The following is a 144179-nucleotide window of genomic DNA, read 5'->3' as shown; positions in this document are numbered from 1 at the left end:
GTCTTAGACTACAGAGACAGTTGGAATTGCTTTATTTTTCATGCATAATTCCTATTTTGGAGAGATTTGAAAGGACATGAGGAGTGGAGAAAAATCTAGTCTCCTTCATCTAGTTGGCCACAACAAACCAACATCAATATTAAATGCATAGGCTCCAAATGCCTTAGTATCTAAATTCATAAAGGAAACTGAGCTACAAGAATGCACAATAGAATGTTAATATCCCTCTCTCAGTTTTGGATAAGTCTAACTTTATTTTTCTGTATACCAAAGGAAAAATATGGAACTGAACAAGTTGCTAGAGAAACTAGAGCGAAAAGATTTATGGCATCTTCTAAATTGGATTGCAAAAGAATACATCTACATATTTACATGTATGTGTGTGTATGTGTGTGTCTATACCACATGAAGCTTTTACAAAAATGGATCATATGTCAAGGCGCAGAGATATTGCAAACTCGTGAAAAGGCAGAAATAGTAAGTAAATCTTTCACAGAGCATAATAAAATAAAAATAGTCATAGTCATTGGTTCAGGGAGCACATACAGAAGATACAGACCCAAATGGAGAATTAACAATGAAATCCTAAACAATGAACAAATCACAGCAACAACTAAAAATTAGGTGAAATATAATGATAATGATGAAACAAAATGCCAGAAGTTCTGGGATGCAAGTAAAGCAAGTCTCAGAAGAAAATCAGATCCTACAAACATATCCTAACAAAATAAAAAAGTGAAGATTAATGAACTGAATATGTATTTTTAAATATTAGAAAGCCAACATGTAAACTAGGGAAGGATAAAACACGGAACCATAAACCAATATCATTAATGAATATTGATTCCAAATGCAACAATTAGTTTAAGAATGTGTTCATTGTTAACAAGTTGGGTTCGCTCAACAAAACTGCTTAGAAAACTGTAATGTAGTATAACAGAAATTAGGTTTAGACCAACATCTCATATTAATATTAGGATAATCTCTCCAAATGTATAGATGACTTAAATATAAAAGGTCATACATTATAAAATAAAGTAGAGGTGCAGGGAAAGAAATACCTTTTACCACTATGGATAAAGGAAGAATTCATGATCAAATAGGGGATAAACAAGACCACAGAAGATATGATGGTTAATATTGATTATATAAAATTGAAAAGTTTTTGCACAAAATAAATCAATGCAATTAGAATAGAAGGGTAACAATTAAATGGGAAATTTTTTTTGCAAAAAGTTTCACCTGATGCTAATCCATCTCTCTAAAAGACAAGCAATTTGATAGAGATTACACATGTGCAGTCATGCAAAATATATTTCCATATTAGCCACATTGCAAAAGAAAATACAGAATATAATTACTATTCCATTACATTCATAAACAATAATTTGTTTTAGCTTGTTGTCCTTCATGCTTGAAGAGGACCAAAATGACATGATGTCAGGGTCAATGTACAGTATGTCCGACTGTGGCTGATATACGAGCTTGGAAGGCCCTATTACAGGTTGGGCACAAATAGTCCATATAAACATTTGAGATGGAGATGTCTCTAAATTTGCTCGTCTCATATTTCTTTTGAGCTATTGCAATTCTGCCTTGCTCATAGAGCACAGCACCTTCTTTGTTAGAGGCACACCATGCTGAACAGTCTGGTGCCAGTGTCTCTCATGTCTCAAAATAGATTTCAAAGTTCTTCAGAGAGACCTTGAGGGTGCCCTTGTATCACTTCTTCTGACCTTTGTGTGAATGCTTGCCTTCTCTCTAAAATAGTCTTTCAGGCAAATGTATATTTGGCATTCAAACAATGTGGCCAGCCCATTGAAAGTATGTGTTCTCTGCAGTAGTTTGAATGCTTGGCAGTTCAGCTTGAGAAAGGACCTCAGTGTACAGTACCTTATCTTGCCAGGTGATCTTCAGAATCTTCCTAAGACAATTCAGATGGAAGTGGTTCAATTTTCTGGCATGGTGCTAGTTAATACAGTTTGTCTCTAAGAAGGGAGTGTTTAACTTCATCAAAAGTAGAGTGCAAGGGAAGCTCAGAGGACTGCAGGATTCTTGACTCAGTAACAAGGCAGATGAAATTCAGTTTTATACTGATAGTAACAATCGGAAGCACTTCTATGACACCCTGAACACTATTTATGGGCCAAAGACCTTTGGTTGATCTCAACTGCTCAGCTCTGATGAAGCCACACTGATCAGTAATAAGGACATGATCCTAGAGAGGTGGGCTGAACACTTCCATAGGGTTCCCAACAGACCATCATCAACCAATGCTGAAGCCATTGACCATATAACTCAGGTTGAAGTCAACCCCTCTCTAGCTGAACTTCCAACTGAAGAAGAGGTTTTGAATGCCATTAGGCTCCTACTGTGTGGGAAAATGCCTGGTGCAGATTCATTCCAGTAGAAATCTACAAGGAAGCAGGTCCACTGCTCCTACAAAAGCTCACTGAATTCTTCCAGGTTACATGGCAAGAGGAGGTTATCCCACAGGAGATACAGGATGCCTCCATTGTCCATCTCTATAAAGGAAAAGGAAATACGTTGTCCTGTGATGATCACCGAATTGGGGAGTAGGTGGGTGACTCTCTTCGTTATTAGGCAAGATTCTTGCCAGAGTTCTCTTTAATTGACTGATCTTTCACCTGGAAGATGGCCATTTACCCAAGAGTAAGTGTGGCTTCAGAAAGAGCTGAGGAACAGTCAACATAATGTTTGCTGCCTAACAACTCCAGGAGAAATGCCAGGAGCAGAACAGAGGTCTGTATACAACATTTGTCAGTCTAACCAAGGCCTTTGATATTGTCAGTCACGAGGACTTGTGGAAGATCATGGCAAGATTTGGTTGCCCAGAGAAGTTCATCAGTATTGTATACTAGTTTCATGATGGAATGTTTGCACAAGTTCTGGATAATGGAAAATGCTTTCATACTTTCTCAGTCCCAATAGAGTGAAGCAGAGCTGTGTGCTTGCACCCATACTTTTTAACATGAATTTGTTAAGTAGTTCCCTAATTGACAGGTACCTGCTTTGTTCAACAGTTAGATTTCCAGGACTAAGAGAACATAGAAAGATGACAATATTGGGAAGATAGACAAATTTTGAAGACTTAATGATTTTAATCAATTAAATGACTAACCATAACTCCAGAGGAATGATGATAAAGCATGTTACCCACTTCTTAACAAAGAAGTAGGTGATGGTCTCAAGGTACAAAATGAAACATTCGCTTTCATATGTGGTCACTGTGTGGATTTATTTCACTTAACTATGGATATTTTTTACAAGGGTAACTTGATCGAGGAAGAGCCTCTCTCTCATATGCATAGAGATTTCAGTATTAAAATATATTAAACAATAAAGGGAAATAGGAGGGGACAGGAATAAGGGAGGCCTGGAGAAAGGTCTAACAGGGAGAAAAGGACAGGTAAATGATCATAAGCAAAACAAACTGAAATGTTAGAGGAAGAAACATGAATGGAGGATTAAAAGAAAAGGAAGAAAGTGAAAATCTGGTTTGGGGAAAGATAAGGGCAAGAAAAGAATTACAACAGGGAGGAAATAGATAATTGCACTTATAAGATCACAAATGTCAAGCAAACTATCTTATTGTTTTATACTTGAAAAGTTAAAAAATCAACAGTGTGACCTCTTTGAATCCTGTCCTCATAGGCTATAGGAATCATAGAACCCTTGGGATGAAAGGATTTAGACAGATGGCATGGCAACAGATGGTAAATGTGTCAACAGCTAGGAAAGGAGGAAACTAGAGCTTGAGAAATTCTTGCTCCCAGCCACCACAGCTGAAAGACAATATTGATTAGAAAAAGTTATAGTCACGTATACCCAAACTATGTGGCAAGCATTAGGCTGAGTAGACATTTTCTAAGGAGTGTAGTTCATCATGTTCTAGACTTGCTTCTCCCAACATTGGCTTATCAAATTAAAATGTACATCTACGTCTATCCAATCCATTTAGCTAATGTGATAGGACCTTGACACATAGGAAACACTGGAAAAGCTGATAGGTATAGATATCTCTATATACATACATACAAACATAATTACATCTATGATATATATGTATATGTATACCTTAGTTTCTAGTTTCAAACTCTTCCCTCTTGGTCCTCAGGATTTCAATCAATGATTCTAAGAGAAAAAGAAACTGGGAATATAAAGTATGAATAGTTACCCTTGGTTTCCATGTTCCATTCCTGAAACCTCCCCTGGTGATCTGCCTGTTATCCAGTCACACAGTGTGTGAAAAAGAAAAACCAGTCTGGACCACTTCCTCATTGAAAGGACCCAGGCACAAAAACTTTCAGGGATGGGCCTTGGACTCTGTTGTGGTGTCACCATGATGTCACCTCAAGTTTTTGTAACCAAGGAGACTGCCTATTTGTGTTTTTTAGGCCACCACTAGAGTCCCCTGAGGCTTGTGATAATTAAAAGAAATCTATTACATTATAGAAATGGAGAACCTAGGAGCTAGAAAGGATCTTAAAGGACTTCTTTATGCAAATCCCTTTTTGTTGTACAAAATTCTACAATATCCCCTTCTGTAATACTCTCTACAAGTACAATATTCATCTTTGCCTGAATCCCTCTAATGAGAGGGGACTAATTCTCAAGAAGCAGTCCTTTCTATTTGTGACCTGAAAAATGTGCCCATAAACAGAAGTCACCGTAGGGAAAGTGGGCTAACATTTCTAAATCTATAATGCCTCTTCTACCCCACATGAAGTGCATGTAATAAAGTCATAACTAGGCTAAGCCAATTAGGCTTTGCCTCATGGCACTGATGTCCAGCAGGAAAACTTTCATCTCTTCCAACACAACTATCTTCCACCACTATCCCTGAATTCCATTGCCAGCTTACAGAGCCCAGTCACCCCTGCTTCCTTATCCAGCTTCAATATGCTACCCCCAAGGCCTACCTTCATCCAATACCCCATCCTAGCCAGATTCTCTGGATCACCACCTCCTATTGTGAGAGCCATAGAAGATTGTCCTATGTTCTACTCACCCCTCACTCACTTGAGTTACCTAACAATGATGATTAGGAGAAAGACAGTGACCACAACCACCACAGCTTGCATCTGTATAGAGCTTCAAAGTTTGCAAAGTGCTTTCCAAATATTTTATCCTCACAACAACCCTTAGGGGCTATTATTATCCCCATTTTACAAATGAGGAAATTCAAATAGTCAATAAGCATTTATTAAGTGCCTGCTATGTGCCAGGCACTGTGCTAAATTCCGGGGATACAAAAAGAGGCAAAAGACAGTCCCTGACTTAAAGGAGATCACGATCTAATGGCAGTGACCACAAGCACACAAAAACGTACAAATAAGTAACATACAGGATAAGTAGGAAATAATTAATAGAGGGAAAGCACTAGAATTAAGAGGGGTCAGGAAAGCTTTTTTTATCGAAGGTTGGACTTTAGTTGGGACTTGAATGAAACAAGTTAAGCCAGGAAGTAGAGATGAGGAAGGAAAGCATTCCAGGCCTGGCAGATAGCCATAGAACTTGCCTGGATCCAATAGATGGGATGTCTTTTTTGTCGAAAGAAGCCATTGTCACTGAAGAAATGAACACATGTCAGAGAGTAAGGTGTAATAAGCCTGCAAAGTCACAAGGAGGCTATTTTTAAAAGGGCTTTGAACACAGAACAGAGGATTTTGTATTTGAGGGGGAGTCACTGGAGTTTACCGAGTTTACCGAGTTATAGTGGTGATGTGGTCAGATTTGTATCATAGGATAATCACCTTGGTAGTTGAAATGAGGATGGATTGGAAAGCGGAGAGCCTTGTGGCAGGCATTAGTAGTAGGAGTATTAGAAGAGGACAAGTATAAGGTATGAGGCCTTCAACAGGGTGGTGACAGTATCAGGAGAGAGAAGAGGATGTATTTGAGAGGTGTTGCAAAGGTGAAATTGACAGGGTTTGGCAACAGATTGGATATAGGGGGTGAGAGAGACAGAGAGTGAGAAGTTAAGAATGACACCAAGAGTGTAAGCCTGGGGGACTGGGAGGATATGATAGCAGTACCCTCAACCGTGATAGAGAAGTTTGAAATAGAAGGAAGGTTTAAGGGGAAAGATAATGAGTTCTCTAAGAGGTCTACTGAACACCCAGTTCAATGTGTCTGAAAAGCAGAGGAAGATGTGAGTCTAGAAGTCAGAGGGGTAGTTTTGAGACTTATCAGCAAAGAGATGATTATTAAATCCACTGAAGCTGATGAGATCACCAAACGAAGTAGGATAAAGGAAGAAGGGAAGAGGCCTGTAGGACACCTATAGTTAGTGGGAATGACCCGTATGAGAACTCACCAAAGGAGACTGAGAGGGAATCATGAGAGAGCGGTATCCCATGGCAACCATCTCATCATCATTTTCCAATTAGCTGTTCTCCTATAATACCCCCAATTGCAATTGTATCCTTTCTCTCTCCTTTTTTTTTCAGCTTCTTTTTTGGGGTTGCCCTCCCCCATTAAACTCTGAGCTCCCTAAGGGCAGGGACTGTCTTTGTATCCCTAATGCTTAGCATGGTGCCTGGCACACAGTAGGCACTTAATAAATGTTTATTGACTGACCTGAATTTATATAGTACTTTAAGATTTGCAAATTGTTTTACAAATGTTATCAAATTTATTCCTCCCAATCTTATGAGGCTGGTAGGTGCCCAGACTGAGCCACCTACCTGCCTAGAACCTTCTTGCCATCCCTAATCTATCTAATTCTGGACTTTTAACTAATCTTGAAAGTGCTTCTTGTAGAAGTGGTGGTAGTAGTAGTAGTAGTTATGGTCGTTGTCGTCATAGTAGTAGTTGTTGTAGTAATTGTAGTAGTAGTAGTTAATAGCTAGAATTTTGTATAGCACCTACCATGTTCCAAGCAGTGCACTAAGTGCTTTACACATATTACCTAATTTGATAGTTACAACAACTCTGGGAAATAAGTGCTATCATTATTCTGTTTTTACAATTGAGGAAACTGAGGCTGAGAGAGGTTAAGTGACTTGCCCAAGGTCACACAGGTAGTAAGTGTCCGAGGCTGGATTTGAACTTAGGTTTTTCTGGTTCTAGGCTCAGTGCTCAGTATTTACTGTACCATCAAGTTTTCTGCCTCTGTGCTTGAAAATTCTGTCAGCTTCTCTTGCCACAATATTGTACATTTCCAATGATATACCACTACTATTTAAGGGCCATATAAAGTAAACACCAACTGGTAGCCCATTCCAGTCAGTTAAAGTGTCACTTATTTTGGAAAAAAAAATTCTTATTTCTCACCTGGTTCACTCTTCAAAGTTTCTTAACTCTGATTCCTTGTGAGGAACTAACATTTTAATTTACCATGTCCTCCTCCCATCACACATATCCTTTTTTCCACCTTTTCCATGCAAATGGTCATTGATAATATGAGGTACCCTACATAGTGCTCATCATTTGCCTCTCCATTGCCTTTTGGGTAATCTGTAATTTTGATTCTTTGGAGATTATAATTATCTGTGTGCAGCCATGGGAGAATATTGTTCTTAAAACATGGATTTTGGATTCTTTTGTCAGAAATACAAAATGCAACATGATTTCCAGTGTCATCCAGTATGATTTCCTTCTATTCAGGTCTACACCCGGTTCATTGTCCTTCTGTAATACCTGTCCAATATATACGTGCTGATAGACTAACTTAATGGGTTACCCATTCAACTCTACGTCATTGTCTAGGAAAAAGTGGTCATTCATTTGGTCTTTCCTGTGTGGACAGAATAATCTCTTTTAAAAGATTATAAAATATGCTGAGGAGGCTGTGTAGTATTCAGCCAATGCCAAATACAAACAGGAACATCTGGAAGACATCATTATCCATAGGGAATGCCTTTCCATTTGGAAACTGAACAGGACATTCAATATGGCAATGACAAACCACTTTGGCAAGCACACATCTCCACATTTTAGCCTGGCTTGACACAGATTATCAGATGATCAATGAATAATCATTAGTCTCTGTGGGTGCAACTAATCAAAACATGGTCTATGTTTTTAACATATGCATTGCAAATACTTTGTTGGAAGAAACCCTCTAAGGATACATTTTGCTGTACTGAGTCATATGCTTTTTATGGTTTCTTAAAAAAGAATATAGTACAATTTTGTATTTTTTATACCATTTTGGTCAGTTTGTAATTATGAAGATATATGTTGCAAACTATTTGTAAAATCTTGCCTGTTCATTTATTGTTAGGACATCCTCAATAATTGTATAGATCATACTCATTAAGACTTTATAGAGATGGGAAAGTAGGCATATGGATTGGACTTTATAATGTCTACTTGATAGCCTGGGGTGGTGGTGATCATAATATTATCTGAGTTTTTTTTTAATCGATAGTATCTTTGGTTCTTGCAGATATCTTGAAAACATCTTCCATATCTTCAAAGCTGTGTTATCACCATCACAGATTTCTTCTGCATGTACATGGTCTGGTTCCTGTTTTCATTTTCTTTAATGCTATCTCCACTTCCTGAGGATCAAAGTATTAAAGTCCAGATGTGGTTGTTCCATTGTCATCTGGTCCATTTTATATCTGTTGTCCTCCTTCTATGCTCTTGAGATTATCTTTATTAGTTGGATCTTATGCCAAGCTTTCTGCAGATCTACTTTTAATAATTTTCCATCAGTATCCTCTGTAACATTTTGAAAATGAGTTCCCATTTCTAGTCTGGAATTGTACTTAGTTGCCATATCTCTGCACTTGGCAGGGAGAAAAGCTTTTTTTTTCTGGCTGATGTGTTCTCTGGACTCTTTTCCCTTATTTCATTGTTCCAACTTTTACAGGCAATGGTGTTAATCAGCACTGACTTTTGCTCTGCTCATCTCCCACTTTTCAGCAATAATAGTTTGTTAGAATCGGTCTGGTTGTTGCTATTCTAACTGTCCAAAGTGTCTTCAGGTTTTTTTTTCTCTTAATTTAGTATTGATTTTTATCTGTGCATCAATGGTCTAAGTGCAAACAGACACATGACTGAGGAGTGAATCCCTGATTGATAACCAGTCATTTCCTATTAAAATATATAGTGTACTTAATTTGTTGTGATCGTTTGGTGTTTGCCATGTCCAGAGCCTTCCAACTTTTTTCTCAATGAAAGTATGCTGGTTATGTAATTGCAAGGAACATGGGTAGCCTACATAGTGGAAGAATATTGTTCTTAAAAACATGGATTTTGGATTCTTATGTCAGAAATACAAAATGCAACGTGATTTCCAATGTCATCCAGTATTCAGGTCTACACCCAGTTCATATCCACATAAACTCCTTTACTTGCCTCTCCAAGAAGACTGTAAGCTATTGCTCCATTTAATTGCAACTTTCTTATATCTTCTGGTATTATTTATATCAAGAATGGTAATATCGATGTAGTTCACTTCCTCCAGCTTTGTTTCAATTTATTTGTTAAGGATCTCACATTTAGAGTACCCAGTTATTTGCTTTGTTTTTAGCATCCATTGTCCCCTTTTCTCCACAGAAGCAGAAGGAAGTCACACAAGCCAGAGAGCCATTCTGTATTTGCCTTTGTTTCTTGGGTGTCCATGACCACACAATTCATCACTATCAAATTGTTATCAGGCTATTAAGCCAACTTGTTAGTTGAGACACTTAGCACTTAGCTCTCTTTTCCTATTTAGAAATGTTAAGGGTTTGCCTGAACTTGTCTTTTTGAGTTGCCATATTTTCCAGCAACACTGGACCCAGAGTATGCAGGAGACCCTGAATGTGTCAAGGATGAAGCCCCCACCCTGAGCTGACATAATTTGTTGTTTGCATCCCATACTGGACACCCTATGTGTTCTTGGGAGTCAAGACAGGCACCAGTCATTCCGCTCTAGACCGGGAAGTTGCTTGTGCAGCTGGGACCCTCGTAGATTAGCAGACAATCATATCTTCATAGGCTAGCGGTTCCTATCTGAAAAGAATGCTGCTTTTGCCATCTTAATTATTCATTATCGTTTCTCCCCTGCCATTTCAATTTAGATGGAGATGTCTATTTCTCTTCTCTTTGTCGCAGTTTCATAAATATGCAAGCTTCTGTTTGGATTGTGAACTCTTTGCCCTGGTTTAGGGTTCCACATGCATGTTCATTTCTCTTGTAATAAATCTCTTGCAATGCAATCACTCATGGACTTGTGATACTGTTTTTGGTTAACAGTTCTTATAATATGGGCTAGGACCCTTCACAAGATTCTTACTCTAATTCCTCCTTGTGGTGTGCAGGTAAGCCTAGCTTAATGAAGGCTATGCCAGCAGAACATAAGCCCTGACACATTCTACTAATTTAATTCGGTAAGCATTTATTGAATACATAGGTGTAAGACATACATACTAGGTACTGTGCTATGAACTGAGGATACAAAACCAAAAATTACACGGACATAGAAAAGCACATACAAAACATATGCAGAACGAGTACAAGGTAATTGGGGTGGGGAGCGCTAACAATTGGGAAAATCAGGAAAGGCCTCCATGAATTTAGGGATTCTATAAGGTAGGGGTGAGCCTGCCCCCTAAATACAAGGGACAGTCTATGCAAAGGTACTGAGGTGGGAAATGAAATGTCTTGTAGGCCATTTTGGCTATAATATAGACTATATTGAAAGGCAGCAATACGCAATCAGCATTGAAAGATGGATTGGATGGAAAGGCTTCACAACTCTGATCAATGCGGTGGCCAACCAAAATTTAAACTGATGATAAAACATGCCTCCTGTCTCTCTCCTCAAGAAAGATGGTGAACCTGAAGAGCAGAAGGAGGCCATTTTTAGATTTCACTCATATGTTGATGTTTTTGCTTGACTAGGCTTAATTGTTGTAAGAGAGGGTCGGGGGTAGAAGATTAATAGGATATGGCAGGGATGTAAAAAAGAAAAGAATATCAGAAAACACTTTCAAATACTAGGTTTATTTGGTTGTATTCATGTTCAATATCATTTATAGTAAATCCCTTAAAAAAAGAAAGGTTGAAAACATATCGTGAAGGGCTTTAAAATGGTAGATGGAACAATTAGTCTTTAATCTTTCTGTTTGTCCTTCGTTCTTAAAGAGGACCATGACATCAGGAAGGTGACGCCATGGCATTAAGTGAACTGGATTTAAGTGAGGCAGGGCAGTGCAAAGTCACCAGCCTCACTTTCACCTCCGGAGCCATCTAGGTCCAGTGGCCAGGTATAGATCAGGGCAACTGGAGATGGTCTTGGACGTAGTGGGGCACTTTGGCCTTTTCAAGCTAAAGTCCTTAACAGTTTGACTGAAGCAAAGCCTATTCAGTGATTAAGGCTTAATAAGAAATGAGGCAAAGAATGGCTTCTTTTAAAAAAAATTGATATGAGAGGGGAAGACCCTCAGGATTTTTGGCCAAAACAGAAACAATTGCTATTTACATTCATTCTGAGCTAATCAGGGCCCAGATCTTTTATTCTGAGAGCAATAGGGAGTCGCTAATGTTTCTTGACTAGTGGAGGGAAATAGTCAGACCTACATTTTAAAAATATCAGTTTGGCAGCTGTATAAAGGACAGATTAGAAAGGAAAGAAATCTGAGGTAATGAGACCAAGCTGGAAAGACTTCAAATATTACTCCAGTGACAGAAATATAACGACAGGCCTCCCAGTGCAATAGCCCTGTTGTTTTAATAAAATAACAAGCCCTCGAATATACCCCCCAACAAGAATACAAGGGAGTCTGGAAAATTTTGGAGCAAAATATGCTATCTTCATACTTTGAAATTTTTATGTTAAATAAATGTTTGGTACAACATAATTTCATATGGGCAAAATTTGGTTGCCCAGAGAATTTCAGCAGTCTTGTATGCCAGTTTCACAATTACATGCTTGCATGGGTTCTGGATAATGGAGGATACTCATGCTTTCCAAGTCACCAATGGAGTGAAGTAGGGTTGTGTGCTTGCTTCCATGCTTTTCAGCATGACTTTATCAATGTTGTCAGATACCGTCAATAAGGATGAAAACGGCATCAAGGTCAGCTACTGCAGTGATGGTAAATTATTTAACTTGAAAAGGCTATAAGCCTTTTTCTTCCTAAAGTGGAGGGAGAGTTGGTGTACAACTTTCTGTTTGCAGATGACTGTGCGCTTGATGCAGCCTTTGAGACTGAGATGCAACAGAGTATGGATTGAACTGTTTTGTGCTAATTTTGGTCTGACAATTAACACTAAGAAAACAAAGGTTGCCCATCAGCCAGCATCACACCATCCATATGTGGAACCATCGGTTACAGCAAATGCAGAAATGTTGAATACCATTGACCAGTTTACTTGTACTTTCCAGGGTGTAATAGTAATTAAGGTGGGACGTTTTGCTGTTGACCTTTAATGATTCTGGCCTTTGTTTGAATGGGGCAGATAAAGTGGGATGCTTTTGTATTTCTCAGCACTGAGACAATTGGGAGCCATTGATTTGTATCTGATGTGATATTGGGGGTGGGGAGCTTCTCCACACCCAGCCTGGGTGAACAGGATGTAGAAGCACAGCAAGAGTGGCGTGTGACTCTGGGCCAGCTGTTGTAATGAGCTTCCTGGCTGAAGACTCAGATGTTGATAATTACGAATTGTATTTGGTCTGTAATTCAGGGTGCTGGCTTTTTCCCCTGAAATAGGTGGATGCTATTTGTATGCTGGATTAAAGTAAGATTGTTAACCCTTAATGTTGCTTTCCTTAGTAAAGCAGATGAAAAGGATCTGGGCTTGCAGCGTTCTGTGAGCTGGTTGTTGTTGGCTTTACACCCTCACAGCAGCTGCTAGCCGGATTGTTGATACACAGCGATGTAAGAAGTTGATGAATGCATTGCCAGAACTAGCTCAGTGTTTGGGAGGCTCTAAAAGAAAATATGGAGGAGAACATATATTAGGCTTCCCACATAGCCATTGTGCTGACCCCTTTGTTAAATGCCTGTGAAAACTGGAAAGTCTACCAACACCATGCCAGGAAACTGCCATATGAACTTTCTTAGGAAGATTCTGAAGATCACCTGGCAGGATAAGGTAGTGGACATTGAGGTCTTTCCTCAAGCTGAACTGCCAAACATTCAAACTCCACTGCAGAGAACACAACTCTGATGGGTTGGTCACATTGTTCAAATGCCAAATGTATATTTGCCTGAAAGACTCTTTTATAGAGAACTCACATAAGGCAAGCACTCACACAAGGTCAGAAGAAGTGAGAAAATGTCTCTCTGAAGGACTTTGGAATCGATTGTGAGACATGGGAGACACTGGCACAGGACTATCCAGCATGGCATGCCTGCAACAAAGAGGGCGCTATGCTCTATGAGCAAAGCAGAATTGCAGTAGCTCAAAAGAAATATGAATTGCATAGATGTAGAGACATCTCCACTCCAAATGTGGCCTATTTGTGCCTGACTTGTGGTAGAGTCTTCCAAATTCACATTGGTCTGATCAGCCACAGTGGGACACACTGTACCTGGACCCTGACACCGTGATGTCTTTTTGGTCCTCTTCAAGCACAAAGGGCAATCAACCGATAACAGACATAATTTCACTTGGGAGAAGGTGTAACTTAACAGCAGTTAGTGTGGACATCATAGCTTTCTTGAAGAATCTGAAGGAATGTCCTGTGCAAGAGAAACTTGTTTCTCTTGGTCCCAATGAGCAGACAATGAGCAGAAGTTACAGAAAGGCAGGTTTAAGAAAAAACCTCCTAAAAAGACCTTCTCAGAGACAGCTAGGTGGCACAGTAGATAGAGGGCTGGGCCTGGAATCAGGAAAGCCCAAGCTCTAATCAATCCTCAAATACTATCTGTGGGTCCCTGGGCAAGTCACTTAACCTTGTTTGTCTCAGTTTCCTCAACTATAAAGTGGGGATAATAACAGCACCTACCTCTTAGGGTTATTAGTGAGGATCAAATGAATTAATATTTGTGCACTAGGCACATAGTAGGAACTGTATAAATGCTTAATTTTTCTTGCCTCCCAATAGTCAGTATAGATCATAATCTATCCATGCCTTTTCACATAATGCCTATTACGGGTGTCAATGAAACTATGACTGCCAACTCTTTAGTTCTGTATCCATTTTTGTGATGTACAATATATAAAGACATGTTTGGTATTTAGAATTTTTATAACTGCAAGTGCTAGCCTTCTGTGAATATAAACAAATTAATATTGCTTGCTAGAGAATGTATATGTGCAAACACATCTGTACGTATCTATATTGGTAAATTGAAGCCTTCCTAATATTAAGATTCTCAATTCCTCCTCCTTCTTCCCCCTCTCCTAATTAGGCTTGCATTCATAAGTAGACTCTCAATGGAAAGTTGCAATCTCTTTTGAGAAGAAGTTCTGAAGTTCTCCACCCAAGGAACATGTCTCCAGGCTATTTTTCTTTAACAATCCTCATTTCAGATTGCTTGAAGCAGGTTTGTTTTGTTTTTTTGGGAGCATCCTAGTTCCTGGGACCGCTATAGATGAGAAATGTTGGCATCTCCAAAGCATTTTGATCTTATACCATCCCATCTAGTTGGTCACTACCTGAGAGTTGGAAAACAGAGACTTTCAGAGTTGGGACCCTTTCTGTATAAACAGCGAAAGCCTCTGAGCTATGATGGACGCTGGCTCCTCATCTGAAGTGCTGCCACTCTGGTCCGGTCAGGGCAGGTGCTTCAGGTCAGATCCACCCCTAGGTAAGGGGTCCCTAACAGATCTATGGTCCAGTCTCCTTGGATTATCTGCCATTTTCCTGTCTTGTTGTTCTGTTATCACCACTGCTGATGTTCCAGCTGAATCTTTCCATCCAGACTTCCAGAGAACATGTCCTTGAAGAACTAAATCACTCAGCCTTGCAACTCCTGCCCCAAGACTATGCTGCCTGGACTGGTAAGAACCCACAGCATCTAGAAGATCCCAGACCCCTACTTAATCTCCCCCAGGCATACCAACTCTCCCCAAGCCCCTTCTACCTTTTGTTCTGGGAACAGTCATCGAAAGGACACTACCATCCCTTCAGGAAAGGATGTGACAACCAACTACCTAACGGCTTCTCTTAACCAAAGGGCAGCTAGGTGCTGCAGTGGGTAGAGCACTGGGCCTGGAATTAGGAAGACCTAAGTTTGGATCTGGCCTCAGACACTCCTTAGTGGTGCGCCTCTGGGTAAGTCACTTAAACCTCTCTTTGCCTCAGCTTATCCATCTGTAAAGTGAGGATAATAGCACCTGCCTCCTAGGGTTGTTGTAAGGATAAAATGAGATAATATTTGTAAAATTTTTAGCATGGTGCCTGACACACAGTAGTTGCTATATAAATGTTATTATTTAATTAAGTCCACAACTTTCCAATATTCCTTTCTCTACCACTTTCCTGTATTTGAGGGCTACTCCTATTAGGGTATAAATTCCTCGAGGGCAGCTGGGTGGCACAGTGAGTAGAGTACCAGCCCTGGAGTCAGGAGGACCTGAGTTCAAATCTGACCCCAGACACTTGACACGATTACTAGCTGTGTGACCTTGGGCAAGTCACTTAACCCCAATTGCCCTGCCTTCCCCCCTCCAAAAAAAGAAAAAGAATGTAAATTCCTTGAGGAGAAGGACTTTTGTAGTTATATCCCAAATGCTGAACACAATACCTGGGACTATTGGTACTATACGGTATATACAGTATACATTGGCACTATGTGTGTAAAAATAATGTTTTGGTTTATTTATTAAGGAAAGAATAATTATTAAGCACTTAAATGTTTTTTTCAGTGAAAAAGTTTTTTTTAAAAGAATGCTACCTATGAAGTACTCTGCTGGATACAGCAAAGCAGGTGCCAGAGGACAAGGAAAGGTTAAAAAAATTAGGGAAAGGGATGGGTGAGACACAAGGAACGGTTTGTCATTGGTGAGAAGAGAGTCTTCTTCATCTTTTCAGATTGGAATATAGGAGGAGAATGATGGGGGAGGATGCCAAAGTGACAAAGTGTGAAACTATGGAAAGGAAGCTCCCAAAGGATGGCCTTAAATTTTTTCACTCAGTTGTAAACCAAGGTCTTCTGCTGAGAGGGAGCAGGAGGGTGGTGGCTTCAATGCCTTGAAGCAATGGTTTGGAGAAGCTCATATGAGGAACACAATATCGAATGGATAAAGATGAAATAAAAGGATTGGGAGGCCAGTTGAGAATGGACCACATGAAACTGTCATGGTCACTTTCTCTAGGTCATGTAAGGTCATGTCACTTTCTCTAGGAGGATTCAGTAGCTCATGAACAAAAGCAGAGGAAGACAGAGGAATAATCCAAGTTTAGGTCTAGAAACGGATAAATGGGACAAAGTATTGATGTACTTTTGTTCTACGCCTCTTCCTTCCACCTTTGACCCTGTTTTTCTTCTTTCTGTAGTTGTAATCAATGTGTATACAATTCTGACTCTGCTAATATCTCTTACAGAGCTTTCATATTCCTTTGAATGCTTCGTCCTAACTTTTTTATGGCATCTACTAGGATAAGCAACATTTTCATAGTGGATAGAGACCTGGTCTTGGATCCAAGAAGACCTAGGTTCACGTCCCTATCTCTGACTCATCCTGGCTGTGTTACTTAGCCTCTAGTGCTTAAGTAAATCTCTAAGACTAAAAGATATCTACCTGCATAGGGAACCTGGGCGTTTCCTGTATCAGTGAAAGCACAGGCTCACTTCCTACCTTATAAAATATTCTGTTACAGTAATACAGAACAATTTGTTCAGTCACTCCTCAATCATTAACAACATAGGCTGTTTCTACTTTTTTTTTTTCCTTTTGCAAACAGGGAAACCATGACTATATATAGCTAAGTCCTTTTTATGATGTTTTGGTGATAGAATCCTAGCAATGGAATGAGGAAAGGGAAAGGAATAAGCATTTATATAGTGACTACTGTGTGCTAAGTATTTTTAAAAATATTATTTCATTTTGTCCTCACAACAATCCAGTGAGGTAGGTGCTATAATTATCTCCATTTCACAGTCGAGAAAACTGAGGCAGACATGGTGAAGTGACTTGCCCAAGGTCACACGGAGATGAGGCTGGATTTGAATTCAGTTCTTTCTGACTCTGGGGCCAGCACTCTATCCAGCGCCTGTGTATCACCAACTGCCGGGGTCAAATAGTATGATTGGTTTTGTGATTCATTGGATATTACCATGTATGTTTGCAGTACCATCAATAATGTATTAGAATGCTTATTTTCCTGCAACCTCCACCTTTGGCTTTCATCTTTCATCCATATGTAACAGCAGTGCAGGCTAGGTATGAACTTGGAGAATGCCTCAAGCGATGCAAGGTAATGCAGCAAACAACTGGCTCATTTCCTATTTTCTACAGAAAATATTCTGCAGATTTAAAAAAAATTCCTACGGAAAAACATGCTGTTGATTAAATAACTAATTAATCCACAAGTGAATGTAGTATATGATTTGGCCTCCAAAGGACATCCCCTCATGCCACAAACCAAGTGGTTTTGTCCGACAGGGTCTAGCACTTAGCTTTCCCTAGGGCTGTTGTATTCCCACTGTTCGCCAGAGGATTCGGCTTACAAGCTTTTGGTCTGCTCCCCTATACCTCAGATACCACAAGGCTCATGGTACAGCAGTGCTGGTCCCACGTTAGTACACGTCTCGGAATATGGGAAGCAGAGGCGCTTCCCTCATAGGCTCTGAAGGATTAAAATTATAAAAAACCTTCCTTTATCTCTAGTCTCCATCTTGTGTCTGGGAGACATTCTTTAATCCAACCAACTATATTTATGATATGCAGGAAATCCACAATGTGGTCACACATGTTTTGTTGTACAAAGAAAATGATTAAGATGCTTCCTTCTTAAGGGCTACTCTGTGGCATGACTGACTAATCCTCCAAACCACATTCATCACTCTCCAGGTATGGGAAGAAAGATTGAGGGAGGGAATTACACGTCTTCCACCTTGGATTTAGGGAGAAATGTCCTGTTTCTCATTGTTCCTCCTTGCTCTGCGATAGCAGGCCATCGGCCTCCAATTCTGCAAATCGACCCCACCTGGCTCTCAGTTCTGACGGGTCCTGGTCACAGCAGATAGAGCCTCAGACACAACGTTGGCAACAATCGTGGAACTGCGTCCTCTCCCCAACCCCCGCCTCCTGCCACTCCCTACCTGGCCCTGTTTTGTTTGGAACTTAACAAAGATGTAAACTGAGGCAAATCTCCACATTAGATATCATTTATGATGCATCATTTATTGAACTAGTATCATTTATTATAAGGGGGCATATGACCTAATAATAAGGGTTAAGTCTAATGACCCTGCCTCTGGCCAAGAGACCTCAAAGTGAGGGTGATACATTTTTATAAGCATAGAACAAAGAACAGAACAGAAACCGTCTAATTGGCCAGCATCACAGAGATGAAAGATCATTACTGGTTGCATCGGAGAAAGCAGGCATAGTCCCCATATGTCATGAGAACCATATTTCATTATCTCCGAGGAACGTCTTTGTAAATTTATGGTCTGAGCTACTCCCTGAAGTCCCTGATAATTACTAGTGACTGTGGAATTCTGTAAGTTAGGACAGTCAGGTTGTCCCAGCCAGGTTGTCCCAGCTTCTCAGGAATACTCCTGTAAACCTTGCAGAGAATACTGAGACAATGTTTTATGGGAATATTGAGAACAGCTTTTTAAAACTAATAGCCATTGTATCCTTGGTATCTAAAATCAGAGATGGGGAGGTTTGGGCTTTAGCACACCTAAGCTTTGCCGCTCAAACCCTCTGAGAAGAGGTTTCACATTTAACAGAATTGTTACGGTATAAAATCAAATATAAAATATTGGATCAGAAAATAATTTCCTCAGCCCACAGTTGTTCTCTGGGACCTGAAGAGACACACTGATGGGAAAGAATGACAGGTCACCCCTACAGAAACACTGAAATGGAATAATGGATCAGCAGTTTCTCTTTAGAAGAACTTCCAAAAGTGAAAAGGGCCAAGCTGCATATCTGTAGGCCACACCACCCGACCTCCTGCTCAGTTTCATCCCGTGTTTCAAACCTGTACTCAGGCTATCATTGTAGAAGGTGTGTGTGTGTGTGTGTGTGTGTGTGTGTGTGTGTGTGTGTGCGCATTATATAGCTATTATACACATACACATATGACATTCCAGGGAAAGATAGTATTTTAAGTTTATCTTGGCTTGCAGTTCTGATGAATAGTTTGAGCATCTTTAAATATTATTAATAATTTGTGTTTCCTCCATAGCTTGTGTCCTTTGACCATTGAGGAGTGTGTATTATGTCTAATAATGCTCAATTACCTGATAAATTTGCTATATCTCCCCCCAGTGTTTTATTTCTTAATATTCTAAAAGATACTTATTATGGTTATTGTGTTTGTCCTTCGTTTTCGAAGAGGACCGTGTCATCAGGGAAATGACATGACTTGCAGTTGACTTGGATTTGTGTGAGGGAGGGCTATGCAAGATCACCAGCCTCACTTTTTCCTCCAAAGACATCTGGATCCAGTGACTAGATATTGATCAGGAGGACTGGAGATGATCCAGGATGCAATGGGAGACCCTGGCCCTTTAGGGCTAAGGCCTTTTCATGTACCCATAAAGCCCATTCAGTGAAAAGGCTTAAGAATTGAGTCAAGAGATGTCTCTTTTAATTAGAAAAAAAGAAAAAAAAAAATCAAGCTGGGAGGGGAAGACCCTCAGGGTTGCTGTTCCAAAGAGAAAGTTACATTGACATTCACTCTAAACTAGGAGGGCCCAAAACACAGCCATTAAGTGGAGCTTGGGCAGGGACATATTGTGGTCCAATCTATGACTTTCAGAGCAAACTGGGTTTAAGTTTTTGTGGAAGGAAGGAAGGAAGGAAGGAAGGAAAGAAGGAAGAGAGGTAGGAAGGAAGGAAGGAAAGAAGGAAAGAAGGAAGGAAGGAAAGAAGGAAAGAAGGAAGGAAGGAAAGAAGGAAAGAAGGAAGGAAGGAAAGAATCTAGGCAGTAAATCCCAAATTAAGTGGGCAGCTTCTGGCCATCAAAATTTACCTTCCTTTGGAGAAGAGAGGGAGAGGATGAACTGAGTGACCCAACTAGCAAAACCATAGAATGCCAACCTGAAGAGATCATCTAGTCTAACCCCTTTGTTTTGTAGATGAGGAAATCCAGCCCCAGAAGCTTTGGTGGTCTGCCCAAGGTTACAAAGATTAGCAGCAGAACCTGAGAAAGCTAAGAGTCCTGATTCTCAGTCCCACAGATGTTCTTACCACCGCAACATTCCACTTCTAAATTTTAGAATTTCCCCATACCCCTACTATGTCCAATAGCAAAGATTTTGCTTTGGTAGTCTAATTTTCTACCCCCTGAATACCACAAAACTCAATTTGTTGAAATTGAGGAGGTTTTACTGTACTTGACTAGATGGGTAGTAGGTAATGTCAGCATATTCCAGATTCTACAGATAAAAATCTCCAGAAATCACTGAGGCAGAGTCAGATGAATGTCACACTCAATATAGTATTTCGGGGGTGGGGGTGAAAAGCAGATTCTAAGTTGAAACCCAAATACATGAAAAATAAGAATTTAGGCAAAATAATTTTATGGGATCAGTTCCATAGTGATAGAGCTGACCCTGACTGCAGCACTGTCTTTAGAAAGGACATGGTGTAGACTTTCTAGTACAGAACAGGTTCATTTGTTCCCCAATCTCTCTCAAATTTTCAATCTCTCCGGATATAGTAGAGACTCACTAGAGACTGGAGAGAAACTATTATTACTTGTATCCAAGGCCAGAAGCCTAGCCAGCCTCCTCAGGGGCAACCTGAAACAGACCCCTGGAAGAAAGATAGGGACAGGCAGGAGGCCACATGCCTAGGAATGCTATATTAACAACCCCGGAACTTAACCAGCTAGAATGAAAAGCAGCTTGCGGATGGATAACCATTTGTTAGGGTTGTTGCAGAGAGGGGGCTTCTGTTTAAGGGTAGGATTAGACTAGGTGACCCCGGAGGACCCTTCAAACTCAGAATCTGTGATGTTTTGAAATTCCAGCCCACTCCCTCCCCCGCCAGGTTTTACTGTTCTTTAGAACTGACTGAGCTCCTATTTGTAGAATCTAAGAAAAGAGCTCTAGAGGGGAATCAGTTCAAAGAGAGTGTAATCGTAATGTAACTTTGAGGCCCATGTGACCTGCTTAAGTCATATGGAAGCCTAAGTCACATGAAGCCTGCGGTGGGAGAAGCTTGCTGAAAAGGGGAATGGACGGGGGACAGGGACAGAAAAGGGTGGAGCAGAAGGGAGGAAGTTAGTCAGAGCAGTTAGAGTGGAGGGAGAGAGAGGAAGCACGCAGCTAGCTGTGTTTGTTTGTAGGAAGGCCTGTATAAACTTCTTTGGGGCTGTGATGGATTTGGCTTTCTGGTGTTTGAATAAGTGTTTTTGGTTCTTCCATAAAAAGTCTGTCATATTTTTCGATTCAGAACTATGTCAGCATATTCATAGCCGCCAAAGGCACTGTGGATATCGTGTTGGCGACACGCAGCGCTTCCCCAGACTCAAATCCAAGGGAAGAAGCTGCCCCCAAAGAACTGATTCCAGAGGTACAGTAGATCTAGGGGTCTCCTACTGCTGGAGCTTTCAGATTGTCCAGGCCCCAATTTAATACAGTCATCTATTATGCGCCTATAATATGCTCAATGCTAGGGATACAAAGATGACAAAAAAATTAGTCCCTGCCTTTAGTTGTTCAGCAGGGGTACCCTCTTGGAGGTCAAAAGGACCCACTATCAATATCCTTTCTGGCCACCTTAGGGTTACCTAATTAGCATATCAGGACTCAAGCCCATTGTCCTCTTATCAAGAACAGTATTTCCTCCACAATAGCTTCAGTGGAAATAACTTAGTATCAGATACTGGCTAGGTCAAAGCCCCCTAGGGGACCAAAATGGTCCCCATATAAATTCCCATACATGATCGAATCTCTGCCACTCTGCACTATAAAATGACCGGTCCTGGTTTGCAGTTTCTTGCCATAAATACGTGTGGGATAAATCTTGCTCGTGTTACCTACTTCCCATTTCCACAGTTCTTGCCACTTCCTAAGCATCTCATAGGTATTCCCTTTGACAAGCCTAATTTCTGGCAATGTGTCAAGATGTAAGCTTATAAACCCTGAACGAGGGGTCTGAAACTCCCAGCAGCCACACCTATACCCCAAGATTCCTCTTAAGACAGAAAGCAGGGGCTGCAAGCAGGAACCACGTGTTCCATGAGGAAGGATCCTTGTTTCCAAAATCAAATCTCTCAAAGTCATATCCTTTGGTTACAGTTCCCCTTCAGGATAGAACATATGCAAATAAACACTAAATAAAGGGCAAAGAAAGGGCAAAGGGAAGGTTCTTGTCTACATAAGTATAAAGGAAAAACAGGATTGGGAGGAGATAGGGATGGTCCAAATCCCCTTTTGAGCTATTTTCTTGGGGGAGGGGCTGCAGCCTTCCCTAACATTTGTGTAAGTTCCTAGATAGTTGCAGTTCACATACACAAATACAAGAGAATTTGAGGGAGAAAATAATGCTACAATAATTCCCACTTTACTCATACCTTACAGAACCCTTCTTCCCTCTCCCCATATACACACTTAGGTAATTATCCTTCCCTGAATACATGAATTCCCTTTCAGTTCTATTATCTATTTGACAAAACAGCACATCTAAACATCTCTCCCCGGTAGCCCTGGCTTGAGTCATAGCAAGGTGGTGCGTCTATCCCCTCTTCAGCAATGGAAGTCATACTTCTTTCATTCTCTATTCTTTCAGTGTTTCTCTATTAATTAAATGTGTTTCTCTTTATGTTACCACCTCCTATCATACCCATGTGTGTATTTGTTTTACCCTTTCATAGATTGTAAGCTCCTCAAGGTCAGCTGCACATCTCACTCAACTTCAATTCCCAAGTGTTTAGAATAGAAATGTCCCACACTTAAAAAGTTTTTTGAATGAATAAATGTACAATTTGTGAATTATGAAGCACAAATCATTGGGAACTTTCTGGCTTAAGTGTCGTTATCTCTAAAAGCGGGTAAATAGCTACCCTGCCAACCAGAGGGTTCCAGTTAAGGATAAAGAGAGATAATATAAAAACACTTTGCTAAATGCTATAGAAAGATAAAAGTGGAAATTAAGGGAGGGGAGGTTGTTGCCAGGAAGCCAGAGTCCAGCTTCCCAACTCCTTAAAATGTTGATTGTACATAAAAGTAGCAGCTTTCTCCCCACTCCCCACTTTGGTTGATGCTGCTTCACTGGGGCTAGCTAGGTGGCCCAGTGGACAGGATGGGGCTTAGAGTCAAGACCTCAGTTCAAATCCTGACAGACATTTTACTAGCTTACCATGGGTAAGTCACTTAACCTCTTTCAAACTGTTTCCTCATCTATAAAATAAAGCGGTTGACCTTGGTGGTCTTTAAGCTCCATTCCAGCTCTAAATCCTATGATTGAGTCAATTTACCAAGCACTGGAGACAAACTCTCTATTGAGCACTTAATTTACAAGCTGGTAATGTAATTTGCATTGGGACAATTTCTGCAAAAATATCCCCTATTACATTCAGAAGATGCAGCCAGAGATGGCTTCCCTAAGGCTAGGTCTTGTACCCTAAGGGAGGGTACAAGACTCCACCTGTGGAGGCACAAATCTGTAGTTAAGGTAATCCAATGAATTAATTACAGCCTAATTCTCAGGAAAATCAGGTTGGTCATGGTGTAGAGGCTGCAGGAAATAGGATAAATAAGAGAATCCGATATAAGCTGATGTAAGCAAACGCCCTTATACTCTCATACTTCAGAGAGCCAAATATAATTTCACAGTACTCACCTTTAATTATTGTTGCAGTCACCATGTACATTGTGTTCCTGGCTCTATACCACTTGGAACAGACACTGCAATGACCAATTTGACCTCAAAGAATAGAGATGAGAAGACCCCTCCCTTCTTTCTTTGTAGGGGACTGTAAGGGTGAAGCACTGTGTGTCAGAGTTTAAAAATACTGTCATAGTTTTGTGGTACCATTTTCCTCCACTTTCTTTATTATAAAGATTGGCTGCCTGGGGAAGGGGAGGAGAAACACATTGGGAAAAGATAGGCAATATAAAGACAAATGATATTTACGTTTTTAAGGTTTGGCCCCAAAGAAGAACTGAGAAAATGTTATCTTTCTCCTTGCCTTTGTGGAGTGGGAGGTGTGTACCATGGATGTGAATAATGTATATTTGTCACAGTGTTAGTTGCTTTTGCTGAACTGCTTTTCCCTCTCCTCTTTCATTTTTATTCTTCATTACAATAAATAGCTCTCTGGATAAGGGAGTGAGGAACAATATCACTGGAAATTAAGGCGACACAAAAACAAAAGATTATCAACAAACATTAGTATGATGGTCTGCATGAAAAAAATAAATGATCCTGCCTTTGAAGAACTAGGTAGGGCTTTTGTCAGTTTCTTTGCTCTAGGAGCAGTTTCCTCTTTGGGTCCCTTAAGTCAAGTAATGGGAATCCACGATGTATAATAGAAAATGATTATCAAAATTTACTTCCCAGCTGTATGTCTTCTCTTTCTTCTTTATCCCTCACCTGCTGAGTAAAGATAGAGTGGTAGGGGAAACTTCTAAGGACTGATGCAAATCTGCACGACAATTTGTGAATTCTGAATGTAGTAGTACAAACCTTTCCTTTTATACATGAGAAAACTGAAGCCCAAAGTTATTAGTACACACCTTTAAAGGTTACTTTGCTGCTACATTTCACTTTCAGGCTAGGCTTCTTCCCAGGGTCTAGCACAGAGCCTGACCTATAGTAGGTGCTTAATAAATGCTTCTTGCTTGCTTGCTTCTCTATCTTTCCAATAAAATCTGATCGAAATTAGGCAATCTCTCCCAATGAAAGAAGATACTGCTTTGCTTCCCTATACTCAGAAATTTTTTCAAAGGCATGCTAGTCATATTGTATGTATAGGGAGAAGATTCTCAGTTGCATAGCATGAGCACAGTGACCCCATTAGATAATGAGTGCTATTTTAAATTTCCCATTTACCTCCTCGACTTTTGCATTAACCTCCTAGGTTCTTTGGGATTATACTCGGTTGCTCTTAGTTTGGGTTGAAAAGCCATCTTGGAAAGTGTGGAAACTCTGTGGGAACTTGCTGGGTTACAGCTTATGTTCCATACAAGAAAGTTCTCAAGGTCCTCTGAAATATAGGTTCCTCCAAGATAACACTATGTTTATGATCTGATGTAGCCCTGACATCCTTTAAAAGAACAGAAATTATTTGGTACCTTGCTTTTTAGATAAAAGCACTGTTATATGCCAGAAGAAATTCATGCAGATGCTTGCCAATGATCCATGCATACACTTTAGGACCAAACAGGGTCGATATCTACCAGCTCAAATCACACACCAAATGGGCTCTTCTCACATTTCATGGAGACACTTTTTAATAATACCATATGTAGATTTTATTGTTAAAGTAAAAATGTAAAACTTTTCCTAGTACCAAAATAGCTTTAAAAAATTCAAATGATTTAGTAAAAATTTTTATATATTAAAAACTCTTCTTTAATATCACTTCTCTCCAACCCTACCCATACTCTTTATTTCATTCAGTGTTTGCTTTGTATCCCAGTAAAGCATTAAAAAGAGCAAGAAATGTTTCTTGATATGTCTACTTGTGTAAAAGATTTACAAAAAAAGGAAAAAACTTAAGGATAGCACCCTTAAAATTATTCCTTAGCACTATTATTCAGGATTACTTTACACTTACTGGAAGAAGAGAAAAAAAAGTCAGTGCTCAGACTATGCTATATGCTGGCCTATATAGCCCCCTAGTGGTCTGAGGAAATGAAGGCACCATTCAGAACTGGGGAAATTGAATTCTGGAAGCCCAAAGAGGTTGAGAAATGCTCTCTCCCCTAACCTAAACTGCCACATTCTTTGCTTGCTGAAATCCTGTCCATCCTGAAGGCTCAGTTCAAATCAGTAATTTGATGTGATTACAGTGACAACATGGTAACTTGCTTCCAAAAATGGTTCAAACCCTATAAGTAACACTACAGTGCTTGTCACAAGCTGGACTCGGGTACCTTTTTTTTCTGGCCTAAGGCAATAGTGTGGTATTTCACTTTTTGAAAGGTGCCATTGGAAGCCTGTCCTTCAGGAATACACCTACGTGGTGGGTGGGAGACACTGGCTCTCTGGAGCCAGTCAGTTTGTCTGGGGAGTCTGAAGGAGCCATGGACTTGACTGACATCTTTTTCTAAGAGGTTCACCTCATCCTTTGTCAGGTTTCCTCTAAGCTTGCTGGGTAACCTGTTATTACTCTGTTCTTTATCTGGATTGTTCCGTTGCCTATTCAATGGGGAGATGAAGGAAGAACTGATGGAAATCTCTGAACTACTATCCTTCTCTTTGGGCTCTTTCTTTAAAACAATGGATCTGAGAAGGGCAAACTTCCTCTGCTGGAGCTGTTCTGACTCAGGACTTTTTTCTTGTGTTTTAGCCCAAAATCTGGCTGAGACTCTTTGGTCATTATCTCTATTGGTTCCAGAGAAATTTTTGACGTTCAGAAAATCCTTGGGACGTGGTAAACTATTACTCATATGGTTGTTCCCAGTGCAGTTTGGGCTGTTTACACCGCTCTTTGCCTGAGCCAGCCCTTCAGTCCCAGCTGATTTTGCCAGAGTCAGAGGAACATCCAGTTTTGGGGGAAGCCTCATCTCTTGACGCAGGTTTTCTTTGGGTTTATTGGTTCTTCTTAGAGTATCAATATTGCCAGTAGTCAGGGACTGTTTCTTATGATGACTAGAAAGGCTTGTCCTAGTAGTCTGTACCTTCCCATCTGTCCTCTTACTATCCCCTTCGTCATTACTGGGAGCTGTTGAATTTGACTGAGTTGATGCTGGTATGTCTACCTTCTTAGGAGCACCAGTCACCATCACTGGAATGATGGGCTGATTAGTGCACTTGGGTCTTCGTCCAGATTCTAAATATTCTACCAACTCAACAGAGTGATGTTTTGTTCTACCTTTGACTCCGAAAGACCACCTAAGGGGCATGGTCTTGAAAGGCCCCTGCTGGATTTTTTTAGAAGCGGCAGGCTCCTTCATGCTAACGCTTCTGCCTTGCATGCCTCGCACAAAAGGCTTTGACTCAGATTTTCCTGAAAAGAGAACAAGCAACAGGGTTATTAGTGCCCAAACCACATTCCAGAACCAGTAAGAGTAATCACTTAGTCATCTATTTCCTTCCAACTTTCCTCAGTATTTAGTACAATGCTCCCACTGACAACAACTAGAATGGAATGCATTCATTGAAATTCTTCAGTATTTCAACAAGTCACAAGGCAGGCTAGTACCAGGGAACTTTTTTGACATTCTCTGGCATCTGCCAGCCCTGATTTAGTCTATCTTTGCCAGAGGAATCTACCTCCTACTTTCATCATCTCTAAACTGTTTACTTCAGCTTGAAATTTTCACTAACATTATGGAAGGTCTCAAGTCACTTAACCTCTGTCTGCCTCAGTTTCTTCATCTGTGGAATGGCGATTGTAATACTAGCACCTACCTCCCAGGGATGTGGTAAGGATATAATGAGATTATAATGATAAAGCATTTAGCACAGTGCTTATGCCAATGCTAGCTATTGCAATTATTACTATTACTGTTATTAGTGTGGTATATGAAGCAACTGAATTTAGTCAACTATACTTGTAGAAGTTATTAGAATAATCATACTCTCCGGCTCAATAATTCAACTGGTGGGAATATACCTGAGTTAGGTTTGTTTTTGTTGCTTTTTATTTTTTTTATTTTTCACTTTCAAAGACCAGCAAAATATTTTGTATAAATGGGAAAAAATGGAAGCTTCCTAAATGTCCTCAACAAAAGAAGCATAGTTAAATCAACTGGGATCCGCTAATGTAATAGAATACTATAAAGCAATTAAAATCAAGAGGCAAGGTGAATATAAAGAAATCTAGAAATATACCAAAAAAATGAAGAATAAAAAAGTAGAATCAGAAGAACAGAATTAATGCTAAAAGAAGAAAAGTGAATGAGTATAAAAAAACAAAAATCCTGAAGGAGAGTTAAAGGAAGGGACTAAAATGTTATCCCATTTTAGGCATTTGAAATTAATTTAAGTGTAAGTAGATCTGAAGTATAAATATTTCATATTTAAATTCTAATTCTGATCAGTTGGCAGAGAATGTGAACAACACACTATGGGAGATGGGAAGGCAAGAGAGGAGGTCCCTGGGAGGAAAAAACCAAATCGTATGATAAATATTTACAACAGATAATCTTGATAAACCTTTGTTTTGCTCAGAGGACTAAACTAAAAACTGTTTGTAGTTAGCTTTTACATGGCCCTAGACTGGTAAGAATAGTGGCTTATTCTTTTAAATTAAATTAGTTTCAGGAGCCTCTTGTGGCTGCACGATTATCTAGATTCTGCATATTAAGAAATAGTTGAGGGGCTGCACTGAGCCAAGACACCAGCATTAGCTTTCTGTGGATCATTTACTTGTATTAGAGCTCATGTGAATTATTCACTTGATGCCTCCCTCCCCTGTTGAAAGCTATTTATTATAGTTCTCTGTCTTCTTACTTTGAGTGGGCAAAAAGCCAGAAATAGATGAACATAATTTGAGTCTTTTTAAAAATCATGATGTTAACAGTTACAATGTACTTTTGTGAGATATTTTGATACCAGATGCCTGGACGCTATACGGTAGCCTATAATTTTTCCTCAATCCTCAAAATGAAAAGAGCACAATGTTGAGCCCACCCACCTAACAAACATTTTAAACCAAAAGCTGACATGAGTATTGCATCTAACATTCCGTAGGTAATACACAAATTCTCATCAGCCCGTGATGTGTAAATTCCTAAGTGACGTGTCCCTAACAACACACTCCATTCCTTTGTGCTCTCGGACAGAAACTGTTGGAGAACAAGGTCTGACTGCTATCACTGTATTTACTGGAGACATAAAAGATTTAAAAAAACAAGAAAAATATTAATATGTAAATGTTTCCAGAGAAACAATATCTGGTTGAATATGCAACTGAGAAATTTCTTTATCACTGTTTAAGCTCCCATCTAGTCAGCAGGTCTAATAATAAAGTATATTAGAAATTTTTTATCAAAACTTATAGTTCTAAAACAAAATTTTTTTTTAACTGAAGCCAAAAAAGGGAAGTGGCTTTGTCTAGAGTTACACATCAAATCAGTGGCAGCCACTTTTAATGCAACAGTGGTTTATATCTGCAAAGGACTTTAACCTTCACAAATTTCTTCGATATTTATTATTCCATTTGTAGCACAATAGCTTGGTGGGCCTAGTCTGATGAAGACTGGTCTAAGTGTTCAACAAATAATATTGTTTATTGCCAAGAAATTGTGACCAGAATGGCCTTTGTTTTCTTTGAGTGACTCAGCTTACCTCATTGAGCCTCGCTGCGTGCTAGGGCTTCTCTTCCGGGGCAGGAAGCCCAGAAACCATGCCAGGAAGCAGAGAACTTCCTGTGTGATGAGTCATGGGGCTGGCTGAGGGGAGGTGTTAACTCCAGAGCCATGCCCTATTGGGTGTTAACCTAGTCTACGCTAGGGGGAGGGGCCAACTCAAGAACCAATCGGCCCTGGTCATTCAGACGGTGCTTGATGATGTCAAAAACTCTATAAGAGGGGAGAGGACAGCTTGAAGAGCCCTCTTTCCTTTTCCGGTTGGCGTGGAAGCAGTGGTGAGGGTGACTCTGGGCCAGCCCTTGCTCTCGGGCCGAGCCCAGATGTTGGTAACTATGAACTGTATTGGGTCTGTCTGCTGATATTTGTAATTTGTTTGTATTTTGGTTTTGAGGTTCGGGGTGCTGGTTCATTTCCCCCGAATTAAATGAATGTTCTGAACCTCAGGGTGCTGGCTTTTTCCCCTGAAGTACGTGAATGAATCTGTATTTGGTCTGTCTCTTGATGCTTGTCTGTATGCTCCCCTGAACTAACTGAATGCTGGCATTTTCCCCTGAACTAAATGAATGTTGTCTGTATGCTAACTGAATGCTGGATTAAAGTAAGCTGGTCAACCCCTTCACTGTGCTTTCCTTGTTTAAGCAGATAAAAAGAACCTGTGCTTTCCCGGCAGCCTCCTGGGTGCCGGCAACCTCCTGGGTGTTGGCTATGGGGGAGATCTTATGCCCCCACAGGAGCTGCTAGCTGGATTGTTAAAACAGAAATAAATTATGATATCTCTTGATGACAAACTGATCCAAAGCCTGGAACTGCATACAAACCCCAGGAGGGTTTTTCATTCTACGTTATAAGAAGTTGAGCGAGTTAGCAAGGAATATTTTAAATATGTATAAGATTAGAGTTGGAAAAGATTTCCAACAGCTAATTGATGATAAAAGAACAATTTGAACCCTAGAAGTTTTCCTTTTTTAAAAACTTGCTTCAATCTTTATTAATGTTGTTTAGGTTCAAATGCATTTTTAGATGTATTTTGATAAATACCATGAAGAGGAAAATAGAGTTTGGCTTGAACAGAGAACCTATTCTGAATGTTAGAAAATCACTGTAACAAGCCTTAGAATCAAGGTTCCTAAATTACAGATTTGAGAATTGTTTTTCTTTGAGGAAGGGAGTGAAGTATTTACATAGCACCTGCTACTTGTCAGGTACTGTGCTAAGCACGTTACAAATATGTCTCATTTAATCTTCACAACAACCTTGCGAGGTAGGCGCTATACTATTATCTCTATTTTATAGTTGAGGACCTGAGGCCCAGCACTTTATACATGGTGCCACTTAGCTGACTTACAGAAGAAACAAACTTCTTTTAAAAAGACTAATTTTGCAAACCTAAAATTAGGAAGCAAGGGTAACATCATAAACATGAGAAAAATCATTTATACACACAGAAATAATGCTAGTTAGTGATTTTAACAAAAACAATTAAAACGGACCTTTCTCCTGTTTGGTAGGGGCTTCTGAGAAGACAGGAGAATCAGGCATTTTAGAAAGGGAGTCGAAATTTGCAGAACTCCAAGATGAGAGGCTTTTCCTCTGGCTGCTGTTGTTACTCCTAAGCCTTATAAGCCAGTGATCAGACAAGGAGGAGCTCATGGAACCTATAAGGAAAACACAGACATGACACGTAGAACCTCAGCACCCTGAGTGAGAACCTATGAAATCTGGGAGGGGCATCAAGGCAGAAAATAAAATCCATCATTTTTCTTGGAAACATAATTTATTTGATCTTGGGAGTCAATCAAGCACGTATTCAAGTCCCGTCTCATACATTGTGACCATGTTACAATGGGTGAATCACTCCTTTTTCAAAAAAAAAAAAAAAATTTTTTTTAATGAATTTCAAATTCTCTTCCTCCTTTCAGGCTCTCTTCAACCATTGAGAAGGCAAGCAATACAACACCCATTGTACTTGTAAAGTCAGGTAAAACATATTTCAATATTAGTCACATTGCTCCCCCCGCCCCCCCAAAAAAAAGAGAGGAAAAGAAAAAGCAGCAGCAAGAAAGACTTAACCTTTTAGTGTTCCAGAAAACCCCCTAAGATTTCAAATTACACATGAGTAGTCAATCTGCTTCAGGGAAACATTTTTCACACCAGGAGTCTTAAACACTAATGAAATGATTGATTCAGATCTATCTTTCCATTCCCCCACTCCTTCAAAAAAATGTTCCACTGTATGTATCTAATACTAGGTTCTGCAATATAAAATTGGCCATATTTTGATTAATATTTTCAGAATAAAGTATATTCTTAAAATCATCCTCATATGCTAACGAGTAGCAAAAAGCTTTACATGCACCTGCTGGTGTTCAGTCTTTTAGTCACATCAGACTCGTTGTGATCCTGTAGACCACAACATGTCAATGCTGTCCGTAAGGTTTTCTTGGCAAAGATAATGGAGTAGTTTGCCATTTCCTTCTCCAGTGGATTAAGTCAAACAGAGGTTAAGTGACTTAACCAGGGTTACAGAGTTAGTAAATGTCTGAAGCCAAATTCGTCCTCTGTTCGTCTTCTCTATGTTCTTTCAAAGAGGACTGAAAGTAGCTCAGTCAGTTCTTTTGGTACCTGGGACTATGGTGACATCTTCTATTTCTCATTTGCCCCAGACTCTCAGTTGATGTAAGCATGAGCTACCACTAAATTTGTGGTCAAAATCCCAGCTCCAAGGGGCAGCTAGGTGGCGCAGTGAGTAGAGAACCGGCCCTGGAGTCAGGAGGACCTGAGTTCAAATCTGGCCTCAGACACTTGTACTAGCTGTGTGACCTTGGGCAAGTCACTTAACCCCAATTCCCTGCCCAAAAAAAAAAACAAAAACAAAAAAAACAAAATCCCAGCTCCAATCTATACCACATTTGAGGTCTTAGACAAATCACTTCCCTTTTCTGGGCTTCAGTTACCTCAGCTATAAAATGAGGGGGCTGGACTAAATGATCTCTAAGGTCCTTTTTAGGTCAAAATCTTATGACTTAGGGGCAGCTAGGTGGTGTAGTGAGTAGAACACCGGCTCTGGAGTCAGGAGGACCTGAGTTCAAATCCGGCCTCAGACACTTGACACATGTACTAGAAATGTGACCTTGGGCAAGTCACTTAACCCCAATTGCCCTGCTAAAAAAAAAACAAAACCAAAAAAAATCTTATGACTTTCTTTCTTTCAAAAACTGTTCTTCAATTCCTTTGCTTTAAGTCCTATTGTTTCTGCCTTCTGGTGGTGAATATTCCCGTTCCTATTCCAGGGTGGTATGTCAAGTGCGGCTTTCATTTCTGGATCCCCAGCTCAACAAAAATACAGTCTTAGGAGATTGGGAGGATGAGGCCAGTTGGGTAGGGGATCCTCTGCTTGACCTTCTTCTGGGAAATGCTCTTAGGTATTCCCTCAGCCAGATTACCCACCTGAAGCCTCTAGCTTCAAAGCTCAAAGAAGGCTGGCAACCAGTGTTGAAAGACACAATGGTTTGGGTGGCATGTGGTTGCACCTTATCCTGCAAATGAGATTCAGAGCCATCAACCTACACTCTTTAGGGTTCTTTCAGCATCTTTCTGTTTCCTCCTTCAGATCTTTCCTCTGTATAGGTGTACTGCTTTAGGCACACTACTTTGGGAAGAGAATAAGAATGAACTTGGAGGATCATTTCTTCTCATTCTTGTAGATAGGTACAGTACCTCTCATTGAGCTGTTGGCTGACCAGTCAGGAATGATGTTCCTTTTCTGATAAAACAGAATGTAAGCTCCTCGGGTGCTGACCTCATCTTCTAAAACAGGTTCCACGGTGCTGTCATCGTAGCTATACCACTGGCCATCCAGTGAGTTTCTGCAGTAGGCTGCAAAATACAAAATCCAAAGTCTCAATTATTGTTGCTTTTAGAGGCAGAAAGGACTTTTCCACCTACACAAGACAAAGAGGAACTGTAATTTTTATGAGAAAATAAAATTAGTCCATGTCAGGCTTTAAGTCTGAACTTAGTATTGGAAAAAAATAAATAAGTTCTATCTTTTTTAGAAATCCATGTGAAACCTAGCATATTATGATCATTCTTATAGTCACCTATATTCTGGAAGCCTTTAGTCTTACTTTTGGACAAGCTGCCCCAGAATCCTACTCTGATGCCTCAAGTACAATATACAGGGAATAGTGGGCTCTAAGAGTATTATGCTAGACTTCCAAGACGTTTGACCAGTAAAATGGACCTTTCGTCAAACTACCTCAACATTCCCAAAAGGGAATTATGTGCCTAGAAACAGAGTAATTACAGTTACATTCACAGGCAGGAAATGGCACTTCCTCAAAAAAGTGAAATCTTTGAATTAACATAGTGCTAATTCAGCATTCTTCCCATAATAAGCACAAACCACCTTGGGATCCCCCTTGCTTCTGAGACTTTGACAGAACATACCCTTGCCTTCTCCCATGGTACAAAAGGGGTAGATGCTGATTCAACTCACTTAAGAAGAAAGGAGAGCCACAGGAAAAATTTGACAGGGTTCTTGTGCAGGTCTAAAGGAAGGGGTACTGAAACTCAGTTGGAGCCAGTTCTATCACAATGAGAGAGGACTCAGGGCAGCGACCCAGATCTCACAAATTGTATATCCCTGAATTAGAGGAGAATGAGGCAGCTTTGAGGATATACGCATTAGAAAAAGGGATGACTCCAAAATACAAAGAAAGGCTGAAATGCCAAAGATGATTTTAAGAGAAAAATCTCCCCCGGGGGTGGGGGAGCGGCGGAGCCAAGAGGGCGGCTGGAAAGCAGGGACTTGCTTAAGCTCTCCCCCAGGTCCCTCCAAATGCCTATAAAAAATGGCTCTGAACAAACACTAGAGCTGCAGAACCCAGGAAATAGCAGAGCAAGGCTCCAGCCCAGGAGAGCCTGGATGGTCACTGGGTAGGGTCTATCACACAGTGCTGGGAGTGGGGTGGAGCAGAGCCCAGTGTGGGCCACACCAGAACAACTAGACCAGAAGCCCAGCGAAACAGGCCCTAGTGCCCTGAATCAGTGAGCTGTGGCAGTTACCAGACTTCTCAACCCCCAAATGCCAAAGACAACAGAGCAAGTTAGTGGGAAAAGCTACTGAGACAGAATGAAAGAAGTGTATGGTCAGCCACCACCCTGGGTGGGGCGGGGGGAGGTGCATGGAGGTGGTGCAGCTCTGAGGCTGCTTCCAGAGTTACAGCAGCAGTTACTTCCGGCCCCAGGCCCACCTGGTGGGAGGAATTAAGCAGAGATTAGAGCAGGAGTGCAAAGCCTGCTTTGCCCTGCCTGGATCTGGGCCACAATCCTGGTTGGCAGTTCTTGGGGGAGAAGGAGTGCTGGTGTGGCAGAGCTTGCTGTGTAGAAGTAGCTCGGAAACAGCAGCACAGCCCCTCAAGCTTGGGACAAAGTACTCTCTACTCTACAAGCAGTCATACCCCGACGAAAAACTCAAGGGTCAAGTAGTTGGCTGGGAACATGGCCAGGCAGTGAAAATGGTCTCAGATTCAGATCCAGACTTTGTAATCTTTCTTTGGTGACAAAGAAGACCAAAACATACAGCCAGAAGAAGTCAACAAAGTCAAAGAGCCTACATCAAAAACCTCCAAGAAAAACATGAACTGGTCTCAGGCCATGGAAGAGCTCAAAAATGATTTGGAAAAGCAAGTAAGAGAAGTAGAGGAAAAATTGGGAAGAGAAATGAGAGTGATGTGAGAAAACCATGAAAAACAAGTCAATGATTTGCTAAAGAAGATCCAAAAAAATACTGAAGAAAACAACACCTTAAAAATTAGACTAACTCGGGTCTACTCAGTGCAGCAGCAGCCCTTTTTCCGCCACAGTGGTCAGCTACGACCCCCAACTCCCCAGCAACCATGTCGAAGGGACCCGCAGTTGGCATTGATCTTGGCACCACTTACTCCTGTGTGGGAGTCTTCCAACACGGGAAAGTGGTGATCATTGCTAATGACCAAGGAAACAGGACTACCCCAAGCTACGTCGCCTTCACCGACACTGAACGTTTAATCGATGATGCTGCAAAGAATCAAGTTGCAATGAACCCCACCAACACAGTTTTTGATGCCAAACGTCTGATTGGTTGCAGATTTGATGATGCAGTTGTACAGTCAGACATGAAGCACTGGCCTTTCACGGTGGTGAATGACGCAGGCAGGCCTAAGGTCCAAGTGGAGTACAAAGGGGAGACCAAAAGTTTCTACCCAGAAGAAGTGTCTTCTATGGTCTTGACCAAAATGAAAGAAATTGCTGAAGCTTACCTTGGGAAGACTGTCACAAATGCCGTGGTCACAGTACCAGCCTATTTCAACGATTCCCAATGCCAGGCCACCAAAGATGCTGGAACCATCGCTGGTCTCAATGTGCTCCGAATCATCAATGAGCCAACTGCTGCTGATATTGCTTATGGCTTGGACAAAAAGGTTGGTGCCAAGAGAAATGTGTTGATCTTTGACCTTGGAGGTGGTACTTTCGATGTCTCCATTCTTACCATTGAAGATGGCATCTTTGAGGTCAAGTCCACAGCTGGGGACACCCACTTGGGTGGAGAGGACTTTGACAACAGAATGGTCAACCATTTCATTGCTGAGTTCAAGCGAAAACACAAGAAGGACATCAGTGAGAATAAGAGGGCTGTTCGCTGACTTCACACCGCTTGTGAACGTGCTAAGCGTACCCTCTCTTCCAGTACCCAGGCCAGTATTGAGATTGACTCCCTCTATGAAGGTATCGACTTCTACACATCAATCACCGGAGCCCATTTCGAAGAGCTGAATGCTGATCTCTTCCGTGGCACACTGGACCCTGTGGAAAAGGCCTTGAGAGATGCCAAGCTAGATAAGTCTCAGATTCAAGACATCATCCTGGTGGGTGGTTCTCCTTGAATCCCCAAAATCCAGAAGCTTCTGCAAGATTTCTTCAGTGGAAAAGAACTCAACAAGAGTATCAATCCTGATGAGGCTGTTGCTTATGGCGCAACTGTCCAGGCTGCCATTTTGTCTGGAGATAAATCTGAGAATGTGCAGGACTTGCCGCTGTTGGATATCACTCCTCTTTCCCTTGGAATGGAAACTGCTGGTGGAGTTATGACCGTTCTGATCAAACGTAATACCACCATCCCCACCAAGCAGACACAGACCTTTACCACCTACTCAGACAACCAGCCTGGTGTGCTTATTCAGGTTTACGAAGGTGAGAGAGCAACGACAAAGGACAACAACCTGCTTGGCAAATTTGAGCTCACAGAATCCCCCCAGCACCCAGGGGTGTTCCTCAGATTGAAGTATCATTTGACATTGATGCAAACGGCATCCTCAATGTTTCAGCTGTGGATAAGAGCACAGGCAAGGAGAACAAGATCACCATCACCAATGACAAAGGACGTCTGAGCAAAGAAGACATTGAGCGCATGGTCCAGGAGGCTGAGAAATACAAGGCTGAGGATGAGAAGCAGAGAGACAAGATGTCTTCCGAGAATTCTCTGGAATCTTACGCTTTCAACATGAAGGCCACCGTAGAAGATGAGAAACTGCGAGGCAAGACTGGGGATGAAGACAAACAGGAGATCCTTGACAAATGGAATGAAACAATCAACTGGCTGGATAAGAACCGGACTGCTGAGAAGGAAGAATCTGAGCATCAGCAGAAAGAATTGGAGAAGGTCTGCAACCCCATCATTGCTAAGCTGTACCAGAGTGCAGGGGGCATGCCAGGACGTATGCCTGGTGGGTTCCCGGGGGGGGGGAGCAGCCCCATCTGGAGGTGCTTCTTCTGGACCCACCATTGAAGAGGTCGACTAAACACACCAGAAGAAAGAGCATTCCACGCAGCTTTCCAAAAATTGAAGGACTCCAATTTGTAGCCAAGGCAGATGCAGTTTAAAAGTAACATTTAAGCTACTGTGTAAATCTGGGCATGCTGAGTACTTGAATGTGTGCAGAGGGAGAGAAGTGAACAATATTGCACTTTATCAGTACTGTAAACGAGTGGAAATGCAATTCTTGTCCTGGAGAGTAAAATCTATTTAAATTGGCACCATAAAAAAAAATTAGACTAACTCAAATGGCAAGAGAGCTCCAAAAAGCCAATGAGGAGAAGAATGCCTTGAAAGGCAAAATTAGCCAAATAGAAAAGGAGGTCCAAAAGACCACTGAAGAAAATACTACCTTAAAAATTAGATTGCAGCAAGTGGAAGCTAGTGACTTTATGAGAAATCAAGATATTATAAAAAAGAACCAAAAGAATGAAAAAGTGGAAGACAATGTGAAATATCTCACTGGGAAAACCACTGACTTGGAAAACAGATTCAGGAGAGATAATTTAAAAATTATTGGACTACCTGAAAGCCATGATCAAAAAAAGAGCCTAGATATCATCTTTCAAGAAATTGTCAAGGAGAACTGCCCTGATATTCTAGAGCCAGAGGGTAAAACAGAAATTGAAAGACTCTGCCAATTGCCTCTTGAAAAAGATTCCCAAAAGAAAACTCCTAGGAATATTGTCACCAAATTCCAGAGCTCCCAGATCAAGAAAATACTGCAAGCAGCCAGAAAGAAACAATTTGAGTATTGTGGAAACACAATCAGGATAACACAAGATCTAGCATCTTCTACATTAAGGGATTGAAGGGCTTGGAATATGATATTCTGGAGGTCAATGGAGCTAGGATTAAAAACCAGAATCACCTACCCAGCAAAACTGAGTATCATGCTCCAAGGCAAAATATGGATTTTCAATAAAATAGAGGATTTTCAAGCTTTCTCAATTAAAAGACCAGAGCTGAATAGAAAATTTGACTTTCAAACACAAGAATCAAGAGAAGTATGAAAAGGTAAACAAGAAAGAGAAATAATAAGGGACTTACTAGATTTGAACTGTTTTGTGTACATTCCTACATGGAAAGATGATGTGTGTAATTCATGAGATCTTAATTAGGGTACTTGAAGGGTACAGGGTGAGTTGAATATGAAGGTATGATATCTAAAAAAAAAAAAATCAAATTAAGGGATGAGAGAGGAATATATTGAGAGAGGTAGAAAGGGAGAGATAGAATGGGGTAAGTTATCTCACATAAAAGTGGCAAGAAAAAGCAGTTCTGTTGGAAGAGAAGAGGGGGCAGGTGAGGGGGAATGAGTGAATCTTGCTCTCATTGGATTTGACTTGAGGAGGAAATACCATACACACTTAATTGGGATACCCCACAGGAAAGGAGGAAGGGGATAAAAAAGGGGGGATGGAAGGGGGGGACGATAGAGGGGAGGGCAGATAGGGGGAGGAGGTAATCAAAAGTAAACACTTTCGAAAAGGGACAGGGTCAAGGGAGAAAATTGAATAAAGGGGGACAGGATAGGATGGAGGGAAATATAGTTAGTCTTTCACAACATAAGTATTGTGGAAGGGTTTTTGCATAATGATACATGTGTGACCTATGTTGAATTGCTTGCCTTCTTAGGGAGGGAAGAGGGGAGAGAATTTGGAACTCAAAGTTTCAAAAGAAAATATTCAAAAAAAAAGCTGTTTTTGCATGCAACTGGGAAATAAGATATATAGGGAATGGGGCATAGAAATCTATCTTGCCCTACAAGAAAGTAAGGGAAAAGGAGATGAGGGGAGTGGGGTAACAAAAGGGAGGGCTGATTGGGGGACGGGGCAATCAGAATATATGCCCTCTTGGGAGTGGGGGGGGGGGGTAGGTCAGAAATGGGGAGAAAATTTGTAATTCAAAATCTTGTGGAAATTAACGCTGAAAACTAAAAATATTAAATAAATAACAAAACATAAAGTAAAAAGAGAAAAATCCCCAATAAAAGTCCAAAGCATGCAGATAAGACAAAGAAAATTCTAATACTACAAAGATTAGTATATCCTTAAAGAATATACAAAGCTATTTTAACAAATATTCTAATACAAAAGAAAAAAAATCCAGTACCTGCTGAAGCGCAGAGAATTCTATGGACTTCCTAAGAGCACAAAAGACAGCAAAAGACTACAGAATGGTTCAAGAGAAATAAAAAACATAAAAGGAGAAATTAAGAATAAAAATAAGTCAGAATGTAAGAGTTCTCAATACAGAATTCAAAAATTCAATTAGCAGATTCAACAAGAAAATGGATCCACAATGGAAACAGTAAAGAAGGTAGAGATTAGTAGGCATGGAACAAAAATAGAAGAAAATCAGGCAGAAGAGAAGTAAAAAACAATGATAAAAAAACACATGAATTTTAAACAAGCCAACTTGACTAACTTTGAAGATAAGATGTGCAAAGATCACTTAAAAGTCATTGGTTTCCCAGAAGAACATAACCACTATACAGCAGGAAATAATACAAGAAAACCACCTATAAGCATCACTCAGAATTGAGGCCAGAAGAATGCAAAGTTAGGAAAGTTCCAGTCAATCAACACGCTTTTATGAAATACTTCCTATGTGCTAGGCACTGTGTTAGTACTAGGGATACAAAGAAAGAAGAAAAAGGTTCCTGTTCTCAAGGAACTCACATTCTAATGGATGTTTTCTAATGGAAACAACATGAAACTAGGTACATTTAAGATACATACAAAGAGAAGAAGACAGTATCAACTGAGGGCACTGGGAAAAGTCTCCTACTAAGAGAGGGGGGCAGCGCCAGAATTTGAAGGAGGCCAGGGAAATTAAGAGGTGAAGGTGAGGAGGGAAAGCATTCCAGGCATGAGGGATAACTGGTACAAGGTTACATAAGACAGGAAATGTAGTGTCATGTTCAAGGAATGCTGCAAATCACTAAAAATAAGAAATATGAAAATAAAAACATTCTAAAATTCCACCTTACATGTAACCATCATATTGGAAGGATGACAAAAAAGGAAAATGCCATTTGTGGGGTAGGAGTGCTATGGAACTATGGGCACACCTATATACTTTCGGTTGAGCTACAAAGTGGCCCAACAATTCTGGAAAGCAATTTGGAACTATATCCCAAATGCCACTAATATACAAATACTTTTTGATCCAGCAGTACCCTCTCTAGACCTTTCAAACCCCAATAATGTCAAAGACAGAGGGAAAGGACCCATATGTAAAAAGTACTCAAAGAAATACTGGATGTTTTTTTTTTTTAAGCAAAAAAATGGAAACAGTTTGTATCCTCAGCATCTAACATAGTGTCTGGCTCATAGTAGGCACTTAATAAATTCTTTTATTGATTTATTGAAACAAAATGGGTGCCTTTATTTGGGGGATGTTTGAACAAATTATGACATTTAAATGCAATAGAATATCATTGTGCCATAAGCAAGAATGAAAGGGACAGATTCAGAGATACCTTGGGAAGACCGATATGAAGTAGATAGAGTAAAATGAGCAGAAACATGGTAATGATTTAATACGAGTATAAAAATGTTATAAAGGAAACATCTGAAAGATTTAAGAATTTTGATCAATGTAATGACTAATAAATTCTGTTTCTCACTTCTTGGCAAAGAAATGAGGGAGAAAAGGTACAGAATGAGATAGATTTTCAGGTGTAACCGAAGTACGAATTTGTTTTGCTTGACTATACTTATTCGTCATGTGACAGAGCTTTTATTTTGGGGGAGGAGGCAGCTGTGGGTAGAAATAAAGGGAACTTTGAAGGAGGTAGTGAAAGAAATGCCAAAAACAAAAGTGCCAGTGAAACATTGCTTAAAATGCATGGAAGACAGCAGAATGAAATTCAGACAACAGGGCAATGTTGGTCCTACTATGTGAAACTTAAGACTCCTATTTTGAAAAATCTACACGTAATAGTCAAAGTCTTACATATAATCTTCTTTTCTATTTTTTGTATAAGTTAATGTTCGTTTTTGTTAATGTTCATCAAGTTCAGATTAAAAATAAAAGGAAAATTTTTGAAAAAATATAAAGAATGCTTGGGAAGAGACCCCACTAAACAAAATCATTCTGATTTAAGGATGAAGCTAGAAAGATCTAAATAAAAGATGGAAAAAGTTCTACAAAGATTATAACGACAAAGTCTTTTAACCATAAACAACACTTGGGCTTCACATCACAGGTCCAGATGAGCTTACAGAGACAGAAACGGAACAAAAGAACAAAGAAGCCGGGAAAAGCAGTTGGATGAGATCAAGCATACATAAAGGAGATCTGTACTGGAAGCGACACAACTGTGGGGGTGTTGAGGGATTGACTGACAAGCTGTTTAAAGGAAGAGGAAGATAAAAAGGAATGAGAAAAATCTCAGATCATATTAACAAAATCGGGCAACTGAAAGAATCACCAGCTATTAATTTATGTGCCTACTTTCCTCTCTGAAAAAAATTTTTACAAGAATAATTTGCAAATGCATCAGGGGAATTTCTGATTAGGTTATTAGGAGGCTTTCACAAGATTTTACATATTTTTATATATATACATAAATTTATATGTATATATCCCAGTAGAGCATATCTTTAACATCATCCAGTTGATGGTATAGGAAATATGAGATCTTATTGCATTTATTGTTTGTTGATAATGAAAAAGACAATTAGTTTGTATTTTTCCGATGAGAGACTATAAGCTTGTTGAGGGTAGGGACCCTTTTATTTTTGTTTTGGTATCTTTAATATCTATAACAGTGCCCATCACATAGTACAAACTTAATACTTATTAACTGGCTGACAGAGCAAAATCTACATTAAGGACATCAAGCTTTCTCTCATGCATCCAACAAAATTATGAATAATTCCATCAGATTTAAAAGAGATGACCTCGTTTGATGACTCTCTTAATATCAGGAAAAGCAAAAATAGGGAGACATATGTTTTCTCAGCATTCATGGAGGAGATACACGAGAGTCCAAGTTGAAGATGGATTCCCTATGGGTGGTGAGATCTTCCAGTTTGGGTTTTTTTTCCTGCTTTTACTCAACCTTATGCTGGATGCATCAAGTCTCAGAATACTGCAGTGTTCCTGATGAGATCTGTAACCACTCAAGAGTTTGGCCTAAGTATTCAAGCAAGAAAGTTCAAGTGAGTGAAGCATGTCTATTTTCTAGATTGTGATGTGCAATAGGAAGACTAATTTATAGAGTTCATCCATCAGTAATCGCAACTTGGGCACCATGAATTGACAACTGGATCCAAAATTAAACAAGAGGAAGACAGAAGCTGTATTGCCTAGGTAAAAATCGCCAAGCCATCCTTCCTTGAAATGACGGTCATCTTTTAGTACCAGTATTCTACTAATGTTATTGAATAGCTAAGACTCACAGAACACTATAGAAGTCAATGAATTAAAATCAGGGGCCACACAGAGGACAATGGAGAGGTGCAGGGTGAATGTGGGCAAAGTGTAACACGTGACAAATAAAAAAACAAGGCAGAAGTAGAATAAACAACATCATCGAAGAAACACATGATTGAAAAAGAAGATAGACTGGTCACTGGGCAAGAGCAAGGAATAACCAATGGACAGCCTGTGTGCTCCACTGGCATCTTCCTAACTTCAGGAGAGATCACGGAAAATCTTAAATACATTCCCTGTATTGGTATGGGGAGATATGGATGGATAAGAATCTCACAGCAGGTATACAGTGTAAATCTGCATCACTGCAAGGTCCATGTACAACTACATTCAAGTACTGAGTATTTGGATATTTGTATGAGAAATATTATGCTAATAATATGAATAATAATCTCGTCCTCCCGAGAAGCTCAAGGTGCTTCAGAATTCATGCTTGTGGGAGCACGTCAGGCGAAAGTGAAAATCACAGCAATTTGTAGACAATTTCTCAAATTTCTTCACTGAGTTTACTGTCACTCTGGGAGAGAAGTGATTGACAATCAACCTGAATTTTCCTTTATTCAACCTTTTAACTTCTGAGAAAGTTTTCTACCTTTTACATTACTTTCATTTTCTTACTATTTTAAAAGTCACAGTTAAGACTGCAAGTTATTTAGTTTCCAACTAAAAACTGCAGCCTTGAGTGAGGGGAAGGAAATAATAAGCCTACTATGTACCAGGCACTGTGCTAAGAACTTTATAAATATGATTTCATTTGATCTACACAAGAACCCTGGGAGGTAGGTAATATTATTATCTCCTAAAACTGAGGCAAACAGCAATTAAGTGACTTGCTCAGGGTCAAACAGACTCTAAGTGGCCGAGGCTACATTTGAACTCTGGTCTTCCTAACACCAGGCCAAAGCCCTCTATCCACTATGCTATCTAGCTGCCTCTTTGACTCAAAGATCTTTACCTAGAAGAGATGAAACAGGTCCTACACATCAACTAGAAAAGAATTTGAAAAGCAACTCTCATTAGGGAAAAATCAAGAATTGGGTAAATTTAGTTTTCTTGGATCTTCAAAGTTGGCCAACTACTATATGAGGGAGAAACTTCGCCTGAGGAAAGTTTTTTCTCAATCTATAAATGACAATGTAATCCTGAGTTCCTCTATTCTATGGCATTGGTCAAGTTTCTTCTCTCTCTTCACTCAAGTTCCTGCAGTAAAGATAGTTGTGCTCAGCTGAGGATGCCAGAATTTCTAACATCATTTATATAAGCAGGATCGAATGAGATTAATATATGTAAAGGGCTTTGAAAACCTTAAAGCATTTTATAAAATTCTAGCTATTGTTATTATTAAGTACCATGATGACTATGGAACACCTTTTTTTCCTATAGAACTAGATGCTCAGAACGGATGAACAAAAAAGCATTTATTAGGGGCTTACTATGCTCAAAGCACTGTGCCAAACACTGCAAATACAAATAGAAAAAAAGAGAGCGACGTGCTTCCAAGGAGCTTACATTACAATTGAGAAGATAACAACTGCAAGTCAGATAGAAAAGTCCTCAGGGTGCAGTGGTAAAACAGATGTTAACACATTTTTCTAAATGCCATTTGCATTTATAAAATAATTTCTGTTCCTCATGTTGAATCATCATACAGTGGCAGAACCAAATCTAAAGGCTCCTAGCTATGAAAATGAGCCCTCAAGAAATATACAATGAGAATTCAACATCGGGAATGGCTCACCTGTGTAATGTCCACCCTGCATGCTGCCATGGTGGTTACAGACAGCATATAAGTCATACAAGAAGTCAAGCGGGCAGCTATTAGGCAGGCAAGATGCCGGTTCCCAGGTGGGCCAAGAGTTCGGCAGGTGCTCCTGGCCAAGATTCCTTTTGGCTACATGGGGGGCCATGTTGAGGCCAAAGAGAGGAAACTTCACCAGAGTGGAGAGCTTGCTTCTTCTCTCCCCAACTTGACAGAATCGTTTGAGGTGGATTATGAGAATGTCAGGCAATGTCCACAAACTTAGTTTCACCATCCCCTGCTGGAGGATCTTGCAATGGGGGCATTTCCATGCATCATCAGGAGCCAACTGGAAAAGGGAAATTGTTTTCCATGTACTTTTAATTTTAATCTCAGTAACCATTAATGAAATATTCAAATAGCCAAAAATAGTTTAAGGGAGATCATATATAATACCATAAATTCTAAATTACTTACATTTTGAAGGGCATGTTAACTTTGTTTCATGTGCTGAAACTGCCCTGGTGTCCATGAAATAGTAAGAAACCCAGAGCAAGGCCTTTAGCGCTCTGGGCAGAGCCCCTACGGAGACTTATGGGAATGAACGGCCGAGAAGCACAACAATGGAAAAGGTGTAGATGAGTTAATATCTGTACCTCTAGAGGGAGGCCCCACATCACTGAGAACATTGACCTATTCAAGTACTTTAATAAAACAATTTTCTGAAAATCCTATTTGCTTCCATACCCCTTCTTACCTGTCTCACTTCTGCATATTCACCTGCCTCCACCAGTTTCATTTCTGTGATTATTTTTCTTCTCAGGGAAAAGAAATGGGTTCCTATTGGCAATGTCAACTTTCATGAAGGCTATTCCCTTCTCCACAGTTCGGTGGGTAGCAAACACCACACCCAACAAAACACAAGGAAATTTCCTGTACCTGGCCTCATAGTGTATTTCAGGAAAATCTTTTCCCTAATAAGCCTTCAAAGAGGGTCTAGACATGGGTTGCTTGGCAAGTACCTGTTCCTCCTTAGTATAGAGCTGAAAGCACTCATTTAGGGTACAGCTGGGCTGCTGATGGGCCTGCTGCTGGAGCTGAACACTTGGGGCATCCTGGACTACTTCCTCCTGAATATTTCCAAACAAGCTGTGGAGAGAGAGAAAAAGAGAAAGGAAAGGGGGAGGAGGGAGGTAGGGAGGGAGAAAGGGAGAGAAGAGAGAGAGGGAGAGAGAGAGAGAGAGAAAGGAAAGGAGGAGGAGGGAGGAAGGAAGAGAGGCAAAGAGGGAGAGAGACAGAGAAAGAGAAAGAGAGAGAGGGAGAAAGAGAAAGGAGGAGGAGGGAGGGAGGAAAAGAAAGAGAGAGAGAAAGAAAAGGAGGAGGGAGAGACAGAGAAAGAGAGAAAGCAGGGAGGGAGGAAGAGAGAGAGAGAGAAAGAAAAGGAGGAGGAGGGAGAGAGAGAGAGACAGAGAGAGGGAGAGAGAGAGAGAGATCATAGGTCACAAGATTTTGCCTCAGCAAACAGGTTTCTATAATCTCAAGAACTTTTCGGTGATTAGTGCTTTTCAAAATCAAGATTGAAGTTCATTCTTACTAGGGTTCCTTAAAAGAAAAGACTTTATTTATTTGTTTGCTTATTTTGGGCATGCACCTGTGATTTCATTGGTGTGGGAGAAATCTCTTCAGCAATGCAGAGCAACTGTTCTGCAAATTACTGTACCTTCAAGGCACTGAGAAGTTAAGTGACTTGGCCAAGTTTACACAAATAGTATATGACTTGAACCCACGTCACCCTAAATCTAAAACTATCTTTTTTTTCTCCACACCACACTGGGTGGTATAGAGAAATAGATTTATTTTCATTACAGACACATACTACTCAACACTTCTGTTTAGAAGCAGAATGAAGCACAAGGTAAACTGAGTCTCTTGGCCAGGGTGCTATCTCTTCTCCTCCCTGGGATGACTTTCCCTGGAAATAAATGTTTTGAACTCACAGCTCTTTGGTGGTCCTATCCCATTCTACTGCCAGCTTGATATGTGGGGGACCTCCTGGCCTGCTGAGCTTCAAAGACCTAAGAAGAGAATAAAGGGCAGTGAAATTCATGACAGAACCACAGCAAGTAATTTTTTTGCTCCCACATCTCAGTTTTATTTCAGCAGTTCACCCAACCTAGTACCACCCTTCAAACCAAGCACGCAAGCTCAAAAGCTACTTAAGACCCTCACTCCCTTAGGGATCCTTGTAGGTTAGGTGGTGGTTACTAATGTTATTATTAATAGCCAGCATTTACATAGTGCTTTAAGGTTTGCAAAACACTTTACGAACTTGAGCTCATTTTATTCTCATAAGAAACCTGGGAACTTGAACCTAGGTTTTCACTGGCTGCAAGTTTAATGCTCTTTTCTTTATACCACATCCTAAAATCTAAGAGCTCTGCACTTACAGTTTATCAGGACATCTGGGTACAAGCCCTAATTTCTCCAATTACTAGCTGTATGACCTCAGGCAAATTACTTAGCCCTTCTGAGATCCTATGAAGTACAAACGAGATAAAGTAAAAGTAATCCCGGAAATCTATTAAAACCCTCCTTTCAAATAATTCAACTGAAGGTATTAAGAAATAATATTTCTCAAGCTTAAAATCTTTTGTAGACTTTTCCCTTTAAGAAAGCATATGGGAGGTCAAGGACAAAAAAACTAACACCTTGACTAAATTTCATTGTTTGTCTTTGGAAAAATAAAAGAGCATATGTACTTATTAGAAAAGGGTGGTAACCAAATAAATATTAATGATTATTAATTATTTAATCTTTAATATTAATTATTAAACCAAATAAAAAATACCTCTTGTCTACTAAGATCATTGATCGCCTTTCCCAATACAACAGAATTTGACATATTGATCACAAAGAGGAAGCTCTTTTAACACTTGAGAGAAGTGGTCAAGAAAGGAAGGGTTCCAGTTAGAGTAGATTAAGTGACCACTGTTCTAGAATGTTATCCCCAAACTATATTTTAACATGTTGTGTGACTTTTTCCACATTCAAGATGCCTACAAATGTTACTCAAAGTGATAATATTTTGGGTAAAAAGGCATCTGAAAGTCAGGTTGTTTTGGACCTTATCTCTCTGGGCTAGCACTAATTGGATTTAGAAGGTTCAATTTAAAAAAATATTTCTGGCAAACTTGCACCTAAAATGCAGAATATAGTATTCATATTTTTCTTTGACATGATATAAATGCAGGCGATTATTGTTATACCTAGCCCATTCCCAATACCTTTTTAAAAAGGCTAAACAAGATATCTTTACTACAGAATGTTAGTCAGCTTCCCTGCTACATATGCATGTATATATGTACACACACATATACATGCATGTATGTGTACCCACACACACACACACACACCCCTTGCCAATCAATTCTATATAAAGAACTAAGGATAGGTACAGAAGACCTGAACTTGTTTGAATTAAATTCTAAATTGGCTACTCACTCATTTTTGTGAGCTTGGTCACAGGGGATATTTAGCCTCCCTGGCTCTCAGGGTGTTTGATTAGATAATTCTAAGGTCCTCTCTGGCTTTAAAATTCTAAGATCTTGTGATCACCAAGCATCACGATCACACCAGGCCCCCTCTCAGAAACCTCTAGTTGGAGCCAATCTATAGCTTTCGCAGAAATGTAAATCTGGTCCACGTAGGCAGGGAATAATGCACAGTGAAAGGCAAGAGGATGGGTTTCAGAGGATGGGGAGTATTAAGTAAAATTAAAGAACAGATATTTGATATTACGTCATGAAGTTAGCAAGTCATTCACAAATCATACGTACTTAATTGGATTAAGTCAGGAACTATCTCCTACAAGGGATGTGGGACCACGACAAGGAAATCCCACGCTGAATTCAGTGTTGGATATGGTGAGTTTAAGGTGTCTGTGGGACATGGTTTGAAATGCCCAACAAGCAGGTGGAGAGGCAAGTCTGGATGAGAAGAGCTAAGGATCATTAGTACAGAGGTGATAACTGAATCTATGGAAGCTCATGAGGTTGCCAAATGAACAGTAATTTGGTTTTTTTAAAGCAAGCAATGTGAAATGGAGATCTTTGTTTTCATATAGAACTCTCTTTTGTATTATGCTGTTTGCATGGATTTGGTATTTTTCAATCAATCAGTCAACATTTATTAAGTACTTACTATGTACCAGGCACAGCACAGAATTTTCAAAATAAAATTTAAAAAATAAAAGGAAAGGAAAAGGCAAAGACAGAGAGAAAAAGGGGGGGGGGAAGAGAGAGAGAAAAGAGAGAGACAGAGAAAGAGACAGGGAAAGAGAGAGAGAAGAGAGAGAGACAGAAAGAGAGAGAGAGAGAACGAGTGAGCAAGCTACCAGGCTAGAAAGCTAGGTTTGAGCCAGACTGTGAAGGACTTTACATAACAAACTGAGATGACTATATTTCATCATAAAGGCAATAAGAGAGCTCTGAAGCTTGAGTTAGGAAGTAACAGGAATAGACCTGTGTCCTAAGAATATGAATTCTCCAGTTGTATAGGGGATGAGGAGGAGAGGGGAGAAAATGAGGGTGAGAAGATCTATTAGGGAGACTAGATTCAGTGGTCCAGGCCATATGAGGGCCTAAAGCATAATGACTGCAATACAAGCACAGAAAAAGGGAAAAATTTTAAATATGTTGTGGAGATACAAGCGATAAGACTTGACAATAGTTAGAAATGAAGGTGAGGAAAAATGATGGATCAAGGATGACCCAAGGCCTTGGTCACTGCCCTGTCCTTTCAGGTTCAAGCTTTAGCTGCTCTCTGCTCTGGTTCTCTACTGCTCCAGGGTCTTCCAGCTGTTAAAACTTGATCATTCATTCCTTAAAGAGCCTCTAGGAACTAAAGCATCTAGGATTTGGAAAGGAACTTAAAGGCCAGCAAGTTCACCTTCTACCTATTTGCTCACCCACAAATTATTATCCAGCCCCCATCATAAGACCTCTAGCGATGGGAAACTCAGTACTACCCCCCACAGCAACTCATTCCAATTTTGGACAGTTATTATAATGAGGAAGTTTTTTTCCCCTTTGTATCAGGTCAAAATCTGTCTCTCTCTAACTTCCATCCATTATTCATGGGTCTGCCCTCCAGGGACAAGCAAACTATGTCTAATCCCTTTTTCATAATAGCCCTTCAAATACTGAAGATATCTATATTTCCAATAAGTATCCTTTTTTCTGGGCTAAATGTTCTTTCAATTGATGCTCATATGGTAGCATTTCCAGGCATATTATCGCACAGATACACTCTAGCTTATCAATGTCTTTCCTAAATTATGGTTTCCACAACTAAAGACAATATTCCATATATACTTTGACTAAGGTAGCATGTAGCAAAACTGTTAGCCTCTTTGATTTGGATACTATGCTTTTCCTCTTTATTTTCTTGGTGACTTTATCACCCCCTATGGATTTAACTATCATCTCTTTGCAGATGATTCAAATTTCACACACACACACACACACACACACATACACACACGCGTGCGCATGCGCCTTTTACATCAGTCTCTTCCCTGAGCTTTGGTAACACATCACCAACTGCTTACTAGATAGCTTCAATTAGATGTCCCAGAAACATCTCAAATTCAACATGTCCAAAACAGAACTCGTCTTTCCCACCAAAATCCACTCTCTTTCCATGCTTTTCTACTTTTTCCAGCTTCCCAGGTTCATGACTCTGGCATTATTTTTGATGTCTCATTTTCTCTTCCCCCACAAATCCAACAGTTGCCGAATCTTACCGTTTCTACCTCCACAACACCTCCTATTTCTTGAGCCCTTGTCTCAGCCACCCCTCCTTATTTAGACTCTTGCCATCTTGTACCTAGACCCTTAGTTGAAGCTCCTGCCTCAAACCTTTCTACTGCATTTTATCCTTAAACAAAGACACCAGTGATTGTCCTTAAGCGTGGAACTAGCCACATCACTCCTCTAACCAACAAACTCCCACAACTCTTCTTCTAGATCAGATATAAATTCCTCTGTCATATAAAGCCATTCACAATCCAGTCCCAACCTATCTATCCAACCTTTTTATATATAATTTCCCCTTTTCACACCGTTATGATCCAGCCAACAAAGAGATGCATTCTATGGCTTCTCTATTCCTTATACCCGGCAGCCTATTTCCTATCTCCATGTCTTTGCATTGACCATCCTCCACGCCTGTAATACATTTTCTTTTCACTTCCACCTCAGTGAGTCATCTTTTGCTCCAGGAAGTAACTCAAGAACCACCTTGTAGATAAAGCCTTTCCTGATCCCACCAACTGCTAATGTCCCCCTTCTTTAATTATCTTATATTCCCCACACCTTTGAGAGAAACTAGTACTATACTATTATGTTAATAACTAATTATTAGTTGTGATCCACTGTTTTCCCTTCATTTTCTGTAAAGGCCCAACTCTTGCTCCTAGTCCTCAAGGAACATGCTCAGTTTTGCATAGAACTCCACCCAACTGTGAGATCCAATTTCTATTTATAGTATAAACAAAATCCAGTCTGGGTAAACCCCTACCCTAAGGGAAGGAACCCCTGTCCTTGGTCGCCTTCATTAGAGTTTAAGGTGACTAGCTCATGAAGAAGAAACTCAGCCAGAAGTCCAGATGGAAATGGCTTCCCCTGCCCAGATTGCTTGAGGCTGCTGAGTCTCATGATCAAGCCACAATCTCAGCAGAAGGAGCTAAAGACCATTAGCCTACCTCCTTATTAAATGTCCACCAATCAAGGTTGATTTTCATTTGTCAGGTGGATTCCTTTTCAGAAGGTATTTAAGATGTTTCAGAGTCTCCCTTTGGGTCACTGGTTACCGAGAGAAACCACTGACCATCAATTTATTGATTGCCAGCTAGTCTAATTAATAAATTGATTATAAATTACTCAGAAACTGACTCTCAGGATTTTAATTTGTGTCACTTTGTATTTATTCTGTCTACACTTATACAGGTACAAGTCGTATACCCCAATAAAACCCAAGTTCCTTGACGATAAGAACTGTTTTACTTTTTATGTCTGTATTCCCAGCACCTCACATAGTACCTGGCACATAGTCGATGATTAATAAATATTTGGTGATTGATTTTAATGTATATTCTATAAGAAAAACAGAGATATCTTGCTCAACTAACTCACAGACTTGCCCTCCCCTCAAACTCTAGAAATCAAGAGAATTAGATAAAATAAGAAATGTATTTTTTCCAATTAGTTTATTTGAGTAGATCTAAGAACACTGAGTTGAAGCCAAATGGAAACAACTTTTGGATTAATATAAGGAAGAACTGCCTAACAATAACAAATGTAATGTCCACCTTAGAAGGTAGTAAGTTCCTTATCAGTTTGTCTTCAAATGGAGCATGGATGTGCATAGAGCTGGGTTTGATGAAAACAAAATAAGGGATTCTAAGAGGCAAAAGTAAGCAAGGAGTGTTCTAAGCATGGGTGACAGTCTATATAAAAGCACAAAGACAAGAGATCGAATGCTGAGCATGAGAAGTAGCAAGCAGAACAGCCGATTGTGTCCTAATGTACACGAAGGGGAGTAATGTGTAACAAGGATGGAAAAGAAGGCAGGGACTAGGTTGTGAAAGGCTTTTAATGCCAAATAGGGAAACTCCTATTTGATTTTAGAAGTAATAAGGAATCAATGGAGTTTATTCAGTAAAGGAATGACATGGCTGGATATGTGCATAAGGTAAATTAATCTGGCAGCTGAGTGACGGATGACTTGAAGGAACAGACTGGAAGAGGGGAGACCAACCAGGGAGTAATGAAAGCCTGAACAAGGGCGGTGGCTACATGAGTGGAGAGAAAGGGAGAGACACAAGAGACACGGAGACAGAAACAAGATTCGGCATCTGATGGCGGGAGGAAGGGCAAGAGGAAAGGAAACATCAAGGCTGTGAACCCAGTGGCTAGAAGGATGGTGGTGCCCTGGACAGAAAAAAATGTTTAGAAGAGAGATGAGTTTGAGGGAAAATATCATGAACTCTGATTTAGAAATGTTGAGTTTGAGCTTCCTACGGAACATGGGTGCTCAGCAGGTAGTTGGAAACATAGGCCAGGAAAGGCATGAAAATACAGTTCAGGAGATAGATGAAAACTAGAAATATAGAACTGGAAATCTTTTGCATAATGACAATAGCTGGACCCATGAGAGCCATGAGATTATAGTAAAAATATAGAGAGAAAAGAAAAGAGACCATAAAACTCCGGAGTACCTCCACGTGTATCTAACTCATTAAACTTGAGTTGTTTTACCTAGATAAGACTCAAGCAGCACAAAATAGCTTTCTTCCAAGTATCTGAAGTCCATTGTATGGAAGAAGGATCAGGGCCCAGAGCGCAGAACCAGAGACAGTGGGTGGAAGTTACAAAGAGGTCAATTTAGGCTTGATAGAAAAAACAATTTAGAGCTCTCCAGTGGGTTCCTTTTCTGTGAAGTCTAGACTACCAATGTTCAGGTATGTTACAAAGGGGATCCTTTTTCAGGTACAGTTTTGACTAGATAATCTCCAAGATTGCTTCGGACTCTAAAATCCTGTGTCCCTATGGCTGCAGGGCCAGTGGAGAAAAAGCAACAGGTTGCTAGCTCTTTCCCTCTTTCACTGCTGCTAGATGAGGTTTCATTTCCACCACTTTCATTTAGATGGAACCCACATCCTAATTTTTAGCTGCCTCAGCCCACCTCTGTGGCTTAGCTCTAGCTCAGTCTCCACCTCCATATACACACAGCTGTTTGCTTCAGGCTTTATTTCCTAATCGTCTAATCCTAATCTCTTCATTTTCCATCTAAAATCTTATCATTTGTACCTTTAAAACAGGCCTGTACAGGCCTGCTTGCAACAGACCAAAGGACTTCATGGCCTGCAAAAAGTGTAGAGGAAAACATCCTTTGCATGTAGAAGAAATTCTTTGGCATGCAGGTCTGCTTTAAAACATCTCTCATATGTTTCCTTCTTTCCACTCACACAGGCCACCACACTGAGGTAGGTTCTCATCTCCTCACAATTGGACTATTACAATAGCCTTCTGGATGGTCTTCCTGCCTCAAGTCTCCCCCTACTCCAATCTATCACTCACTCAGTTGCCAAAGTGCAAGTCTATGTCACTTTCCCTACTCAATAAACTCCCCAATACCTACAGAACCAAGTACAACATTCTATGGTCAGCTGTTTGGTCCAGCAAAGTATGATAAGAAGTTTATTAATAGAACTGAACACAGGTGATCCCTGTTAAAAGAGTTCAGTGAAGTGACCTCCATTTAATAGTCCATTTGCCACAGCAAGTGAGTCTCTATTTGACATCCTCAACTTCAGTTCACAGTAAGTTCTTCCCTATGCCAAAGCAGAAGTTAGGTTTGCACAATATTTCCTGAGTTGTCGTCCAGGATATAGACGGGGTGGGGAACCGGCGGCCTCAAGGCACATGCGGCCCTACAGGACTTCAAGTGTGGCCCTTCTACTGAATCCAAACATCATGGAACAAATTCTTTTATTAAGGCCACATGTGGTCTTGAGGCTGCAGGTTCCCCACCCCTGAACAGGACCTTCCTTAAGTATTGTTCCTCTCCTTTCTTTATCCAAGGGTAAGGTTTTTAAGACTTCCATTATCATATAAGAAAGGTCTTTACAACTACTTGAAAGAAGAGGACGGAGTCAAATTGACCATATGTTGACCAAAGTGACTACATTAACACTGAGTAAGTTGGAGGGAACATGATTTTGTTTATCAAATTCTCGTAACTGCATCTGGTGTTGCTAAGTACATTCCACCCCCACCAAGGAGCCTTCTGGAATAAGGAATATTATTCATTCTCTTGCACCATCTAGAAAAGTTCTCTTACCTTTCAACAACCCAGTGAAAGAGGGGTCTGTTGTCTTGTGGGGACAAGTAGCTGCAGATGTTGGATAATCCCACAACCCGAACAGCAAACAATGACCCCAAGCTCTGCTAATGCAAAATGGGAAAAGATAAGTCCTTTAGATATTCCTAAAGTCCTGATTTAAATCATTAAGTTTAAAATAAAGCATTAGTCAGACAGAGTCAATTTTTCTATTTTTCTTTTCTATAAAAAGCATAGCCTATGTACTGAAGTTACGTCAGACAACACATTTTCAAACTAAGATAAGTTTCCTTTCTAGGAGGGAAACAGTTTTTAACTTGTTCACTTTAGTTATAATGGTGAACTGAAGTAAATACTTGTGCAATGATTATGTTGTGCATTTTAATTCAATAGAATAGTAAATGCTTTTGCCCTACTTTGTTAGAAAAGCAACCACTATAAAACCCAAACAACAGAAATTTGCATGGTTTTTATTTATTTATTCTTGATATTCTTGTGAGAAATGCGGTTTTGGGGATCACTGGACTTCCTAGGCAGGGCCAAAGTCCTGAGGAAGGACCCTGTGATAATCCCTAAGGAAGGCTGTGCAGACCACAGGATTCCCAGAGGAAGGCCAAGTGGTAGCCCCCTTTAATCTGTGAGGATCACAGGGCCTCCTAGGGGTCAGACCCTAAGGAGGACCCAAGTGATGACCCCTTAGAACGGCAGTAAGATCACAAGGCTCCCGAGATAAGCCTGGAAGTCCTAAGTGATGTCCAATAAGAACCTGAAGATTACTCCATTTATGCAATGAAGGCAATGTCATGTAGTAGATAACTTCACCAGAAGACAGAAGACCTAAATTTCTATTTCCTACTTTGTAACTACAAAGTAGGCAAAGCGCTAACAACCTGCTGTTAGCAGTACAGAGGGGGGTGATCCTGGTCAAGTCACTTAACCAATAAGAACATGCCTCAGATATCTCCCTGAAAGAGTTGGTCTAAATAACCCCAAGGTCTTACCTAGCTCTAAATCTATAATAGAGAAGTAGCCTGGACTAGGCAACCTCCTAAGAAGATTCCCTCTACGTTTTAGGATTTCTGATTCTATGGCATAGATTAAAAAAAAACTAAAAAAAATTTTTTTTATTATGAACTTAACATCAAGAAATATGAACAGAATACAAAGAACAGAAAAGGCTTGCATATGAAACTGTGAACTTCTATGACATACTTTTTTGGGGGAAATATATATTAAATTTAACAAAATAGCAATAAAACTGCCCTGCTTCTCTTGTGTCTCCTTAATATCCTTCTGGCTCACTTTTGTGTATTTTTTAAATGCTGCAATGACTTCTTCAATATTTCACGGATAGAGCTATTTTCTCCATACATCCCACTGCTTTATACATTTCTTTTTATTTTAATAATCAGCATAGCTATTTCTGTGATTGCATTTATCAAAGAATTTTGTATAATTTTAACACAGGCATGAAAAGTTCTTGGAAGAGATCTTTTAAAGATATGCTTTGCTTTTCCAGGCAATGAATTTTTCCCTTGTAATTCAACAAAAAATAAACATAGTAGGATCTCTTCCCACAGCTTTTCTTTATGGATGGCACTTGAATATGTAGGTATTAAGCCATGAATATAATAAGTGCTAAACAGTGTACCCCTCAATTCCTTCAAATAAACATATGTAAGCATTTGGAATTATAATACCTAATAAAGCATTTTAAGATGTATGCAATGCATTGTATGTATGACGTTGGGCAAATCACTAAGCTGTCAATGCCCCAGGGCAATGAAGTTACAAAACAGGCATAGATTGGCAGAGGGAATTTCTTCATCAAGAGTTCTCTATTCCAATGAAATAATAGGTCTGGTGCAAAAAGAGACGGGAAATACAAGAAAACTCACAAAAATAAGTACTCTTCATTTTTCTAAAGAAATAAAAATGGAAACATGATATATTTTCCCAAAATTTTATTCCAGAATTCAGCTAGGTACAGAGGAGGAGGAGGAAGGACATACAAGGCAAGAGTATAGTATCTGCCAGGGGGCACAGTTAAGGGACACTGAGTAAACCAAGTGGACAAATATGTGTCTGTGTGTGTGTGTGGGGGGGGGTTGCACTGGAAACACATATGAGATTAATAAGCTAAAAAGAATGTCAGACAACATTCTCAATTTAGCTAAATAAGTTCCTTTCATTAATTCTGAAATGGCAGGCCCATGAATGGGGGTGGGTGAAAATATATCAGGGATTCATCAAGTAGAATGAAGAGAATAAAACTTCAGAATTGGGTGGGTCTCAGACTTGATCTAGTCCAACTCTTATCTGAAGGGGAACCTCCTACATAAGAGAGAGTTTAAGAATTTGAAAAAAACTGCTTTTGGGAAAAAAGGATCAAATTGCAGGATATAGTTATCAGATAACTGGGAAACCTCAAGAGCGGCATTTAGAAGAGGAGTAGGGGTAGTTCAATAATGTCCAGAAGGACCAGAGCAGAGTGCTTGCTTGGGTGAGGAATCCAGGGAGTGACAAAAAACTCAATTGAGTTAGATAGTTGTAAGGAGCTAAGTTTGGGGGCTGGAGCCAAGATGGCCGTGAAAACGGCATCTTATCAGAGCTCTCTCACAAGTTCTAAAAAAGTGAATCTGAGAAGATCTGAGAGAGTTAGAAGACACTAGCAGTCCGAGTGGGCCAAACTTCCAAGCCAGGAGAGTCTGCAAGGTCGATGGGATAGATCTATAGGCCGGGAGAGCGCTGGGGGCATGCAGAGCTGCACGAAACAGCACCAAAGCAGAAGCAGCTGCGGAAACCAACCAGCAACACAGGCTGGGGGAAAGCTGGGCACCTGAAACCAGCGGAGATCCCCAGGCCTCCCAATGCAGGATGGGAGTCTGTTGAAGCGACAAGAGGCAGCAGCGCAACACCTCTGGCCATCCATGAGACATCTACTCCTGAGGCTTGCTGCCCAAAGGATTGAAACTCGCCTTCTTGAACTTCTGGGAGACATAATGGCCCGGTAAACAGCCCTAATCCCTCCCACCCTGACCCAAAGAATTCCTCAGGAAAACTGCTGGAATAGAGGAGACAGAAGTGTGGCTTCAGTGGCTAAGCAGTGGGAGTCCCTGAGTCCCAAAGGGGCAGGGCCAGCAGGGGTCAACACCAGCAGCCCAGACTGCCCTTGCACCCCCAGGGGAAGTGGCAAACACCAACACAGATAAACAGCTGAGACCATTGCTGAAGAGCAACAGTGCTGGAGAGCAGTCCCAGGGGAAACAGAGAATTCAGGCAGCCAGAGCCCTCCCCCACACCTCAGGAAACTGAAGGCTATAATACACAAAGCCAATAAATAGACCCACAATCCCCAGAATGAGAAACCTGGGACAGAGATCCCTAAGCCCCAAAAGCAGAAATCCACTGTAAAGCCAGGAAAAAGCTAACCGACATGAAGAAGAACATGAAAAAAAAGAGGACCATTGATTCATTCTATGGAGACAGGGATGATCAGAATACCAACTTGGAAGAGGATAGCATTGATATTATACCCACACCTGATACCTCAAAAGGGAATACGAACTGGTCTCAAGACCAAAAAGCATTACTGGAAGAGCTAAAGGAGGATTTTAAAAACCAAATTAGGGAGGTAAAAGAAAAAATGGAAAAAAAAAAAAACTACTGATGAAATCCAGTCTTTAAGAAATAACATCAGCAAAATGGCTATGGAGATTCAGAATCTAATCAAAGAAAATGACACCCTGAGAGGTAAAATCAACCTTGGAAAAGGAGACTCAAAAGCAAAATGAAGACAGCAACTCATTAAAAATTAGAATTGAGCAAGTGGAAACTAACAACTCTATGACACATCAATAAGTAGTAAAACAAAATGTAAAGAATGAAAAAATAGAAGAAAATGTGAAATACCTGATTGGAAAAACAACTGACCTGGAAAATAGATCCAGGAGAGACAATCTAAGAATTATTGGGCTACCAGAAATCCATGATGAAAAAAGAGCCTTGACAGTATCTTCGAGGAAATTATCAAAGATAACTGCCCAGAGGTCCTAGAACCAGAGGGTAAAATAGTCATTGAAAGAATCCACCAATCACCCCCTGAAAGAGACCCCAAATTGAAAACTCCAAGAAATGAGACATAAAAAGGTAAACAGGGGAAAAAACTCCCATAAACCTTATTATATCAAGAAGGACAAATTATTTACATCTTTATATAGGATTATATCATCTTATGTATGTTATATATATATATATATATATATATATATGTGTGTGTGTGTGTGTGTGTGTGTGTGTGTGTATGTCAATCTTGAGAATAGTACAGTTATTATGATAATTGAAAGGCATACACATAGACTGTGGATGTCTGTATAAAAGAACTGATATAAGGATAAAAGCCATAATTAAGAGATGTAAAGGGAGGGTTCTGGGAAAAGAGGTAAGGAGGCAGTAGAAAAGTATAAATTATATCAAATGAAGAGACACAAAAACACATTATAGTAGAGGGAAAGAAGGGAGGGAGAAGAGCAGTATTTGAGCTTTACTCTCATCAGATTTGGTTCAAGAAAGGAATAACATACCTGGATAAGTATAGAAACCTAACTTGTCCTACAGGCAGTAGGAGGGGAAAGGGGAAAAAAAAGGGAGGGGGGTGGGCAGAAGGGAGGGAAGAAGTAGCAAGTGGAAAACGGGAAGATAAGGGAGGGGAATCAAGAGGGAGGGTAACCTGAGGAAGGCGGTGGTCACAAGCAAAACTTTGTTGAGGAGTGGAAGGGGATAGGGAGAAATAAAAGCATAAACAAGGGGGAAATAGGATGGAGAAAAAGACACAGATAGTAATCATAACTGTGAATGTGAATAGGATGAACTCTCCCATAAAACGGAAGCAGATAGCAGAATGGATTAAAAACCATAATCCTACAATATGCTGTTTACAAGAAACACATCTGAAACAGGGGGATACACACAGGGTAAAGGTAAAACATATTGTACTTCAGCTAAAGTAAAAAATGCAGGGGTAGCAATCCTAATCTCAGACAGAGCAAAAGTAAAGACAAATCTAATTAAAAGAGATAAGGAAGGACACTACATCCTGCTAAAAGGCACCATAACCAATGAAGCAATATCATTGTTTAACATACATGCACCAAGTGGTATGACATGCAAATTCTTAGAGGAGAGATTAGGGGAGTTATAGGAAGAAATAGACAGCAAAACTATAATAATAGGAGACCTCAACCTCCCCCTCTCTGAATTAGATAAATCTAACCGCAAAATAAACAAGAAGTTAAGGAGGTGAACAGAATTTTAGAAAAGGCAGATATGATGGACCTTTGGAGAAAACTGAATGGGGATAAAAAGGAATATACTTTTTTCTCAGCGGTACATGGCACATACTCAAAAAATGACCATGTACTAGGGCATAAAAACCTAACAATCCAGTGCAGAAAGGCAGAAGTAGTCAAAGAATCCTTTTCAGATCATGATGCAATAAAAATTATTTGTCATAAAGAACCATGGAAAAATAAGCTAAAAATTAATTGAAAACTAAATTATCTAATTCTTTAGATTATTGAGTAGGCCAAAGAACAAATCAGAGAAACAATTAATAACTTCATTCAAGAAAATGATAATAATGAGACAACATACCAAAACTTATGGGATGCAGCAAACACAGTTCTTAGGGGAAGCTTTGTATCTCTAAGTGCTTACATGAATAAAATAGAGAAAAAGGAGATCGATGAATTGTGCATGCAACTGAAAATGCTACAAAAAGAACAAATTGAAAATCCCCAATTAAATATCAAATTAGAAATACTGAAAATCAAAGGAGACATTAATAAAATTGAAACCAAGAAAACTATTGAATTAATAAATAAAACAAGGAGCTGGTTTTATGAAAAAATCAATAAAATTGATAAACCTTTGGCCAATTTGATTAAAAAAAAGAAAGAAGAAAATCAAATTACCAGTATCAAAAATGAAAAGGGTGAATTCACCTCCAATGAAGAGGAAATCAAAACAATAATTAGGAATTATTTTGCCCAATTGTATGGCCATAAATTTGACAACCTTAGGGATATGGATGAATATCTACAAAAATATAATTTGCCCAGAGTAACAGAAGAAGAAGTAAAATTCCTAAATAACCCCATCTCAGAGAAAGAAACTGAGCAAGCCATCAATGAACTCCCTTGGAAAAAATCTCCAGGGACAGATGGTTTTACATGTGAATTTTATCAAACATTTAAAGAACAATTAATTTTTATACTTTATAGACTATTTGGGAAAATAGGTGAAGAAGGAGTCCTACCAAATTTTAGGACACAAATATGGTACTAATACCTAAACCAGGAAGAGTCAAAACAGAGAAAGAAAATTATAGACCAATTTCCCTAATGAATATTGATGCAAAATTTTTAAATACAATATTAGCAAAAAGATTGCAGCAACTTATCACAAGAATAATACATTAGGACCAGGTAGGATTTATTCCACAAATGCAAGGCTAGTTCAATATTAGGAAAACTATCAGCATAATTGATCATATCAACAACAAAACTAGCAGAAACCATATAATCATCTCAATAGATGCGGAAAAAGCCTTTGACAAAATACAACACCCATTCCTATTAAAAACACTAGAAAGCATAGGAATAAAGGGAGCCTTCCTTAAAATTATAAATACCATCTATCTAAAACCATCAACAAGCATTATTTGTAATGGAGATAAGCTAGAAGCATTCCCAATAAGATCAGGGGTGAAACAAGGATGTCCATTATCACCCCTACTATTCAATTTGGTACTAGAAACGTTAGCTGTAGCAATAAGAGAAGAAAAAGAAATCGGAGGAATTAGAATAGGCAAAGAAGAAACTAAATTATCACTTTTTGCAGATGATATGATGATTTACTTAGAGAATCCTAGAGAATCAAATAAAAAGCTACTTGAAATAATAAACAACTTTAGCCAAGTTGCAGGATATAAAATAAACCCATATAAATCTTCGGCATTCCTATACATTACTAACAAAGCCCAACAGCAAGAGATAGAAAGAGAAATTCCATTCAAAGTTACTGTAGACACTATAAAATATTTGGGAGTCTATCTGCCAAGACAAACCCAGGCCCTATATGAACATAATTATGAAACACTTTTCATGTGAATAAAATCAGATCTAAATAAATGGAAAAATATCAGTTGCTGATGGTTAGGCTGAGCTAATATAATAAAAATGACAATTTTACCAAATTTAATCTATCTATTCAGTGCCGTACCAATCAAACTACCAAAAAATAATTTTACAGAGCTGGATAAAATAGTAACAAATTCATCTGGAAGAACAAGAGGTCCAGAATATCTAGGGAATTAATGAAAAGAAATGCTAGGGAAGGTAGCCTAGCCATACCAGATATTAAACTGCACCACAAAGCAGCAGGCATCAAAACTACCTGGTACTGGCTAAGAAATAGAGTGGTGGATCAGTGGAATAGGATAGGTACACAAGATGCAGTGGTCAATGGCTATAGCAATCTACTCTTTGGTGAACCCAAAGAATCCAGCTTCTGGGCTAAGAACTCACTATTTCACAAAAACTGCTGGGAAAATTGGAAAATGGTAGGGCAGAAACTGGCCATAGACCAATATCTTACACCATATACCAAAATAAAGTCAAAATGGGTTCATGATTTAGGAATAAAGGCTGATACTATAAGCAATTTGGGAGAGCAAGGAATAGTTTACCTATCAGATTTATGGGAAAGCAAAGACACAACATGAGATAGAGAGATATTATAAAATGCAAAACAGGCAATTTTGCTTATGTTAAATTGAAATGTTTTTGTACAAAAAAAGCCAATGCAACAAAGATTAGGAGGGAAGCAGAAAACTGGGAGAAAATCTTTACAACTAGTGTCTCTGATAAAGGCCTTATCTCTAAAATATAAAGGGAACTGAGCCAAATTTATAGGGATACAAGTCATTCCCCAATTGAGAAGAGGTCAAAGGATATGAACAGGTAGTTTTCAGAGGAAGAAATTAAAGATATCTATAGGCATATGAAAAAATGTTCGAAATCACTACTAATTAGAGAAATGCAAATCAAAACAACTCTTAGATACCACATCTCTCCTGTCAGATTGGCTAAAATGACAAAACAGGAAATGCTGGAGAGGATGTGGGAAAATTGGAACACTGTTACATTGCTGGTGGAGTTGTGAACTGATGCAGCTATTCTGGAGAGCAATTTGGAACTATGCCCAAAAGGCTATAAAAACATTTATACCCTTTGACCCAGCAATGCCACTTCTAGGGTTGTATCCCAAAGAGATCACACAAGTGGGAAAAGGACCCATATGTACAAAAATATTTATAGTGGCTCTTTTTGTAGCAGCAAAGAACTGGAAATCAGGGGGATGCCCATCAATTGGCGAATGGCTGAACAAGTTGTGGTACATGAAGGTAATGGAATACTATTGTGTTATAAGAAATGGGGCTGATACAGACTTCATAATAACCCGGAAAAACCTACATGATATAATGCTGAGCCAGGGGAGCAGAACCAGGAGAACATTATACACAACCACAGATATATGGATTCTGTGATGACTAACCCTTACAGACTTCACTCTTCTCAGAAATACAAGGTGCAAAGACAACTCCAAAGGACTCATGATGGAGAGAGCTATCTACATCCAGAGTCTGAATGCAGATTGAGGCACACTTTATGCTCGCCTTTTTTTTTTCTTTTGGTTTTTTTTTTTTTTTGGTTTTGTTTCTTCTTTCTCATGATTCATTCCATTGGTCATAATTCCTCTCTACAACTTGAGAATTGCGTAAATAAGTTCAATGTGAAGTTATATGTAGAAGATATATCAGATTCCATGCTGTCTTGGGGAGGGAGGGAAGGAGGGGGGCGGGGAAGAAAATCTGGAACTCAAAGTTATGTGGAACTGAGTGTTGTAAACTAAAAATAAAAAGTCTTAATTATAAAAAAAGGAGCTAAGTTTGGACCCAAAACTTAAGGACAGTCCTAGAAGATGGTTAAAAAAAAGACTACACAATCCAAGGATGGAACTAAAAGGTGAAAAAGAAGCAATTCAGCACAGAAAACTAGAGCAACATCCTGAAAGAGTCTGAATAAAAAGTAATCTGCATCTAGCCAGTTGTTCCACTATCTGTCTACAGTTTGCCACCACATCCATCATCATAAAGTAGTTTTAACCATTTATTATGTTGAAGAGATCCTTGAAGGAAGAGAGACACAGGAGAAATACAAGGGAAGGATAACTTCTTCCTTGCCCTGCCAATTCCCAGAACATGGAGGAGTGTTCTCCTTGCAGTTTGCTACTTAAGCATCTCTTGTCACCTTCTAAGGGAAATAGTCCTGACGTGACTGTTTCGACCAATTGATTATGTTCATTTTTGGTGTTGTGTTCTGCATCAAAACTAAGAGAAAAAATCATGAATTTATCCAAATTCTTTAAATGTCAAATGAAGAAAAACAAATGTAGATACTAAGTTATTGCCATTAATTAAATTCTTTAAGCCAAAAATTACATGACTAAGAAATATAACAAACTTATTCTTGTCACTACAGGATTAAGGGTAGTTGAAACCTGTTTTCTGAGTATAATAACAAAAATAATAACCATAATTTATAATTGATTTAAGGCTTTAAGAGAAATAGATTTATTTCTTTATTCAACTAATGTTTAAAGTGCACAGATGTACAGGTACTGTATAATGATTCATTTGAGAATTTTCTAATACACAGCAATATATAATAAAAATATATAAAAAATATATTAATATATAAAGCCTCACCCCACGAACTACCTAATATCTGCTATCACATATATCTGATAGCAAAAGTGAAATGTAATAACAGATTTAATTTGCATATAAATAATAATAATACATATATCTTAAAAGAAACAAGCAAAATATAATACTTTATAGTATCATTCTCTATACACTAAAAATTACAGTTGTTTCTTTAAAATCTTAAGATACACTCATCTTTAATATTTATTCTATGTATTGGCTCACCCCAGTAATACATAATATACGCACATACACGCACGTGCGCGCGCGCACACACACACACACACACATAAGGATCTCATTAGATCTCCATACCTAGAGCTAATTTTTAACTTAGATAATATCGTGTGTATCATTAGCTAGATCCCAATCTCATAAAGCCCAAACTATCACTGTGTTATTATATACTCTCCAGCCTTCCTAAGCCAGACGCTGACAAGCTATTTGATATTTTTCTATTTTCCTTGCTCTGGCCAATTGGAAGGCAGAGTACATACTCTGAGAATATACATTCTCAAAGGATGCAGTATAGTTCTTATGATCCAAAATTACAAAGTCTAGTTATAGTTGTCTCTTCAATTCCTGGATCAGTCAGATTTACCCGCACTTCGGTGATTTCTAGCACTCTAACAGCCTTAATCAGTCTATTTAAAATGGCATCATGCTGTCAGATAATAGATCTACTTAAATGAGGACTTCAATAGCAGAGGTCATGAGGGAGTGTTTTCATCTGAGACCCCACACCAATAACAGCAATTGTTTCCAGAGTCAAATCTCCTGGATCCAATGGGATACAGTCCAATCTGGCTTTGTGGATAAAATTTCCATCTGCAAACTGAGCAAAGGATCCCTCTCTCATAAAAAAAGTTAGAGGCCAAAGACATAGAGAGTAACGGAATACATTTTACCTTGATCAGATAAATGAGCTGTTTGCAAATTAGCTGTTGAATATAAAAACGTTTGAGTTCTTTAAGCTCCTTTCCATTCCTTCTGGAGCCAACAGACTATCATTAAGCCACAGGGACAGGACATGATTGGTTGTTCTCCATTCAGATGAACTTTGGGCGACATAACTCCAAAAAAACTGACCCAGATTACCTGAGGCCAAAATCCTCACCCTATAAACTATCTGTTTAATATCTGCTATCACATTTAAGAACAGTAGATTCATTCTCCTCATTTTACAGGGGGAGATAGAGGGTTTCAGTCCTGGCTCTTTGAGGTGGGAGAGGACAACATTGTTCTTGAGGTTGAAAGAGACAGAAGACAGGAAAAAAATATTTACTGCATCTAATTTCTGCCAAGGTGCTAATTTCAACCTATCTACAATGTCCAAATCTATGGTCATGTTGATAATTGTTGTAAAGGTTGCTATGGGGATTCTGAGGTGGAGGTATGGATTTCCCCTGACATCATGGAAATACCTTGATTTTGAACAAGGAATTAGATGGGGAATATTCTCTTTTCAATCAACAAAGGTGCACATTTTGCCCCCATTAAAATGCAATCCTGCCCATTTGGCAACCTCATGCACATTGTCCAGTATTTTGTCAAGGGAGTCCAAGGCATCAACCACTATGGCTAAGTCATTTGGGTACTGATGAACATTAGCTTTCCTGTTATATACTTTGTGGCCTAGGGTTGTAATCACCAGGGTCTAAATTAGTACTTCCAAGGTTAAATTAAAAATTATGAGACTGAGAAGTCAATTCTGCCTTACTTCCTGGATGTCAATGCTTGGTGAAAAGCCATCCTTAGAAAAGAGAGAAGTCTTACTGCCCTGGTAGAGTTTTTGGACAATGCTAATGGCCTCATCATGCAAGCCAGCCCATTCCAGTGCCAACAAGATTATGTTGTGTGGCACTGAGTCAAATGCATTATTCATGTCCAGCCAGACAACCCCACCTGTTTTCTTTTTGTATTTGGCATCTTCTAAGACAGAATGCAGCAAAATACTATGTTTACTGCAGTCATCAACAGGCATGAAGCCCTTCTGGCTCCTGCTGATAAATCCATTCCTGGAAATCCATTTATGAAGTCTTTTTGATAGGACAGAAGCATAAATCTTAGTCACGGAATTATCCAAGGCAGTGCCTCCAGTTGTAAGGCAGGTTCTTATTGCCTTTCTTGTGAATTAAAATGGTATTAGCTGCCACTCCTCCAGGACATAATTATAATTCTGTATCATATTAAAAATGATTGCTAAAATATGTCTCTCTGGGTTGACCTTCTTCCAAATCCAATATCTAATGTCATTTGGTCCAGAGCCTGTGTTATTGCAGCTTTCAAGCAGTCTCATAATTCAATAGGAGTGAACAGGTCCAAGAATGAATTTTCTGTATCAGCGGGATATTGTGACTTAGTATTTGATCATGCAAAAAACGTGAATAAAGCAGCACTGGGTACAAATACTTTTTAAAAACATTCATATAAAATTGCTCTTCATATTTGACATGCTGATGAGGCTTCATGGGTTATTCATCTAAAAGCATGAGGGTGACTAGCTCCATATAGTCTTTGCAACCAGGCTGCTTCTTCCACAAGAGTTAATATTTTTTGGCTTAAAATTTGTCTAAACAGCATTACATTTACAATCCTTCTGTACTCTCTTAACAAAATCTGATAAAATATTTTGAAATTCTGGTCCATTTCTATAATTCTTAAAATTTTCAATCTACTCTTTGTGAAAATCAGACAGATGTGGATTGATAATGAATTGCTGGGTAGTGCTCTACAATTTAAAATATTGTCAATGGTTTTCCCTTTCAGCATTTCTGTTGGTAATTTTGACACCAACATCACTATTTTCCTATTTCTTGAGAGACGTGTCCTGGGGTGGCAAATTCCTTTTCACCATTATTTATAGGTTCCCCACCCCTGAATTCTATCATCACTGAGAAGCTGCTTCTCTAGATTACTTTCTACATTTTCATGGATCTTAAATCATTAACTCCTAACTGCTGACTTTCTATGACTGTCTGTGGATCCTTCCAAAGTCCTGGAGGGAGGCAGAACTTGCCTTTTTAACATGAAATGGGGCATATGAGACATTTTCACCAGACATAGCTCTTCAGTGGGTACTGACGTAGATGGGATTACCGACTTTGTTAATGGCATTAGATTGGACAGTGGTATAGCCCTTTGTTGGTGCTTCCTGCCTTCTTTGAATGGTATAGAATATTACTTGGCACTCAGTATATCAACAAGCAAGCTTATCCATGGTATTTTCTTAGGTATTTTGGTAAATCTCCATGTCTCATAGCATGGAACTTCAGTATAGCATCCCATATCTGACATTTAAAGTTTACATCCAATAGAAAGTCTATTATACAGTTTTCCAGACTGGCATTTGCTTCATCCAATGTCACTGGTCGGAAGCCAATTTCAAGTTAAAAGTCTAATTTTAATAATATAAAAATTCTGGTTTCAAAATATTAAAACCTGTCCTTCATAACTGTAGCCTAAACCTAGGGTGATGATAATAATAATACCTACTCCTAATTTATCCTATTTCTTATATATCCTGACATAGCCTTATATATCCTTCCAGCTTTCTCTATCCCTAATTCTTTCCCTGTCACCATCCCTACCACTAACCCTTCCCATATCTCTAAAACTTTTCTTAAAAACATTATCCCTATTCTTTACCCTAGTCTATTCCTGATTTTCTATCCCTATTTCTCTCCCTACTAATTTTTATATTATATATATATATTTATATGTATATAGACACTAAATATGAAATTTGATCCAAAGTAGGTACACAAGCTATCATGGAACAACCACACAAAAATACAAAATACCAAGCAGTATGATTACAGAGCAAGTATTTCTATCCTCATTTTACAGATGAGAAAACTGTGGCCCTGAGAGGTTTTTCCCAGGGTCACAGTATCTGAGGTGATATTATAAAAGCAAGTATCCAGACCCCAAGCAAAGTGTTCTCTCCTCTAAGTTGAGAACTGCCTCTGTGACCTACTCTGGGAAAAGAAGCCAGATAGTACAATTTGAATTTTACCACAGAGATCCAGTATAGCAAAGATTCATCACTATCAACAGATATTCACTGGATGCCCACTATGTATGTGCAAGGGGCTGGGGGTTAGTGCTGTGGGGACTATAGAGATTCCTGCCCACAACTCCAAATCTTTAAAAGGTAATAACCTTGGCACAACAGCAATAATAGAAAGATAGTGTGGTATAACAGAGTTTGAGCTGGCCACATAGCCGGAAGTCCCTTTTCTGACATATGCTGGCTACGAGAGCCCAGGAAAATCATAGCCTCTCAGTGCTCTATTTGGAGTCATAGGATCTGGTTCTAAATCAGATATTTGCAACCTGTTTGGCTACTCTGGCCTGAGTCTTCTTGTGTGGATTATGTTGTATGATCTCTAAGATCCTTTCCAGGTCTAAATTCATAACCTCCCAACAAGGTTGTGGACAGCAAGGAAAGACTTACAGATAGGTACAAAATGACCCGTTCATAGGTACAAGTGAACAGCCACATCATTCGTGATAATAAAAAGACATAAACAAAATACGTACTCCAAATTAAGGAATGACTCCCCAAACTGTGGCATATTAATGTCATGGAATACTAATACATTGCATGGAATGACTGATATGAAGAATTTGGGGAAAGACTGAAAAGTTTACATGAAAAGATGCAGGGTAAAGCTTCCAGAAACAAAAGAACAATATGTAATAATAATGTGGTATGAAGTCAAAATTAAGAGGAAATAAAACTCTATAATCAAAAGAATTCTTAACCTTTTTTCAATGGCATGGACCATGTGGTCAGTGGGTGAAACCTATGGATAGATCCCATTTCAGGATATTTTTAAAGGAATTCAATTATATTGAAATACAGTTATCAAAACATTAGGAAAGAAAAAGCCAAGATCCAGACCCCAGCTTGCAAATCCCTGTTCTACAGAGGAAGAATTTTGCATAGACCTGAGCATGGTTAAAATATGCTAAATTGTGCAATTATGATTTGCAGATAACAAACTGAGAATCTAACACCACCAAGTTCAGACTGTTTTCTCATGAATTCTGAGTGCATTTTCTAAAACAGGAAAATAAACTTTAAAAAAGAAATGTATGGCCCTTTAAATTTGAATATAATCATTAATCTTAATTTTTCACAGGAAAATAAACAAGGACAGAGGTTCTAGTCCTTGTCATTTTAATTAAAATTTAATTTAAAATTTTATTCTCTTAGAATACTAATTCCACAAAAGGTTAATACTATGGTGCTGTGCTGATGCAATATAACATTCAAAATTTATCCTTTACTGATATATGTCTAATGCTATAATAAAAATTTGGAAAGTCTGAAATCCAGCTCCTTAATAAAGGGTAAATGCTACATACAGCCCTTACATGAAATCATAACATCTTTTCCTATTTCATAAATAACAGATATTATGTTGAAAAGAAAATATGAGTCTAATCAGTTAGCAAATTATCTCCTAATTTTCCAAAATCTGGTCTGTATGTTCAGAAGCCCCATACCAACCTGCACTGGCACCTCCTGTTTCATTAAATAGCGCATTTTATTCAAGATCTGTTGTTGGAGCTGGTCCCAAGATATAGCTCTGTCTTCTCTCATTAGTAAAGGTGGACCAAATCTGTAGAAAGACATACAGAAGTTTCTTTCAATGATATAATAACCAACCAAGTGTAAGAGCGTTTTAATTGTGTGATGTTTATCTCTCTCAAGCTCTCGTCACTAAAACACTATCTTTAAGTACAGTCCCTTTCCTGTGATAGATATGGCCAATAAATACATTTTGACTCACTGCATAGATACGGGGCAGATATTTTCTACATGTTTTTAATCAAGCATCTTTGAGCTATGGAGAAATACAAAAGGAGAAGAGGCATATAACATATAACTTGAAAAGGCTATATGCTTCAATGGCTCTATGATTATCTCAAATGCTTCAGCTTGTAACCAGTACATACTTTCTCCTATATACATCATATCCTACTGCTAAAAGGAGGTCCAACCAATTATATATATATATATATTGGTGGCCTTCCTCTAGACATCTCATTATTACAGGGATACCAGTGGAAAATATAGATTGCCCATCAGTTATCCTTTGCTCCTGTTATGCAAACAGTCTCCCGCCTTTTTGTAGTTCTGTATCTCTCCGATGACACCCTTTACACAGTATTTTTATGACATTCTTCATTGGTAATATACTATAGTTTATTTTTTCTCACCACTTGGATGACTTGAAATTCTGTAACTTGCATCATGAGAAGATTACTGTTCCACTGATCGACTTTTTTATGTTTTATTCAGTGCCAGATACTCTGGAGGGTTACTGCTTTGAGTATAGTTTGAAATTTTGTACTTCAAGGCCCCTTCCTTCCCACTTTTTTTCATTGTTTCCTTTGAGATTCCTGACCTTTGTTTCCTTTAGACCACCTCAGTTCAGGCCAAGACTATTTGGTCTCTCCCATCAATCCTCCACACATCTACAAGGTCTATTTCATTCTCCTCCTCAACATACTCCAGTGGCACCCTATTACCTCTAGAATGAAATGCAAGCTTCCTTCTTTATTTTAAAGCCCTTCATAGGTTGGCTCCAAATTTCTTTTCTAGTTTTATTATGCATTACTCCATGAGTCCTACAATGTGGTCCAAGTAGTTTTCTTGATGTTCCTCACATGTAACCATCTATTTCTCATCTCTACAACTTTTTTATAAGCTGTATTCCATGCTTGGGAATACATTCTCAACTACTGCTATTAGAAGCCTTAGTTTACTTCAAAGTTCAGCTTAAATGCTTTCCTAAAAGGCTTCTATTGATCCCTGCAGCTACTAGTGCCTCATGCCTAAGATGCCTTATATTTATTTCGTATTGATTTGAATATATTATCCATGCTGTCTCCCCTAATAGTACGTAAGCTTCTTTTGAGAAGGGATTGTTTCTTTTTTGTCTCTTATTCCAAGTGCCTGGAAAATAGGTGTGATGATAGATATTTGAAAATTCATTTGTCACTCTGAAAATTGTGTTGTCTGCAGTAGAGATTTTTCTGTATATTGCTGGTTTGATCTAGCTTATCAAGACTGTAATGTTAGAGTACAAATATGGTAACCCTGTTGTCATTAATGGAGAAAGGAGTTTGTAACAGTATTGCTGAAACATCTTTTCTAGGTCTGCTTCTTGATAGTTCTGTACTGGGCCAAACATAAAAAAGAAATAGGGCAAGGGAGTGCAACTGCCTTGGGCTTAAATTTTACTGAATCAAAATAATGAAAATTTACATTTATAAAGCTTTACATAAATTTGCCATACATAAATTTATACCATACACCTTTTTGCTGTTGTCATTTTGTACTTAATGAGTCCTGTCTGACTTTTTGTAACCCCATTCGGGGTTTTCTTGGCAAAGACTAAAGTGGTCTACCATTTCCTTCTCCAGCTCACTTTACAGAGGAGGAAACTAAGACAAAAAGGGTTAAGTGACTTGACCAGGGTCACACAGCTAGTATGTGTCCGAGGCCAGCTTTGAACTCAAGGAGATGAGTCTTCCTGACTTCAGGCCTGGCACTTTATCCACTGCACCAACTAGCTGCCCTGCAGCTCCGTCATAGAATCATAAAATGTTAACACTTGGAAAGAACCTCTAAGATTAGCTACGTAGTCCAATTTCTCATCTTACAGATGAGACAAATGGAATTTATGGACAGGAAGTGATTAGCCTAAGGTCACACACATAGTTATCACCTAGCATGTGACTTAATTTGCTAAAATTCTCATTTTGGTGTCCCTATCTCAATTGTCATAGCAATAAATGCAATTGTATACACATCAGAAAGAGTCAAAGGAGTAAGACAAGGTACCCACATCTTACACCGGGGTCCTCTTTTTACTACTCCACCTACCCTGAGAGGGGGCACAGAGAGAGGTAGTCACCTGAGTTAAACTCCAGACAGGTGATTTTGGCAGTGGGAGAAAGGACTGGAAAAGTCGCGTTTGTGGAATATCAGTAGTGATGGCGTCCAAGTAGGGGAAGAGAGAGTGCACGGCCAATAATCCCATCATTTTGAGAAACTTTGGGGAATGTTTGTACCTCTTTTTCCTTTTGGCCAATTCTGCTTTTTAAGGAGTTCTTCTCCTCAATGGATTTTTGTTTTTCTTTGTATTGGCAAGCAAAGTGGGATTTTTGCTGCACTGAATGGGCGTTGAGTTCTAGCCAATCAGATGTGCGTGAGTTTCAGCCAATCAGAGACTTACATGTGGCTCTAACCAATCAGATGCGGGCTAGAACTGTATATAAGGAGAGCCCAGAGTGTGAGAGAAGCAGACGCAGAGAAGGCATTGAAGAAAAGACATGGAGAGAGCTGTCAGCATTGAGAAGAGACAAGAGAGAGAGCCAGCAACAAGAGAGCTGCCAGCATTGAGAAGAGAAGAATAAAGAGAAGAGGGGAAGAAGAATGAGCTGTGAGCATTGAGCTGAGAGGAAACCTAAAGACCTGGCAAGAGACCTAAGAGAGTTGAGAAGGAAACCTAAAAGAGCTGAGATGAAGCCTTTGAGAGCAGAGAGGAGTCTCCAAGAGTGCAGAGAAGCTGTTAAAGTGAACTGAGCTGTTGACATGAGGCCTCTGGCCCTTGGGGGTGAATTGGGATGGTGTTGCTGGTAGTAGGTGTTGTTGCCCTGTTAGGTTTTGTTTTCACAGGGATAGAAGCTGAAGGCAGGAACCTGTTGTTGGGCAGGAGCAGAAAGAGTCTGGAGTGGAGCAGTCCCCATGAGCTGAGATCTGGAACAGGAGTACTGCCTACACATGAGTCCAGGCAAGAGCTGGCAGTGGTGAGCCCACAGAGGAAGAGGTATGGGACTTGAAAGTTACCTTAGGGTCAAGATGAGAAGAGGACTTTGCTTTGACGCTTGGTAATGATTAAAGATGTGTTGTGCTAGGTAAGACCCTAGCCTGGGACCCCCTGCTGGGCTGCAATGATATATACAAGGAAGTGTGATGTCCTTACTGGATGCAATGATACATACAATGGAGGGAAACTTGAGGGACCTTGGGGAGGCCATGCCTTTACTATGCCATCTTGGGAGCTGTATTTCTTATGAATTCATTGTAAAAAGTAAGAAGCAGGATATTGTTTGTTAAAAGAACAGCATGGTATCCTGAATATCTTGACTAGAACTAATCCAAAAATTATGTTTTAGAACATTTTTAGCTTCTTTATAACTCGGTTTGTGTGGAGAGTATCACATTCATAACTTTGACTATCCTTATTACCTGAATGTTAGAGATTACTAGAAACACTAATCCCCTATATTTTCACTTTCAAAAATCTCAGATGGGGGGGGGGGTGCATAGGAAGTCTGGTTAACATCACCTTCACCTGTTTCACACAAATCTGAAGGATTTACTGTCCATGTCATTGACCATAAATTGTAGAATATTTCACACCAATTCTCCTGTACTCACATTCTTCCCAAACCATCTGAAACAACTGTGAACAATAAATTATAGGAGAGTGACTGCAGCAGGTGGTTCAAGCCTTGAAAACATAACAAGCATAGTGATTGATGGTTTCTAACCTTGCAATTCAGTGATTTTTTGATGCCACACTAATTCTGGATTTGTTTCAAAGGATTTCATCAACAGAACACATAATATTTGGGGGCATAATTTAATGTGTCACAGAGCAGCAAAATGAAGCTTGTTTTTCATGCTAAAACTTGTAAATCAAATGTTAATCAGAATTTTTCTTTTCTAAGGCAGCCTCTCTAGAATGTGAAAGAAGTGCTCTCCTAACCAAACACCTACATCTTACGCACTGGGATCAACAAATACAGATAGAAACAGTGTATCGTAAACATTGATATTTCTAAGAGCATTACACATCTGAATATCTCACTTCTCATGACTGTAAATCAGAAGAAGTAAATTTTTCTTTTTTATTCAAATACTTTACAACAGCTCTTATGGCCCCCCAATCCCCAAGGCTTCTCTTCTCTAGATTAACATCTCCAGGTCAAAATTTTTCACCATACTGGTTGCTCTTCTCTAAACACTCTCCAGCTTTTTAATATCCTTGCTAAACCAGGCCACTCAGAATTCAGTCTGCCAAAATACATTTACTAATTATCTAATTCAAGCATAATTTTCTATTCCAATTATTTTCTTTGGTTTGCACAGGGTGCCTAGATCCTGCGCTACACATTGTGTTTGTTGATGGCTTGAACGTTCTGCAATTCTTTTTCTTCAGCTTGTTCATTATTAACGTAGCTTGATACTATTATTTGATCTGATTTAGTCTCTTCATGGCATCAACTATTTTATTCCACAGCTCTCTCTAGTACTTTACAGGTTTATTTCTACATTTTAAAAAATTCAAATAGGATAATTCCCCTTTAAGGTTTTTTTGTTCTTTTTTGGTTTTGCCAGCTGCCTTTCTGAAGGCTGTAGTCCACCTGACTTTATAAGAATAGCGTTCTTTTGTTAAAGTTTTTATGGCATTTTGTTTTACAAAACCTGAAAATCTTTCAGGAGTTGAAGCTGAACATCATTTGATGTGATTGAAAATGCTGCCCATAACCTCCTTTCTGGCTGCCATACGTATATGGCTGACTCATTTTTATCTTTTAGTCCACTAAAACTCCTAGACCTTTTAAAGAATAACTGCTATCTGTTGACACCATTACTACTTACAAAGCAGATTTTTTTGCACCCAAGTGCAAGACTTAACACTTATCACTACTGAATAATCATTCTACTAGATTCAACCTAAATGCAGAATCTTCAGATTGTCAGCATCTTTTTTATTCTATTTTTACTCTATGTTAGCTATCCTGCCCCTGTGTTTACCCTCCAGCTTTGTGACATTTCATGAAACATACATCATCTATCCCAACATTTTAGGTAAACCAAGTCATGGCAAAGAATATTAAGGGGCCAAAATAGACACCATGGGGGGGATCCTCCACTAGAGGCCTAGTGCCACAGTGACTTTGGATGACTACACCTTAACTGTTGTTGTTAGTAGTTTAATCAGTTATGAATCCATTAGATTGTTGTCTAATTTAGATGTCTCCTCATCTCCGCAAGAAAAGTATGAGATATTTTATCAAAAGCTTTGCTTAAAAATCTAAGTAAACTATAACCACATTCCCCAAATCTACTAGTTCAGTAATCCAGCCCAAAAAAGGAAATGAGGTTAATCTGGAGTGACCTAATGAAATCATGCTGGCTCTGCTTCCCTTTCCAGATGTCAGTCAACCATGCCTTTCAATGATCCACTCTCAAATTTTCCTAGGAACTGAAGTCAAACTCACTGATCTATATTTTTCAGACTGTTTGCTTTCCTTTAAAAAAAAATTGGGACATTTGACACAGTAATCTTATGATACCTTTCCCCTTACAAATACCACTGACGATAATCACATCTGCCAGTTCTTTTATCTGGTCCAAGTGAATTCATCAAATAGGGGTTCTTTTACTATCTCCTTTTTTATGAGTATCAGCTTCCTGTTGGTCATTTTTGTTATGTCATTTCTAGCATAAAGTTAATTCTCCTTGGCGGAAAAAATAAAAGCAAACATTGTTTCATTCACCCCAAGCAATGGTCCTACTCCCTTCTTGGATTCTCCTTTTTCTCCCAATATAGTGTGGGGTAGGGTGGGGGAAGCCTATTTGTTGTCCTTCCCTTCCCTTGCTAGTTTCAGGTCATTCTAAGCTGCTACCTTGACTTCATTTCATTTTCTGCACATTTCTTTTAAAAATCTAAGTTGGTCGACAACTTCCTTGTGCATCTGCATCTCTTCAGACACATCCCATTTTCTTCTCATTTGTATCTTCACAATGTCATTCTTGAATATTTTCCATCCCTTCTGGACTGACTTTCTCTGATTCATTTTACTCCGTAAGTACCTGCCGATATTCCTCCACTCTACCCCTTCTCCTCAATGTTCCCAATGTCTGTCAAAAACCATGACTGAATAAAAAGCCATTGTGCCTCCCAACAAAGTGGTCCTATCAAAGATCAATGACAGATAGCGGAAAGTTGTCAACGACAAACATTAACCGGAAGAATTATTCCTTTGTCTTCTATAGACTGAAAAATATCATAGAATCACAGAATTTGAGAGTTGGAAAGAACCTTAGTGTCCATGTAGTCTAACCTCTACATGAAAGGAATCTCCCATCATAACATACCGCCTGCATACTCCCACATGGGGGATCATGCCAACTTTCAAGGCAGCTCATTCTACTTCTGGACAGCTCTAACTTTTAGGGAGGACTTTTCTGACATAAGCCTAAAGTTGCCTTTTTCCCACCTTCTCCTCTCTAGAACCAAATGTAAGTTTAAGCCTTCTTCCACACGTAGCTCTTGAAATACTTGAAGACAGCTATCATGACAGTTTGCCGAGTTCTCTCTTCACCAGGCCAAACAGCCCTAGTTCTTTCAACTTATCTTTATCAATGTCCTCCTGAAACCACTGTACCAGATGCTTAAGCCACAATACTCTAGAGAGCTCTGATGAGAGCAGAGGATAGTGAGGCCATCACCTCTCTACTCCTGGAAACTATGTTCCTCTGAATTGAGCTCTTTGTAATCACAAAAAAACTGGAAACAAAGGAGATGCCCATGTACTATGGGATGGCTAAACAACTTACGGTATGTGAAGGTAATGCAATATTACTGCGCTATAAGAAATGAAGATGATGAATACCCAGAAGAATAGGAAGGCTTATGATGTGAAATGGAATAAGCAGAACCAATAAAATAATACCTAACAATATAAATGGAAACAAGAACAACTAAATAACTGAACCTAAATGCTTTAAAATTAGAATGATCAAGCCTAGGCCCAGAAAAGACTTATGAGAAGGCACCACCCATCTATAGTGATGAGGGAGGGACTTTGGGTATGGAATACCACATATAATGTCAAACTTTCTGAACATGTTGGATAGGTTTGCTGAACGGTTTTTCTTTCCTTTTAAAATCCTTTGTTATAAGAGATTATCCTCTGGAAGGGAGAGGTAGGGAGCAATGTACTAGAAAATGTAGGTGACGTAAAAAAATCAATTTAAACATTTTTTTTCTAGAAATCTAGTACTCCTTTTTTTGTACACCATAATATCACTCCACTTAGATATTGCTTTTCAATAGACAACCTGTCAAAGCCTCTGATGTGGATCAGTACACCTGCTTTTGCTGGTGGTCCACAAGATGAATTGTAAGGTGACTCTGATGGGAGATTCACTTAACCACTATGGAACTCAATTCCTTAGGTGATCTTCCAAGAACCAAAGCCTATTGCTTCTTCATGCTCTTAGAGTTTCCATCACATTTGGGATTAGATGATGAATAGCCGTGCTATCCATTCATACACAAACACACACACACACACACACACACACATATTAAGCCAACTAAAATGAGCCAACTAGGACATGAGCATTTCAAATGTGTTTACTTACTAGAACATTCCTAGAACTTTTCTGTTACACATCTGGTGGCATTAGCTTGACAGATGCCTTAAAATAAAATTGTTAAGCAGAATGAGGTTTTTGACAGTTTTAAAATTAGCTTCTTTGAAAAAAGCTAGGAATCTACAGGTCTGCCAAAGAACAAGGATCTTCTGTGTTGGATGGCCTACACTGGATGTGTCTGTGTAGCAATTTTTCACATTGCTTTAAGCATAATATATAGATTACAGGCTATACCCATAATTATTTATATAGAATTTTATCAGGTAGAATACCAGTCCTTTCCAAAAGAAGCCAAAAATGTCAAAAAATCCCTAAAACTTCGAAGCTGATTTTAGAAAATGAAAGAAACCAGAACTATAACACACCTTTTAGCTTTTTGTCCTGACTCCACCAAGTTACAAAGTAGAAGTAGCACTTTGCTCCCATTCCCAGAAGGCAAAGATTCAGGTCCCAAGGTAGCCATCTGGACTTGGTGCTTGTTGAACTGAATACTGGATGGACAACCTAAAAGAAAAAATGCATATAGGAAATGGAAGTTTGTATGTTTATATGAATTGCTCTACTGGGTTTAACTTCATGGTCTCCTCATTCTAGAATTCCATTTCAAGTAGCAGGGAGGCAGTGAAAAATAATAGGAGAGATAAAGAGGGAGGGAGAGGCAGAAGGAGAGGGAGAAGGAAAGGGAGAAGAAGAGGGAGAGGGAGAGAGAGAGAAGGAGAGGAAGAAGAAGAGGGAGAAGAAGAGGGAGCGGGAGGGGGAGGAGAGAGAGATCTGAGGCCCATGAGCTACATGATCATGGACAAGCCACAACTTCCGGGCATTTCGAGATCCTTGGTGACATTTGCATTACCTACCCTTGTAAAGTATTAAAAGGAAAGCATATTGTAAACATGAAAGCACAGTATGTGAACTGTTATTATTAGCAAAGTGGGGAGGGAATAAGCATTTATATAGCACTTATTATGTACCAAATACTGTGCTAACTGCATTGCAAATATTATTTCATTTCATCCAACTTGCAAATTTGAATTTCAAAAAGTTAGGCTTTGCTTAATAGGAACATATCAGTTACAGCAGCATTTCTGGCTTTTGTCAAATAAAATAGGAATTAGCTTTAGAAACCTAATACCTACACCACACGCCTTGTATGCAAGGAGACAACATCGTTAGCTAAGAATAAACAAAGTGCTTCTGTTTCATTATTATAGAATTTAGATGTTTTTAGTTAATGGGATAATATATACATGTGTGTTGTACACACACACACACGCACAGACTCCCCATGGCTGTTTGAACCTGCAAAAACTGCCTCAAAAGTCTTTCACAATACTGGCCCAGCATAAGGCCCTCCAAACCTAATCCTCAGCCAGGGCAGAAAGAAGCAACACAGCTGAGCACTCACCTACAACCCCAAACAGATCTATTAAATATACCAGGGCAAATCCAGAAAGTCAGAGTGAGTCCTTTGCCTGGCCCAGGTTGGCATAGGAAGACAGGCAGAGGTGTGCAGGTATGAAAGATGGGGTCGGGGCAGCAGCATGCAGCAAAGCACAGAAAACTTCAGTGCCCAGTACACCAGCACAAAAGGAAGTCCTAATGGCAACAGGTGCCAACTGGCACCTTTGTGATCCACTACACAGCCCTGGGTCACAGATCTAAGGCAGAGTGAGAAAAGAACATGTGCATAGCCAGGGCATTATCAGGCTGGGAGGGCCTGGTGGTGTACAGATACGGGAGAAGTTCAGAAGCCAGCAGTATCAGTGATGTGGTTCAGATCCCCAAGCTCTGAATACAGTCTCACTTCCAGCACCTAGTCCAGTCTGCAAAGAATAACCAAGGTGGGAAACCCATGCCAAATGGGAGCCTACAATTCTGTCACATTAAACCAGCAGTTTTCTAGCCAGGGCATAAGTCTAGCAGCATGCTACTGTTGCTTAGACCCAAACACAGGTCAGGAACTTGATGGGCTGAGACAAGGGGGAAGCAATTAGACTTTGCCCTGGATCAGACCCTTTTGGAAACAATAAAAATTTAAAGGGTCAATTTGTGAGTAGTAGCTGCCCCCCTTCCTGGGGGGGGGGGGGCTTGTTCCATTTGGGCAATGTTACTATTTCCTCCTCTTCCTCTGTCCATGTGGGGAGACATAGTCTTAAATATGAGTGCTCTCTCCAAAGGATTATAAATTTTGATTGCTTATACTTTGCAAAGTATCTTGGGGTTTGGAGGCCAGGTGTTTTTCTTCCCTACTTATTATTCTATCAAGTATTTTTTTGTTTGGGTTTTTTTTTCATGGGACAACTAACTCTTTTGTAGTTTTAACTTACGGTTTCTTGAACTATAGCTCTGGAAAACCAGGATTTGATAAAATCCACTGGGATTCAAATGGAGTTACTTGACTATGCTTTTAAACCCAAAGCACTCTGAATCTCACTGAGTGGCCAATAACAGGTCCCAGCCCAAGCCTCGCTGGTTCATTGTTTAAGTTTTTATGGCTCAGAGTAAGTGTAAACAGCAATTGTTTCTGTTTTGGCCAGAATCTCTGAGGGTCTTCTCCTCTCTGACTGACTGTTTTGTGAAGGCAAGTAGGCCATCTTTTACCTCAATTCTTACCTAGCCTTTAACTATTGAATGGGTGCTGCCTCAGACAAACTGAGACTGAGTTGTCTTGCTTTGCCTATGTCTTGCCTCTGGACTCCTATGACTCTGGAGGAGAGAGGGGGGCTTATGACTTTGCACAGTTCTTCCTCCAAAGCTAATTCACTTGCAAGTCAAGACATCACCCTGCTGATATCACTGGTCCTCTTTGTTGTTGTTCCTCCTTCAAACAACAAACAAACAACCAAATAGCTGATATGGAACAAGAAACACATCTATGTGAAAAACTTAAAACTGATAGGTTTTATTTTCTATTACCCAAGGATATTAAGAGCACACATGGATACTTTGTAAAATGAAAATCAACTGAAAAGCAATCTGACAACCTTCTGTTTAACACCTACTGAAAATCTTTTTGAATTTTAGAATGTTAGAAATAACTTATTAAACATCTTCATAAAAAAAATCAGGAAAACCATACCTGACAGTCCAAAGTACAAACATCAAAAGACTTATGTCTCATGAATCATACTACCTCAACATCCAACTCAAAATCTGAATGGGATGCTACACAGTCCTACTATACCTGAAAATGTGGTAGGAACTCCCCAGATGGGTGACCAAGGAGCTTGGAAAGCATACACGTTGTCTCCTTCTGAAATGTCATTCAAGTCCTCTTCATCAAAGAAAGAACGCTGGAATCCACTGGAGGACAACTCAACCAGAACCACCTGGAATGGAGAAAGCCGTTTCTTTTATTTTTTTTAAAGCTGTAGCCAACACAGCAAAGTAAAAATGACAACATAAGACCTTGATATAGTAATCCCCTTTCTTTCAAAATCAGGGGGTGTAGCAGAATTCCTCATTCTCTCTGTGTCTCTCACTGAGCAGCTGAATAAGATTTTCACCTTTCCTATTTCATAGAAAGGCTCCCTCCAGTTCTGAGATGATTGTCACAGAAATATGCAGGAAAAAAATCCAAATGTATAATAGTTGTTTTAAAAATAACATTGCATAAAATAGCAATCTAAAATTCTCTCCTTTTAGAGTGAGCAAATAGCATGAATACCTTAAAAGGATATAGTGAGCTATGAAAGTAACAACTCTATTTTTCCAACTATCCTGGGTTCATTCTATCCTGGGTGTGATTCACTTGATACAGTCTCCCTGGTTCGGAAAGGGGGTTATTAAGGTAAAGTCAGTTTAGGGCAGAGAAGATTTGGATCTGAATCCTATTCTCATGCTGGAATAAAGAGTATTTTTACTAAGAAAGCAACACTACATTAGGAGGCCAGAGAATATGAGTTCTATTCTTCTTCTACCACCATTTTTCTAATAACTCAGGTTCATAACCTCAGTCATACCTGATTCTTCTTTATTCCTCCCCTCCTCTCCAATCATTGTCAAGTCTATCACTCCAACTGTCTCACCATCTCTCATTATTATTCCTTCCTCATACCACAATTACCCTCATTAGGCCTTCCTCACTTCTCAGGTAGTCTCCTGCAGTAGCCTCCCCTTACATCTCCCTGGATCCAGGCTCTCTTCTTTCCAAATCACTATTCATACAACCACTGATGTTCCTACAGTGTAAGTCTGGCTAGGTCATTCCCTGCTCAACTTTTACTGGCTTTCCTTTTCCTCTAAAATAAAACATGAATTACTCTATTCAGCACAGAAATAGCTTCGCAGCTACAGTCCATCATTCCAGGCTAATCCTATGGCTTCTTTTCATACCTATGTTCCAACCAGACTGATCTCCTTGCTACTGCCTGTCCACAACATTCCATCTCCAGTTTCCAAGTCTTTGCAAAGACTATGCCCTTACCTGGAATGCTCTCCCTTCTTTTTATTGCTTCTTGGAATGTTTAGCTCCTTTCGAGACCCAGATCAAGTGCCACCTCCTTCAAGAAACCTCTCTTATTTTTCCTAGTTGTCCCCCTCCACTGAAATAAATTTGTATTTATTTTGTCTCCTGTGTTTGATCATTTGTGAACACATTATATTGTACTAATAGATTCTAAGCTCCTTGAGGACAAAAACTGTCTCACTTTTGTATCTGTAACCCCAGGACCTAACATAGTAGATAGTTAATAAATACTTGTTATTTGAAAAAAAATACATTATTCAAAAGAAGCAGCAGCAAGATGGGAAAAAAGCAAAGTAAGATGATACTGCATATTAACATGATATACTTAAGTCAGGAAATCTGGGAATCTAGAAACCAGAGTAATTAAACATAATGGAGAACATCTCCACAAAGATCAATACAAGTAAAAACAAAAACATTAACACAATATTATAAAGTCAGAATATAGTTCTGGCCACATGGACTGAGGAGCTGTCATGGGAATGAAGAATTAGATTTCTTTTGCTCAGCCACAGAGGGCAGGCTCAGAAATCATGGGTGGAAATTTCCAACTAGCAAAACGAGACATAATTTGAAGAAAAGATTTCTAACAATTAGAGCTATACCAAAATGTCATGAGTTACCCAGGGAAATCATGGTTTCAAAGTTAGGAGAAACCTTAAAGGTCAACTAGTTCAACCTCCTCGTTTTGTTTAAGAGGTCCAAGTGAAGGCTATAAAGCCACTTGTTGGGTGTGATATTATATCAGTAATTAAGGTGTGCTTTTAGCACCTATTTAATTAAGTGCCCTTGAAGAGTTTGGCCTTTGTTTCTTTGATTAAATTAGGAGTCTTTGATGACCTCCTTGCCTCAAGGGTAAGCCTGGTTTGCATGGGTTTGGGCGACAGGTTTATGACGCCAGAGGGTTTAAGTTGCATTTTTGTGACGCTTTTAGGTCACATGGGTGAGTCGCATGTGTGATGCCCTTTGACCCTGAACAGAATATATAAACTCAAGAGGTTGGCATCTTCCCTTGGGGCTCTCAGTCACTGGAAGAGTGGCATGGGACTCTGGGCAGCCGTTTTAAGAGCCTCCTGGCTTGTGAACCCAGATGTTGATGCTTTCCTGGTAACTAAGAATTGTGATTTGGTCTATTTATATTGTGTATGTTTGTAATTTGTTTGTATTTGCTCCGAAGTTCAGGTTGCTGGCTTTTCCCCCTGAACTAAGTGAATGATATTTGTATGTTGGATGAAAGCGAGATTGTTAACCCCTTAACATTACTTTCCTTAGTAAAGCAAATCACAGAACCTGTGCTGGCAGCTCTTGTAGCTGGTCTTGTTGGGTCTTACACCTCACAACAGCTGCTAGCCACATTGCTGTTACAGATATAGAGGGGATTCTTGTTCAAGCATGGGTTAGACTTCTGAGATTCTTTCTAACTTTGGGTTTCTGTGATTATGTAAAATAATGGAATTGAAAGCAGAATAATCACTTGTGGCGAGTTATTTTTATCTTGGATTTTCAGTGCAAATACAATAAAATACTTTGCAACAAATGCAACTCAAATTCCACTACTAAAAATGTTGAGCTACAACTAGAATCCAGTATGAAAGCTATTTCAGAATCAAAAGTAGAATAATGGCAAAGAAAATTATGATACTATTATATCCTACAGACCCTAAGTGCTAAAAAATTCAGGAGCTAACACAAATATGATAATGTTAATATTTTCATCCACCAATAAAAAATTCTTTGAATGAATCTTTTCAGAGGGAGATTCAAAGCAGCTCCATCACTAAATTATATGCACAGGTGTCAGTTCCCTGGAGCATTCATTTCTTTCACAACAAGAAGTCATGCCACATCTTGAATCTCAAAAGCAAAAAAAAAAAAAACCTAAGTACCAAATGATCTAGAAACAGAATAGATTATGCAATGAACTTTCTAATACAAAGTCAAATAGAAAAGAAAATGAGATAGGCTTTCCACTCTTAAGTTTAACAACATAAAGTGCTTTGAGTCTGTCCTTGTTTCTTTTATTCCTTCCTTCCTTCTCATGAAAATACAGGAAAGAGAGAGTATCCAAAAAAAGCCCATAGTTGACAGTGTCAAATGCTACAAAGGGGTCACAATCCTTTACACACAGAACTCTCTGAATCACAGAATCTGAGCTGGAAGGGAGCTTGGAAGCCATGCTGTCCAATTCCCACACAAGAGGAAGGTGCCCAACAAGCAGTCATCCAACTCCTATCTGAAGACTTCTATAGATGGGGAACATGTCACCCCTTTAAACAGGCTATTCTATTTTTGGACAGATCTAAATGTTAAGGTTTTTCTCTCTGGACTTGGCAGTCATGACTTAGCTGACTCCTCACCCTGTAACATCCCTCCCACTCCGATCCTGAGTCCTCCTAGGGCCCCCATTTTAGAGATGGAACCCGGCTGGCCAGGCATCCTTTCTTCCCACCTGCGCTTCTGACTCTCTAGAGTTTGCTGCTAAGCTCCCAAGTAGGTGACTTTCCCTTTCACCCCTTCCACCTCTTTTGCATGTAGTCTTTCCCCATTAGAATGCAAACTTACTTGTTGAGGGCAAGGACTGTCTTTTTGCTTGCATTCGCAACCCCACCATTTGGCATAGTGCCTAGCACAGTGCAAGCCCTTAGTAAACACCTGTTGCCTCCCTGCTTGTCTACTAAACCACTCTATTTAAAGTTGGAGTTCAGTTCTTTTGCTATTCCTTATTTCCAGGAAACGTGTAGTATTTTCAGATTCTCTCACAAGCTAGGAAAGAGACACCACAGAGAGGAGGGAAAGGATCAAAGAAGGGAAATGATCAGTAGAGTGCCTGGATAGCTCCCACAGATCAAGGGCTTTACAATTTACAAAGTATTTTCCTCCCAACCATCCTACGATGTAAACAACACAAGCATTATCACCCCCATTTCACCGACGTAGAAACCAAGGCTCAGAGAGGCCGGATGATGCGGTCAAGGTCACACTGCCTGAATGTGGCAGAAGTAGGACTCCAGCCCAAGTCTTACAGCTCTAAGCTCAGTGTTCTTTTCATTATCCAAAGTAGCCTCAAAAGGTTTTTTTTAAATTTTAGTTGTTCAGCCTGAAGACCTCTTACTATTACCCACTCTTCCATTAACCTTTCATTAACACAGGACCCACATACAATTTCTATGGCAAAAAGGTGTACCCAATAAATGCCAATCAGGAAAGAACCTGCCTTCGCACACTTTTGAAGATGAAAGTTACATTCCCTTCTAGTCAACTACTGAGTCCAGAGGCAAAAACTAGACACAGTCAGTGAAACAGCGATTACGAGAGAAACGGCTACCATTATTGAGCTTAGTCAGTCTAGACTGCTCAGACATCCTCCTATTATTTTGGAGGTCATCATCTATTAAATTTAATGCCATCAAACCTCATTAGCTGTTATTTTGCCTTCTTCTGCGACCATCTTTCTCAGGGTGGCCACAGTGCTGAAAAGTGGCACGGCCAAACCAATCCTCAAGAACCTCTGACTCTTGGACTGGAAGACCAACGTGACATTTAAGGATCTGGAAAACAGAAGGAACATATTTCTGGAAAGACCAAAATGAACGGTACTTTTGTGTCACAAATTATCAGGTTCAGCATTTAAGAGGTTAATTTCTGCTTCTGTACTTTACAGTACACTTGAGAGTCACAATTTTACAAGGACTCATTATGGTAGGTCTCTGCTTCACACCAGGAACACAGATTTAAAAATCACAGAGTTAAATTTTCATTTTTTTTCAATTATCAAGCACTTTTTTTTCCTCCTTAACAACTCCCCCCATTCATTAAAGCAAAGAAAGAAAAAAATGAGGAGAGAGAGGAGAAAGAGGAAACAAGCGAAAAAGAATCAAAGAAAATATAGGAAAGAAATCACTGCATCATATAAGTATAGTCAAGTAAAACTAAATTCCCACATTGGCCACATCCAAAAACTCGTTTCTTATTCTGCATATTAGCCCATCATCTCTGTGTCATAAGATGGGCAACGTTCTTCTTCGTTAGTCCTCTGGCATCATGGCTGATTAGTGTTGATGTTACAGTGTAAATTGTTCTCTTGGTTCTGTGCACTTCACTCTGTATCAGTTCAGGAAAGACCTGAGTTTCTGAAACTTCTCTTTCTTCACTTCTTACAGCACAATAGCTTTCCTTTATATTTGTGTGCCAGACAGAATGTGTCTGGCCATTTCCTAAGTAATGGAAACTTTTAGTTTCCAGTTCTTTGCCACCACAAAAAGAATTGTGATAAATATTTTTGTACACGTAGGACATTCTCTTCTTTCTTCAATCTCTTTGGACAGTGGTACTGCAGTGTCAAATGACATGCATGCACTGTTTAGCAATTTGGGGGAGGGGATAATTTAAAATTGCTTTCCAGAATAGTTAGACAAATTCATAGCTCCACTCACAGTGCATCGATGTGCCTGTTTTCCTGAATTCCTTCCAACATCCCTCATTTTCAATTTTTGTCAGCTTTGTCAATTTTATAAGTATGAGGTAGGAACTCAGGGTTGATTTAATTTACTTTTCTCTATTAGTGATTTGGATAATTTTTTTTCACATGGCTACAGATCATTTGGGTTTCTTCCCTTGAAAACTACATTTTCATTATCATTCAACCTTTTATTAATCGAGGAATGGTTCTTATTCTTATAAATCTTAATCAGTTCCTTATGTATCTTGGAAACGAGACCTTTATCAGAGAAACTTGCTACATGATCTCATTCTTAATTAATAGGCAAATATTAAAGAAATCCTAGATTTAAAGATAATGCTTCTTTGGAGGAAAACTTCTAAAAATGAATACATAAATTACATAAAATCACATCTTCCTTATTGCTTCACAGTAGCTTATATTCAGCATAATCAACAGCCTGGTTCACTAGGAGAACTGACTCACACAGAAGAACTTAATTCAACAGAACCTGTGGCATTTATTGCCTGCTGCCACCTTAGGCAAAGCAATTGAACTCCTGTGCCTCAGGTTCCTCAGCAATAAAATGATGGGGTTGGTTCAAATAGCTTTCATACAAAACCTTCACTGTACAAACTATTTGACCTAGAGGCTTATATCCCTAAGACATCAAAGACGAAGGAAATATGTAAACTGGACACATACAAAAATGCATTATGAAAATATTCATAACAACACTTTTTGTTGTAGAAAAGAACTAGAGGGGCAGAGCCAAGATGGCGGATGGTAAGCAGGGACTAGCGTGAGCTCCGGACCAAGTCCCTCCAAAAACCTATAAAAAATGGCTCTGAACCAATTCTAGAACAGCAGAACCCGCAGAACAGCAGAGGGAAGCAGGGCTCCAGCCCAGGACAGCCTGGATGGTCTCTAGGTGAGGTCTATCCCACACAGAGCTGGGAACGGAGTGGAACAGAGCCCAGCCTGAGCGGCATGGAACAACCAAACTTGGAGTCGGGCGGAGGGGGCCCTAGCGCCCTGAATCAGTGAGCTGCGGCAGTTACCAGACCCCTCGACCCACAAACACCAAAGACTGAGGAGAAGGTTAGTGGGAAAAGCTGCGGTAGTGGAAGGAGTTCCCCATTCGGCTTCCAGCCCTGGGGCAGCGGAGGTGGGGCAGCTACAGTTGCTGCTGCTTCTGGCTCCAGGCCCACCTGGTGGGAGGAATTAAGTGGCGGATCAGAGTAGGAGCGCACAGCCTATTGAAGATCTAAGCCCAGCCTGGGCTGGGGGTTTTGGGGAAGGAGGAGTGCTGGTGTGACAGAGCTGGTACCTCCCCCACAAACGTGGAACACAGAACTCGTTAGTCTACAAGCAGTCATACCCCACTGAAAATCTCAAGGGTCAAGTTAGTTGGTTGGGAATATGGCCAGGCAGCAAAAGCATACCCAGATTCAGTCTCAGACTTTGGATTCTTTCTTTGGTGACAAAGAAGACCAAAACATACAGCCTAAAGAAGACAACAAAGTCATAGAGCCTACAACAAAAGCCTCCAAAAAAAACATGAACTGGTCCCAGGTCATGGAAGAGCTCAAAAAGGATTTGGAAAAGCAAGTTAGAAAAGTAGAGGAAAAATTGGGAAGAGAAATGAGAAGGATGCGAGAAAACCATGAAAAACAAGTCAATGACTTGCTAAAGGAGACCCAAAAAAATACTGAAAAATACACTGAAGAAAACAACACCTTAAAAAATAGACTAACTCAAATGGCAAAAGAGCTCCAAAAAGCCAATGAGGAGAAGAATGCCTTGAAAGGCAGAATTAGCCAAATGGAAAAGGAGGTCCAAAAGACCACTGAAGAAAATACTACTTTAAAAATTAGATTGGAGCAAGTGGAAGCTAGTGACTTTATGAGAAATCAGGATATTATAAAACAGAACCAAAGGAATGAAAAAATGGAAGACAATGTGAAATATCTCATTGGAAAAACCACTGACCTGGAAAATAGATCCAGGAGAGATCATTTAAAAATTACTGGACTACCTGAAAGCCATGATCAAAAAAAGAGCCTAGATATCATCTTTCAAGAAATTATCAAAGAGAACTGCCCTGATATTCTAGAGCCACAGGGCAAAATAGAAATTGAAAGAATCCATCGATCGCCTCCTCAAATAGATCCCAAAAAGAAATCTCCTAGGAATATTGTCGCCAAATTCCAGAGCTCCCAGATAAAGGAGAAAATACTGCAAGCAGCCAGAAAGAAACAATTTGAGTATTGTGGAAACACAATCAGAATAACCCAAGATCTGGCAGCTTCTACATTAAGAGATAGAAGGGCTTGGAATGTGATATTCCGGAGGTCAATGGAGCTAGGATTAAAACCAAGAATCACCTACCCAGCAAAACTGAGTATCATGCTCCAAGGCAAAATATGGATTTTCAATAAAATAGAGGACTTTCAAGCTTTCTCAGTGAAAAGACCAGAACTGAATAGAAAATTTGACTTTCAAACACAAGAATCAAGAGAAGCATGAAAAGGTAATCAAGAAACAGAAATTGCAAGGGACTTACTAAAGTTGAACTGTTTTGTTTACATTCCTACATGGAAAGATGACATGTATGATTCATGAGACCTCAGTATTAGGGTAGCTGAAGAGAATATGCATATGTATATGTTTAGGTATATACATATATATATAAGTGAATGTGTTTGTATGTATATATCTACATGTATATGTATGTATGTGTGTGTATGTGTATATGTGTGTGTGTGTGTGTGTGTGTGTGTGTGTGTGTGTATGGAAAAGAGAAAGAGCAGACACAGGGTGAGTTGAAGATGACGGGAAGATATCTAAAAGAAATAAAATGAAATTAAGGGATGAGAGAGCAACATACTGAGAGAGGGAGATAGGGAGAGATAGAATGGGGTGGATTATCTCACATAAAGGTGGCAAGAGGAAGCAGTTCTGTGGGAGGAGGGGAGAGGGCAGGTGAGGTGGGAATGGGTGAGCCTTGCTCTTATCAGATTTGGCCTGAGGAGGGAATATAATACATACTCAGTTGGGTATCTTACCCCACAGGAAAAAAGAGGGAGGAAGACAAAAAAAAATAAAAGGGGGGGATGATGGAGGGGAGGGCAGATGGGGGTGGAGGTAATCAAAACAAACACTTTGGAAAGGGGACAGGGTCAAGGGAGAAAATTCAATAAAGCGGGATGGGGTGGGAAGGAGCAAAATGTAGTTAGTCTTTCACAACATGAGTATTGTGGAAGGGTTATACATAATGATACACATGTGGCCTAGGTTGAATTGCTCGACTTCTTAGGAAGGGTGGGTGGGAAGGGAAGAGGATAGAGAATTTGGAACTCAAAGTTTTAAAATCAGATGTTCAAAACCAACAACAAAAAAAAAAGTTTTTGCATGCAACTAGAAAATAAGATACACAGGCAATGGGGTGTAGAAATTTATCTTGCCCTACAAGAAAGGAAGGGAAAAGGGGATGAGAGAGGAGGGGAGTGATAGAGGGGAGGGCTGACTGGGGAACAGGGCAACCAGAATATAATCCATCTTGGAGTGGGGGGGAGGGTAGAAATGGGGAGAAAATTTGTAATTCAAACTGTTGTGAAAATCAATGCTGAAAACTAAATATGTTAAATAAATAAATTTAAATTAGAAAAGAACTAGAAACAAAGTAGGTATCCATCAACTGGCTGAATAAATCATTTTCTATAAATGTAATAAATTGTGCTATAAGAAATGATAAAAGGCACAAATTCAGCAAAATTCAGGTGCTTAATAAACGTTTTAAATAATTTAATCTACCATCCACATGAATTTTCTTTCTTGTATATTCTTCTCCATTTAAAATATTCACAATTCCTTCCACTGATTTAGCCATAATCCATGCCCTTTATCATCCTGCTCACTCTTCTCAGGATGGTCTTCAGCTTGTTAATGTACTTTTTAAATACGGAACCCAAATGTGGTATAAAGCAAGTTCATAAATCACAGTGAAAGGTATGCTGTCCTTTTAGGTCTTTTTTCATAAAAAGTTTAATGATGAAAAGTGCTTTTGTTCAAAGGAAAAGGTTTGTATTCATTTTGAAGTTATATACGAACATTTTTCATACCTAATATAAGTAGAAAAATAACTTTGTTTCAATATATGTTTCTAAATTACCTGTATGAAGAAACAAGTTTCAGATGGGATTTTGGCCAGTTTTAGAGAGAAAACAACCTCTGGTATATAGACTTGCCTTCAATCATTTCCAGTATCAGGGTCTTTTCTAATGAATCCTGTCTTCTCATTATGTAGTCAAAGTATTTAAGCTTCAGACTTTGCTGTTTGACCCTCTAATAATAATCTTAATTAATTTCTCTAAGTATTGACTAATTTGATCTCCTTGCTGTCCAAGGGACTCTCAAAAGTCTTCTCCAGTACCACAATTCAAAAGTATCACTTCTGTGGTGCTCAGCTTTCCTTATAGTGCAACTCCTACTGCCATATATTGCTATTGGAAAAACCATAGTTTTGACTACGTGTACCTTTGTTGACAAGGAGATGTGTCTGCTGTTTAACATACTTTCCAGACTTGCCATAGGTTTCCTTCCCAGAAACAAACATCTTTTTAATTTCATGGCTATAGTCTCTGTCTGCAGTGATCTCTTTTTAAGACTAATTTATTTATTTATTTTTTCAATATTGCCACCAAGATTTTGAGTAATAAATTTCAGATTCTGAATTATAAATTTTCTCCCCATCTCTGCACTCCCCTGAACCCCAAGATGGTATGTATTCTGATTGCCCCTTTCCCTAGTCTGCCCTTCCTTCTATCAGCCCACTCTCCCACCCTTATTTTTTTGTAGGGTCAGATAGATTCCTATCTGAAATACATAAGATATACATTGCCTGTATATCTTATTTCCCAGTTGCATGTAAAAACAATTTTTTTTAAACATTTGTTTTTAGAACTTTGAATTCCAAATTCTCTCTCTTCTTCCCTCCCCACCCTCCCTCCTTGAGAAGGCAAATAATTCAATATAGGTTATATATGTATTGTTATGCAAAACACTTCTATAATAGTCATGTTGTGAAAGACTAACTATATTTCCTTCCATCCTATCCTGCCCCCCTTTATACAGTTTTCTCCTTTGACCCTGTCCCTTTTCAAAAGTGTTTGCTTTTGACTATCCCCTCTCCCAATCTGCCCTCCCTTCTATCATTCCCCCCCAATTCCCTTCCCCCCTACTTTCCTGTAAGATACCCAATTGAGTGTGTATGTTATTCCCTGCTTAAGACAAATCTGAGAGCAAGGTTCACTCATTCCCTTTCACCTATCCCCGCTTCCCTAACATTATAACAGCTTTTTCTTGCCACTTTTATGTGAGATAATTTACCCCATTCTATCTCTCCCTTTCTCTTTCTCCCAATAGATCCTTCTCTCACCCCTTAATTTTATTTTTTTAGATATCACCCCTTCATATTCAACTCACAATGTGCCCTCTGTCTATATATATATATATATATATATATATATATATATATATATATATATATATATATATATATATATATATATATATATGTATATATATATATATATGTATATATGTGTGTGTGTGTGTGTATATATATGTGTGTGTGTGTATGTATATTCCCTTCAATTACCCTAATACTGAGAAAGGTCTCATGACTTAACAAATATCATCTTTCCATGTAGGAATGTAAACAGTTCGACTCTAGTAAAGTCCCTTATGGTTTCTCTTTCCTGTTTAAATTTTCTATTCAGCTATGGTCTTTTCATTGAGAAAGCTTGAAAGTCCTCTATTTCACTGAAAATCCTTTTTTTGCAGTTAAGTATTATACTCAGTTTTGCTGGGTAGGTGATTCTTGGTTTGAATCCTAGCTCCTTTGATGTCCAGAATGTCATATTCCAAGCCCTTCAATCCCTTAAGGTAGAAGCTGTTAGATCTTGTGTTATCCTGATTGTGTTTCTACCATATTCGAATTATTTCTTTCTGGCTGCTTGCAATATTTTCTCCTTGACCTGGGAACTCTGGAATTTGGCTACAATATTCCTAGAGTTTTCTTTTGGGGATCTTTTTCAAGAAGCAATCAGTGAATTCTTTCAATTTCTATTTTACCCTTTGGTTCTAGAATATTAGGGCAGTTTTCCTTGATAATTTCTTGAAAGATGATGTCTAGGCTTTTTTGATCATGGTTTTCAGGTACTCCAATAATTTTTAAATTATCTCTCCTGGATCTATTTTCCAGGTCAGTGCTTTTTTTCCAATGAAATATTTCACATTGTCTTCTATTTTTTCATTCTTTTGATTCTGTTTTATAATTTCTTGATTTCTCATAAAATCATTAGCTTCCATTTGCTCCATTCTAATTTTTAAGGAATTATTTTCTTCAGTGGTCTTTTGGACCTCCTTTTCCATTTGGATAATTTTACCTTTCAAGGCATTCCTTTCCTCACTGGCTTTTTGGACTTCCTTTGCCATTTGGGTTAGTCTATTTTTTAAGGTGTTATTTTCTTCAGTACTTTTTTCGGTCTCCTTTAGCAAGTGATTGACTCATTTTTCATGATTTTCTTGCATCCCTCTGATTTCTCTTCCCAATTTTTCCTCTACTTCTCTCACTTGATTTTCAAAATCCTTTTTTGAGCTCTTCCATGGCCTGAGACCAATTCATATTTTTCTTGGAGGCTTTTGATGTAGGATTTTTGACTTTGTTGTCTTCTTCTGGCTGTATGTTTTGATCTTGTCACCAAAGTAAGATTCTACAGTGTGATTTTTTTTACACTGCCTGCTCATTTTCCCAGCCAATTACTTGACTTTTTAGCTCTCTGCCAAGGTAGGACTCTGCTTCCAGAGTGGAGAGTGCTCTGTCCAAGCTCCAGGGGTTTTGTGCTGCTGTTTTCAGAGCTACTTCTAGGCACCTGTAAATCTTCAGTTCTTCTGAGGTGGTATGATTCAGTGAGAGGTGTTTACTCCTCTGCAGCATAACTTCTAGGGGGACTCCCTCTCCACAGCCACCACTAGCTCTGCCACAACACCAGCACTGCTCCTCACCCCAGGACCACCAACTAGGACTGTGACCCACATCAAAGCAGAGCAAAGCAAGAGAATCCTGCCTCAGTGTCAGCAAAGAGATCCCTTCACTCCTGCTCTGATCAGCTGCTTGACTCCCCCCACTGTCTGTGGGCCTGGAGCTCAGGAAGTAGTCACTGCTGCTGTTGCTGCTGCAGCCACCTCTGCCTCCCTGGGGCTGGACCGCATCCTTCTCTCACCCAGTTCAAACAGAGTGGTCCCCCCCGCCCCAGATCTACTAAGCTGTCTTTGGCATTTGTGGGTTAAGAAGTCTGGAAACCACCACAGCTCAGTGATTCAGGGCCCTGAGGCCTGCTCCACCTGGTCTGCTCTGACCTGGTCTGTCCTGGCAAGGCCCACACTGGGCTGTGCTCCATTCCTAGCAATGATGCAATAGACTCTTCCCAGCTACCATCCAGCCTATGTTAGGCTGGAGACTTGTTTCACTCTGTTGTTGTGTGGGTTCTATAGCTCTAGAATTTGTTTAGAGTCATTTTTACGGGTGTTTGGAGGGATTGGAAGGATTTGTGGGAGAGCTCAAGGGATTTCCTGTTTTCACTCTGCCATCTTAGCTCTGCCCCCTGCAGTGATCTTTAAGCCCAAAAATGTAAGAGCTGACACTGCTTCCATTTCTTCTCCATTTGCCAAAAAGTGATGAGACCAACTGCCATGAACTTGTTTTTTTGATGTTAAGCTGCAAGCCTGCTTTTACACTCTCGTTTTTCACTCTCATAAAGAGGTTTCTTAATTCTTCACTTTTTGCTATCAGTGGTACATATCTGAGATCACTTTCTTGCGGCAACCTTAATTTTGGCTTTTGATTCATCCAGCCTGGCAATTCCCACGATATACTCTGCATATGAGTTAAATAAATAAGGTAATACAGCCTTGTACCCTTCTAATGTTAAACCAATCAGCTGCTCCACAATCAATTCTAACTGTTGCTTCTTAACCTGCATACAGGTTCCTCAGGAGACAAGTTAAGATGACTTGGTACTCCCATCTCTTCAAGGACTTGTCACATTTTGTTGTGATCCACACAGTCAAAGGCTTTAGTGCAGTCAATGAAGCAGAAGGAGATGTTTTTCTGGAATTCCCTTGCTTTCTCCATAAGCCAGCAAATGTGGCAATTTGGTCTCTAGTTCCTCTGCCTCTCTAAAAGCTAGTCTGCTTTTCTGGTAATTCTCACTTCACATATTATTGAAGCCTAGCTTGCAGAATCTTAAGCACAACCTTGCTGGTATGTGAAATAAATGCAATTGTTTGGAAATGCAAACATTCTTTGGCATTGCCCTTCTATAGGATTGGGACAACTGATCTTTTCCATACCAGTAGTCACTGTTGAATTTTCCAAATTTGCTAGCATATCAAATGTAGCACTTTAACAGCATCCCCTTTTAGGATTTTAAATAGTTGAGCTGGAATTCCATCACCTCCATTAGCTTTATTGTTAGCAACACTTCCTATGGCCCACTTGACTTCATTTTCCAGGATTATCTGGCTCAAGATCAGAAACCACACCATCACGGTTATCGGTGATGTTAAGATATTTCTTGTATAGTTCTTCTGTACAGTCCTGCCACCTTTTCTTAATCTCTTCTGCTTCTATTAAGTCCCTACCATTTCTGTCTTTTATCATTCCCATTTTTGCATGAAATATTCCCTCAATATCTCTAGTTTTCTGGAAAAGATCTCTTGCCTTTCCCATTCTATTGTATTCTTCTATTTCTTTGCAACGTCCATTTAAGCAAATCTTATCTCTCCCTGCTATTCTCTAGAATTCTGTATTCAGTTGGGTTTATCTTTCCCCTTGTCCTTTACCTTTCACTTCCCTTCTTTCTTCAGCTATTTGTAAAGTCTCATCAGACAGCTGTTTTGCATTCTTGCTCTTTTTCTTTGGAATTTTTTTTGTTGCTACCTCCTGCACAATATTGCAGACCTCTGCCTATAGAGTTCTTTAGGTACTCCTTCTACCAGAACTAATCTCTTAAATCTATTAAGTCCTTCTACTTCATAAAAGATGTTATTTAGGTCATACCTATATGGTATGAGGGTATACCCTACTTTCTGCAATGTAAGTCTTAATTTCGGAGTTAGAAGCTCATAAATTTGAGCCACAATCATCTCCAGGTCTTGTTTTAACTGACTATTATACAGAGCTTCTCCACTTTTAGCTACAAAGAATATAACCAATCCGAATTTTGGGATATTGACTACTTGGTGCTATCCAAGATACCTTTTGGGCTGTTGAAAAAGAGTGTATGCTATGACCAGCAAGTTATCTTGACAAAATTCTATTAGTCTCTGCCCTACTTCATTCTGTACCCCAATGCCAAACTTCCCTGTTAATCCAATTATGTTTTGATTTCCTACTTTAGCATTCTAATCCCCTATGATGAATGTGACACATTTTTGGTGTTATTTCTAGAAGATGTTGTAAGTCTTCATAGAATTGGCCACAGTTGATTGAAAGAGCTTCAAAAGCTATGTTCCAGTATGGAAGAGGATTTCTTCAACTGAAGAGTGATGAGGATCAACAGGCAAGCAGTGAGTAGAGCAGAGTTTAGGGTAGTGCCAATGTTCCTGAACAGTGTATTTTAAGGATATTTTAAAGGGGAGAGAACTTTCAGCTAAAGTAATGAAAAAAAAAAAAAAGGATCTTCATAAAGGCTGCAGCATCTGAACTGACTCAAAAAAAAAAAAAAAGACAGAGAAAGTAACATAAGGCCCAAAGCTTTCCCAAGAAGGGTTAGGTTTAAAATTGAGTTAAGTGGTTGGGATCTGAAGTTCACATACCTGGTCTGACATGATGGAATGGGTAGTGACACACAAAGGAAAGGATCAAAGGTATTGCTCTGTTTTTGGCAGTGAGGACAGGTCAACGAAGACCTGTAACAAAAAAGATTAAATTTAAGACCATTGGTTAATGTACTTTCATGGCAAAAGAGTTTTTTATAAATTGTGTGTACAAATTTATAAATTACAGTTGCAAATAGACACATTTCCCCTACCTTGTAAATAAAATTAAATACTGTTCCATTGGCTGCTAATCAGAAGGTGAAACTGAAAAATCAGACTGGTAAAATGGTCCTACTACCTCCAACAGTATAGCTTTCATGACACTGTCCAGATAGATTTTAACGTATCGGAACAATGGGATCATAGATCTAGAGGCCTGATTAGACCTGACAGGGATGAGATCTCATAGTTAAGTCCTAACTCCTTGTTTTATAGATGAAGAAACTGAAATCCAATGAGGTAATGTGACTTGCCCAAGGTCACAAAGGTGTTAATGTTAATTGTTATGTTAATATATTGTTAATGTATTTTTGCTTAATGGGAAGATCTTTCCCATCCATTAATATGCCCATATGACCTGATTAAGTCACATAGAAGTCACATGAGTCTATAGTGGGAAGATCTTAGTGAATAGGTGGAACAGGAAGGGTGGAGCAGAGCTGACAGGAAGGAAGTTAGAGCTGAGAAAGAGGAAGCAGGCAGCTAGCTGTGCATGTTCGTTTGTGCAAAGGCCCTAGCAAGGAGAGGCTTGGGGATGGCGGTGCCCCCTGCATTGTTATTATGCATAGACCTCTTTGGTGCTATGATGGATTTGGCTTTCAGGTGTTGGGATTCAGTTTTCTGGTGTTTGAATAAATGTTTTAGTTTTGTCTTCCATACAGAAAGTCTATTATATTTTGTGATTCGGAACTATGGCAGCATATTCATAGCTTCCATTGGCACTGTGAATATTGTGTTGGTGCTACAGTAGTATCAAACGGAATTTAAACCCGACATCCATTTTTTCCAAAGTAGCATGTGCTGCTTCCCCTGCCCTTGAGAAGAACACCCAATTTTTAAATAATATACACTATCATTTAAATTTCTATTAATTTCATTGCCATATTTCTAGTTATGTCCCACTGGAAAAAAATACAATCTGAAAATGAACCACTGTATGTATCAGCATAATGAACCAGGCTGCCAGACACAGGCTGTACACATGAGGAAGAACTTATTATTTTACTGGGCCATCTGTGTGGTTCTTTCTTAATAACACAGTTTTAGAGTGGGAAAAAATCCTAGAAATCCGAGTTTAACCTGTTGTAATATTAATTAAGGGGGGACTTTTTTTTGACTGTTTTCTCTTTTGGAGTACTTATTTAATCAAGTGCCCTTGATGAGTCTGGCCTTTGTTTCTTTGATTAAATCAGGAGTCTTTGATGACCTCCTTGCCTCAAGGGAAAGCCTGGTTATAGGTTAGAGTGACATGTTTGTGACGCCAGAGGCTTTTAGGCCACGTGAGTTTGAGTCCCAGGTTTGTGATGCTTTTAGGTCATGTGGGTTTGAGTCGCACATTGTGACCCCCTTTGTAAAAGGAATCAGTGAATGGGAAGATCTTCCCTGTCCATTTGAGGGGGCTTCGGGGGTGGGGCTCTCAGCATCCTGGGGGGAAGTGGCTAGGACTGGAGCCAATGGAAGCCTGTGGTGGGAGGAGCTTGCTGAACAGTTGGAGCAGAGCTAAGAGGCAGTTGGTGAGGCATCTGTAGAGAGCACTTAAGAGCTGAAGGAGAGAGGAAGCAGTCAGCTAGCTGGAACACAGCTTGGAGACTGTGGTGGAAGCAGCAGCAACGGCAGCAGGCGCTACAAAAAGGTAGGACTGATCCTCGTGGAGACTGGAGAGCACAGAGCAGGGGCTTGAGGCCAGTGGGTGGTCTTCTTGCTAGAGGGCCCTGGCATTGGGGGGAAGCACCAGTATGGCTTGGCTTGCTGCCATAATGTTTTTCTGTGGCCTCCTGGTCACTACTGTGAGATGGGCATACTGGTCTTGGAAGGTTCTTGCCAGGATGTCGTATTGGGGACACTGGTCCGTGGGTCTGCTACTTTTGAGTTTCAATAAATGCTTTAACTCCTCTGCCTTCTACTTAGAGAATTCCTTATATCCTGCGATTCTGGACCATTCAGGCATATTCATGGTTATCTTTGAAGTCATGAATTCTGCCTTACTGATATAACAAGATATAAAAACCCAGAGGTTGGCATTTTCCCTTGGGGCTCTCAGTCACTGGAAGAGTGGCGTGAGACTCTGGGTGGCCATTTTAAAAGCCCCCAGCTTGTAAACCCAGATGTTGATGCTTTCCTATGAATTGTGATTTGGTCCGTTTATATTGTCTCTGTTTGTAATTTGTTTGTATTTACTCTGAGGTTCAGGTTGCTGGCTTTTTCTCCTGAACTCAGTGAATGATATCTGTATGTTGGATTAAAGTAAGATTGTTAACCCCTTAAAGTTACTTTCCTTAGTAAAGCAGATCAAAAGAACCTGTGTTAGCAACCCTTCTGTGTGCTGGTTGTTGTTGGTTTTACACAGCCACAGTAGCTGCTAGCAAGATTGTTACCACACCCATCCACGTTGAGATTGAAGAAACTGAAGTTCAGAGAAAGGACGTTACTCACCCAGGTCACACAAGTATTAAGCAAAACTGAGATCTGAACTCATGTCTTCTGATTCAAAAGCTAGTACTTTTCCTACCATATCACATTGCCTTTTCTGCTCTTCTCTGTCCTCCCCTCCCCTTACCTTTTCCCCAATTAGTGGCCACAATACAAAATGAAGTACAGTTTATTATCTATTGAACAAAGTTTTATTCTTGTTCATCTATTCAAGGAAAAATGAAATGTTCTATACTCTAAAATCTTTTAAAGCACCCAAATATTAAGTATTTGTGCATGTAGATTCCCAGGTCCAAGGACATGAGTTTATGATGGTTAACATAAATAAATACCAGAGAGTTTCAACTCTTGAGGAACTGTATACATCCACATATTATGGCAGAAGTCAGCCAGCAAAAATGTTGTTCCAATCCTACCCCAGGATACATGGGCAGAGTAAAGAAGAAAAAAAAAACACACTTGCCACATAATTTCCAGATCTATTTTCTCATGACACTGTCCATCAAACTATAGCAGGGAGGGTACTGGACTTGAAGCTAGGAAGATCTGGTTTAAAATTTCTGCATTGGATACTTACTAGCTATGTGACCCTAGGCAAGTCATTTAACTTCTCTGTGCCTCCATTTCCTTATCTGTAAAATGAATATAACAGACTCAATGGCCTCTAAGGATTCTTTCAGCTCTAAATCTCTGGTCCTAAGACTCAATATAGACACAACTCCATCAAGGGATTGCATGTTCAGAAAGAAGCTATCAATGACACGAAGAATCCAAGAAAGCCTTCCTCCAGCCTAAATTTCAGTGAAAAAAAAAATTCCAAAGTCATTCCACTCATCTCTTTGATGTCTCTAGGTCAAACTAGGATAGGTCTATGTTAATATTCATTTCTTCTGTATCATTTTACTTACACATCCCATCCTCCTGACTATAATATCACGCACACTAAGTAACTTCTTATTACTCCCACAACTTACATCTTCCAATATTTCAAATTGCTAGTTAATGATTTTTTTTTTAAAAAGGGCTTTACTGGAAAATTCTCCATACAAATAGAGGTGGCTTAGTCAGCCACCATTAATGAAGCTTTAATGCCCTCTCCAGTATTGCTGTAGCTCACCAAAATGGATACTGCCATTCACTCATGCTTTAAATGAACTGTGTCTCTAACTTTAAAGTCTCTTGCTTTAGGAAAGAAAATACCAAATATATTTCTGCTATCGTGTTAATTTTTCAGTGGTATAATTTGTCCCTTAATGTTACCACGTGCATTCATTTTCTCAGACGACTCTTTATACTTCTGACTTCACAAAATACACAAGCCACTGTGGATATTTAATTGATAGACATATTAACTTACTTGTGGTATTATTTTCCAACTTCCCACCAAATGTACCTTTTTAAAATCTCCTTTTCTTCTCTTACACTTCTGTCCTTTTCTCTTTTATACATTTCTACTACCTGTGCCTTAAACCTATGACTGGCACTCACAGACACTATTTAGCCACACGAGCATGAGGCTGAAAAAGTTGATATCTATTTTATGACATTTTCCCTAAAGTCCTTGGGGTATTTTTTTGTTTTACAGAACTTGTGCTTCCTCAGCATAATATAATTGTAAACAGTTGATATTATTACAAATTTATTTACAATAGCAAAAGCAGCAAAATGTTCAAGGTTAAAAAAACTGTTTGTGACTGAGTTAAGACAGCTAAATTCAATAAACATTTATTAAGCACTCACTATAACAAAGAAAGACAGTACAGTCCCTGTCCTCAAGGAGCTTACAATCTAATGGAGATAGTCTTGTGAACACCAGTGCTCGCATACTGGAGTTCAGTTGACTTTTATAAGGTAGATTGCTTTTGTCTTTTTGCAGAATCACACAGTCTCAGCGTTGAAATGAATCTCCAAGGTCATCTACTCTGGTAAATATCCAAACAGGAACGCTCAGTATAACAGCCCAAAACATAGTCAGCCAGCCTTCATTTGATGATGTCCAATGATGGGAAACTATCTTTCATCAAATAAATTCATTTTACCTTTTATTTTGCTTAATTCACTTTTCCTTAGTTCATGTAAGTCCTCTCAAACTTCTCTAAATTCTTCACATTCATCAAGTGAGTGTCATATACAGTAACAGCAATATTGTTCAAAGATAACTGTGACAACCAAGTTATTCTGGGCACTATAAATACTCAAATCGACTATAAAGGACCTATGAAGGAAGATACTAGACACCTCCAGAGAAAGTACTGATAAACAGAAGTACACATAGTATGGTTTTACATATATTTATAAATCAGTGTGAAATGGTGGCCTTCTCTAGTATAGGGTGAGGAGGGGAGGGAAGAAGAGAGAGATGTAGTTTGGAACTTAAAATGTAACCAAAAAAATAAAAGAAAGATTAAAAACAAACAAAAAAATTAGAGTAAATTCCGGCCACTGGTTCAAAACCAAACTTTTCAACCTAGTCGAGACAGTCCATAACGAAGCCCTACCTTTAATATTCAAACTTATCAAATCCAACTTCAAATATAGAGTGACTTTGGAACCCTAGGCAATTCACTTACCCACTCTAACTCAATTTCCTTATCTGTAAAGTCAGTATGACATTATTACCTAGAGTTGTGAAGATTAAATGAGATAACTTTGGCAAAGCACTTTGCAAATCTTAAAGCATTATTATTACTGTTGTTGTTATTAAAGGTAGGACCCACGTCCTAACTCTGATGACTCTTCCACAATTCACAATTCTAGGAAAGTGGGCACTCCAGTAATTATTCAATCAAGTTCTTAAGCTGCAGAAAGACACCTAGAACTTTCCCAAACAGAGTTGACTGCTTGCCCTAAACCTTCTGGAACCCATATTTTTTAACAATACCAGTCAAGGCATAAATCTGGATATTTGAGGATTTTTATTGCTCAATGGGCTTATAAAGAGAGCTGGGGGAAGAAGTTTATATCCCCTTACTTACCTATACTGGGCTTGAAAGTGATTTTGAACAAAACTTTGTCTTGGAGAAAGCTGACCTGATGATAGAGGTTGCACCAAATTTTGGCCAGGCTCAGTCTGGGGCTGTGAAGAAAAGAAGAAAATGAAGATTAGATAAGTACTTTCAATGACCCAGCAAAACCATAGCTTTCTACTGGCTATCCCTGACTTACTCTTAACTCCAAGGTCAACCACTTCAATGCCTGACTAGCCCTCGGCATCCCATGCCCCTTCTGTCTCCCATTGTTCTGGACGAACTAATTCACAATTTGGGATCAGATCTAATATGCAATTTCTCTGTACTTATGCCAAAAATTCTTCAGATAAAAGATACAGAATTTTAGACTGTGAATAAATGGAGATAGGAGATGGAATGCAGAGTTCAGCCAACTTTGGCTATAACAGTGAGAAAATGACTAATAAGAAATAAGGCTAGAGAGGGAGGCTGGAGCCAGATTGTGGTGGAACTTAAACGCTAGACTAGGGAGTTTATATTTTGTCCTAGAGGCAATGGGGACCCACTAAAGTTTGTAAAAAGAGGAGTGATATCAGTCTAGTACATCAAGAAGATGATGTTGGCAATTCTGTGGAACGTCAATCAGAAAAGTGAGAGACTGGAGGGCAGAGTGACCAATCAGCAGTCTATTATACCAGTTCCAACAAGTGATAAAGGCCTGAACTAGGGGAATGTGAGTGAAGAAAAGGAGATTCAGTAAACTGTTGTAGAGACAGAATCACTAGAACTTGGCAAGTGATTGGATGTTGGAGTTGAGAAAAGAGTCAAACATGACATTCAATTGGGCACAAACTTAGGCTTATGGAAAAATAGCTAAATCTGGAAAAGTAATTTTGAGAAGAGTATTACCATTAGGGGAGTTCTGGCAGGGGGTGACCAGGAGCAGGTCCCTTTGGTTTCTTGGGCTGCCTACACACTGCCTTTCATTTCCCAGAGCTCTCACCTCCCGATATTCTCAATGATTATATCTAGTCATAGCTGTCTTTCACCTATCTCTCCTCAACTCCCAGGAGACAACAGCCATTCCTCCATGTAACAGGCCCTTTTGCTACCCAGCTTATACTTCTCGCATATTTATTTTTTCTTTTCTTTTCTCATTCCAAAAGATGGTGGCTATTTCCTTTCCAATGCAAACAGGTGTCCTTTAGGATCTCTGCCAGCTGGTATCACACCAGAACATGTAATTGCTTCTAAAGTCCTCTCTTCTACCACAACCCTCAGGAACTCCCAGCACCCTAAGAGAATCATCGCCTGTTGTATACCAGAAGTTTTTTTCTCCAGCTTTATATTGGATCGCAGTAACTTATTATTTATGATACATTTTTATTGATGACTTTCTCCTTCATACTTATCCCATGTATCCTTCTCCCAGAGGTCCATCCCATACAAAATACAGTATTTTTCAGAGAGGAAAAACATTCAACATAACTGATCAATAAAGGTCTAAAAACCGTTGAAATGTGTAACATGTGTGGACCTCCCAGTTCTAAAAGGGGGTGTTCTCTCGTGTCTTTTCATTTTATTCCTTCTTGATCTTTGTAATGTTAAATTCACTTTCAATTTTTTGGTATGTAGTTGTTGTTTCCACTTATGTTGTTGTAGTTACTGCACATAATATTTTCTTGGGTCTATTTACGTCACTGTGCATCAGTTCAAATAGCTCTTTCCATGTGTAATGTTAATGAAATAGGAAGGTCTTCCCATACATTAACAGGCTAATATGACCACACGTGTTCAACCACAATGTTTTGCTCCTTTAAAACTCCAGTTCACAGCTGATGCATCCTGAGTCACATGGAGCCCATTGGGGAGGAAACTTGCTTAAAGGGAAAGTTTGCTTATGGGGAGCTTGCTTGCTTGGAGGCTTTCACACCTTTTGGTAATTAGGCACTAAAGCAAGAGGGCTGTGGTGCCTTCTGGCTGTATATATATCCTGAGGCTAGCATTTTGCTTCTGGGTTCACTCACTGGAAGAATGTTCATGTGATTTGGACAGACTCACTGTGTACGGCAGTCATTAAGGAGCACCCCCTCACCCCCCACCCCACCTTTGAAAATCTGGATGTTGGTGCTTCTCTCTCAGGTAACTACATATATATTACTTTGGTCACATAGTTGGATCTGTTTGTTGATCTGTGCTAATTTTTCAGACAGAAGCCCTGTCTGTTGTTCTGTGCTATTTTCTCTACATTCAGGGTGCTGACCTCTCCCTTGAACTGAATGATATATATATTTAAAGTAAGATTGTTGACCCCTTTAAAAGCTATTTTCCCTTTAAAAGCAAATCAAAGAACCCGTGCTAGCAGGCCATCTTGGGTATGCTAGGGTGCTTGCTGTTACACCATGTTTCTCTATATTTATCACTTATAGCACAGTAATAGTCCATTACATTCATGTACCACAATCTGTTTAGCTATTCCTCAACTAATGGCCATCTACTTTGTTCCAAATCTTTGCTATCATAAAAAAATGTTGCTAAAAATATTTTGATGTATATGAGGGCTTTCTTCATATTGATGGTTTCCTTGGGGTATAAGCCCAGTTAATGGAATCTCTGCTTCAAAGGGTATGGACGTTTTAGTCACTTTATTTGCAAATTTCCAAGTTGCTTTCCAAAATGGTTGCAGTATTTCACAGCTCCACCAACAATGTATAAGTATGCCTACCATTCCATAACCCCTCCAGCATTGACTATTGCCATTTTTTGTCATTTTTGCCAAATTACAAGGTATGAGGTAAAATTTACAGAGTCTGAGGGTTGTTTTCACTTGCATTTCTCTTATTATTAGTGATTTGGAACATTCTTTCATATGATTGTGAATACTTCATAATTCTTTTCAGAACTTTTTCCACATCCTTTTGATTACTTATCTACTGAAGAATGGCTATTCACATTATATGTATTTATTAGTTTTTAAAATATCTCAGGCATCAAGTCCTTATCAAAGAAATGTGATACAAAGATTTTTTTCCCATTTAACCACTTTTCTTCTTATCCTAGGTGCATTAATTTTGTCCACGCAGAAGCTTTTCAAATTCATAGTCAAAATTATCTACAAATATCTCTCTTGCCCATACCTGTGAAAGGCATATGGCTTCTACTTTGTATGACCTTTAATAATCAAATATCAATTTAGAAAATAAGTCAAGTAAATCAAATATCAATTTAGAAGATACTGTGGAATATGGTGCAAGGTGTGGATCTAAGCTTAATTTCTGCCAGTCTTCCTAGCAGTTTTGAATCTAATAAGTAGGATCCCCCCCCCCAGGTAAATTTGTTTTCATCAAACACTGGGTTTTTGAGTTCATCACTTTTGAAAATTTCTCTTTCCAGAAAGGATCTCTCTCATTCTCTTCATTTCTTTCTTTCTGTCTACTCTAGACCCTCATCTCTGATTCATAATCCCTATAATAATCTATCCTCTGCATTCCTCACACAATCAAAACCTCCAAGGTATCAACTCTAGGCTCTCCCCTCTAAAGCAGATTCTGACCCCTTTCCATTGTGCCTCATTCCCAGAACAATGACAATCACTGCAGGCGTCAGTGAGGATGCCAGCTTCTGATAGGGTTCCCCTTCTACATCCCTGATTATGCAGCCCTACCACTGAGCTATACCATTCCCTGCCTTTGTCTCCAAATCTCATCTCTGGGTCCATGTTCTCCCACTCTCCTAGGTACCTGGTGACCCCAGGTGTTCCAAATTCCCCCCTTCCAAGGTAAGATAAATGGACAAGCACCAAACCCCCCATTCCACACCTAGTACAAGGTGCCCATTTCCTTTCACAGGACATCTTTCTTCATCCACAGGAACATTTAACTGTGGAATCCTCTCCCACCAACAAAGTATGTCAAACTTCCTTTCTCTCTCTACAATTCTTCCCCTGTCCTTACCCATTCCCCTGCAGGGTCTTCTCTTACTAAGATCACAGGGGTCACTTTCTTCGCATTGCTAGCCCCTGGTTTGAACCTAGCACATCGACACATTCTACTCTATTCCCTGCTTGCCTCTCCCACAAAAAACCTTGATTCATCTGTAGGCAAGGTGTCACTCATTCTGTCCATAATGCTCCAGGTCTGCCTCTTCACTGTGACCTCCACCAGGTTTTTGCTTTCACCTTGTCTCCTTGCACATATTTAGAAAGAAGTTTCTTACTGGCCTCTCTGTGGTCCCTCCCTCCTGCATTTATTCTCTCCTCCTACTTATCTCTTGTGGGTTTTAGAGAAGCAAATACTTCAGTTCTGGTTTTCTTTCTAAAAACATTTCAAAAAGCTCTTTATTACTGAACTTCATCTTCTTTCATTTATGGTTAAACTCAGATTTGCAGGGTAGGTCATCTTAGGGTGCATCCTGAGCTCTACTGCTCTTAAGAACACAGTGTTCCATCCCCTTATGCATTTTCTAGTGGGTACAGATTAATCTTGGATTATTTAAATTTTCTTTCCTTTGTATTTGAAAGTCTTTCTCCTGATCACTTGCAGAACTTGTTTTTGAATTGAGTTGTTAAATTTAACCAGTATGTGTCTTAGAGTTTACAGCCTTGTTTGTTTGGTCTTTTTTGGGGTTTGAATTCTTTCAACTGATATTTCTGGGTTCAGAAGTTCTGGACAGTTCTCTTACGTTATTTCTTGCAGTATGGTGCTAAGGTTTTTCATCTTGTCGTGTTCGTCTGGGAGACCTATTTAAATCTAGAGTATTTTACATTTGATCCTAGAGACAGCAGAGAACCATCATAGTTGAATGCAGTCAGACTTGGACTTTAGGAGGATCAGTTCAACAGCTGAGTGGAGAAAGACTCAAGTTAGGGGGAACAACCAGCTACTGCAATAGTGCAGGAACTTGGGGAGGCGAGCCCGCAGTGTCAAAAGACAGAAAGGCGCATTTCAGAGATATTGTGAGGATAGAAATGACAGGACTCAGCAACTGACTGGATTTGGGGGGGGGTGAATTAATGTTGAATTTATACACACATATAAAAATATAACCAATGTTCAATATAGATTCATGGCTTCACATACTTCTTTTTCTGTTCATGCTTGTTGGTGTTTGTCAAGTTCAGGCTAACAAAACAAAATTAAAAACAACAAAAAACCCAAATAATATGGCCTCTAAACTCAAAAAGTAATAAGCAGCTGACTTCCTTCATTCCTCTCTGGGCTCCATTCCTGATTTCTTTTTCCACTATTTCTCATCAACCTTCTTAGCCTAAAAGCTATCTTTACCAAAATGTCCTTCTACCTCTGCAGTCCTTTCACCTGACTGGTTGTTTACTCCTGGATCCTCCATTTTAAGGAAGGGCCCTCAGGCCTCTCTGGACTCCTCTCCAGACACTCCAAACTTCTTTCTCAATCATTACTCAGCATTGTAGCCTCTTCCTACCTTCCCCCTAAAGACTTTTCAGTTTTCATTTGTGTGCTATGTTCATCAATTAAAATGCAATCTCCTTTAGGTCAGGAGCTCTTTCTTTTTGCTTCTATTTGCCAGCACTTAACACAGTGTCTGGCACATAATAAGCACTTAATAAATGCTTGTTGACTTGAATTGGAAAAAGATATGGAGATAAATATTATATAATACAACAACAAACCAGAAAGATAAACAAACTACTGGAAAATAGAGAGTACTAGAGAATATACATCAATACACAGCATTAAAAAAAATACACCATGTATTAGAGCACAGAGAATTTGTGAGGAAAAGTAGAAATATAAAACATGTCCTTTACAGACCCTAATACAATAAAGAGACTAATCAGGGAACTCAAACTCAGGGAACACAAACAAAAGACATTAGATGTACATGGAGACTTAGTGTGGAAATCCTGTATAACGAGTGGGTCTGATGGGGTGCTTGGGTGCCTGTGCTTGGACCCCAGTTCCAAAATCACATCTCTCCCTAGCCTCAAAACACTGTCCCAAGCAGTTTCTCTCTAGCAACAGTATACCCTAGCAAAATACTTGTCTCTCTTCCTGATACGGTGGACAGCTGCACCTATAGAATTTATTAGTTTGACCAGTTGTATATGTGCTGAACTGTCTGTGTACTGGGTCGTAGAGATTTTTACTACTCAGTGACCTATCATGTGCATGCTAGACCTAGACACATGTATACTCCCTTACATTTATCCTATCTAACAAGACATTGATGGAAACAGCCTGGATATTTCCAGTCAGCCCTGACCGTTAGTTGACTTAGTGATGGTTCAGGCCTAAAAACACACCTCCATGTAGCTCCACCTTGGGCTATTTCCCAGTGAACTCTGGCTAAGATACCTGTGCAGTAGATACAAAAAGTGCATGTTCCTTTAAGAAATGACCACCCCTTAACCACTCCCTAATCCCACACCAAAACAACTAATTAACATATCTGGCAGGTTTCACCATCAAATATCCTATATAAACTTTACCTGCACCCCTGTAAGGTTGCAGGTTTCCTAAGAACTCTTGCCTGCTGAAAGAGTAATAATACATCTTTGCCACCTTGACTTAAAGAATGCTTGAGTCTGCGAATTCATTCCAGACAGCCCTGACCCTCTCCAGTACTTGGGTCCTTGAGGGGTACTCCCCCTCAACTACTCTGTCTGGGAACTCCAGTCTTGGGGTTCCTGGACTTCATCCCCCAAGCCCTCAACAGGTCAAAGAACCACAGAAACAACAACTGTTTGAAAGACATAATAATAGGCACTTAAAAAATTAGGAAGCCAATAAATAAACAACTCAAAATAAGCACAGATGAGGAAATCTTTAAAATTAGAGGAGAAAGATCATTTAGAAACCAAAAAGAACTCATAAAACTAAAAGCTTATTCTTTAAAAAGACAAACAAAATTGTTAACTTTTTTAGCCAACCTGATTAAAAAGATGGCAGAAAATAAAATGACAAAAAGAAACAAGGTAAAATCACACCAAAACCAGTAAGATATTAAGTGTCAGAATCTATGTCCAGTTTTGTGCCAACAAAACTGAAAAGATAAATAATTACCTATAGACATATAAAATAGCTAAGCTAGCAGAAAACCAAATAGATATTAAATAGTCAATTTTAAAAAAGGAAATAGAACTCTCTGTAATGGAATTTCCAAAGGAAAAAATTTTCATGGTCTAGGTGGATTTACAAGAGAACTTGATCAGACTTTTAGAGAAGAATCAATATCTATAATACACAAATTATTCTCAAAAATTGAGAAAGGCCTCTGCTAAACACCTTTTATGAAACAAAAAGAATTATAATACCTAAACCATGGAAAGATAAAGAGTGAGAACTAGGAAACAACTTTAATTAATAAGTATTATTTCAAAATTCTAAAATAAAATTCTGATAAAAGATCAAAATAATTTATTTTTAAATCATTTCTTATGATCAACTTGGACTTATACGAGAGATGCAAGGATAGTTTAACATTAGGAAAATGATCAACATAATTAATATAATAGAAAGTATCTATCTAAAACGAAAAGCAAGCATGATATACGTTAGAGAAATACTAGAAGCTTTCCCAATAAATATGTCCTTTATTCCTTGCTTTTTTAATTATATTTCTAAAAATGCTAGCAATAACAGTAAAACAAGAGAAAGAAATTAAAGATATACAGATAGGCAAAGAGACAAAACTATATCTATTTACCGATGACATGATGATAGTTAGACAAAACTTTTCCAAGGGTTCACTGATTAGGTACTGTTGTCAATCAGTGAATCTCTGATGCAGAGATGTTAACTGCAGTTTTATTATTATGTTCAGAGCATAGGCTACATAGAAAAATTAGAAGTCAGTGAGCCCTGATCATTAGTTTCCGCAACCTTACATGGAATGCAAATCCCTAAGTAGCATAGAAAAGTGGAATTTTACAGGAAACAAGCAGGGAAGATAATACATACACACCTAGAAACAAGTAACAGAAGGGGAGAGAAAAGGTCAACTGCTATTTCATCAATACTGAAGCTTGTTAACCTTGACTTTGCAGGTGATAATGATCTTTAAGCTTCTAGGAATGATGTAGGGAAGTTCAAAATAAAAGACCAAGGCAGTGTCCTCTTCTTATCATGATCATGGCAAGAAATCTAAGCCAAAGTCTCTTCCCCATCACAAATGTTTATCTTATTGCAATGGTTTGCTTAAACAATCATGGAGAATCATCAAAGAAATTAATCAAAATGATGAACAGATCCAGTAAAATTACAGGCTATAAAATAAATCTGCAAAATCAACAGAATTTCTACATAAGAGAAAAAAATCCAGCAGGCAAGGATAATTCCATTTAAACTAACTACAGTATGTGAGTCAATCTACCAAAGCACACACAATAGATTCAACTACCAAAGAAAGAATAAATTATTAACGAATATTCAGTGCTAATGGTGGGGCCATGTCAATATAATAAAAATCATAATACTACCAAAGTTAATTTATAGATATTTTACAGAACTAGAAAAAAATAACAATTCATTTGGATGAACAAAACATCCAGAAATAACACAGGAAATAAGGGGAAAAGTAGTAATTAAGGGGTAATAGCATTTCAAGACCTCAAACTATAACATAAATCAGCAGTCATCAAAACAACATAGTACTTGTTCAAAGAAAAGCAAAGCAGATAAGTGGAACAGACTAGACAAGGAAGAATCAGAAACAACTGAACTCAATAGCCCAGAGGTTCAATGAACTTGAAAATGTAAATTACCTATGAAAGCCACTTGATAACTTCTGGGGAAAATAGAAAGCAGTATGGAAGAAATTAAGATTAGAACATCTTACACTAATAGTCTATAATAAATTTGAAAGGGACATATGACCTGAATATTATAGGCCATAACAGAAGAAAAGCAGACCCTCTAACTTTCACAGCTATGGACTAGAATGTCAATTTTTCAAACAAGAGATAGAGACATTTATAAAAGATGGAATAGATAACCATTCCCCCACAGTTAAGTGTTTAAAGGACATAATTTTCAAAAGAAGAAACTGCAAACTATTAACAACTATATGAAAGAATGCTCCAAATCACTAAGAGAAATGCAAATCACAAAAATTCTAAGTTCACCACATGCCCAGATAATTGGAAAAGATGACAAAAGGAGGAAATAATTTTGTAGGGATTGTATTGTTGGTGAAGCTCTGAACTGGTACAACTGGAAAGCATTCTGAATTATGCAAATAAATTAACTAAAATGCCCATACTCATTTGACCCAGAGAATCCAATGCCAGGAATATATGTCAAAGAGACCAATAACAAAAAAAGAAAGGTTCCATAAACACTAAGACATTTATAGCATCATTTTTTCCATGATAGCAAAGAATTGGAAATAAAGTAGATGCCCATCAAATGAAAAATGGCTAAACAAATTCTGGTGCATGAATATTGAGAAAAATAATTGTTTCTCTCTTACATTAATACCAATTAATGAATTGGGACTAAGGTTTTTCCCTTTTTCTATGTCATCATTCAGAAATCAGCCCTGTAGATTATTCAGGCAGCCTTTGTTGTGGGTTTTTTTTTTTTTTTTTTTGCAGGCAGAAGGCAAGGAAATTGTCAGCTAGCTGCCCCGAGGCAGCCTTTGAATTCCAGGGCTGATGATGACATGGAAAACTTAGTTCTGACCAAAAGGTAAAGAAATTCTAGTTTAGGTGACTTGGTGGATTCTTTAGTCAGACAGGTCTGGGTAGAAGTGGATTCCCCTTTTCCTTTGGTTTGGCTATAGATAAGTCTCTTTGACCAAGACTGAGTGATCAGAGGCATGTCCCCTAGACCCTCATTAAAATAAGCCCACCTCTCATTATAATATTCATTCTTTTATCACTTATTAACTAATCAGAACTGATTTCCACAATCAAGAACACCCACTCTCCAAGGGCATATAAATGTTGAGTGGGTTCTTTGGTTTATGAGAGACAGCCAAATAATCATCCTTTTATTAATTACTTGTTAGCATAATTAATAAAAAAGATTAATTACTCAGAAACTATGTCTCTCGAACATTTTATATATCAAACATAAAGGAATACTACTGTGCTATAAGAAATAGGCAACATGATGAATGCAGAAACAGTGTTACGAGCTTATACAAAAATGAAACAAAACTAAAAAAAAATCCATAATGGCTATAATTGTCATAACTGTACATGAAAATAATAAGCAGAAAACTATCATATCCAAAGTAAATAGTATAAAAAGTGAGCCCAATCCCCTTTTCAGTAATTTGTGAGAAGATTAAGGAAGCTCCTACTCTACTCTCAAACACAATGGGTGATTTCTCTCCCCTTTTTCTACTGCCCACAGACCAAATTTAGAGCCACAGTCCTTGGAGAGTAGGGACAAGAGGATTCCTACAATTTTGGTGAGGATAACAAGATCAGAAACAAGACTATTACCTAATTTCTCTGCCCATAGGTATGATAAGAGTTTATTTTTATTTAGTTTCATATTTTTAAAAAAATTATATTTGTATTTGTATGAGAATGTAATATTTGGAAATGCATTATTTTACAAAAACAATTACAAAATCAAAACGTGTCCTGAACTGGCCCCAAATTGACACCATCATTCTCAAAGGCTGGTTGGGTCTAGCCTCAAGTGAAAGCTCAAGATCCAGCCTCATTAAAATCTATACCTAGAAGTGGGAATAAAATGGATCTGAAGAAAATAGAAAAGATGCATGATCTCCAGCAAAGCAGATCAGAACTTCTCCACATTAGCCCCTCAAAATTTTATCACCTCTTGACCAAATTTATGTAGACTAAAATTTTGATAAGAAACACACAGTCTGATACAACAAATGCATTTCAATTTGCTAGGATCTACCCAAGTTTTCCCTTTTGAGCATACCCTTCAATAACTCAGAGATTTCTCCACTGTTCAGTGAACAGTGAATATGTAACTTTAGTAGAGGCATACCAAGTGAGAAAATGAAGCACTTTACAAACCTTTAAGCACTGTTAAAATGTGTGCTATTATAGTTATACCTCATGACTGAACTATTTTTCATTTAACATGAACTTTCATTTGGCTTTGCCAATCAATCATTAAACATTTATTAAATATCCACTATGTGCCAGGCACAGCACTAAGCTCGAGGCATACAAAAAAAGGTGGAACAGTTCCTTCTCTCAAGGAGCTTACAATGTAAAGGGGGAGACAACATGCAAACAAAGATATACAAAGCAAGCTATATACAAGATATATAGGAAATAATTAAGAGGGAAGGCACTAGAATTAAGATGCACTGAGAAAGGCTTCTAGTAAAAGATGGGATTTTACTTGGCACTTAAAAGCGGGGGAGTAGAAGCCAGAGAGGTGAGTAGGCAGAGTTGATGACAGCATTGGTAAGCAAAACCGGCTCTTAGCACTTAGTTCAACCAAGTGCCCTTGAAGAGTTTGGCTTTTGTTTCATTTGATTCAGTGTATTTCATTGAGTCTTACCAAGTGCTAAGCCTCAGGCTCTAACCCCTATTAGGTGCTAAACCTATGTGGGCGTGAACATCCCAGGACCCTAAGGGGAGGTGCTAACTTAAGAGCCAATCATAGGAGCCAATCAAGTTCTGGTCATTCAGATGATGTTTGATGACATCTGAAATGCTTTAATAAGAGAAGACAGAGCCATTTGCGCAGGGCTCTCACTCTTGGTGGTGCGAGATGATGCGGAGACTCCGGGCAGCTGTAGCTAAGAGCCCTCCAGCTTGTAAACCCATATGCTGGGACTTTGTTAAACTCTGGTAACTATGCATTGGGATTTGAATCAGACAAGGTCTGTCTGCTGATGTTTGTACTTTATTTGTATTTTGCTCTGAAGTTCAGGGTGCTGGTTTTTTCCTCTGAACTAAGTGAATGATATTTGTATGCTGAATTAAAGTAAGCTTGTCAACCCCTTAACATTGCTTTCCTTACTAAAGCAGATCAAAAGAACCTGTGCTTTTGAAGTGTGCTGGTAACATGCTTGTTGTTGGGCTTGTGTTGGTCTTTCACCCCCACAACAGCTGCTAGCTGGATTGTTGAAACAGTATTCCAGGCATGGGGGACAGTCCGGGAATAGCCCAGAGCCAAGAGAGGGAGCGTCTTATTCATAGAACAGTAAAGGAGGCCAGTGTGACTGGACCAAAGAGTATGTGTTGAGGAGTAACATCTAAGAAGACTGAAAAGGTAGATGGGAGGTAGATTGTGAAGGGCTTTGAATGTCAAACAGGGCATATTTGTATTTGATTCCAGGGGCAAGAGGGAGCCTGTAGAGCTTACTGAGTAGAGTTAACAAGACTGGACCTGAGATTCAGAATCATTTTAATAACTGAATGAAGGATGGATTGGACTGGGGAGAGGCGTGAGGCAGACAGACCCATCAGCAGGCTATTACAATAGACCATGTGTGAAGTGATGAGGGTCCACACTAGAATGGTAGCAGAGTCAAAGGACAGAAGAAGATTCAAATATTCAAGAGATGTTGCAAAGGTGAAATCGATAGGCCTTGGCAATAGCTTGGCTATGGGGGTAAGACACAGTGAAGAGCCTGGGATGATTCCTAGGTTGTGGACCCAAGGGCCTGGCAGGATGGTGTTACACTCTACAGTAATAGGAAAGGGGGGAGGGAAGGGAGGAGGAAGGATGTGAGGGAAAGATAATGAGTTCCATTTTGGACATGTTTAGTTTAAGATGTCTAATACACACCCAGTTCTGCCTGAGAGGCAGTTAGAGATGTGAGATGGGCAGTCGGCAGAGAGACTGAGATGGGAAAAGTAGATTTGAGAATTATCAACATTGTGATATTACTTAAACCCACATAAGCTGATGAGATCATCAAGGGGAGTAGTCTAAAGGGAGAAGAGGAGAAGGCCCAAGAAAGAACCCTCAGGCACACCTAGGGTTACAGAGTGCAGTCTGCATGACTATCCAGCCAAGGATTCAGAGATGTGGTCAGATAGCTAGGAACAGAACCAGGAGAAAACTGTACCCAAAAACTTAGAGAGAAGAAAGTATCAGGCTGGAGAGAATGATCAACAGTGCCAAAAGCTGCAGAGAGGTCAACAAGAACAAGAGTCAAGAGAAGACCACTTAAAAGGTGATTAATAACTAGCTACGAGGAAGCTGAAACGAAGAAACTGATGTTATTCATGGCATCAGCTTCCTCATTTATAGGATGAAGATAATACTTCCGCCATCTGCCTCTCCAAGTTGTTGTGATGATCAAATGAGTCCCTAGCAAAGTGTCTTGAATACAGTTTACATTCAATGCTGTTTGAATAGACCAAAGAAATAACTGTACATAGCAAGGGAGTTACTTGTCTAGGGAAATCAACTTGTGGAATACAAAATTAATGTTCAGGAACGGTCTCAAAAGCCAGTATATATTCCCCCTAAAACAGACTATTCTCTACAAAAGTATGTCATAGATTATAATCAAAGATTACATAAGACATTATGCACCAAGATAGATAGAAAGTAACTCCAAGGACAGAACCTGACTAGGTCAATAGTACTTCATTTCAAGGAAAATAATGATATTAATTGAGGGAGATATCAGTCACATATTCTCTTGTACAAATTACAACCCATTAAAAAACTTTCTGGGGCAAAATGGTTAGAAATTTAAAATTTCACAGGACGCATACGTAGCCACAAAATTTTAAAAATTTGAGGCAAGGGCTCTTCACCTTTTTTGTGTGGTGGACCCTTTAGGCAGTCTGGTGAAGCCATTTGGCTCAGTATGTTTTTTAAGGTGTTATTTTCTTCAGTATTTTTGGTGCCTTCTTTACCAAGCTGTTGACTCTTTTTTCATGATTTTCTTGCATCATTCTCATTTCTTTTCCCAATTTTTCCTCTACCTCTTTTACTTGACTTTTAAAATCCTTTTTGAGCTCTTCTAGGAATACTTTTTTGGCCTGAGACCAATTCACATTTTTTCCTTTGAGGTTTTAGATGTACTCAGTTTTGACTTTGTTGTCTTCTTCTGAGTTTGTGTTTTGATGTTCCCTGTCACCATAGTAACTTTTTTTTTTTTTGAGAGGGGACATCAGGGCAATTGGGGTTAAGTGACTTGCCCAAGGTCACACAGTAAGCGTGTCAAGTGTCTGAAGCCGCATTTGAACTCAGGTCCTCCTGACTCCAGGGCCCCTGCTCTACTCACTGAACCACCTAGCTGCCTCAAGTAACTTTCTATGGTTCTTTTTTGTTGTGTGCCCATTGTTCCAGCCTTTTTCTCAACTTTTAACTCTATTTTAAAGTGGGGCTCTGCTCCCTGGGTGGAGGGGACATTGTTCGAAGCTTTGGCTTTCTTGCTGCTGCTCTCAGAGCTAGTTGGGGGGGGCAGTGTGGGGTGGAGTGGGGCATGAGGGGTTATCTGTAAGTTTTCAGTTCTTCCAAGGTGGAACGATCTAAGGACAGGTGTGGTCACTGCTATTCTGGCCTGTGCTCTGGTATGTGAGCAGCTATAAACACTCTTTCTTCCCACCCTAGAACTGTAACCAGGGCCCCCACTCCCCTACAGCTGCAAGCTCTGGTGTGCTAGTGCTCCTCCTTGCCCTGGCACTGCAATTCAGGCCTGTGATCCAGATCCCTATATGGGCAATACATAGTTTTGCACCCAGTGCCAAGAACTCCTGTAATCTCCTTCTGATCAGTTGTTTGACACCCTTACCATCTATGGGCTGAGAGCTCCAGAAGCCACTGTTGATTTAACTGGCTCCAATGGCTGCTGCTAAACCAGTTTCCTGGGGTGCACTGGACTCTACTCCATACTCACCCAGGTTTGCCAGACCTTTCCTGCCAACCTTCTAAGTTGTCATGGGCTGGAAAATCGTTTCACTCCCTCCATCCGTGGGTTCTGCTGCTCCAGAATTTGTCTTGAAGCATTATTTTAAGTTGTTTGGAGGGGAATTTGGGAGAGCTCAAGTGAGTACCTACCTTTTCTCTACCATCTTGGCTATGGCCCCCTCCCCAACTCTTTCTTACTACCTACCTAGCACACATCCTTTGCTATTTCATATATTTTATGGATGATATTCCTTCTCATTGAGAAGTGACTTGGAATCATTTAGACTTGGGTTCAAAAAAACACCTAATTTCTCAGTGCCCCTCAGAAGACTCTCTAAGACTAGAAATTACGGAATAATTGTGCTAGTAGAGGGAATTTCCACACCAGGAATTCCCTATAACAATGAAATCACAAGTTTGATCTCTCCAACTTTCCACTCCCCCATTCCATGTCTTACATCCATGTAATTCAGGGCTGTCCAACCTTAGGTTTTTATTGAAACAATAGACAATATATTTTGATTTTCCATTTTAGTGAGAGATCTGCAGTAGCTCAGATTCATTTACTAAAGCATTTATGTAAATTTCTATGCTTGTAGGTAAGCCACATAAATCGCACTGCAGGCCACATTTTGGACAGCCACGATGTAAATAATTATCAGAAACATGCTGCAGACTGTACAGGGAGGTCAAACATCTCTTTACTGCTCTGTGGATCATCCACAACTTTGATTCTTTAGAGATTATGATGACCATCTCCCAATTCCAGGCATTTTCACTGGCTCTCCCCCGTGTCTGGAATGCTCTCCTTCCCTATTAGCACCTCTAGGATTTCCTGGCTTCCTTTCAGTCCCAGCTAAAGTCCCACTTTCTTCTTCTTCTTTTGGAGGCAATCAGGGTTAAGTGGCTTGCCCAGGGCCACACAACAACTAAGTGTCTGAGGTCATATTTAACCCAGATCCTCTTGACTCCAGGGCCGGTGTCCTATCCACTCTGCCATGTAGCTATTCCTAAGTCCCACCTTCTTTAAAAAGCCTTTCCCAAAAGTGGAAAATAGTATGGCAGAAACTGGGTATGGACCAACATCTTACACCATATACCAAAATAAAGTCCAAATGGGTACACAACTAAATTGTGTATATAAAGGCTGGTACTATAACCAAATCAGGAGAGCAAGGAATAGTTTACCTGTTAGATTTATGGGGAACTGAAGAATTTGTGACCAAACAACAGTAAGAGAATATTATGAAATGCAAAATGGATAATTTTTCTCACATTAAATTAAAAGGTTTTGCACAAACAATGAGAATGTAACCAAGACTAGGAGGGAAGCAGAAAACTGGGAAAGAATTTTTACAACCAGTGTCTGATAAAGGTCTCATTTCTAAAATATAGAGAGAACTGAGTCAAATTTATAAGGATTCAAGTCATTCCCCAGTTGATAAATGGTCAAAGGATATGAACAGGCAGTTTTCAAAGGAAGAAATTAAAGCCATCTATAGTCATATAAAAATGCTCTAAACCATTACTGACTAGAGAAATGCAAATCAAAACAACTCTTAGGTACCACATTACCCCCATCAGACTGGCTAACATGACAAAACAGGAAAATGATAAATGTTGGAGATGCATTGTTGGGGGAGTTGTGAACTGATCCAACTATTCCGGAGAGCAATTTGGAACTATATGCCCAAAGGGCTGTAACAATGTGCACACCCTCTGATCCAGCAATAACATATCCCCAACAGATGACAAAAATGGGGAAAAGACCTACGTGTACAAAAACACTTACAGCAGCTCTCTTTGTGGTAGCAAAGAACTAAAAACTGAAGGGATGCTCATCAATTGGGGTACTGTAAGGAATACTGTTGTGCTATAAAAAATGATGAGCACAATTTCCCTGCCTTCCTCCTTCCAAAAAAAAAAAAAAAGGCTTGAGTAGAGCACTGGCCCTGGAGTCAGGAAGACCTGAGTTCGAATCCAGCCTCAGACACTTGACACACTTACTAGCTGTGTGACCTTGAGCAAGTCACTTAACCCCAACCGCCCTGCCTTCCCCCCTCCAAAAAAAAAAAACCCCAAAACAAAACAAATGACGAGCAGGTGGACTTCAGAAAAACCTACAGAGACTTACGTGAACTGATGTTGAGCGAGGGGAGCAGAACCAGAACACAGTACACAGTTACAGACACATTGTGCGATGACTAACTTTGATACACTTGGCTCTTCTCAGCAATGCAAGGATCTAAGACAACTCCAAAAGGCTCATGATGGAAAATGCTACCCACACCCAGAGAAAGAATTACAGAGTCTGAACGCAGATCAAAGCATACTATTTGCTCTCTCTTTTCTGTTTTCCATCTTCTTTCTCATGGTTCATTCCATTGGTTACAATTCCTCTTTACAACATGACTAACGTGAAAATACGTTTAATACGAACGTATATGTAGAGCAAACAATATACGTATCAGATTGCACGCCATTTTGGGGAGGGGGAAAGGGAGGGAGGGGAGAAAATTTAAAACTCAAAAGGTTGTGGAACTGAACACTGTTAAGTGAAAAATAAATAAAGAAAAAACATTTTTTAAAGCCTTTTCCAGTCTTCCCTCATCTAAGTGCCCTCCGTTTGAGATTATATTAGTTCCAACTTAGCCTGTCTGTATCTTGTTTGTACATAGTTGTTTGTACATCGTCTCTCCCATTAGACTGTGAGCTCCCTGTGATCAGAGACCGCCCTTTTTGGTATCCCTAGTGCTTAGTACAGTATCTGACACATAGTACATACTTCATAAATCTTTGTGGACCACTTCTAAGACTCACAAATATATAGAAGCACCGAAAAAAAATGGCATAAAAAAGATATTTTTTGTGGTCTTGGAGTAGCTTACTTAAAAAGCGCCGTACAATTTCCTATATGTAATCTAATTCTTCTCTTCCTCATATTCACTTCAATGTCAGCAAGGTGGCAGAATGGATGGAGCCTTGGACCTGGCCTCAGATACTCACTAGCTGTGTGACCCTGGCCGAGTGACTTAACCTGTTTGCCTCAGTTTCTCCATCTGTAATAATCTTACCTCCCAGAGTTGTAAGAATAAAACGAGATCATATTTATAAAGTGCTAAGTAAATGCTAGCTACTAGCGTCGTTATTTCTGGTCCCTATTTGCTCTAGCTTTAACTATATTTTTTCCTACTCCCATTAAGTTCCCTCCATATATCTCCAAGACTCAATACCTTTGTGCTGGCTGCTGTGGGATGCAGTCTCTCCTCATTTACTTCCTTTAAGGCTCAGGCCAGGTGCTACCTGTACAGAAAGTCTTTCCTGATGCCCTTAGTAATTAGCATACTCTCTCTTCTTGAAATTATATTGTATTTACTTATCTGTGATTACGTTGTACCCTTGCAGTAAAATATGGGCTCTTGCAGGACAAGAAGTACATTTTATTTTATCTTTATTGACCTACACCACTATTATAATGCCTTATGACTAGCAAAACTTTCTACCTCCACACAAAGAGCCTTCTCACCCTTAAAAATGCCTCCTCCCCTGGAGTTCCTCCTCTAATTGGTTAAGTTCACACAGTCCAGGTCATCCATATATATCCATTTCTCTCCAGGCTCAACTCTTGGGTCTTTGGACATTTCTACTCACCCCCTAGACCCTTACAAGTGCCCCTCCCCTCAACTTCCTCTTCCCTTCCGGCTCCTTGCTATGCGTTATCTTTCCCCTTTGGACTGTAAGCTCCTTCTGGGTGGGGATTGCCTTTCTTTGCTTGTATTTGTACCCCTACACTTAACACAGTTCTTGGCACATAGTGAATACTTAGTAAATGCTCTATCTATCCATCCTTCTACCTATAGTAAGAAGTGGACTGAATTAAGTGGCTAGGGGAGGATGAGTGGAAGCATGAATTCAAGGGTAGCTTCTTGCCCATATTTCACTGTTATCTACAAAAAGTGTACAAATTCTAGTTGTGAAAAGGGCCTTTTTTTTCTTTGAGTAATTCAGTGTATTTCATTGAGCCTTACTAGGTGCTAAGCCCCAGGCCCAAACCCCTATTGGGTGTGGAACCTATGTGGGTGTGGATTGGTGACTGGGGTGGGGCCCAAGGTGGGGCTGGCTAAGGGGAGGTGCTAACCCCAGAGCCATGCAGTCTTGAGTCTTACTAAGTGCTAAGCCCCAGCCTCTAACCCCTATTAACCTAACCTATGTGGATGTGAACCTCCCAGGGTCCTAAGGGGAGGGGCTAACTCAAGAACCAATCATAGCAGCCTAAGTTCTGGTCATTCAGGTGACGTTTGATGATGTCTGAAACCCTAGAAGAAGAGAGGACAGAGCCATTTGTGCAAGGCTCTCACTCATGATAGTGCTGATGCAGACACTCCAGACAGCTGTAGCTAAGGAGCCCTCCAGCTCGTAAACCCGCATGCTGAGACTTTGTTAAACTCTGGTAACTATGTATTGGGATTTGAATCAGACAAGGTCTGTCTGTTGATGTTTGTAATTTATTTGTATTTTGTTCTGAAGTTCAGTATGCTGGTCTTTTTCCCTTGAACTAAGTGAACTGTATTTGTATGCTGAATTAAAGTAAGCTTGTCAACCCCCTTAACGTAGCTTTCCTTAGTTAAGCAGATCAAAAGAACCTGTGCTTTTGCAGCGTGCTAGCAGCAGCTTTCCGGGTGCTGGCTGTTGGTGGATCTTACACCCCCACAGAAGCTGCTAACTGGATTGTGGAAACAAGCTCCCAAACTCAATAATATGAATAAGGCTGAGCTTCTTTAGGGCTTAAACTTTACAATGTGATGCATTATTATTATTTAGCAAGCGTTACAAATTCCCAGTTCAAACTTTGCCAACTGCAGTAAAGAAAATGCCTGCCAAAGTCAAAAATAAATTTTAGAGTATTCCAATTCACCACTCCCTGCTATTAATACAACTAATCAAAAGCTGCTAACACGTTGTTGGCACATGGTCTCTATGCTGTTAATGTCCAAAGGTCATTTTTTTTAAAATTCCATAATACCCAAATCTTGCTTAATTGTAGTGGCTTACCTTTTCAGATGTCTGCCCAGGAGGTGAACCGTCCAAGTCCTCATGCACACGATCCAAAAGCCAGAGGAGAAATTCCAGGGCATCATGTTGTGAATTACCTTGGAACTGAGAGCCATACTTAGAAACTGTGTTCTAAAGAAAAAGAGGACCAAAATCATATACTAGTACTAAAGTATATAAAGAACTGAGCACAGCCAAGAGGCTCTTCATTATCTCTAAAAAACCAAAACCAAACAAAAAACATCATCATGTCTGGGAAGGCAGCAAAGATTAAGTGAAAGAATGAATCATTTTTTCCCAGTATTTAGGCTAAAGTATAAGACTCAGTATAGTACTGGGGCTCCCATCTAGCTAAAAGCCACAATGGTGTTTAAAAAAAAGACATAATAGATGTGATAACCCCTGAAAATCAATTAATGCTTAAAATTTGCATATGAAAACATGAACTTATGTACAGTTTTTAGTTACATATTAAATTTAACATGATTGTCTCAAAACTGCCTTCTGCTATTTCCTTAAAAAATCATTTATGCCTTTTTCAAAAAATGTATTTCTCATTTTTCATCTTCAGTCCATTACCCCTCCGTCCAGAGGTTGGTAAGCATGGTTCACTAACAGGACTCTGGAAGCATGGTTTATCATTTCACTGATCAGAGACACTTTCCTCAAGATGACTGAAGTATTAACTAAATAAAAACTAAAAGTAACAACATATCCAAATTAAGGAAATTATACTGTTCTTTCACAGCTCCAAAGGGAATTCTTTATACCATCTCAGAGTCTTTCCATTAAGACTCTTGAGGACTTAGATGGGCATCCACCCATTTCTAAGAACCTTTCAAACATACTACAACAATGAAAAAAAAACAACCTCAGAATCAAGTGGAATCCCTGAGATGATTTTTAGTGCATGAGCAACAAACAAGAAAAGACTTATAATTAAGCCAGTATTTAAATCTGGCAATCATCTCAATACAATTAGACAACCTGGTTTCAATTCCTAGTTGTACTACTACATATGACCTTTGTAACCTTGGGTAAGTGATTTAGTAACCTGTCTGAATCTCAGTTTGATCATTTGTATAATGAAGGATGTAGATTACATCACCTCTAACATTTCCTATAATCCTATGATCTTTCTTTCAAAGAAGTGGAACTAATTTAATGACAGTTTAAATCCATAAAATACTTCAGCTCTTGGATTTCTGTGTACCTCTTTCACACTTTCCTGCTCACCACGTCACACAAAGTCCACCCTTTGGGAGGTAGGATATTTTCAGAAGGTCGAGCAAATTACCAAAACACTTCCTGTCTCCTTGGACCACGAAGCTAAGTATACTAAGTGTGGGTGAATGGCTCTAAGAAGAATTAACTGTAGCATGCCCTTCGTGAGCAGTAAAAGGATCTTAGGCGACAACCCTATTCACTGTGGAATGGGCTCCAAATACAGCCTCAATTACCTGAATTACATCATTTTTCCTTCCCTTAGACCATCCTTCACTCTCAAGTACTCCAATGGATCTGTCTTCTTATCAATGTGAATGCTTCTACCAATGATTTCGACCCATGTTTCTCCCATGCAATTCTTTTCCATATCCTCCTCCAAGTTCACCACACCTCCTCCAAGTTTCACCCTAAGTGCTACAGACTTGTCTCACTTTTTCCTGACAGCATGAGGATGTTAGTGTAGGGAAAGACATGAGCTATTAGTTATCCTTTGTTATCAGAACATCCAGTACCTACTATATCCAGCCAATCAATAAACATTCATGAATCACTTACTATGTGTCAAGCACTGTGCTAAGTGCTGGTGATACAAACTGAGGCAAAAGTTAATCCCTGTCCTCAAAGGATCTCACAATCTAACCAAGGAAACAACATACAAACAAATTTATGCAAACAAGCTATATATGAGATAAACAGGAAATAATTAATAGAAGGGGCCTAGAATTAAGAGGGGTTGAGAATGGCTTCCTGTAGAGTATGGGATATTGGTTGAGACTTAAAGGAAGCCATGGAAGCCAGCAGGTGGAGATGAGGATGGAGAGCATTCCAGGCATGAGGGGCAGCCAAAGAAAATTCTCACATCCACTACAGAAAAGATAAATCAACAGTGCCAAAACAGTGAATAAGAAATCAGTAAGTAGCTTTATCCAGACTAGGTTTGCAAAAGATGACACCCAGAATCACGCAACCACAGTGGGTGGGGAAGAAGCAGGCAGAGCTGGGAAGCCAATGCTCTCACAACCTCAGACTGATCCAGTCACCTTCCCCTTCCTTTCTCTTTCCTCTTCCTCACCCCTGCCAGGGATCAGAGGATCTAAGTGCTCCCCAGATCAGTCTTCATGCCCCTAGGAGCACTTAAAGTTTGTAGTTTCTAAACAATACAATCCCTGATGGCCTCAAGGACCTCAGCATTCTGTACCCTGAAGATACAGATGAGACTGAGACCTCCTAGTACTGTACTTTTTGTACAGCATGCAACAGTGGAAAGAAAGGCTATATAATATAGAAAGACCAGTCCACCATCCGATCCATGTGTACAGAAGCAGCTAAGAGCCCAATTCAGGAAGTTCAGCTGGAAATATGAAAAAACAGAGGAATACACTGACAATAAAGAAATATTATGGTTCCAGAGATGTCTAGGACCTAATACTAGAGGAAGAGAGTAACTCCACAGCATCTATGGACAGAGCTTCAGATAGAGGTTTATTAAAATTCATGAAAGAGATGAAAGCAGGGATATACAAAGGGTATTCTAAATTAAATGAAAGGCCTAGAAAAAAGGAATTGGGAGGAAAATATACAAAAGCTATAAAATCTTACCCAATAACAGACTGTATGAAAATTAGAATGGACCAAAAAAAAAATAAATGATACCATGTGACCAGATTATAACAAAATCTAAAGATGAAAAAAAAATAGAAGAAAATGTAAGGTATTTCCTATTAAATGCAGCTGATTATAAAATAGATCAAGAAGAGATCATCTAAAAATCCTCATACTACCAGAGTGAAAAGTCACCTGGATACAATACTTTAGGAAATTGTAAATGAAAACTGCCCAGACCTATTCAAAACAGAAGACAAAATGAACATAAGAAGAAGCCACTGGACATCTAGGGAAAGAAAACTGAAAATGAAAACTCCTAAGATTGTTATAGCCAAAATCCAGAGCTTCCAGGCTAAAGTAAAAATGCTGTGAGCAGCACAAAATAAAAAATCAAATACCAAGGAACCATAGTCAGGATCATGAAACTTGACAGTGACTATTATAAAAGACAGGAGGACTTAGAATATAATATTCCAAAAGACAAAAGATGAAGTTTTATAACTAACCTGGCAAATCAAATATAATCCTAAAGGGGGAAAAATAGATTTTTAATGAAATAGAGCTGATGAAAATACCAGAGCTGAACAGGGATTCTAAAAAGTAAACCGAAGAGTCAAGAGAAACTAAAAAGGTAAGTTAGAAGAAGTTAGTCAATGAGAATCTATTTACCTACCTTCTAATGAGGGGAAAAGAAGCAAGAGTAACCTCACAACTCCACTATATTGTTGTTTGTTCAGTCAATTTTCAGTCATCTCTGACTTCATGACCCCACTTGGGGTATTTTTGGCAAAGATACTAGAGTAGTTTTCCATTTCCTTCTCCAGCTTAGGAACTAGAGCAAATAGGATTAATTGATTGCCCAGAGTCATATAGCTAGAATTGATCTGAACTCAGAAAGAGGAGTCTTCCTGATTTTTAGCCTGGCGCACTATCCACTTCACCATCTAGTTACCCTCAACAGTCACAGAGCAAGTGATGGTGGTTTGGTTTTGCCTTGATGATCTTAAATGAAGAAAGAAAAGGAAGAGGAAGGAAGTAGAACCTGTCAGGATCCTATTAGGAGACACCCTGTTTTCTAGAGCTAAGGCCCAGCAAGCAAGCTGTGCCTTGAGCCTGGCATAACAACAATCCTTTGTGCTCACCCTCTGGATGAACTCAGTCACAGCAAATTCCCAGAATTGTTTCAAACCAGCTCTAGGTGTTCTCTGAACTCAGACAAGCACTTGCAGTGCCCGTGTTCTGGTCATGAAGCTCTACTATGAAATCAAACTTGTCTTATTGTTTATATTACCCTTCATTGTCAGGGCTACAGCTCACTATACAGCCACTGGTTTATGTACTGAGATTTGCCCACACTAATGCAGGCCCCCTACTAAGGGGGGAGGGGGGAGAGAGGAGCCGGCCGTATTAGCAAGGCAATAATCACAATACAAGCAATAATCACAATTGTCAATATGCCTATATAGTTCTGTATCGCAAAATACAAGAGACTCTCCGTATAGAAGGTAGAAGTAAACCATCTATACAGACATCAGAGAACCAGGTCCCCAAACCAGTAAGTCTGACCCATCCAAGCAGCAAACAAATTCCAGAACCAGTAAGTCCACTTCTTAATAATAGCAAAGAATCTAAAACACATCACAGCAGGGATCCAAGCTATCCCATAACCTTCTCAACCCCTGCTGGGGCCTTGCCACCAACAATCACTCACAGCACAGGCAGCACCAGGTCTGCTCTCTCCCTCTGCTCTAACCACTCTGAGAATTTCCTGCTCCACCCTTCCAGTTCCTCTTGTTCAGCAAGCTCCTCCCACCACATGACTTAGGTTTCCTGTGACATAAAGAGGTCACATGGGCCTATTAATGGGTGAGAAAGATCTTCAATTTTAAATTACCATTATACAGGCACATGTGTCTAGTTACCCTCCTTGCTTGCAAGCCATTTCTCTCACTATAGAAAATAAACTTCTGTCTTAGTCTCTGCACAGTTGTTCTTGCCTGCTCTGTCTGTTCAGCTCTGGCCTCCACAGGCCAAGAGACTCAGTCTAGTTGACAAACCTGATATTTCACATAATCAAGGTACATCAGTAAAAGACTAGATAAACATGAAGGAAGCAGGCATCACACGAACCTCACTTGCACCTCAAATGGACAAATGAAAGTTAAACACAAATAAATACAGAGAGTACTGTGTAGAAAAATACATCAAAGTCAATAAGGAAACAGATGAAAACCTGGAGAAAGAGTTAAGAGGGTTAGTAGAATGAGAAATTAGACATGAGCTAAACAAGAACCAATTTTGAAGGGTGGATAGTGAAGGGAGAGATTAAAAGAAAAGAAAGAATGGGTAAAAATCTACAATTGAGATCTGGGCAAGAAGAAGAGAAATGAGACAGAACAGAAGCAGAATGCCTATAAATGCTGAACACACACACACACACACACTTATTCATTCATATTCTCTCTCTCTCCCCGCCTTTCTCTCTCCCTCCCTCCCTTCTTCCCTCTCTGTGTTATTATTCTTTTTAAAGAAAAGAAGAGTAAGGAGATGAAGAAATGCAAGAGAATAGAAGGGTACACATAATTAAGAAAAAGTACCATGAAGATGAATGGGATGAATTCACCTATAACATGAAAAATGATTGCAGAATCTATTAGCAGTACCAGGTCTCATACTATATAAAGCAGTAATCATCAAAACAATTTGGTATTGGTCAAAAATAGAAAAGTTGATCAGTGGAACAGATTAGAAACACAATAAACAGAAACAAAATGAACATACTAGTTTCACTGAATCCAAAGACCCCAACTACTAGAGTAAGGGATAACTATTTAACAAAAACTGCTGGTAAAACTGGAAAGCAGCCTGGCAGAAATCAGATTTAAAACACCATCTCACACCATATACAAAGATAACCTTCAAATACATACATGACTTAAGATACAAAATGTCACTCCATAGAAACAAATTAAAGGAACAAGAAAGAAAATACTTTTTAAGGTCTAGGATACAAGAATTCATGCCCAAACAAGGGACAGAATGGATAAGAATAGATAAAATAGAAAGTTTTAATGACATAAAATTTAGGATATTTTGCACAAACAAAAGGAGAACAGATAAAATTAAAAGGAAACTTATGGGGGCAGGGGAAATCTCTGCAGCAAAAATCTGATAAAAGTCTAATATGCAAAATATCAAGAACTGAAATAAAAAAGTCATTCTACAATAGATAAATGGTCAAAGAATGAGAACAGGAATATCTCAAGGGGAAAAAATCCAAGCACTCAACAATTATATGAAAAAAATGTAATAAATCAATAATAATAATAATGCAAATTAAAGTAACTCTCAACGCATACGTCACACTCAGCTGATTAGCAAAGCTGACAAAAAGGAATACAAGAGGTACTGAAGGGGTTACAGAAAAACAAGGACATTAATGCACTGTCTTCAGAACTGTGAATTGGTACATCTATCCTGGAAAGTAATTTGGAACTATGACCAAAAAAGTCACTACACTGTAACTATTTTTAACCCAGTAATATCACCACTAGGCATGCTCCCAAAGAGATCAAGGAGAGAAGAAAAGGATCCATATGGACAAAAATATTTGTAGCACTTCCTTTTTTTGTAGTGGCAAAAGAATTGTAAACTAAGAGATACCCATCAATAAGGGAATGCATGAACAAATTATCATATATAAGTGTAATGGACTATTATTGTGATTTAAGAAATGATGAAAGACAGGTTCAGGGAAATTTGGGAAAACTTGTATAAATTGATGCACAGGGAAGTGAGAGCAATTTATGCCCAAAGGAATATAAAAATCTGCATACCCTTTGACCCAGCAATACCACTTCTAGGGTTGTATCCCAAAGAGATCACACAAGTGAGAAATGGACCAGTATGTACAAAAATATGTATAGCAGCTCTTTTTGTGGTGGCACAGAATTGGAAATTGAGGGGAAGCCCATCAATTGAGGAATGGCTAAACAAATTGTGGTATATGAATATAATGGAATACTATTGTGCTATAAGAAATGAGGAGCAGATGGACTTCAGAAAAACCTGGAAAGACTTACATGATCTGATGTTGAGTGAGGGGAGCAGAACCAGGAGAACATTATACACGATTACGGATATGGTATCTGTAAGGATTAATTTTGATAGACTTGGTTCTTCTCATCAAAGCAAGATTCAAAGACAGCTCCAAAAGACTCATGATGGAAAAAGTTATATACATCCAGAGAAAGAATTACAGAGTCTGAATGCAGATTGAGGCAAACCATTTGCTCTCCTTATTTTCCCCTTCTTTTTTGGTTTTGCTTCTCCTTTCTCATGATTCATTCCATTGGTTATAATTCTTCTTTACAACCTATTAGATAAATAAGTTTAATGGGAAGATATATGTAGAACCTATATTGGATTACATGCTGTCTTGGGGGGGGAAGGGGAGGAGAGGGAGGGAAAGAAAATTTGGAAATCAAAAACTTGTGGAACTGAGTGTTATAAACTAAAAATTTTTTTAAAACTGTTCAACTATTCCTTTGTTATTTTGCCCTCTATGGCAGGTTGTTAGGGGAGGCCACACCAGAACACGGATTGAAGAGTGAAGGTAAATATCAGGCTGTAGTTTTTCCATACTAAGGTAAGCCACAGAGGTGAAGTCTTGTAAAGAAATTTTTATTTTGATATATTCAACATTCGCCAGGTCACTGTGTTATAAAACACATATGAAACAAACATTAAGTACAGCATACAGCCAAGGCAGAGACGATGTAAAGTAGTCAAAGATGATTTCAAAAAGTAGACAGGCTTTCCATTGAACTTTGAAGGACACACATGGAAGACTCAGGCAGAAGGGAGAAGAGAACATTCTGTAGAGACAGCATGAACAAAGGCCCAAAGACTGAAAAGAGCATCAGTATGCAGTATCACCTTTGTTTCCTTTCATCCATCCTCCAAACAAAATAATTTTGCCAGACTGAAAGGAGTATTGGATATTTTTAACTTAAGATTTTTTTTTCCTTTTCCTGAGTTCAGGAGTATCCCAGAAATAACTTATGTACAGGAAAACGATAGAAATAAAACATTGACAAAACAAAAATACTTCTGTGAATTTTCATAAACTTTGCTTCTCTTAAGCTTAGCCTCCTAGAGATATAAAGTATTATAATCAACATTTAACATACTATCATGTATATAGTACTTTAAGATTTTAAAAGTATTGGGGTGCAGAGCCAAGACGGCAGCTGGAAAACAGGGACTCGCTTAAGCTCTCCCCCAAATCTCTCCAAACACCTGTAAAAAATGGCTCTGAACAAACTGTAGAACTACAGAACCCATGAAATAGCAGAGGGAAGTGGGGCTCCAATCCAGGATGGCCTGGATGGTTGCTGGAAAGGGTCTATCCCACCATGCTGAGAGAGCAGTGCAGCCCAGTGTGGGCTGCACCAAGACAGACCAGGGTGGAAATCAGGTGAGCAGGCCCTCAGGGCCAGGAATCACTGAGCTGTAGCAGTTACCAGACTTCTCAACCCACAAACCCCAAAGACCACAGAAAAGGTCAGTGGGAAAACTGCTAGACCTGGGTGAGAGAAGTGTGTGCTCCGGCCCAGCCCCAGGGGTGGTGGCGGTGCCGTGGCAGCTGCAGCAGCAGGAAGCCCCAGCAGCTGCTTCCAGAGATCCTGGCCCACAAGGTGGGAGGAATTAAGTTGCGGATCAGAGCAGGACTGAAGGGAGTGCTTTGCTGGCACAGAGGCAGGGTTCTCTTGCTTTGCCCTGCTTCGATCTGGGTCATGGTCCTCATTGGTGGTTCTTGGGGAAGTAGCTCTGAAAACAGCAGTGCAAGGCCCCTGAAGCTTGGGACAAAACACTCTCCACCTTCAAGGCAGTCATAACCTGACCAAAAGCTCAAGGGTCAAGTAGTTGGCTGGGAATATGAGCAGCAGGCAGTGTAAAAGGACTCAGACTCAGATCCAGACTATAGAATCTTGTTTTGGTAACAAAGAAGACCAAAACATACAGTCAGAAGAAGACAACAAAGTCAAAGGGCCTACATCAAAAGCCTCCAAGAAAAATATGAATTGGTCTCAGGCCAGGAAGAGCTCAAAAAGGATTTAGAAAAGCAAGTCAGAGAAGTAGAGGAAAAACTGGGAAGAGAAATGAGAAGGATGCGAGAAAACCATGAAAAACAAGTCAACGACTTGCTAAAGAATATCCAAAAAAATACTGAAGAAAATAACACCTTAAAAAATAGACTAACTCAAATGACAAAAGAGCTCCAAAAAGCCAATGAAGAGAAGAATGCCTTAAAAGGCAGAATTAGCCAAATGGAAAAGGAGGTCCAAAAGACTACTGAAGAAAATAATTCCTCAAAACTTAGAATGAAGTAATTGGAAACTAGTGACTTTATGAGAAATCAAGAAATTATAAAACAGAACCAAAAGAATGAAAAAATGGAAGACAATGCGAAATATCTCATTGGAAAAACCAGCGACCTGGAGAATAGATCCAGGGGAGATAATTTAAAAATTATTGGCCTACCTGAAAGCCATGATCAAAAAAAGAGAGGTAAAATAGAAATTGAAAGAATCCACAGATCACCTCTTCAAATAGATCCCAAAAAGAAAACTCCTAGGAATATTGTAGCCAAATTCCAGAGTTTCCAGGTCAAGGAGAAAATATTGCAAGCAGCCAGAAAGAAACAATTTGAATATTGTGGAAACACAATCAGGATAACACAAGATCCAGCAGCTTCTACATTAAGGGACTGAAGGGCTTGGAATATGATATTCCAGAGGGCAAAGGAGCTAGGATTAAAACCAAGAATCACCTACCCAGCAAAACTGAGTATAATACTCCAGGGCAAAATATGGACTTTCAACAAAATAGAGGACTTTCAAGCTTTCTCAATGAAAAGACCAGAGCTGAATAGAAAATCTGACTTTCAAATACAAGAATCAAGAGAAGCATGAAAAAGTAAACAGGAGAGAGAAATCATCAGTGATATAGTAAAGTTGAGCTATTTTGTTTACATTCCTAAATGGAAAGATGATATTTGTAACTCATGAAACCTTTCTCAGTATTAGGGTAGTTGAAGGGAATATACATAAAATTGAAGGGAAGAGGGGGTAGGTGAAAGGGAATGAGTCAATCTTGTTCTCATTGGATTTGACTTAAGGAGAGAATAACATACACACTCAATTGAGTATCTTACCCTACAGGAAAGCAGGGGGAAAGGGGATAAAAAAGGGAGGATGATAGAAGGGAGGGCAGAGTGGAGGAGGAGGTAATCAAAAGCAAATACTTTTGAAAAGGGACAAGGTCAAAGAAGAAAACTGAATAAAGGGGGATGGATGGAAGGAAATATAGTTAGTCTTTCACAACATGACTATCATGGAAGTGTTTTGCATAAGGATACATGTTTGGCCTCTGTGGAATTGTTTGCCTTCTCAAGGAGGGTGGGTGGGGAGGGAAGAGGGGAGAGAATTTGGAACTCAAAGTTCTAAAAACAAATGCTCAAAAAAAAAAGTAGTTTTTTACATGCAACTGGAAAATAAGATATACAGGCAATGGGGTATAGAAATCTATCTTGCCTTACAAGAAAGTAAGGGGAAAGGGAATGGGGGCAGGGGATGACATAAAAGACAGCAGACTGGAGAAAGGGGCAATCAGAATATATGCCATTTTGGGGTGGGGGGAGGGTAGAAATGGAGAGAAAATTTGTAACTCAAAATCTCGTGGAAATCAATGTTGAAAACTAAAAATATTAAATAATAAAAGAAAAAATTTAAAAAAATTTTAAAAAAGTATTTTAAAAGTATTGGACATTGATTTCACAGAATGGGATATCATCATACCATGTCTCTAGCATGAATATAATATTTATGTAACTTTCATGTCTGTTACTATTTCTCTTTTACTTATTTTTATTGTTTATTATTGTTCAGGCATTTTCAGTTGTGTCAGACTTTTCATAAGTCCATTTGGGGTTTTCTTTTCAAAGACACGAGAGTGGTTTGCCAATTGCTTCTTAAGCTCATTTTACCGACGAGGAAACTGAAGAAAACAAGGTTTAAGTGACTTGCCCAAGGTCACATGGCTAATATGTCTCTGAGGCCAAATTTGAACCCAGGTCTTCCTGACTCTGGGCCCAGCACTCTATCCATTATACCACCTAGCTGACTTTTTACATATTAGTTCTCCACAATATAAACTCCTTAACAGCAAGTGCTGTTTAGTTTTTGTCTTTATATTAGTGCCCTGCGCAGTGTCTTGCACATAAAAGGTGTTAAATAAATGCTCATTACTTTGGATTGGTTCTATCGTTACAGCTGCCCTGAAATCAAGGAATTTAGTCCTCAACTTTCCTTAACCCATCAAAACAATTAGTGTCTGTACAGTGTCCTGAGTATTACATATGCCAAATAAATTCCTAATGGCTCACTGTAAGCAGGAAGTCTCTTGGAGAGATATTGTTACTCCAGCCTTCCAGTGTCAAGGTCCAAATGAACAGACTCAACCACTCCCCTGGGAGGTGTGCAGGTACTACATAACATTTTCAACTGTACAAACCAGTTCTTGTCAGAGACGCATTTGGTATCTCAAAAACAAACATTAGGGCTTTCTAATAAGCACTGTTAAGTACCAGGAAGGAAAAAAGGCCACAGTACCCATTTAAAGGCACCTAGGAAACCTGTCACAAGGATCAATGCCACATTTCCCAGGTAAGAGGTATTGATCTTTTGATCCACTCTTTGGGAAAGGTCAAAGTCAACCTTTTAGGTCTCAGTTCTCTTATCCTTAAAATCAGAGAACATGGTCTCCTGCAGGTGTGACTTTTTATGACTGTAAATGCATAGTAGGGTTTGCAATCTCTGACATACTGAGCCCCAGTATGAGAATAAGGATACCAATCAAGTAAGAGGTAGCACCCAAAAATATCTCCTTGGTCATAAGCCTACAATTAAGCTATTACCTCTTAAAGTTCAAATATCCCTAGGAGAAGTAACTTGTTAAAGCAATTAGCAATTATGTGAATTAGTTCATACTAACGAAAAGGGCATTCAGAAGTACTAGCCAGGAGTGGAGAACCCGAGGCCCAGAGGGCACATGTTGGCTTCTCTAGGTCTTCAAGTGCAGCCCTGTGACTGAATCAGATCCCTAGCACATGTGGCCTCAAGGCGGCAGGTTCACCACCTGTTAGACAGTGCAGGAACCCAAATAACTCAGGAGAGATGAAGAAAGGCCCAACAACCCACCCAAAAGCACAAGAATAAGAGACTGGCCCTGGCACAAAGCTTCATTTCAGGAATTAAGGCTGGAAATGTGATTAAACAGAGACACCAACCACTACAAGAAAGTATTATGGATGTAGACATTAAAAAATATAACTTAAAAAACAGTAACTTCACAACAGATGCATGCAGCTTCAAAGTAAAAAAAGAAAAAAAAAAGGATTATCCACATGAGCTACATGAATACCTGGAAGAATTAAAGCAAAAGATAACCAAAGAAAAAAAAGCTCTGAAGGAATTGTAGAGAAAATAAACAGTTGAGAACTGAAGTAGTAAATCTTGCCAAAGTAATGGGCTCTGAAAATTAGAACAGACAAGACAGAAAGCAATGATTTCATGAGTCAAGAAATAGTAAAACAAAATCAAAAGATTGAGAAAATAGGAGAAAACAAGGTATCTGCTATCAAAAACAACTGACCTAGAAAAAAGGTCACAGAGATTTAAGAATCATGACATTCATCAGTGGAATAGATTAGGCACATAACATACAGAAAGAAGCAAATAAGCACAGGATCCTAGTATTTGATAAACCCAAAGATCTCAGCTATTATGGCAAGAACTTACCATTGGGTAGCCAAGCAAACTAGAAAGTAGTCTGGCAGAAATGAGGCACAGACCAACTGACCTCATATTGTATTACAAGATAAACTCAAAATGGGTACACAATTTAGACATAAAGGGTAATATGTCAAGCAAATTAGGGGAACATGGAAGAAATTAACTGTCAGAACTATGGGTAGGGGAAGAGTTCACGACCAAACAAGAGACAGAGAGATTCACTGGAGGTAAAATGGACCCTTTTGACTACATAAAATTAAAAAAAAGTTTTGCAGAAACAAAACCAGCGTAGCCAAAATTATTTTGCAGCAAACTTCTCTGATAAAGGTCTCACTTCTCAAATATAGAAAGAACTGAAGCAAATTCATAAAAACAGACACCATTCTCCAATTGATACATCATTAAATGATATGAACAGGCTGTTTTCTGAAGAAGAAATCAAAGTCGTCAATAATCATATTTCTAAAATACTCTAAATTATTAATAATTAGAGAAATTAAAATTAAAATAACTCTGAGGTACCACCTCCGCCATCCATCAGATTGGCTAAAATGACAGAAAAAGAAAACGATGAATGCTGGCAGGGGTGAGGAAAATAGGTTTGTTAATGTACTTTCGGTACAGTTGTGAACTAGTCTAACCATTCTGGATAACAATTTAGAACTATGCCCAAAGGGCTAAAAACAGTGCATACCTTCTGACCCATCAATATCAGTACTAAGTCTATACCCCAAGGAGACCAAAGAAAAATGAAAAGGCCTCACATGTACAAAAATATTTATAGCAGCTCTTTTTTGTTGGCAAAGACTGGAAACCCATCAGTTGGGGAATGGCTGAACAAGTTATGGTATATGAATGTGATGTTATGTGCTACAAAAAATGATGAAGGCAATATTTTCAAAAAAACCTGGGAAAGACCTATATGAACTGATGCAAAGTGAAGTAAGCAGAACCAGGAGAACAATCTTCACAGGAACAGCAATACTGTAAGGATAATCAACCGTGAAAGACTTAGTAACTGATCAATACAATGAACCACCACAACTCTGAAGAACTCATAAATTTTTATCCACCTCCAAATAGAAAACTCATGGACTAGAAGTCCAGACTGAAGAATATTTTTTCCTTTATTTTTCTTGCTTTTTCAATTTTAGAACATGGTTAATGCAGAAATGTATTTTGCATGACTTTATATGCACAAAGGGTATCCCAGCGGTGGGACCTCACTGCTGCAGGTTCCCCACCCCTGGATTCTATTTCTTGCTTTCTTGCTGGGTAGGGAAAAGGGTAAGGGAGGAACAGCTAGGAGTCCTTTGAACATATGATTATATCATATGATCATAGCTTTATAACTCGAAGGAACCTCAAAGGTCATTAAGTCCAAACCTTATTGTACAGATGGAGAAAACTGAGACTGAGAGAAGTTATAGCTACCCTATGATCACACAGCCATTAAATGTCTGAGGCAGGATTCAAGCTCAGATCTTTATGACTCCAAGCCCAGGGTTCTATCCACTGCACCCTCAAGATGCTCCATCTCTTCTAGGCTCACAACAAACTACTGTATTAAAGGTTAGAGTTCTACAAGATTGTCAGAGCCTCAAAAATGATTTTGTAAATAGTGGACTTAAGGAAAAAAGCTTTCAGTGGAGTAATAACCTGAATCCTCAGTGCCACATGTTCTGCATGTAGCCCAGGTATGTGAGACTATGAACTCATCTAAACAAGCAAGACATAATCATTTAAACATGCAAGCTGGTGAAAGGGTATGTCACAGGGGTGCAGAATTGGCCAGCTCCTTCTACCCTTACGAGAGACAGGAGCAATGTTCAAAGGCCGATAGCGTGCAAGCAATGTGGGTCCAGTTAGGGAGTAAATTCAGTTATGGGACAAATTTATCAAATTTTTTCTGATTATTAACATTTTCTCCATCACTTTCTAAAATCTAGACAATCAACAAAACAATGTATCAAGCCCTGAAATGCTCATAATGAAAATTTAACAATTGGTCATCTAAGCAGGCTCCAACTCAACTTTGCCTATATCTCAACACCCAAAACTAAACCCTGTCAAAGAAAAATAATCAAGCAAAAATATGGTGGCTGTATTGGACAATGTAAGTAATCTTCCATCCCATGATAGAGGAAGACAGATTTCAGTGTGTGTTCTGCCCAATGAGGCTATTCCAATCTTCCCCTTCACCTAAGAACAGACAACCCTTGGTTTCTCCTTCTGCCTGCTGGACCCCTTCTCAGTTTCCTTTGCTGGTTCATTTTCCATATCACACACAGCACCTACTGGTATACCCCAAGACTGTCCTGGCCCCTCTTCTCTCTATATATTTGCCCACTTAGTGAGCTCATCAGCCCCTAGACAATTATCATCTTTAGGTAACTGATATCACATCTATATATCAAGCCTTTGTCTCTCTCCCAAGCTCCAGGCATGCATCTCCAATTGCTGCCCATTTTATATTTTGAACTGGTGTCCCAAACTTGACATGCCCAAAACTGACCTCATCATCTTTTCCCTAAAACTCCGCCATCCTCCAAACTTTCCTATTACCCCATGCCTGGAATGGTCTCCCTCTTCTACTCCCACTACAGACCTACCTACCTTCTTTTAAGTACCTTTCTTTTACTGTAAGTCTTCCCCAATGCCTCTTAATTCTACTGCCTTTCCTCTGTTAATTTCTTCCTATTTATCCTGTATAGAGCTTGTTGTATATATGTGTGTATGTGTATATATATATACACACACATATTTGTCTGCCTGCTGTCTTCTCCATTAGATTGTAAGTTCCCTGAGGGCAAGGACTGTCTTTTGCCTATTTTTGTATCCCTGGTACTTAGCATAGTGCCTGGTACATAGTAGGAGGTACTTAATAAATGCTTATTGATTGAATGAAGAAACCACCATCCTCTCAAGTCATTCATAGAAATGGAATTGGAAGGTTCCAAACCTCAATGTAATCCTCACTCACCCCACATGTCCATTCTGTTTTCAAATTTCTGCTGTCTTGTTTCTCCCTTCAAAACATCTCTTGTATATGCCTCCTTCTCCCTACTCACACGGCCACCACCCCTAGTTCAGGCCTCTCACTTCTCACCTAGACAATTTCAGTGGCCTCATAACTGGGATTCCTGCTTCACGTCTCTCCCCACAGCTAACAAACTGATTTCTCTAAATCACAGGTCTTACTACAACATTTCCTTACCCAAACCTCAATGACTTCCGATTACTTGGAGGATCAAATATATCTCTCTCTCATTCACTCAAAACAAACTAGCGTTCTTAATGGTCCTCACCAAGATATTCCATCTCATCTCCCCTACTCCACCCCAAATGCACTACCTCCTCAGTACAGCCTCTGTGAGGATTTCTAGCACCATCTTTTACATAAAAACCCTTCCATAATCCCCAGCAGATAATGCCTTCCGCACTAAATTTGTATTTGTCTTTTATATGCTTCTTACGTGTAGCACATAACAGGTACTTACTAAATTTGTTCACTGATTAAAGAGGAATAACTAGGAATTCCAGCACCTCAGGGAAATTCAGTCTAGCTTCACCGATGAGACCAGGAAGAGGGAAAGCAGCAGCTAGTACAACAAACCACTTTAAAGACTAATCCTGCACAAGCTATATAGCATGGGTATAATAGCATGGGTGACTGTGTGGGAAAGGAAAGAGCTTAGTTTTCCTACACCAAGCTTGAGGTGCCCTAATGGAAGAAATGACAGCCACAGGACCTTAAGGAATAGCAGCTAGGAAACATCTAGTGAACATGAGATCAACAGACTGATGCTGGGAAGGGCTAGGGGACAGGATAGAATGCACGCTAATCGGTCTCCCTCCCACTTCAATCCATTCTCCACTCACTTGTGCTAAAATTATTTTCTGAAAGAATAAGACTGACCATGTTGACAATATTCAATAAATTTCAATGGCTCCCTATTGTCTCTAGGATCAAATATCAAGTCCTCTAGCATTAAAAGCTCTTCACAACGTAGCCCCCTCTTACACTTCCAGTCTTTTTACACTTTACTCCCCTCCACTTATCTGCACTGACATACTTGTCATGTTTCTCCAAAATGACCCCCCGTCTTCCAACTTCTGACATTCCTTTGCCTTGGCTGTCCCCATACCTGGCAGGTCTCCCTCCTTACTCCTGCCTCTCAGGTGTCTAGGTTTCCTTCAGAACTCACCTCAAATCTCACCTTCCACTACTCTTTCCAAGCTGCTAGTGCTTTCCCCTCTGAGATTACTTTCCATCTACTTATAATATTCTAAGTATTTATTTGTTTTCTGTCATCTCTCACACACATAGAAGGTGCTTTAATAAATCCTTATGGACTGATACCCCCACCTGGGATACTGATGCCTCAGGCTAATTGTGGCTCCGGTCAGAGGACTCAGGTTTAACTCATAACCCTGCTGCTTAGTGTGTGATCTTGAACACATCATCTAAACTTCCTAAGCCTCAGTTTTCTCATCTGTAAAATGAAGGGGCTGGACTGGATGGCCTCTAAGTTCCTTTCCAGTTCCATATCTATGATCCTATGACCTTGAAGTCAAGATGAAAGGAACATTGCCTCTCAAGTCTGTTAAATCCAAAACCAAATGAAAAAGAACTGCTGAGCAAAACAACCAATTGGATTCATTCTTTAACAAGTTACATTAAGTGTTTTTTTACAAACTAAGTAATTTAAATATGTATCTATTAAATGGAATCTTTAATGAATCATTTGTAAAGGAAGAAACACTATAAAAACTCATTCCCTAATTCTGACTCTAACCTTTTGTCTTTGTCCTCTCTAATCCCAATATGGTATAAAAATAAACTGATTCTCAATGACCAGTGACAGTCAGAAAGGATGAGATTAGGTACACTAGCAGAAAAGAAATTTTCATGCCAGATTTCAAAGTAGATCTTACTCAGCAAATTAATCAAAATTATTCATTAAGCACACTGAGGATACAGAAACAAATATGAAACATTCCCTCTTCTCAAAGGGCTTACACACTACTAGAAGAATAGTATGTAAAGTAAATAAAAATTAATTTCAAGAGGGAGAGAAATGACCACAAGTATAGGAGATGGAATGTGAGATATGCTTCAAGGAAGCTAGGGATTGTACAAGGTGATGGCACATTCTGGACATGGGGAAATGCTTGAACAAATACATGGAAGCATGTACAGATACAATGTTATACACTAGGAATGGTTAGCAGGTCAATTTACCTGGAACAGAATGTAAGAAGGAAAGTGTTATGAAGTAAGACCAGCAAATTACATGATGCCAGTATGCTCTCCCCTGAAGTTCTGTTGTTTAGTCATGTCTGATTCTTCGTAACCTCATTTGGGGTTTTCTTGGCAAAGATACTGAAGTGATTTGCCCTTTCCTTCTCCAGCTCATTTTACAGGTGAGGAAACTGGGGTAAATGGAATTAAAGTGACTTGGCCATGGTCACATAGCTACTGAGGTCACATTTGAACTCAGGAGATGATTCTCCCTGAATCCAGGCCTGGAGCCTATGGCACCATCTAGCTGCCATACCTCTGGAAATTACTTTATTATTTATTTTATATACTATTCTACTGGTATTAAGCCCCTTGAGAGTACACAATGCTTCATTTTTGTCTTTGTATCCTCAGTGTCCTATATGTAATATGTGCTTAACATATGCTTGTGAGTATGCGAGGTAAACATCTACCTTGGAATTTGGTATAAAAACATCTTTGCTGCCATTATATCTAATTGCACCCTTTCTGACTATAGGTGGTCATTGAGAATAGGATTCTTCTTACACTATATTGGGATTATAAAGGACAAAGACAAAGAGTCAGAATTAGGAAATGAGTTTTTAGAGTCTCCCTTCCTCTAGGCACTTTTCTCAAATCCTTGTTCCCTTTTTTTTTTTCCTTTTCAAAGCCTGGTGTTTAGTTGACTCAGTCTGGTCTGACTCTTTGTAACCCCATTTGGGATTTTCTTGGGGAAGACACTGAAATGGTTTGTCATTTCCTTTTCCAGGTGAGGAACTGGGGCAAACAGGGTTAACTGACCTGCCCCGTAGAGTCACACATTTGAACTCACAAAGATGAGTCTTCCTGACTCCAGGTGGCACTCTATCCACTGTGCCACCTAACTGCTCTTTGAAAGCCTAGGCTCTCTAAAAACTACCTTTCCTCCTCTCCCCCCCCCCCCAGTCCCATCCTCTCCGAAACAAAACCAGCCCACCATGATAGTAAGCAAGAGGTCATTCTCCTGGTGTTCATTATCAAATCTATTACACTTAATTTCACCCCAACTATAGGCTGACACGTAAATTCCAGTTTTGACATGAGTGGGGAGGAGGGAGAGAGGTTGTTAAACCTTGGCTAATTAAAGATTGCTAAAAACTTCTAACACATCCCTTGCTTTCATTCTATACTGGTCCAAAATCAGGATTCAATTTAAAGAAAATGCTGCTGAAAGGTTCCAAGGGTCTCTGATCTAACTAACAAACATCAGGAATATGAGCCACAGACTGGCACCATAAGAAAATGATTTCTCTAAGGGAAGGAGGTGACAAAAAAAATCATCCTTTGAGGCTTGCACAGAAATGTTTTCTCCAGTTGGAACTAGAGTCCTTGAGGCTTTTGTAAAGTTCGCTTACCAGGCTATCTAAATATGCAAGAGCAGCTATTTAGACCTTTAGTCCTTTCTCCCATAGACTTATCACTGAGGTTCTCCAGGGAGAAGCAAACCCTTTCCTTGGTGAAAATCACACAACTTTAGAGTCGGAGTAGTTTTATCACTTTCTAATTCCAGTTGAAATTTTCTGACTTTACAGATGAAGAAACTGAGGCCCAAAGGAGAAGTAATTTACTTAAGGTCACACTAAGTTAATCTCAGTCTTCTGACTCAAAGCTTAGGCCACTTTCAACTAAACTAAGCTTATTTCAAAGACCAAATCTTAGCATTATCTCCAGCTCTTAATTCCTAATTAAAGGTAGTGATGATAATAATAAACACATTTACATCTCTCAAAATTTACAAAGCACTTTCTTCACAACAGGCCTGTGAAGAGGGTAGTAATAGGTATTACCAATCCTCATTTTTCTCAGAGAGGTGAAGTGATTTGCCCAAGGACAGGCAGGAAGGGTCAGAACCTGAATGAACTCCAGATCTGTATTCAAGAGACGACAGGTACACTCCCTATCAGTACGGACTGGGGCAAGTAACAGACTATGTGAACTTAAGTTTCCTCCTCTGAAAAATGGGAATAGCATATATAGCTGCTTCACAGGATTTTCAGTGGTTCGGATCTACAAGATTTTGGCGAGGCTCACATAAGAATCTCTGTAAAGCACCCTGTAAACTTTAAAGTCCTATCTACGTTAATTACTTTCAGAAAATGCACAGCATACCATTATTTCTTTCCCAAGGCTTGATAAAGTTTCATTCTCAATCTTTACAAAGCCCGAGCTACAAAGTCCTCGGACTTGGAAATAAATCCCTACTTATTTCAAATTCAGGCCTGCCAAATCTCCCTCACCTGGACAGATAAAGACTAATGGAAACTCAACTATAACGAAAAAGTCCCAAGAGAGAAAAAATCAGTTCAGAACTAAAAGGGGGCGTAGGTGAAGAAGGCTACGTAAAATCTTTTTCTAACTGTAGCATCTATCTATTATCTTTACAAGACAAAGTAGAGCCTCGGGAACAAACGAGTAAGTACATTCCAGCGAGCGCCGCCCGCCCGGGGGGAGCGCCCCGGACCAGCGCCTTCCCAGCCCTACCCACCTTGAACTCCACCGAGAGGTGCGGGGTGTAGTCCCGAGTCCAGAGCGCCCGGACCAGCCCCGCCAGCTGCTCCGTGACCTCCGCTCGGCCAGGCCGGGCCCGGTAGTGTCCCAGCGCCAAGAACTCGGCCAGAAGGTCAGTGTTGCTGAGGCACTGCACCACCGCGTTCATGAAGCAGGTGTTACCATGGTTCTTCAAGCCCTGCGTGCCCGGGGGGCGCGCCTTGTCTCCGGGAGCGGGCTGGGGAAGGCGCGCGTCCCCAGCCTCCCAGGAGACCTCTCTGGCTGGCCAGGCGGAGTCCCCTGAGCAGTCCCTGCCGCCGCTGCCAGGGTCAGGATCGTTCTGCTCCGCCCCGGGCTGGTTCCCCGGCTGGAAGCCCCCGGAGCGGGAGAGGACGCCCAGAACGCGCAGAAAGCGGCCGAAGAGACGGCGCAAGGAGCGGCGGCGACGGGGGGCAGCTGGTGGCCCCTCACGTGTCCGGACGCTGGCCGCCGCGGCTGTTCCCGGGTCAGTCATTGCGCATGTCGCCCCCGGCCTCCCCCAGCTCCCCTCTGGTGTACCCGGCGAGCCCGCGCCAGGGTGGAGCACCTCCAGGCCAGGGAGTTGCGAGCCTACCAGCCGGCCTCGCTCGGGGTCATGGGGTGAAGGGCTCCTGCTACCTGTGGGGCAGGTGAGTTCGGGGCGGGGCCAAGCAGGGAGGAGCCAAGTAGCCTCCGCCCTGCCCTAAGAACCTGATTGGGGCGTGGGCGGAGAGAAAAGGACTGTCCTAAGGGTGTGCAGTGATTGGGTCTAGTGATGCCTTGAGCTTCCCTTGTCCTCAAGGTCCACCACTTTTCTCAGAAATAAAACAAGGCTGAATAAATAGCACGAGCAGCCCGGGAGGAGGAAAGAAGTGCCGGGAGGGAAGCTGCAGGTAAAGAAGAGGAAGTAATAGTGACGCTGATCTGGGAAAGCTCCGACAGTGTATAAACAAAATGAAACTTTAGTTGGAAGCTTAATTCATCTCTTTTCCTCCTTGTTCTCTAATTCTTGAAGGTACTAATGATATGTTTGCTTCTTAGAACTTTGTATCCCATAGATTTGAATCTGTTATTGTCTTCGTGTATATTTTTGAAATTTAAAAGTTTTAGCATCAGGTTTTTGACACGCCTGTTTAATTGATTTTGTTTCTATGTAGTTTTGTAACTTTTGCTCAGTGTTATTGTTTAATTAATTTCATTTCATTGTGGTTTGAAAATTCACCTTCTAGATCACCACCCTAACGCAGGTGCTCTCAACCCTTCTATTATAAAAACTCAAAGATGAGTCTTGCTCTCTGTTATCTTTTCCCTCCAGTCTATCCCTCCACACAGCTGCTAAAGTATATTAAGATGGGTGGAAGAGTGCTTAGAGTGCTGAACCTAGAGTGAAGACTTGAGTTCAGATTCAGCTTTGGACATTTACTAGCTGTGTGACCCTGGGCAGTTACTTGACCTAAGAATCAAAGCAGGTCAACAGGCATTTATTAAGTGTCTACTATGTTCCCATTATTGTATTAAGTACTGGGCATACAAAAAACGGCAAAAAACAATCCTTGCTCTCAAGAGGCTCAAAATTGAATGAGGAAGACAACATGCAAACAAACAAGAACCAAAGTTATGTACAGGATCAATTAGAGAGAACCAGGATTAGTAAAGGCTTC

At 39.4% G+C, this 144179-nt stretch overlaps 1 protein-coding gene and 1 pseudogene across 1 annotated transcript; one reads left to right on the top strand and one right to left on the bottom strand.

Annotated features, from left to right (window-relative positions):
- Positions 1-26126: 26126 nt before the first annotated feature.
- On the bottom strand, positions 26127-143014 carry USP43 (ubiquitin specific peptidase 43). The gene is made up of 15 exons (XM_036766591.1): positions 142499-143014; positions 122020-122151; positions 102200-102300; positions 96573-96665; positions 85662-85797; positions 80966-81110; positions 78150-78288; positions 69826-69937; positions 54476-54582; positions 46570-46647; positions 45595-45721; positions 44573-44921; positions 33249-33407; positions 31022-31186; positions 26127-27223 (listed from the first exon to the last, which is right to left on the bottom strand). The coding sequence occupies exons 1-15, from the start codon at positions 143012-143014 to the stop codon at positions 26127-26129; spliced, it is 3456 nt and encodes a 1151-aa protein (XP_036622486.1).
- On the top strand, positions 35432-37423 carry LOC118856331 (annotated as a pseudogene).
- Positions 143015-144179: the final 1165 nt, after the last annotated feature.

This window comes from Trichosurus vulpecula, chromosome 7 (assembly GCF_011100635.1).
Source record: "Trichosurus vulpecula isolate mTriVul1 chromosome 7, mTriVul1.pri, whole genome shotgun sequence".
NCBI lineage: Eukaryota > Metazoa > Chordata > Mammalia > Diprotodontia > Phalangeridae > Trichosurus > Trichosurus vulpecula.
Note: the sequence above shows the minus strand (reverse complement) of the source record. Positions and strands in the feature narration are given on the sequence as shown.

Bases quoted from the DNA above. Each gene is read 5' to 3' on its own strand.
- USP43 (XM_036766591.1), bottom strand. From the start codon at position 143,014: ATGACTGACCCGGGAACAGCCGCGGCGGCCAGCGTCCGGACACGTGAG. The intron at 54,583-69,825 runs GTTGGTATGGGG...ATTTTGCATTAG, and splicing joins AACAGGAGGTGCCAGTGCAG to CAGAGCTTGGGGTCATTGTT. The intron at 33,408-44,572 runs GTGAGCCATTCC...TGTATTTTGCAG, and splicing joins GCAGGGTGGACATTACACAG to CCTACTGCAGAAACTCACTG.